The sequence below is a fragment of the Thermobia domestica genome, chromosome 1 (assembly GCF_964235325.1).
Source record: "Thermobia domestica chromosome 1, izTheDome1.hap1.1, whole genome shotgun sequence".
NCBI lineage: Eukaryota > Metazoa > Arthropoda > Insecta > Zygentoma > Lepismatidae > Thermobia > Thermobia domestica.
The window spans coordinates 393,303,985-393,437,240 of NC_137454.1; the positions used below are offsets into that span (position 1 = coordinate 393,303,985).

Genomic DNA, 133,256 nt, shown 5'->3' on the forward strand with positions numbered 1-133,256 from the left:
CAGATGTTGATTTTTTTTAATATATAGACCTCTAACAATATTCTCGCTTTGTGGGTTTGTTTATTTATCATAATTATCCAAGTTAATATGGGCTGTTTCAAGTATATTTATTTTAAAAAAACACCTCCATTATCGTTCTGAATTTTGGTGTTACTTACATTATGTTACATATTTTTTTGTCTGTTCTTACAACCACGCAAATTAAAACATTGCACTGTTAGTACGAAGTCCGTCCGTTACTTCACACGCAGAGGCAGATCTAGCCTGGGGCCAGGAATCTAAGTTCCCCAGTCTTTAAGTGACAAAAATAATTTAAGTTTATTCTGTATATATTTGAAAGTTTATAGTAAACTCATGATATGCCTATTATAATCTGAGCTCTGGCAGGCCCCCAGGTTTTAGTTTCTAGATCCGCCACTGTTGAACGAAAGTGAATCTCGGCCGAGTTCATTAATGGGATCAATCTATTAACATCTTTACTAATTTCGATTTGATTTTAGTGACCTGTTTAACAGCGAGGCTATATGAGATGCGGACTTACAGCTTAACGTGGACCAACAGCTTAATATGGGATCCGAACCACACGATTTCCCACCGGAGGAAGTACCTGGGTATCCCGCGCCAAACACGCGTATGATATCCACATAGCCACAAGGAAGCTCTTAACATCTTAGCAGATAACAGTGAGTTTAACGTGTTGTATTGAATACAATCCATGCTATTCCATAATTTCTATGCAACCTGTACAGTAGCAAAGCGTTGTTGGTTGCCTATGATGAACTGTAGAGAATTGGCTTACCATATTTAAAACAAAATCTATAATATGCCCTAGCTTATATGCAACCTGCACAGAAGCAAAGAAATGTAGGCTGCCTATACTAAAAGAATATGTAGAAAAACGGCTTTCCATATCACGTTTAAAATCTATAATACTCCCCAGTTTCTATGCAACCTGCAGTAGCAAAGAAATATTGGTTGCTTATGACAAAGGATATTTAGAAAAGTGGTTTCCCATCCATAATATCTACATTCCCTAGCTTCTATGCAGCCTGCGTAGCAGAAAAGCATTGTTGGCTGCCTATAGTACAAGAGTAAGTAGCTTTTACTGTAAAAAGTCATTTATAGTTTAGTTTCCTATGATTCTCTTTACTGTAAATATCAGTTTATTTATTCTTAATTTGAGTTGTCTCCCCGCAGGGTTAGTGCCTTTGGTGCATGAGGTTCTAGGTTCGATACCTTGTGGAGTAGCCTTGAAAAATTTGAACTCATTACAGTGGTTCTTATTCCACCTTAAACTGTAGTTCCACGTCTCGTCCAACCTAGGTGCTGAAAGGGACGCTAAACTTTAATCCAACCCATCTTAATCGGAGCTCTGAGACAACTTTATGCTGTCATTTTAAATTGAAGTCTTCCAACAGAAAAGTTCATTTCATTCTCTTTTCCTTCTATCAAAGCCACATTTGTAACTAGGTCAAAGCTTCGAGTAGCAAATCGTTCTTAATAAATATTCAATAAGAGCATGACGTTCGAAAATCTTATAAGAGAAGAGAGATTTTTAAGTAGTTTATTAGTATTTTCGGTGTTGCCCAAAGTTCATACAATCGGCGTGGTCTTAGCAATCTAAAGCATTGTTGATATTCGAAGGTAGGGCTGGCCTTAGGCAATATGCCCCCCTCCGCTCGTACAATGGCGTCATTTCCGCTCCCCTTTCTCCAGAAAGACCAAGCCACGACTTTAAGTATGCTACCCCATCATTAACAACGAAGAGGAGGGAAAGAACACTCGCACTCAGAAAGGCCTAAATACTACAAATACAATCTCGTCCTGTCTCTTTTCTTTAAATAATAATCTATTATGTTAGTGAAAGATAAAGCAAACATACCTGCAGAAGAAAGATGGTAATTCTTTTTATAGAATTCAATATCGAAATTCAATCTCAGTATATCAGTTGCATTTCTAGTGCAATTAGCTCTTTTATCTTTATTTCTTGATTTTCCTTTTGCATCTGTTAAATTAAAAAAAAAAACTTCTTTCCATCTTCAATGATAAGGAACTTGTTTGTGACAAAGATAAGACTATTTTTCATATCAAAACTGTGATAATGAACTAAATGAAACAGGTGTTAGCTACTGTTCGAGAATTGAATTCTTGTATTTGATAAGAATAAAGCAATTCATGTTGGGATTTATTTGACGATTTGCTTTAGCACTGTCCATATGACCTTACACTAGTGCGACCTAAACATGATTTATGAATGTAGTATTCAAATAGAAGGTCAGCTTAGTAAATTTAACTATCATAATCCCCATTGAGATTCAGGCATTGGTCTCATCGTTAAACGTATTTGTCCGAAGCCCTTGTAAAAAATCATAGCTCTGGCTATTTAGCATTATCTTTATTTTTTCTCTAAGAAATCTAGCAACCCTTATAGATTCTAATTCTAATTCTAAATAGCCTACCTCACAGTTACAGTATCTTCCCTACAGTTGCTTACAAGTATAAAGTCGACAGTGTGGATTTCATAGCGGACAAACAAACTACAACACAGACAGACATATATCATCTCACACACTGGTTTTGTGTCAAAAAGAAATAATTTGATTTTATTTATTTCTTGGGTATTATATTTTGTAAGGAAGGCAAGTAAGGGAGGAAAATTTTTAGTTGTGTTTATGCGATAATTCAAAACAAAAAGGACAATTTTAAAGAGCTATTGTGATCAATTGCATTTTTATATTTTAGAGAAGTAAACTTAGTTTGCATGTATTTTAATCACGCTCGACTTTAGCCATAGGAGCTAAATACACGCTTCTGATTGGTTCAAGTTATCCGTTTCTCGCCACGTAGTATCCATATAGCACAATCAAACGCCAACTGCTGTCGATCCTCGTAGCCGAGTACGGGCCAGTAATGAAAATCGTTTTTAGTGTGGGTTCAAACCCGGCCCAAGGATTATTTTTTTTTTTAATTTTCATAACACTCTCATCATTAAAATAAGATTAAAAAATAATATTATTTGCGCTTGTACGTAATATACAGTGTGTCCGTAAGGTTGCGCGACCCAAAGTTTGATTGCGTATATCTTTTGAATCAAGAACGATAAAGACATGAGACTTGAAATAAATGTAAGCGTGTACTATGTAGATATTTTTGAGATCATGACCAATGTTATTTGTAACGTTTTTGTGTATTGACGAAAGTGCAAAATAAAAAATGTACAAAATGAAGAAAATCAATACTTAGTTGCATAAAACTGATTTTCTGTGGGTGAATCCCTGTGTATATGTGCAGCATGCATCAACATTTATCCATTGGTGCAAAAATGTGACAAAGTTCATGCAGTGTTGCCATGTAAAAAGGTGATTTAATGCAAATCTCTAAAATGAGTGTTTTTTTTTTAATGAAATGAAATCTTTGAGTTTTACGTCCCACGTATATGCCGGTTAGGCTAAAGGAGACGGTGTGAATGAGTAATGATTGAAATGGTGGAATGAAGAAAGTGGGAGGAAACGGGAGAACCCCGAGGAAACCCACGTACATGTGCTTGTCCACCACAAAGTTCACTTGGCGCGGGCTGGGATCGAACCCGAGACCCCAAGCACCAGAAGTGAATGCTCTACCACTGAGCCACTGCGGCCCCAGTGTTTTTTTTTTTTTTTTTTTTTTTTACAGAAACGCGGCGCCTGTCAACACTGTTGTCGTAAAATTTACTGCAACAGATGTGTTTTAGGTTAATTAATGGTAAGCAATGAGAATTTGCACATAATAATCTGAGTTTTTATCGCAAAAGATACCCACCTGGCAGCTGGCATAAAAACTCAGGTTATTAATTATGTGTAAATTCTCATTACTTATCATTAATTAACCTAAGACACACCTGTTGCAGTAATTTTACGACAGTGTTGATAGGGGCCGCGTTTCTGTAAAAAAAAAAAAAAAAAAACTCATTTTACAGATTTGCATTAAATAGCCTTTTTACATGGCAACACTGCATGAACTTTTTCACATTTTTGCGCCAATGAATAAATGTTGATACATACTGCACATATACACAGGGATTCGCCCACAGGAAATCAGTTTTCTGCAGCTGAATATTGATTTTCTTTATTTTGTTCATTTTCTATTTTACAGTTTCGTCACTACACAAAAAACGTTACAAATTCTAACATTGGTCATGATCTCAAACATATCTACACAGAACACGCTTATATTTGTTTCAAGTCTCATATCTTTATCGTTCTTGATTCAAAAGATATACGCAATCAAACTTTGGGTTGCGCGACTTTACGGACACACTGTACATTGCATAAAAAAGGATTTACTTACGTTACAAAACATAGCTGAGCGAGCGTAGGCGAGTGAATGGGTTAGAAGCCCCGCAATCGTTTTGTTCCACACTAACCCCATAATAATACCAGGTGACATTACGTCACACTCGGGTGTTCAACTTCGATGTAAATCTAACCTCACCCGCTTCTTTGTGTCCAACTTAAACCAGTTGACTAGGGTAAAGCGTGAAAAATATGCAGTTAATTTCCATATTTTCTTGCAGGATTCAAAAATACGTACTTACCAAAAAATGTGGAGGTTTATGGAGAGTAAAAAGCCGTCAGTTTTTGTATCCACGTATGAAGAAGGTGTGAAGCGAGTGTTGGAGGGAGACTACGCTTTCTTAATGGAGTCCACCATGTTGGATTATGCAGTGCAACGAGACTGCAATCTCACGCAAGTAGGAGGACTCTTAGACTCCAAAGGCTACGGAATTGCCACACCAAAAGGTAATGCTAATGTTGGTTTTAAAAAGTAAATAAATAAAAATAGAATAACAGGAATATTACGAATGATACAAAAAAATCCATCAAAAGATTGTAATCTTGGCCAATAATTAGTTTTTGAATCCGATGCTGCAAAATTTTTGAACGGCCTCTAAATTAAGTTTTCGTATTTTCTACGGGATAAGCACATCATACTGAGTTAAGTGATAGTTTTGGTTTTGGCTACACTATGTGTAGTACTCTAGATATAAGGCCTACAAGCAGCGACGCAAATCTGTCTTCAACAATGGGGGGACAAGTAAGACTGTTCCTGTAATGCTTTTTAAGCGATGTTCAAAATATTTATGAAGTTGAAAAACAATGCTGTGGAGGATTAGGGGAGCAGAGTTGTCTTCAACATTGGAAGGCGGGCAGATTTGAGGCTTATTTTGGGGGGCATCAATTTCATCTCGCTTTCCTTTGTGGCAATCGGACATAAATCATCACATTTCTCTCAAAAAAAAAAAATTCAAAACGGATTATTGGGGGGACAGTCCTCTCCAGTTTCAAGATTGGACGGGACATGTCTCCCTCATCCCTCATGAGATTTGCGCTAGTGCCTACGAGAAAATTTTTGACTGAAATATATTGGATCTTTTGATCCAAAAAGAAAAATTTGTAACAATAAAAAGCACAATACATAGATCATTGCGCAAGTATAAAGTCGGACTCATTACACATCATTTCAATTCAATATGTTATTCAAAATATGCCATCATTATAATTTCGTATGATAGTGCATCTTCGGCGGTAACTACAATACGAATGTCAATGTTAACAGGTAGAATGTTACCATTAATATTCCCATAGGGATAAACATAGACTGTTCCCATTAAAATATGTTACTAAATCCAGAAATTTACTAACTTTAGTCATATGTTCGATTTAAATACATTCGTGAACTAAGAGCTTCAAACTAATATAAAGCATCCAATTAAACCACATTAAGAAGTCACACATGCGCCATTTTGTTCGATGTTCTTCTGCCATTTTGTTAGCAAAACCATAATCCCGTTGCTGTAGAAGTGACACTTGGTTTTCAGATGCCTCTTTTGAAACTAACTTTACACCAGTCAGGGAGTTCTACACAAACCAAAACTTCTCGAAATTACTTCTATCACAGTCCCGCAGAGCTATTCGTATTTGCCGTACCACGAATTTCGAAACTTATGAATGCACTTTACATCTTGCTGGCTCAAACCAAATATGGTATCTTTGTTTCGTTTTAAGTTCGATTTTTGCTCAAAGGACAGCGTTGAGAAATTATTATGCAGCAAATAAGCTGCGGAATTAAAATCGGGCTTATCAAATCCGATTCCATGAGCAGACGTGTAAACACCACCACCACATAACAAAATAATTTATAAACACACACAGAGACAGAAAGAAAGAAAAGCTAGCCGTTATAATCTCGCTTGAACTCTCTCTTGTCATTCTCGCGGAAAACATAGAAGGGATAGAATTGCCAATACATCACAACTTTTGGTTAGTGAGGTCTCCTTTCTTTATTCTGATGTTGGAGACACAATAGAGACAATATATATATATATATATATATATATATATATATATATATATATATATATATATATATATATATATATATATATATATAACAAGGGTACGTTATAATAATTTCACATTTTATAGAGCGAGCTTAAAAGATGGTTTAAAATAAAAATAAATAAGGAGAAATAGCTGTCTGTTTCTGTCAGTTACAAATCCAGTTTAAAATAAAAAAGATAGGCAGCCCTGTAAACATAGACAGAAAGTCAAATGCCTTTTCGCAGGTACTACTACACAGCGAGGGTTTGGACTAATTTCTCACGTGGCTGTTTCTCCTACGCTTCTATAGGTTGATACAAGTTAAATGGATGAAGCAGAGGGATGATGCTCAAGGTTTTGCGAAGACGCTTTGCTTTCTGTCTTTCATATGGAGGAAGCATGTTCTAGAAAAGGATGTAGTTTCATCGCAGTAAACAAAACAAAACAAAAAATTACAGGAAATTTTAAGTTCAGAATCTTTAAATTACAAAATTTTAAGTTAGTAATTTAGGCTTGAAACATACAAAATTCTAAAGGGTAGACGCTGTCTACCCTGTCTCCCCTAAGCCTCGCCACTGCTTAGAAATAAATAGCACAAATTTCTACACTAGCCTAAGTAGCATTTGCGCCTTTATAGAAATAAAATTGTCAAATGTAGCTCAGCTTTGCGGGAAGTTCATTCATGTTCATAGCGTAATACCTTAACACTTTGAATCTGCTTGTCAGCATATACATATATGAGCATTCTACGTCTTCCCGTCGTTTGTATGCATATGCATACATGAACCTCTATCCTCAGTGGTAATGCGTTTACCTCTGGTGCATGGAGTCCTTGGTTCGATCCCATTTCGCGCCAAGTGGACTTTGTGGTGGACGAACATTCTGCTCGTGAGTTTCTCGAGGTTCTCCCGTTTCCTCCCTCCTTCTTCATTTCACCATTGCATTTATTTCCCATCATTACCGTTTGTTTTAGCCTAACCGGCATAACCGTAGGAGGTAAAATTTAAATATTTCATTTCATGGACCTTTATCACGTGATAGATGACGTGTAGCCCTACACTATAAAAATGTAAACAGAAACAACTGACGCGGTGGTTCAGTGGTAGAGCGCTCACCTCTAGTGCGTGGGGTCCCGGTTTCGATCTCAGCTCCCGCCAAATGAACTTTGTGGTGGACAAACACCGCGTGCGTGGGTTTTCTCGGGGTTCTCCCTTTTCCTCCCACTGTCTTCATTCCACCATTTCATTCATTTCTCATAATCACCGTCTCCTTTAGCCTAACCGGCATAACCATGGGACGTAAAACTTAAAGATTTCATTTCGTTTCAAGAACTGCCTTTGCCATTACCCATTGGGTATGCATCACTAGTTAGCGTAATGATAATAAGAAAATAAACAAAATATATACAGAAATTAATCATGGGCGTCGACAGAAGATTTCCAGGGAAGGGGTCGAAATGAAGTTGCTGTATTTCTTCTTATTGTTCGGAAAAATCCTGTTTAGGAATCCTGTGAACTACTTTTTAAATAACATTATTATTTAGTTTTAATAACTGTATGTTAAAACTATTCTGTTTATTACAAACTAAATAGAACTAAAATTTAAAAAGTAGTTTACAGGAGTCTAAAACCACATGAAACGTAATCAAATGCAGTTGAGTTCGTTCCTCTAGTCGCTGCTTTAACTAAGATTTTGGGGGAAATGTTATCCTGGCAACACTGTAATTTCTATGGATGGCAACATTGGAAACTCTTCAGGTTCATATTTTCTGTTGTAGAATAACATTATCTATGATTGTGGTAAGTTGCATTTCATTATCTCCTTTCACTTATGAAAATCAAGAAAAAGTAAAATGGTAAATTTTGTATTATTTTTAGTATGTCAGACTCTTAAAGTAATGTTTGTTACCTTAAAGTAAAATGACATTGTTGCCTTAAAGTACTGTTACATATATTGTTAATTTACCATAAAGTACTACTTTCGGTAAATTAGTATTACTTAAGATAATTTAATATTTACCTTAAGGTATATTAATATTACTTATATATATATATATATATATATATATATATATATATATATATATATATATATATATATATATATATTTAGAGAGAGAGAGGGGGGGGGTTACATAAATGTGTTACAATATTTTGGGAACAGATTCAGTACATCAAAATAAGAAATAAAGTTTATAGGAACCTGTGCTCAAAAGTGGAGAGTTTCGAAGTTATAGGGTGCCGAAAACGTGAAAGTTCATAACTCCACTACTATGGGACCTATCGTAGTCGGGTCAAGACATCACGAAGGAAATGGTATTGTGAACTATCGAAACATCCCTGTTTAAGAATGCTCCAGTACTTGCACACCAATTTTTAGAGAGGTAGGCGGAGAGTGATCAAGTACTCCCAAACAGCCTTTGTAAATATGATTGTCCAAGTATCTGAAGTTCTGAAAGATGGATATTTGGATAGTTTACATACCAATTCCTCAGTGATGTCTTGACCCGACTACGATAGGTCCCAGAATAGTGGGGCTATAAACTTCTAAAGTTCACTAATTTCACGTTTTCGGCACCCTGTAACTCCGAAACTATCCACTTTTGAGCACAGGTTCATACTTTTTTTTTTCTTATTTTGATGTGAAGAAACTGTTCCCAAAATATTGACACATTTATGTAACACATATATATATATACAGGGTGGTAGGTAACTCCACCGACAAACTTTGGGAGGTGATTCCTTATATGAAATGAAAGAAAAAAGTTCTTATAAACATAGGTCGAAAAACTTCTCATTTCAGAGTTATGAACCGCCGAAAATTCGAAAAATCATGTTTCGAAACGCCCTGTCTTAGAAACTATAGGACCTATAACAAGCGGTTTAAGGAATTACATAAAAACTAGTATGCGAACTATCTAAATATCCATGTTTTACCATCCTCCGTTATCGGCGAAACGAACGCGTTATTAGTACTTAAAGGAGTATCCCTATACCTCAATTTTCTTTTTACAGTTCGTTTCGCCGATAACGGAGAATGGTGAAACATGGATATTTAGATAGTTCGCATACTACTTCCTTTCCTTAAACCGCTTGGGATCGGTCCCGTAGTTTCTAAGACAGAGCGTTTCGAAACGTGAATTTTCGAATTTTTGGCGGTACATAACTCTGAAAAGAGACGTTTTTCGTCCCATGTTTATTAGACCTTTTTTTTTTTATTTCATATAAGGAATCACCTCCCAAAGTTTGTCGGTGGAGTTACCTACCACCCTGTATATATCGCAAAAAAATCTTTGAATTCCAGTACATGACATGAATGTATAATAAAATATTTATCTTTGTATGTACACAGGCTCTCCTTGGAGAGATAAAATATCGTTAGCCATTTTAGAGCTACAAGAAAAGGGAGTGATCCAAATGTTGTATGATAAATGGTGGAAGAATACAGGAGATGTTTGCAATAGGGAGGACAAAAATAAAGAATCCAAAGCAAGTGCATTAGGCGTAGAAAATATTGGTAAGTGTTCATTTCTAGTAGATGTTTGAAAAAATACAAACTGAAATTTCTTCTAAGAAAAAAAAATTGAGGGAATATTACAGTTATATTTTCCTGTAATGTTCATACTCTATTCCTCTGAAATATTGAAGCATTCTTAGAGTAAACAGGTCATCTTGGATTAGCAGGTAGGTAAATACTGTTGTACCCTGCAACGTTTCGAGGGCTGACATTGTCCTCATCTTCAGACAAATATGATGGAGCAATAGAGTGCGTGGAATATATACTTCATGTGTGTGCGGTTGGAATCTTCTGATTCATGGTTGAAATGGCGGCTTATGATTGGTGCTTGAAATGGCGGCTTATGATTGGTGCTTGAAATAGCGGAATATGATCGGTGTCCATGTTTGACTCAATTGGAATCCTGTGTCTCTGTTAAGGTTCGTTTTTTCTTGCATTCAGCTTATTTTGTGCTTCTATCATTTCAACCACCCATCAGAAGAGTCCAATCACACAAATGTGAAGTATATATTCCACGCACTCTATTGCCCCATCATATTTGCCTGAAAATGAAGACAATGTCAGCCCTCGTAACGTTGCAAGAAACAACAGTATTTACCTGAATGCTAACCTGAGAAGACTTGTTTGCAATACGTTGCCAGGAAAGCTTCAATGGATAATCTTAGAGTATTTCAATAAATTCGTAACATATACATAACAAAAATACGTATTCATATTCAGTTCGTGACTATCTCACACTATCCGTAGAACGAAATAATGACTACGGAAGAAAGTGGATAGAATTTTCACAATTAAACGAAATTGAACTATAAAAAGATCTGATAAAATATTTAGCGAAAGCGCCTATGGAACTAAACACCAAGACATAATCTTCAATATATACAGGGTGTCCCAAAAGTAATGCTAAAAAATGAAACTACAGATTCCTGGTATTAAAACAAGAAAAAAATGTTTATATGACATATTAACCAAAAATGGACAGGGGCGGAGCTAGACAGCTTCGAATGTGGGGGAAAGGTACTTCACACCTGCCAGCCGAATAATGGTAGGAGCTAGGAAGGGGATTCAGAAAGACACAAATCATATCTGCTTGACATGTTAAACGCGTGTTACATAAATGCGCTAGAGATTCTCCATACGTCGTTTAGGAATTCGCCTAATGTCTCTATGGCAGGGATAATGAAACGATGCACTAAAGATGGAAATAATACAGAAAAAAGTTATCCATGGCTCGATTGCACGCACATCTACAATGGGAGTCAAAGCAAAGATCACTTAGCGTGTTTGCATAATCTCAGGGACAATTGTAAATGTATACCAGATAGAAACTTACAGAGAGAGAGGGTAGAAATAAGAACAAGTGAAATGAAATGAAATCTTCAAGTTTTACGTCCCGCGGTTATGCCGGTTAGGCTAAAGGAGACGGTGATAATGAGAGATGAGTGAAATGGTGGAATGAAGAAAGTGGGAGGAAACGGGAGAACCCCGAGAAAACCCACGAGCACGGTGTTTGTCCACCACAAAGTCCACACGGCGCGAGCTGGGATCGAACCAGGGACCCCAAGCACCGGAGGTGAACGCGCCCCCCATATAAGAACAAGTGCAACTAGTGGTCTCATGTAATGAAATAACAGGCAGAATACACTACGACGTACTGTCTTTGTAGCATCTTACACAGAATAACATTACATACTACTAGGTCATACGTGCTAACAATACACATACCTACAGAAGATATTCAAAATGCTGTCCTCCAACATCTATGCAGTGTGCTAATCGTGAGTTTCGAATGCATTCCATGACTCCCGGTGTGTTGCTTAACTATTCACATGCATCTTCAATGCAGTTTTGTAAATCGGCAAGTTCCATTCCCTAAGTGTGAAGTTCCTTTCCCCCTCCCCCCACATTCGAAGCTGTCTAGCTATGCCCGTGTCCACTTCCAGACTATATGTCATATAAACTTTTTTGTTGTTTTGAAGGCGGGAATCTGTGATTTCATTTTTCACAATTACTTTTGGGACACCCTGTATATATAAGTACATAGAAACAAATATTTTTCTCAGACGAGTCCGTAAATCTACATATGGAAACTGTTAAAAAAATCAGCATTAAAAAATAATAGCATAATTATTAAGGCAACTACTTAGAGACGTTAAACCAAAACCTAGCAATTCAACTAATATTTTCTAAGCATTTTACTGGACACAATAAAAATCATAAAATATGAAAAATCATCATTTAATAATGTATAATTATCCATTTCAACATATAACAACCAAAGGATTTTAGCTTAATAAGACTTCCCCATAGTAATAAATAAAAACCCATAGCAGGGTTCAAGATCAAGATCATCAAGATTATTACTCAAATTCTGAGATATTTGCTGCATATAAATACTGATACTATATACTGGCTAGAACAATGGAATTCAAATGGAGACTCAATTTAAAATATTGTAAATAGTTACAAAGCTACGTATAATATATACAGTGCTGAAAGGCAAGATAAATAGTAAGGTTTTCGATTGTGAATAGATCATCTTCAAGTCCCTGACAAGAAGATAAAAATTGAAAGCAATATAGACTATCACACTATTGAAAAAGTCAGGTAATCTGAGGTGGCAAATTAGCATACACAGCACAGCATTGTACGGAGTGTTTTTTTAGAAATCTCATAATTGCCCTGGAAATATCATATTACAATATTTGGGCGTGCAGAAGTCCCATATCTGTCTGGGACATTGAGACTCGCATTAGAAATCTTAAAGGTAATGGAAATATTCACGGGATTTCCTTTGGATTTCAATTAGGTCCTTATATCTCGATATCCGAATATTATGTCATAATTATTCCCCAAAGAGCCACAGAAATCCGATCGGAAGTTTTATTTCTGGGTCATAAGCGGGCATCTGCATTTTCACGAGAGGTCCACTGGCAAAAATGGATCATCCCGGGACTAATTTCCCTTAGACGTCCAAAAGACTAACTGCTCTGTGCTAAATGGAAGGTTATCAATTGCATATTTTCCGTCTTTCAATTGCCTGCTTTCTAAAGTTTTAATGTAATTCAAGAATGATATATTGATAGCCAGAATTCTCAATATGTATTTAGTATATTTTGTTACACATACGAAATGTGACAACTTAAATTTAATCAGCTGTAAAAAATAAATGTTTGACTACATACGCACTAATGACTGCATCACATTTAAAATAACTCCATTGTTTGGGTTAGGCTAGGTTCTAATATAAGCCTAATCTAATTTAAGCGATCATTTAGCAATAATCTAAATGATTGTGCTATTGCCGGAAACATTCCTGGAATACTTAGCAGTACGTGTATTACAGCGCAATGGGTGTCTGGAATATAGTCAAATCTGTATCATTTCAAGGTATTTTTTGTTTAGTTTTGAAAGCAGTCAAATGGCACATATTTTGAAAAGAGGACTAGGTGCTAAGTCAGCGGTATAAGATGATTGATCATATTTCGAATGGATTTCCGAGTCAGGAAGATGCTAACACTTGCCACTGTTGTAGAATCTTGTCAGTTATTTTTTTAACAACTACACAATGTATACGTGTCTGCTAATTCGTTAAAACCGAGACAATTGGTCTGTGACCCAATTGACTGCTTATTTGAACTTATTAAAAGCACATAAGATTATTTTGTTTTTATTTTTATTTATTGATCGCTTCACGGGTGTGTGGAACGCAAAAGAAGAACCTATAGATGGTAATAATTCAGGTGCTCTGTCGATGTGTTTCTAAAAGAAATTCGTTAAAAGATGGAGAAAACACTTATTGAAGCTATTGTCTTTCTTTGCAGGTGGTGTGTTTGTTGTATTGCTATGTGGCCTTGCATTGGCCATTGTTGTTGCTATTTTGGAGTTTTGTTGGAATTCTAAAAAGAATGCCCAGACTGACAGGGTAAGGAACTAACCCCAAGATAGTAGTTTTTATAGTAACAAATAATCCTCCTTGTTGTTATTTCTATTTATAAACTAATCGAATTTTGTTAAAGTATTTTAAGTGTAATATCTTTTATAAAGTGCCACTCAAGTATCACCAGTGGCGTTCGAAATAGTATTTTAAACCTGTCGCAAGCTTATGCCAAACTTGTCTGCAGCAAGTTTACCTGTATAATTCAGTTAGATTTCAGCAAATTATTAGTTACTAGATGAAATACCCGTTCTTTGCACGGGGAGGATAAGATTTGTGCAATATTGTTAGTAGCCTGCGGAGGAACTTCAAACAGAAATATAGACAAAAAAAAGTTAGTGAAACAAGAACTAAAAAGAGGCATACAAAATTAGCAAAAATAGATATAACACATATCAAAACTATTCAAAAAATACACGAGCATTTGCATGTAATTACTGAGAAATAAAGGAAGTTAATCATTGAAGAATCTAATCTTCACTATCTCATCTCAATACCTGTCTGATTCTAAGAATTCCGACATCTTTTGGACATCTGCTAGCCTCAACTATCAGCTGTGAAGTGAGTTAGACCAGGTCCTCTGCAATTGATATCCTTGCGATTTGGAACACTATCTCATGCACAAAAGGTTAATTACATATTAGAGTACGTGATATTTTGTTGTGGTTTTCACTAATGTAGTAAAATATTCTCAAGAAAGACTTTGCTTATAATAAAAAAAATCAATAATTAGATAATTAATTAATACGCATTTCTTCACGTAGGGAGTTTGTACGGAGTTTGTCCGTGCCTTTAGTTTTGGTATTTAATTAAGCTACTAAGTAATGGAAAAACTAAAAAAACTTAAAAGAAAAATAAGTGACTTGGAAAACGCACTAAACAGTAGAAAATAAAGACTTTTTATAAGGAAAACAACCGACCTTAAAAACGCACTAAAAAGTAGAAAATAAAGACTTTTCAATAAGAAAAACAACCGACTTTAAAACACACTAAAAGTAGAAAATTAAGCCTTTTTATAAGGAAAACAACATAATTCAAAAACGCATTAGATGTAGAAAATAAAGATTTTAATAAAGAACACAACCGACTTTAAAACACACTAAAAGTAGAAAATAAAGACTTTTTATAAGGAAAACAACGACTTCAAAAATGCACTAAACATTATAATATAAAGACTTTTATAAGGAAAACAACCGACTTCATAAACGCACTAAAAAGTAGAAAATAAAGACTTTTTAATAAGGAAAACAACCGACTTTAAAACGCACTAAAAAGTAGAAAATAAAGACTTTTTAATAAGGAAAATAACCGACTTCAAAAACGTTATAGAAAGTGGAAAATGAAGACTTTTTATAAGGAAAACAATATACTTCAAAAATGCCCTAGAAGTAGAAAATAAAGACTTTTTTTTTTTTACAAAGAAAACAACTGACTTCAAAAACGCACTAAAAATATAATATAAAGACTTTTTATAAGGAAAACAACCGACTTTAAAACGCACTAAAAAGTAGAAAATAAAGACTTTTTATAAGGAAAACAACATACTTCAAAAACGCACTAGATGTAGAAAATAAAGACTTTTTAATAAGGAAAACAACCGACTTCAAAAACGCACTAAAAAGTAAAAAATAAAGACATAAGGAAAACAACCGAACTTCAAAAACTCACTAAAAAGCAAACAATACAAACTCTTCTTTAAAAAATAGGGCACCAAAAGGCAAATAATAATAATAATAATAATAATAATAATAATAATAATAATAATAAGAAGAAGAAGAAGAAGAAGAAGAAGAAGAAGAAGAAGAAGAAGAAGAAAGCGCTTGAAAGCAGAAAGTAATTTATTATTATGTATAAACATTTTTTGAAGTCGCGACAAACCAAACATAACAATAACTCATAAAATGACCATCGCAATAATTTGTTCGGCTTGACATGACTTCAAATTTTTTTATAGATAATAGTAAATTATTCTCTGCTTTCACGCGCTTTATTATTATTATTATTATTATTATTATTATTATTATTATTATTATTATTATTATTATTATTATTATTATTATTATTATTAGTATTATTAGTATTATTATCGTGCTCTTTTCATAGCTTTTATTATTTTTTTAACAACTACTTCTTTGATGTAGTCAACAAAATTAACAATATTGCTACGAGAAAGCTACTACATTACACAAATTCCCAAATTACGTAATTATGAAACAACACTGTTTCTGAAACCCGTATCAGTTAGTGATACACACACAAAAATATAAATATATATATTGTTGAAAAATAAAAGGAGATTCCCACGACTAGATTAGGTTCCTCCAGCTATTGTGAAAATTAATTCTAAATTTATTACAGAACCACCATGCTTTCTGATAAAGCAAAAGTTATTCCAAGAGAAGATATAGGTAATTATAGGCCAGTTTCACAACTCTCAATTTTCTCCAAAAATCACAGAATCAGGAATGAATAATCAGCTTACATATTATTTTGGAAAGTATGACATTACATCTGATGCGCAAAATGGTTTTCGGTTATTTTTAGTTATAAATAATACATACACGAAGAAATTAAATGTCGACTAAAAGTAGGGAATTTGTGTTATTATTCGGTTCAAAATCTCTTGTCGCGAATTATGTCGAGGAATTTGAAGCTTAAAATATACAAAACAATAATCATGCCTGTTGTTCTGTATGGTTGCGAAACATGGTCGCTTACTCTGAAGGAAGAACTTAGACTGAAAATATTTGAGAACAAGATCCTGAGACAAATACTCAGACGCAAGAGGAACAGAAATGGGAAATGAAGGAAATTTCATAAAGAGAAACTACATAATTTATACGGTTTACCAAACATTGTTATGATCATCAAGTCTAGGAGGCTGAGGTGAGCAGATCATGTAGCCAGAATGGAAGAAAGTAGGAACGCTTTCAAAGTTTTAACTGGAAGTTCAATCGGAAAACGATCATTAGGAAGACCTAGGCGCAGATGGGAGGACAATGTTAAGGTGGATCTCGCAGAAATAGTAATACAAAGTAGAAATTGGATCCAATTGGCTAAGAATAGAAAAAATGAAATCTTTAAGTTTTACGTCCCACGATTATGCCGGTTAGGCTAAACGAAACGGTGATGATGAGTAATGAATGAAATGAAGGAATGAATAAAGTGGGAGGAAACGGGAGAACCCCGAGAAAACCCTTGTACACGGTGTTTGTCCACCACAAAGCTCACATGGCGCGAGCTGGCATCGAACCAAGGAGCCCATGCACCAGAGGTGAACGCTCTACCACTGAGCCACCGTGGCCCCCGGCTAAGAATAGAAGTCTGTGGAGAGCTTTTGTGAACACGGCATTGAATCTCCGGGTTCCATAGGCCATAGTTAGTTACACGAAGCGTTAGATGGAAAGACTGAAAGTACTGGGATATTCTTTGATCTAACAAGAGCTTTTGATTTAGTTCCACACGAAGGACTTCTAAGAAAATGGAAAATTGTAGTATTAGAGGGCATAAATAATTGATTTAAATCTTATTTTGAAAACCGATCACAATCAGTAGAGGTACGATTTACATGTTAAAATGGAATAGGAAGAACATATACAGTATATCAGAAGGTAATAGTATATCTTTTGGAGTATCACAAGGATCAATATTAGGACCAGTTCTTTTCATATTTGTTAATGATTACCTCAAGCGCTACCATCAATAAAAACAGCTCTTTTTGCTGACCATACGAACTTGGCTATTACAGCCAATAAGGGACGATCTTTAAAATTAAGGATATAACAAATAATTTAAGACAATGATTTCAACACAACACAAATTTAAAATAAATACAGAAGAAACGATAGCAATATACATTCATTATAAAAGAAGAAAACCAGAAAACAGAAAAAACCAGCAGGAAATTTTTAGGTTTGTCAATAAATGTAAATCTAAAATGGAACATTCATATTCAATTACTAGACAATAAGCTTAGAAGTATTTGCTTTTCTTTAAACATTTAAATTTGTAACAAATCAAAGTAACTGCACGAACAGTCTCTTCAAGTCTATTGGAGTCACACATTAGATGTAGAATAATACTTTGGGGAAACAATACAGCTAGTACACATATATTTTTGTTACAAAAAAGAGCAGTTAGATTTATTATAGGTGCAAAGCGAAGAAAATATTGTAAAGAAATATTTAAAAATTCAGTATTTTAACATCACCATACATATATATACACCAAGATTAAAATGTGATATATATCACATTTTAATCTTTGCTAAAGAAAACTTGAGCTGTCTTTCAGAAGTATATGAAAATAAATACTCATATGACACTATAAACAAAAAACTTCCATATGCTTCGTCATAATGCTTCATTATATGACGAAGGTCAGAAATATATGACAATTAGAATATATAATAAATTAAGAACCAAAATTAACCTAGCAGAAAGTACGGAAAAGTTTAGAAAACTGGTCAGAGAATTTTCTTGTTTTCCCATTTTTATTCGGTAGTGGGAATTGGGGATTTCAAGATTGGAGGGCATGATCATTAACAAGATCAGATATGCGGATGATACCGTTATTACAGCTAGAATCGAAAAAAGACTACAGGAGATGAAAGACAAAATAGTTGACACTGGAAAACTATATGGAATCGAAATCAACACCGAAAAATCGAAAATCATGAGAATTTTCCGTGGAAATGTTCCGTTACAGATCAGAGTAGAACAAAGAGTACTTGAAGAGGTTGACCATTTCAAATTTCTGTTAAGTATTTTGAGGAGAAACGCTTACTGTACCAAAGAGATCAGGTCAAGAATTGTCATAGCTAAAGAAGCATTCAACAAGAAAAGATCACTCTTAACTAGCATGCTCAATATTGGACTAAGGAAGAAGTAGGTGAAGTGCTATATATGAAATATTGGACTGTATGATTCAGAGACTCGGATATTACGGAAATTAGACAAGAAATATTTAGAGAGCTTCGAAATGTGGTGTTGCAGGAAAATGGAAACAATAAAAATAGACAGAGAGAGTAACAAATAAGGATGTTCTGAAACGGATAGGAGAGAAGAGGAAGCTTCTATCCTTCGTAAAAAGGCCAATTGAATTGGACATATCTTGCGAAGAAATTGTCTTCTTGATACCGCCATAGAAGAAAAGATGGAAGGAAAGCGAGGAATAGGAAGAAGAATACAAGTGATCGATGATTTGAAAAATAGAAGAAAATATTGGTAATATCGCTTGAGAAAAAGAAAGCTGAAGATCGAGAAACGTGGAAGAAACATTTCCAGGCTCAAACCTAAAAATTGACAAGAAAAAACTAATTAGTCCCAGGACCTACCAAAAGGCAGAATACTTAATAATAATAATAATAATAATAATAATAATAATAATAATCCAATATCTCAATTAGAAAATATATATAGTGTGAAGATTATTAAATTGTGCAGTATACGAAAATACTGTTAATCATTTGTACTTGTTTGTAGCAATGTTGTAATTGCATATTGTGTAGAAATTAAGATAGTTTTTAAATATATGACGTATCCGAACCATACATATAGTACATATGCTTGTACATAATGTATGAAAAAGATGAAAGTACAATACAATACAATATAATATAATTTTCTTCCTATATAATATAACGAGTTTTGAATTATTAACGGAAAATTTTGTAAAAGAATATGACTGATGGTTCTAATACTAACATATATGTGAAAAAATCTCATATATATTTTTATAGTTTAGTTTTATACATGGGCGCCCGCAGGGGAGGGCAAGGGAGGGCATTTGCTGCCCTCTGAGTTTTGGAACCTAAATGTGATTTTTGACATGTCTGACAATATCTGTCAATGAAGAACGGTATTAATATATAAGTCGAGTTAGCTTTCTTGGACACATTTAAGGACTTTTTAAATATACCAAAATTAGTTAATCGACTTCTTTGCGTTTCGTATATAAACTTGTACGCAGAGTGTGTCAATCGGCAGTAGCTAAGGTTATTTCCTTAAACTCTGTTTCATTTATTGTAATTGTACAAACAGATAAAAAGTCTGGATTTTAATGTTGAGTATGTCTAATTATGCTCTAAAACTATATGGAAGAACATGCACATAAAGATATTTGTAAGATGGAGATGTGAGAGGCATTCTCAAATGAATGTGTTTGCATTGTTATCTGATTATGTAAAATACATTTCCCTCCTGATTTCCTGACTTTACTATTCTTTGGAAGCCACACGTTCACCTAACAGGCACCGGTGAGATTACACTACTAACAGAGCTCAAACTAATATTATATAGACAAATACTATGTTTGTAGTAAAGATTACAGGAAAGTTGAGGGTTTAGTTCCGTACAAGGCATCAACTAACTATAGCCCTTGCAAATATGAGAGTACTATGATGACACAAATCTTTGCACTTCCCTGAGAAATTTTCTGCGGGCGCCCATTGTTTTATAGTTTATGCTTGAAATATTCCACATCTTGTAAAATACATTTGTAGAATTTTCATTTTTTTTGTGTACAACTTCATCTGAAGCATATTCTCCTATATTGGACCTAAAACATGTGCTAATTATGCATTTTTTTAATTTACTTACAGCAATCGTTATGCTCTGAAATGGCTGAGGAATTACGCTTCGCTGTAAAGTGTCATGGGTCAAGACAACGACCAGCGTTGAAACGAAATTGTTCCAGGTGTTCGCCTGGAACTACTTATGTGCCCGCGGCATTAGAAATGCCTCAAATTAATGGTGTAAGTATTATTGCAAACAGAGAAATACAAACATGTTTTACCCAACTACGGAAAGTATTCACGATTTTTTAGCCTCTTAAATTGAAGTTTCCTTTAGATCTGTTTTATAATTGTGAGCCCAAATTAAACAATGTATAAACTTAACAACAACAACAACAACAAAATTAATTGTTACTTACCAATAAATCCTCTAGTGCGGAAACTGAACACTCTCTACACGTATCGGAACAAGAAGTTAGATCAGTCTTCACTGGTAAGATAAAAGGATAAAAGCAAATGAAAGAAAAAAGGTTTGGGAAAAGGAATACATGCCACGAAATAAATATAACGTAAAGGATACTAAAATACCACGAGCAGAGCACCATGTGAAACAATGAGCTGAGTTAAAAAAAGCGCGATGTCTATGTTACGTCACTATTGCCAGATCTAAGATATACATCAAAGGTAGGTAAACCAGATTCTATCAATGTTGCGAAAATCCAAAAATCCCGACTTAAAACCGGTTTATATTTATGAATAAACAATGATTCTTTATTTTTTTTTATTTTTATTTATTTATTTATTTTATCTATCAGATTAACCTGCTTTATATTGTATGTATGTTGTTTTAAGTAAAGCGACAATCCCGACATATTCTCTTCTTGTGACTTTTTTGATTATCTAATGTGTTCTTTAATTCGGGTGTTAATATTGTGTTTCGTTTGACCTACTGTATATATGAAGTCACATTCGCATTGAGCACGATAAATATCTGACTTATTTAGTGGATCAACGAAGTCACTTTTAAAGCTGGTAAGATGTGTTCCTAAACTTTTTGCGGGTATACTGGAAGCAGGTATGTTATGCTTTGCAAGAATGCCTTCAATTTTTGTCGATAATTTTGGAAAGTAACGAATTTCTATCCACATTTTTCCTTCTTTGGGGATAACTGTTTTAGAAGCTTGCACCGATCTGCTTATTTGATTAAACCACTTTTGTAAGCCATTCAACATATTCCTGGTCTTTTTTTTTCTACTTCATATAAAAACTGTATTTCTTCATTGACATCATTTGGACTATAAAAAAATTAATAATGACTTACGAAAGAAATTCTTCCAAATATTGGCCATGTACAGTGGTGGATGGGTTGACTGTTGATGTATGAAAGTAGTGCCCGCAATAGGTTTTCGATATACTTTTGTTATAAGTTTATTATGTGATCGGGTAATCAGTAAATCTAAACATATGGAGACAGTTGTCGGATTCAAGTTCAAGTGTGAATTTCAGCCTAGGATGCTGATTACTGAACTGTTCAAATATTTGTAAAAGTGTATTTTTATCATGTATAAGTAGTAAAATGTCATCGGCATAACGGTAATATTTAATATACTTAACGTATGCTGCTGTGAAATGGAAGTTTAAATCTGATTTAAAATCTTTCATCCATTTTTATCCTTGTTATCTTACCACTTAAGACGGAATTAGCTTGTTGTTCCGATACGTTTGGAGAGTATTTAGTGCTCCTACAGGAGGATTTATTAGTAAGTAACCAATTTTATTGTTTATTTAAATCATCCTCTTGTGCGCCTACATAATTATAATGTATAAACTTCTTCCATCATAATTTCTTCACTTTCTCGCCTTCTTTTAATTAGTTTACTTTTCTAATTGTTAGAGTTAAACCTTAATCTTAGACTTAAATTTCACGCACTTCTACACTAATGGAAGCTCGGAAACTTGTAGAAATACATAAACCCAGGAGCGGCGATTCCCATTTTTTTAACTGACTCCTTAATGTATATAGTTTCATTTGGAAATGTAAAGTTTTTGTATGTATTACTAGTTCATAGAAAAAATAGTGCCATATAATATTTGTCGTTGCGTGAGTATTTATTGGTTATTTGTCTTCCCGTGCAATTAAGAAAGCTACAGGAATTGCGTTTTAATTTAAATTCAAAGCAATTAATATTGCGATTGCGTATTTCTTTAAATGTCATAGCATATGCTTGTAGTATTTACTGTCTTTCATTTCCTAAGGGTAATAACATACTGTATATTTAATGACCTGTGTGAAATTAAAAATATAAGTTGTTCATTAATCCCCACTTTCAACGTAACTTTTTCAAAACAAGCCTCATTATTCATCACTATGATTAATATTAGCCTTTCTATTTATATGTTTTGCAAATTTGTTATTAAATAATCTGACCTCACAATTTTCGAGACAGAATTTTAAGATGCTCATGAGCAAGGAATCAAATTTTTTCTTTCACTTTCGTTGTTTAAGAGTACAAAGGGCTATTTATGTTGCTCTTGCCAATTAACTTATTTTTATAAAAAGGCCTTGTGTCCATCTTAAACATAAATTAAACATAACTTTCTTACAAGACTGTCTATATTCTTTATTATAAATTAACGAGAATTGTTACAGTTTCGGAAGTATATCACTTCCTTCTTCAGACTACTATTCCAACTAAAATCATAGATCTATGATTTCAGTTGGAATAGTAGTTTGAAGAAGGAAGTGATATACTTCCGAAACTGTAACAATTCTCGTTAATTTATAATAAAGAATATAGACAGTCTTGTAAGAAAGTCATGTTTAATTTACAATTAACTTAATAAAATATGAAATAAGATATACGGTATTTTAACTGAAAAAGATAGTATCCTATTAGTTATACAAACGTTCGTCAAACAAAATGTTAGAAACAATCAGGAAAACTAACACTGATATACAAATATTCAGATTATGTCTTGCTCCCGCCCCCACTTTTAGCGTCCAATCGCCGCCACTGCGTAAACCCATACTAATTAAAGCTCGGAAACTTGTAGAATTACATAAATCTGGTGACAATACAATATTTTCATATAATTTTCGCTCTAGCTTATCATTTTGCTGTAAAATTAATTAAGTTATTACAAATATATTTAGATATAGGTAACCAATGTCAGTTAATTAAGTATTTATTACCTCAATAGATAGCAGACTGGTTTAATACTTCTTAGAGGCCATATACGTGGCCCTTTAAACGGAAAAGTTGTGGGACTATGCCTTGCAAAAGTCTTTCTTCACCCGTCCGAAGCTTATATATATTTTTATGGGTACTTAAATTGAAAGAAGAATTAAACTAAGTTGCGTCGTTGATTAGAACAATGGGATGTGACTCATTGGTAGATAAGGTACCAGAATTGATCGACATCCGTTTTAAAACAAAAGAAATAAAAATGAGCATTTTTAAGAAAATTGATGAGAGATTATTGGGAAAGGAAGTGGAAAGGAAAGAATTCTGAGATTACAGTGTCTATCGAGTCTCCATGATCTGCTTGGCTCCTCGTTGTCCTCTGAAGATCAGTGTACGATGTATTCTTGTTCCGCTTTAGGCGTACAGAAGTCCAAAAGGTCTGAACAGTTAGCCTGAAACTGGCAGTACTTCAGACAAACGATGACAGACTGTTAAAAAGACTGATTGTCTGTTCGACTGACTAGTTTTCGACCGTCTCGCTAACCACTGGGCTAATGTCAATCGATAGACTATTACAGCTAATCTAGTCTCCACCGACCGACTGTAACTGACGGCAATGATTCTCCCGGCCTCCTTTAACTTCAGCTATGCGACTAACTCCCTGCTTCCGGGCTTCCCTGGGTTTTTAAAAATCCAAAATTTCCTGCTGATGTTGCTGACTCGGGCCACGTGTTGACAGGTACTTGATATCAGAGATGGTTGGATAATCGGAAAAGGGACTCTCAGCTTTATTACATAAAAATATACACTGGCACAGATAAACAAACACTTCTTCCATTCTGCAAGAAAACCATAAAAGTCCGGAAGAAAACATAATCTAAATTCTCAGACGAGAATGAATCCGTTACTAAGAACTGTTCTTCCGTGTGTTTATTATTCTTAATGCAGACAAAACAGTTTTATGCAACTGAACAGGAAAAAGAGCAATCTCACAAAAATAATGTCGATTTCCTTCTGGTGGACAAAGTTGCTCGTTTTTCAATAAATTGATAGATCGATGGGTGGGAAATCAATACAATCAATAATCGATAAACACAGATCTCTTTACATTATTATTATCATAAATTTTGAATGAACTCTTGTAAGCCTTGTAAAATGTTAATCGAAAATCAAATAAGCTCACACATGGAAATCATGTAGTATTTTCAAGTTAAGCAATTTAGTAGCAAAAGAATTGATTGTAGGATGTTGAATAAGGACTAAAATGTTGAAAATAATAACCGTAAAAAAGAAACTGTTATGAATAGAGGTCTGCGCGGATGCGGATATCCACAGACATATTCGCGGGTGTCCGCACAATAAAGCTTTCTGCGCATATATTTTTACTTTATTTGGGGATAAAATTGTAGATTCTCGTAAAAGCACAAGACCTTTTATGATAATTTCTCGCAGTACTTTAATTACTGACTTCTTGTACTAAAGTGTGTTTAGTACAATTTCTAGTCAATAAAATTGTGTTTTATTCGATTTCCCTTTCTTTTTCTTTCTTGACTTTTCTATTTGCGTTTGTTAAGTTGGCTCATTCTTTTCTCTCAATGATATTCTATTGTCTATCACGCTTTGCTTACTGAATAAAGGCGATTATGTGTCGTAGGAGGTTCGAAAACGATTTATTAAGACTCTGGCATGAAGCGTGGCGCTTTACGGATCAGAGACGTGGACATTGAGAAAAGCTGAAATATCTAAGCTGGAAGCATTTGGAATGTGGTGTTGGTGCATATCATGGACCGAAAGAAAAAGGAATAAAGACGTACTAAAGGAAGCTAATGAAGGACGACAAATCATGAAGATAATAGAAAAAATAAACAGCATGTTTGACCATCTTATTCGGCACTCTGATTGGATCACCGTGCTGATAGAAAGGCAAAAGGAAGACCAAAGATAGAATATTTAGATGCAGTTACGAAGAAGATGCCTTATTTATAAAACAGCTCTCGCAAGGGAGAGAAAAGTTTTAAAATTTCCATGTTGCCCACCAACCTACATGGTTGAGGTGAACAATAAGAAGATGTGCTATAAGTAATGAGATGAATATAAATTAATGAGGTCTGAATTATATGAGTACACTACCAACTTAGTTTTCTTACTAGAAATATGGAGAGAATCTTAAGCAACTAAACATTTGTTTCGTTATTTTCGTGGTTTGTGTCTACATTTTAGCAAACGTATTAATTTACAATCCGAAAGGATTTTATTTAATGATGAATTTGATCGATATCCTATCGAAAGATTGAGCAAACTGTAAGGTAGGCATTTACAATTATTATCTTTAGAAATTATTTTTGAAATCACAATTGTTATAGAACAAACGGTCCTGCAAATGTTATTATCTGCAGATGCGGTTCCCGGTGAGGAATAAATTGTAGCCGATGAGGGTCCGAAAACAGATGCTATATTTTGTATCCACGCGGACCTATAGCTATGAACAATACTTTTATAAAATTTACTAAAAAGGAGAAACTATGTTTTGGTGGAATAAAATGAAAAATTGGTCTAAGACTTAAAACGAATCACTTCTCTACTTCTCAGTAAGAACAACTTAATCCCACTTCTCGATTTGACTCTGCCAAATATGTATTATTGTGACTTAAAACCAGAAGGAACGTGTCTTCCACAAATATCTTATGTAGGAGATGAAATAGGTTAACGTTGAAAATAAAGGGTGTTCCATAAAAAAACACATCTTTTGAAACGCCCGCCATTTCCGTTCTAGTATGTTGGCAACACTGAACATTACAAGATTTTAACCAGTTGTCTTTGTAGTTAGTAGGCACGGAGCGCGAAATAGCGAATGATAGTCATTTGCTATCTGCACGAGAATGGAACACTTAATAACGGATCAGCGTGTTGTCGTAGTGAAAACTTAGTATAAATGTTGTGAGCGCTGCATTCCTACCCGTACAAAAAACAGGTAAGGATCATGCGCCATTCAGCGTTCCGTGCAACGTTCAGTGCTGCCACCTTACTAAAACAGAAATGGCGGACATTTCAGAAGTTGAAAAGGAGACACCTTTTACTTATATAGAACAAGTAAAGAACAGGAAGAACGAATGTATGTTGCATCTGCTATTAAGTAGTATATAGCTGTATAAGTAAAACTACGAGACCACATCAGGGTGAGTACAGAAAGTAAATACACTCACAATTAAATAACAAATAACAGGAGTTACATGATATCCATACTTTGTTACGAAATAGTAATGATCAATTGCTTCCTGCATGCAGCAAGTTTCTTAACCGGTAACAAAGAGATTTCAAAATGCAATGTTCCATAAAATGAAGTGAACTTTGTGTGCTATAAATGTATATATAATATTTCAAGGACTCTCCCTGAAAGACGCTTGTGATATGCCTTTGGAGAGCAATTTGATTGGTCACCTACCTGTTCCTTGGACTTCAAATATTAATGATCAACTTGTCAGGTTGTAAGTTTTATTAAATATTCCTTTACGAATATCTGTTCTAAATTTCATTTTTCCTTGCCAGATCTCCAGGAGTAGAAGAACAATTCCTTTTTACTTTTAAGTATATCCTTTAATGCTCCTAGACGTTCTTATGTGAATGATTCATGTTTAGGTTTTTTTAATAACGTCCTAAGGAATAAATATGTCTAATGTAAGTTCCTAGGGAAGTTAGAAGTAACAGTATATTTTTCAAACACTTGCTTTCAACCTTGTGTGAATTAAGGTTTTTAAAATCCTTTCTTGGCAGTTAAAATAGCAATTATTAACATTTTTTTACTATTAAATTTCACTAAGCTCTATCATTGAGACACTATGCTCTCCGCCTTAAAATACAATTTGTTTCATGAAAATTCAATAATATTTACAAGAGTTGTAAAAGATTTTCAATAGGCAATTACTTTTCGCTGTTCTTGTAGATTTGTTAATTTGGAGTTTAGAGACCGTTCTCAGCAGCAAGATTATGCGAGGTATTGATCTATAACTTGGAATGGAATCCAAACTATATGAACTATCATCGATAATCAAACCCGAGAATACCACCCCTAAACCTCATCTGCTGTCAGTTTGTAGATTTAACATGATATCTATTTGTCTCAATTTGTAAACCAATAATTTCCAACTCAATGCACTGTTACGTCAAAATTTGCTACTCCTAATCACAGAAAGAACACGGATAGGGTAAAGGGAGATTGACAAACAAAAACATTGATAGCAAAGTCGATGATTTTGCGGGCACATACATACATACATACATACATAAAGTTAGCAGTGTACGATACCCACGAATTTACTACTTATGACATACGATTCATAATTCATGGACTCAGGGAACACTTGTTTATTCCATACCAGTGTACGAGTACTCAAGGATTCACGATTTCTGACTTACGATTCATAATTCATGGACTCAGGGAACACTTGCTTATTCCATACCAGTGTACGAGTACTCAAGGATTCACGATTTCTGACTTACAATTCATGATTCATGGACTCAAGGAACACTTGCTTAACCCATGCCAGTGTACGGATATTCATGGATTCACGACTTATGATTCATGATTCATGGAACACTTGTTTATTCCATGCCAGTGTGCGAGTACCCATGGATTCATGACTTATGATACATGATTCATGGACTCATGGAACACTTGCTTATTCCATGCCAGTGTACGGTTATTCATAGGTTCACAACTTATGATTCATGATTCATGGATTCTTGGAACACTTACTTATTCCATGCCAGTGTGTAAGTATTCATGGATTCATGACTTATGACACATGATTCATGGACTGATGGAACACTTGCTCATTCCATTCTCCTACCTCATCCTCCCTTTCTTCATTATGTTTCTCTCTGTTGTTTGTCTCATTGGAAAAGCATGCTCCTACGTCATAAGAATAATATTACAATAAGAATTATTTATTGTCGCTTAACAAGATGTTGTAATAGACAACGTCAACATTTAAGTTTGGACATATGTTAATATTTACAATTACATTATATGTAATGTTTCCTACTCTAAGTCAGAATGTTTTTTCTGTAATTCTAGGTCTATAATACTTGCCTACTAACTACTTCTTACCAAAAACATTCAAACATTTTTATACATAAAGTTTCCTACTGTAATTCACCGATTTCTTTCTGAAATTCTATAATATTTTATATACACGTGTCTATTAAGCACTTTTTACAAAAGCTCTCAAAGTTCTTAATCTCTATTTCTCTGATTGTAGATGGTAATAGATTATACAACTTCATTCTAGTATACTTACAGTACAGTATTTTGGGTTTCATTCAGTCTGACATAGGAAGATCGATTTCATTTTTGTACCTAGTATCGTGTGAGTGAACGGAACTTCGAGCAACATAACCTACACTCTTTTCTTTGATATACGTAGGGCAGTTTGGTATATACATGGAGAAATAGTAATTATTTCCAAATATTTGAGAAATTGTCTATAAGATTCTCTCTCTGGAATTCCTGTTATTGTTCTAATAGTTTTTTTGGCCATTCAATTACTGTTTGTGTCCCAGAAGAATTACCCCATAATAAAATGTCATATGTCAAATGAGAAAGGAAGTATGCATAATATGCAGTGATTATTAATAAATTTTTACTTACAGACATCTTTAATTTGCGTAATACATTCACTACTCTTGATATATATTTTTTCATAGTTGTATATTAAGCACATTTCAGTTTATTTTGCATATAAATGTTTCCCTAATAAATTAACTGAGGAACAGTCTGTGTTAATCATGAAACTACTGATATAAAAGTATAATATCTTTGTTTTATTATGGATCAATTTTAATTTATTGTGAAACAGCCAAGTGGCAAACTTATTTATTGCCTCATTACTCTTTGTTTGTATTGTGCTAATATTATTGCCTTTCGTCATAAATGTCGTCATCGGTACAGATAATAATGGTCCAATTACTCTTCTCTGCTGCACTCCTGTTAGTACATCAAGAATGCTTGACTGTTTATTTTGTATACCAGGGTGTTTATCGGTCACGAAAGTCACAAAAGCCACCCAAAAGTCACCAAATCAAAAAACGGTCATGAAAATCAAGAAAAAGTCACAAAATTTAGATTTTGAGTCACGATTTTTTTTTTATCTGTACAAATATAAGTAGAGATTCGAAAATTTTGTTCTATAAAACATCAAAATTAACCGTCAAAAATGTCTATGGTCGGCTTTAGACGTTACCAAATCGCAAGCAAAGCACGCTTCTATCGCATGCATGAAAATTTCAATGAGGAACACGAAAGACAAAACAAAATCAAAATAGAAGCAGAATAGCTTAAAGAGTTGAAGAAGAAAAGGAGAAGGAGCAGAGAGGAAGTTGAAGCACTTCAGAAGATCGAAAAAGCTTTAAAAAAAGTAAAAACAATATTAGCCAACTTAAAAGAGAGATAGAATCCATCAGTATAAGTGTTTACAATCAGTATGGCATTTTTAAAGGATTTGTCAATTTATGTATATTTAGATATATAATTTTAAGATTATTTGTGAGTATTTGCTGTTGGTTAGATACCGAACAAAACAGATTATATACAGTGAATATACTAAAAGTGATGTGAAAAGACACCTTTTTTTTTTTTTGTTTGTTTGTTTGTTTATCACTTCAGAGAACAGCCTTTGAAAGTAGAGATAATATAAATATAAGTGCTAAAGAATATAGGTATTGTTATTACTTTTTGAATGTTATGAAATTTTATAGTTTGGTAAAGAAAAGGTCACAAAAAGTCACGAAAATTAATTTTGGAATTTTAGTAGATACCCTGTATACACACTACCTGATTTCTACTGATCAATAGCAGTTCAATTTCTCATATCCCATAATATTGTAATTTATCTGTCAGTATATCATGTGAAACAGTATTAAATGACTTGCTTAAATCTAACAACTTTTTCAACAGCGTTGATTATGAACATATCTTTCCAAAACCCATATTACGCATAATTAATTAAATTATTATTTTCAAAGTTATTGGTGAGTTGATTTTTCATACAATTTACAATATATATAATTGGTACAAAGGATATTGGTCTATAATTGCCAGTAGGCCCGGAGACTGGCCCAGGTGGCTAGGCGGCAATCGCCGCCCAAACAGGGGCCAAATCAACAAGAAAGGCGAAATGTAAATTTGAAATAAGAGAGGAGGTCAGAAGGAAGAGAAAATATGTGGAGAATGTATGTGACCAATAATATTCTTTTGAACAGTTACGGCGGCAATCTGCATACATCAAGATCTGTGAGCGTTTCACTAAAATTTTGTTACGGATCACGTCCCCTATAGAGTAAGAATAGGCCATGCCACTTTCAGTGTCATGTCGGTGCAAGCAAAAATAATAGTAAAATGCAACACGCTTCCTATTGTGGAATATAAAAGGGAGACGAAAGTATAGTGACCTGAAATATAATCCTTGAGAGTTTAGTTTCTGTCCTGGCTAAGCGGTTAGCATATGCGCCTTTGGCATGAGAGGCCCGGGTGTGACTCCTGGCGGGAGCTCATATGGTGCGGATTCCACGTTAATCAGTAGGTCCACGTCTCATATAGCCTCGCTGCTGAAAGGAACGCTAAACTCAAAATCAACTCAACTCAGTTTAGTTTCTTGGCTCAGGAAAAATAACAAGTTCAAACCCAACAGAAACAGATCTGAGATCACGTAGTCGTAATTTTTGATATTACAGCGATTTAAGAGAATTTTATTTCGATTATGATAAGGCAATAGATGATATTGTAACAAGTTTCACCGAACTGTCTAGAATGCTGAAGTTATAATTCTGTCTGTGTTATTCTGATTATATGTGTTATGTAACATATATATTGTTACATAACATATACTCCGATCTTATATTATGATCTTATGGTATAGTGTACTGTGTGGCTACTAAAGAATAGTGTTCTTTATCTAAGATAATAAGGTGTTTTTATTGTGGAAAAACAATGAGCAGTAGAGATAATGGTCTTTGGGAGGATTGAGAACTTGGGGCCAACACAATATGTCATCCGCCGCGGCCAACTAGCAGCCAGTTCGACCCTGGTTGCTAGGACAGTTCTAACCTCCTTTTGTTTTATTATACAGGGTGTTTGAAAACAACACCAACAACGTTTGGGAGGTGATTCCTGGCACCAAGACAAGACAAAAAGTATAAACCAATCTAGGTGCACAAATGCTTCTTTCGGAGTTACAGGCTCCCGAAAACATGAAAAAATGAACTTTAAAGGTTCATAGCTCCAATACTATGGGACTTACCGTAGTCGGGTCAAGACTTCACTTAGGAACTAATATGTGCCCTATCCAAATAAACACGTTTCAGAATCCTACGATACTTCCGCAACAATTTTTATAAAGGGAGTCTGTGAGTAGTTCAAATTATATCCCTGTAGACAAACTCCCACTATAAAAATTGTCGCGTGAGTAACGCAGGATTCTGAAACATATATTTTTGGATAGCTCACATATTAAGCCTTAAATGAAGTCTTGACCCGACTACGATAAGGCCCATAGTTTTGGAGACATGGACCTTTAAAGTTCATTTTTTTCATGTTTTCGGCAGCCTATAATTCCGAAAGGAAGCATTTGTGCACCCAGGTTGGTCTATACTTTTTGTCTTGTCTTAGTGTCAAGAATCACCTCTCAAACGTTGTCGATGTTGTTTTGAAACACTCTGTATATTGGTATGGCAACAGCGATTTTAAGACAATCTCGAAACACTTCTGCTATTAATATATAATAAATTAGATGAGTGAGAAATTCTATACTTACGTCTATAATATTTTTAATGGTATTATTAGTAAAACCGTAAAATAATCTTCACTACCATAAATCGTCCGTTACAATTGATAACTGAAAACACCGTAAAATGTACTACCATGAGCAAAATAAATGACGCGTCTCTTTATTTTGAAGTTTTTTGAAAATATCTCCGTTTTCTTTATATGTTCGAAATTTCGGAAGGTTTCCCCAGCAGGACAGGTTAATAACAAACCCGTTTTTAATATTTGTGTTAGATATTAGCTTAAAATAAAGAAATTAGAAGCAAAAAACATTAAATCGACAGAAATCTCGAGAATTACCAACTCTGCTAAAGTGGGAAATTTTCAAGAACACGAGGGAATTCTGCATTTCAACACGAAGCAGCGACATCTATGTCATTGAGAGAAATGTGGATTAAATCTACAAACTAAACTTTTAACGAATATTTCTAGTATGTCTTATTATATGCATTATCTGCAAACTCCAAATATATGAATATATGCTAAGTATTAACATAAAGATAGAGCAAATAGTGGAAATTATCTATGGAAAAGGACGAATTGGTAGGACGATCGTAATGAAATATCGTCTTTACCGGAACAGGCTCAGTTCACGTAAAAAAACAAATAGCTCCGTTAGTTAAAGCAATGAGTCTGTATGCTGAAGGTAGCGGGTTCGATCCCATGGAAGTGCCGTTGTCATTTTTATCTCTACACTACGGTTATTTTATTTATTTTTTTATGTGGGAAAGAATTAAATTGTAACGTATGTGTAAAACTCATGACGATACCAAAAAAAGAAAAAATGCCGTTGTCGCACTTGCATTAGCGTCCCTAATTTTGTTTGCAAACAGTTTCGTAATTATTTCCCCTGTGCTCACTGTTCACCATATGCTCGCTGGCGCATAACGAATGTTTCACAGTAAATGTTAACTCTAATTTGGAGAATTTTATAAAGTTTTACAATATTTCTCACTAGATACTCTTCTATCTACGTGTTTGGATATTTTGATAACAGATGTCCCTATTAAATGTTTAATTTTCCCTAGATGTTTAATTACGGAAAAGTTTTACAATGTATTTGTATTGAATTGAAATTGTTTTGAATTTACTACATAAGGTAAGTATACCGAAGGAGGAGAACTCAAGTAATTGATATTCTACGTAAAAGCAACCTATTGTAGAATGATGATGCTTCTTACCTTCAGCACATAATCTTTACGTTAGAGAGTCAGACAGAGAAAAATCCTGGTTTTTCCTCCTCTATGACCACCCATCTTAAACCTCTACATATCATTGTTCGTCTCACAAAATTTCGGTGCTCCAAAAACATTCAAATAATAATAATAATAATAATAATAATAATAATAATAATAATAAATAATAATAATAATAATAATAATAATAATAATAATAATAATAATAATAATAATAATAATAATCCTGAATATGCCGTCCTTACATAATGTAAGGATATCTTAGTTTCCTAGTTTAAATCTTAAATATCTTAGTTTAAAATGCTTTCTTTAGTACTTATTTAAGCAACCATGTAGGAGGGGGTACGACTTTTTATTTTGCCCCTCTCATTTCAGTACCCTTCCAACAGAAAGTAATTTTTGATAAGCAGGACAGACAAAATGAATAAGAAATATATTTACAGCATCCTCTCCCCTTTCATGATTGGAATATCACGTAATATTTTTTATTCTACGAAAGATGGCCCTGTGCGGTTAGGGGTAGGTAACTAAAAAAATACCTAATATATAGCGCCCCTTGATTGTAATATTACCGCTTCTTTATTTGTACGAGGGAGCCCCTACACAATCAAGGGTGACAAAAAGAATAGGAAGAGTGTCTATTGATTCCAGTGGTGGATCCAGCACGAACTCCTGGGGGAGGGGAGTTGAAGTGAAACATTCTTTTGATGATGTGAAGCTGTCACAAATTACCACTTAACTAAACTAAACAATAGTGGGGGGAACCGGAACCCAGTCAGTTTAAATTGATGTAAAAGTTTAATTTTTGGCTTCATATTAAAAGTTGTGGTTTAAAATGAGAATTTCAGTCCAAGTGGTCAATCATCAAATCTCGTGGGGCTCTTCAGTGTAGGCTAATACGGCCCCCTTATGAGAAAAGGCAAAATTATTAACATGTTTATAACTTTCGAATTTTTCGTCTATTTTAAAGAAATATTTTGCTTCGTATTAAAGTGTTGGTTCCAAATGACAAATTCAGTCCGAGTGGACAATGATCAAATCTCCGGGGGGGGGCTCTTCAGTATAGGGGGCTACGGCTCCCTTATAAGAAAAGGCAAAAATATGAAAATGCTTATAACTTCCGAATTTTCCGTCTATTTTAAAGAAATTATTGGCTTCATATTAAAGCCTTGGCTTCAAATGACAATTTCAGTCCGTGTGGACAATGATCAAATCTCGGAGGGCTCTTCGGTGTAGGGGTTTCGGCTTCTTTATGAGACAAGATTCACGTAGTTGATATTGCAAAATTGTTTTGTATATATAAGTGGAAACTTGCACCATTTGGTTAATTTTACCTCTTATGTTTTGCAGATTCATATTCCAAGCAATAGTTACTTCGCAGAGCTAAAAGAAGGCACTTACTAGTTTCATTAAAATGAAATGTCTTTTATGAGAAGTTCTCATGGAGCCGACGAACGAATAGGCATCCAAACGTTGGTTAAGTCGAACGGTTGAAACCCGTTGAGCTCGCTACAATTATTATTATTATTATTATTATTAATAATAATAATAATAATAATAATAATAATAATAATAATAATAATAATAATAATAATAATAATAATAATAATAGAGCATTCACCTATGGTGCATGGGGTCCGTGGCTCGATTCCACTTCGCGCCAAGTGAAATTTGAGGTGGACAAATACCGTGTGCATGGGTATGTGTTTTCTTGAGATTTTCCATTTTCCTCCCACTTTCTTCATTTCACCATTTCATTCATCATCATTCTCCCTTAGCGTAGGTGCACAATCGACCAACGTTAAACTAGATATTGCAATTTCAATAATAATAATAATAAAAATTAATTCAACTGAAAGGACTGTAATTTATGTGGACAGCAATTATCATAAATATGCAACCATTATAAAAATAATGCTTTGAGTAGAAAGATAATCCTTTCCAAGTGTTAACGAATGCGCACAAGATAAGACATGTCTCGAGAAAGAGACAAGACGCGCTTTGTGACATCCAAGATAATACGAGGCAAATGTTTTGGACACGAGATAGCTTGTAAAATGTCTCGTCTTGTCTGGAATGTCTCGAAAACAAAAGTCTAAGTTTTAATATTATCTTTCAAGATCTATTCTCTCAGAAGTAGTTCTCTGCCTTAAAATTAATAACGACATTTGTGATTTAAAAAAAGATAAACAATGCCTAAAGTTAATAGTTAACTTTTCGAAAAGAAGCTTCATTAAGGGTGAACCTGAAAGATGTCCACAAACTTCGGGAGGTGATTCGTGACATCAAAAGGAGACAAATGGTCCTCTTGCAGTTTTCGAATTCAGCTTCGTTGTCGAGATACAGGGTTGCCAACTGGTCATGTTTGAGAAACTCACTGAGAATAAATTCAAGTCCAAGAATAAACTACTACTCATACATTTTTCAGGTCAATTGACTTATACCATGTTGTAAGGTCAAATATTTATTTATGAAGTGTGTACAAAATTCGCCAGGGTCTTTTCTGAGAAAATCGTCGAGAAAAAGTCACCTCCAAGAATAAACTACCCCTTGTAAATTTTTCTAAGAGAAATATCTGATACTGCAATATAGGGTTGTTAATTAAATATTGATTAATGAAAAATAAACAAAATTGTTAAAACCATTTTTGAGAAAATAGCGTTTTTCGATTTTCGGCTGTTTGTAAACCACACTTATTTTAGGTGGTAGGAAAAAATGGAAAAGCTCCTGTAAGAATACTAAGTAAACCCTAAGTTTAAAATTTGGTGTAGATAAGTTGAACGGTATGGCCTCTAGGCGAGTGCATATAAAAGTGTGCCGAACGGACGGACCGGAAGGACGGGTGTCGAAAAGTCACATTTTCGGTATGTAGACGCCATGAAACATGTAAATCCGTTGAAATCTGAATTTGATATTATTTTCACAATCACTATATTTTCTTCTCTCTTTTGTCGCTCGAAAAAGAAAAGCCTAAGTTTACCACAAAAAGCTAGGGAGTTTCTCAAAAAATATTCAATTACAGGGCCACCGCACTAAACTTTTTCAATTCAATTTCTTAACTGTGTTAGGCCACAGTTGTTACTGAAGTGTGTATTTGGATAATACGAATAAAGTTATCGTATTATTCAAATACATCGAATGTCAGATTATCGAATAAAAAACTTCGATTGAAGAAAATCCACACTACAAAACTAACTCACACTTTGAGCACATTTTCATTAGACATATAATAGACCAATTAATGCAATCATTGTTTATGAAATATGAAAAAAATCAAATGAGTCACTTTGGGAAAGTCGTTCAAAAAGAACACGTCAAGAGTAACCTACCTCTTGTGAATTGTTTCGAACAATGAGTTAAGATATACTTTTGGTTATTAATGAAATATTTATTTGCGAAATTTGAACAAACTCGCCTGTCGTTCGAGAAAATTGTCGGGGAAATAACCTTGACCCCAAAAATAAACTATCCGTTGTAATTGTTTTTCATAGAAATGACTTATACTAAAATATAGGGTTATTAATGAAATACTTATTTATGAATTATAAATAAAATTGTCCGAGTAATTTTTGAGAAAATCGTGAGGGAAAAATAACTCCCCGAATAAACTATCTCTTGAGGATTCTTTCAGGGTAAGCGAGTTATTCCATATTACTAGGTTTTTAATGAAATATTTATTTCTGAGTACGAACAAAATTGCTTGACTCATTTTTGAGAAAACCGTGGAGGAAAAACACCCTCAAGAGTAAACTACCCCTCGCATATTTTTTCAGGACAAATGAGTTTTGCCATATTGTTCGGTTATTAACGAAATATTTATTTTTGAAATATGAATAAACTCTTTTGAGTCGTTTTTGAGAAAATCGCCCAGACAACACTCCACCAAGAATAAACTACCCCTCGCATTTTTTTAGGACAAACGAGTTATGCCATATTGATAAGTTATTAATGAAATCTTTATTTATGAAATATGAACGAAAACATTTGAGTTCATTTTGAGAAAATCACTGAGAAAAAACTCACCCCCTTAGTATAAACTACCCCTTGTAGATTTTTCTCAGATAAATGCCTTATACCACAAAATAGGGTTGCTAATTAAATATTGATTTATAAAAAAAGAAAGAAAACAAGATCGTTAGAGCCAGTTATGAGAAAATATCTTTTTTCTATTTTCATCGTACAGGAAACTACCCTTGTTTTGGGAGTAGGAGGGAAATAAAAAAAACTATAGGAAATACTATGAAAATCTTAAACTAAAATTTGGTGCAGATAAATTGAACGGTATGGCCTCTAGGCGAGTGCACAGAAAAGTGTAGCGAACGGACGGACGAACAGATAGACATGTATCGAAAAATAACTTTTTCGGTGTTAGGGGCTATAATACGTGTAAATTCGTTGAAATCTCAAATTTGATTTTTTTTTTTCGAACACCATACTTTCTTCTCTCATTTGTCACTTCAAAGTAAAAGGAACTCAGAACTACAGATAAAAGACACCTACTTTTACACATAGACATTATTTATTGATTTAAAACTGTTTTAGTTTGTGTCATTTCACTTCCAATTGAAAGGTTTTACAATGATTAACGGCATACCAATGACGAGACTGAAGTTTTCAGGAAGTAAATGCATTCAGAAGTCTAGATTGCATTACAGCTATCAGTCTGTTTTTATTTCTGTAATTGTTAACAGCTGTAATTTCGTCCAAACGCTACATGAAATAATTTTTGGTTGACGTCATTGTGTTACTATTTTAGTATTGTTCTCTTCAGACTTGGTTGAAGTTTTGACTTAACGGTTATACATTTTTTCTTTCTTATTTCATCGTTACACATAAGAACAAAATGTTATGGTGAGTGGATAGATTCGAACCTACGAACATTGAGTTTATATTCTTCCAACACTTTACCAATGGACCAAGCTTTGTCTTCACGTTAACGCCCGGTTACAGGGTTTATTACGATTTAAATAAAATGGCTGGCTGTTAGAGTTTCCTGCCCAAATATTTCGATAAAAAATTTTCATTGCTTCGTACATTGTTTAGATACACATTTTAGGAGAGTGAATTTTGGTGTATATAATAATTTCATGCCAGATAAAAGCTGGATAAGTTTTAATAACATGTTTCATATGTAGTTCTTAATAATAGACTTGTTCGGGATGACGTTCCAAGGTTTAGCATTGACTAGCAGTTTTTGCTATTAATATCCCTTCTAGCAATATTGGCAGTAGACAAAAGTTAGCCCGTGTTAAAGCTTTTTGCTCCTAATTTAGTTATTTTACTTTATTATTTAACGAATATATTGAAAATTGTCAGAGACACGTATGCAGTAATTTATTTCGGGAGGGGTCCGACTTCAATATTAGGATAAATTATAATAAAATTTTAAAAGATAATCCCCAAAATTAGGCTAAATTTACAGAAAAGTTGGGGTTTCAGAGGGGGTCCGGACCCCCTAGACCCACCCCTAAATGCGTTCTTGTTTGTCAGTAACATTTCCTCATTTTGAAACCCTCAAAAACTTCGGATAGACTATATAAAGGAAAACGAGTTATTTTCGATGAAATATCACTTCAAGGAGACGCGTCAGTTTTATTGCACAGTGTGGTATCCCACGTTCACAATGGCAAGAGTTTCTTTCCTCTGATTCTCTGTCATTGTGCTCTATCGAAAGGTTAGGTTTGTAACATATTACTCCTACGAACAAGCATGACTGGCAGATAGGAATACTGAACACAACTCCAGAGAAATGCATGCTGGAACTTACGTTTATAGCTACACTTTGGTGATTTGCCCTCAAGGTCAATCGAGTGGTAATTCAGTTCCGTCTCTGTTCTTAAGCCATGTTCGTATTACTTCGAACAGTTTTGATAATGAAAAGCATGCCTCTTAATATAACAGACTTCTTTCGCGTAAGAAATCAAAACTCAGTTGGTCAGAGCAACTAGTCTGTAAGAATTAGGTTGTTAGTTAGTTAGGAGCCCAGTACGAGTAAGGGTTTTTATTACTATTGTTTTTATCTTTTTTATGTGAGGAAAAATCAAATTGTGACATCGCGATATCAAATGTATTTGATTAGGTAGCTTTGTCTTACCTAAACTTTAAACATCAGTAACGTCGAAATTATTTCACTAACCGATCACTTACTGAACATTTCAAACACGTCAAACCAGTGGCATAACATGAAGGTTAACCTCTCCTCCGCAGTCCTTAGTTATGCGTCCGTACTTTCAAGGGTGGACTAAGGGCCGGGCGACTGCCCGGGGTGCCAGAGAAAGAGGGGCACCAAAACGAGCCTCAAAAAGTAAATTTTACAATGTGCTTTCTACTGACGTTTTTGGTTTATATTCTTGTAAAGTAGTGGCAATTATATGATCTTTTTACATTTCACTATGGAAGAAGAGAGTTTCATAGTACTAAGGGGGCTGTATCGAAAAATTGAGAGATGGCATGTAGAATAAAGAGTGCCGGGAATTAAGTATTGTTTGTTTGTTTGCTTGAGTTTAGCGTTCCACGGTTATGCCTTAATGGGCAAGGGAGATGTGGATACTAATTATAGTGGAATCCGAACCACTTTTATCGTTCAACAGTAATCCACCGGGAATTGGACCCGGTACCACAGAGGGCAGGCGTGCTAGCCACTAGACCAGAGGGGGTGGAGTTGGTATTGTTTATAGCGGGCCATATTCTTTGTGAAGTTTTCCTAGGTAATGGATTTCTTTTTGAAAATGGGTTTAAAACAGGGGCGTCATTTAGGGAGGGCAGGGAGGGGCATTTGCCCCCCCTGAGTTTGAGATGTATATAGATTTTATCATTAGAATAGTAGTAAATCAGTGTAAAACGCGAAATTTTACTTATATCAAGAGGTCTTGCCCCCCCCCCAAAGCAAAATCTGAAATGACGCTCCTGGTTTAAACTATTAAAAACACTATGATAAAATGTAAAATATAGGCTACTACTAGGGGAAGGGCGCCAAAAAGTCACTTGGCCCGTGTGAAAATTTGGCCTGCTCCGCCCCGGCGTACTTTCTGTATATTTTTTGGCCTTGCAGCTTGTGCGGTCCCCACGCCACATTGTTGCGGGGGCGCTATTTACGCCTAGCTTTCGAACGTAATTCAATAACTGTTTAAGAAATTCTACCATCAGCGTGGAAACGGGAATATATTTTTCTAATAGTCCCATAGAACTTTCACTCAGAACGCCAGATGCAATTTTTCAGAGTGGGCTCTGGCTCATATTCAGGAATAATAATAATAATAATAATAATAATAATAATAATAATAATAATAATAATAATAAATATGAATGTCTTTGGAGAGCCGAAATTATGTGACACGAATCATTATAGATAGAGCTTTAAGATGAGTGGTCATAGGGGAGGAAAAACAGGATTTTTCTCTCTCTGACTCTCTAACGTTAAGATTATGTGCTGAAGGTAAGAAGCATCATCATTCTACAATAGGTTGCTTTTACGTAGAATATCTATTACTTGAGCTCTCCTCCTTCGGGCAACTTTGCTTATGTAGTAAATTCAAAACAATTTCAATTTAAGACAAATATTTATAGAGAAAATTAAACATTTAATAGGGAAATCTGTTATCAAAATATCCAAACTTTTTTTTTTTTTTTTTTGGTATCGTCATGAGTTTTACACATATGTTACATTTTGATTCTTTCCCAAATAAAAAATAAATAAAATAACCTTAGTGATAAAAATGACAACAGTACTTCCATGGGATCGAACCCGCTACCTTCAGCATACAGACTCATTGCTTTAACTAACTGAGCTATTTGTTTTTTTACGTGAACTGAGCCTGTTCCGGTAAAGACGATATTTCATTACGATCGTCCTACCAATTCGTCCTTTTCCATAGATAATTTCCACTATTTGCTCTATCTTTATGTTAATACTTAGCATATATTCATATATTTGGAGTTTGCAGATAATGCATATAATAAGACATACTAGAAATATTCGTTAAAAGTTTAGTTTGTAGATTTAATCCACATTTCTCTCAATGACATAGATGTCGCTGCTTCGTGTTGAAATGCAGAATTCCCTCGTGTTCTTGAAAATTTCCCACTTTAGCAGAGTTGGTAATTCTCGAGATTTCTGTCGATTTAATGTTTTTTGCTTCTAATTTCTTTATTTTAAGCTAATATCTAACACAAATATTAAAAACGGGTTTGTTATTAACCTGTCCTGCTGGGGAAACCTTCCGAAATTTCGAACATATAAAGAAAACGGAGATATTTTCAAAAAACTTCAAAATAAAGAGACGCGTCATTTATTTTGCTCATAGTAGTACCTCTAATGTTATGGTAAAGAACACTTGATTACAGCACTAATACTAACATTTTGCTTTGTTTGTTTGTTTCTCAGGAGAACGGGATAATGCCTATGGTGGAAATGAAGAAGACATCTCTCAGCTACGATCCTGATACGTAAAAGATTCTTCTGAAGTAGGAACTAGTAGTGTTTTTTAAGTAATAAGTGCAACATAATTCTGTGGTGCTAAAAATGGAACAATGTGTTAATAAGAAAATTTTTAAAAAACAGTGATACTTGTATAAAAGAAAAAGTGCATTAAAGTGTTACATAGGAACAAAAAAACTTTTTGACATAAAAAGACATTGAAGATTTTTTTACGTAGACAGATATAAAATCTAACGACTCCCTTCCCAGAACAATTACTGAATCAAAAGAAACAAAATGTGTTTCTTTAAACAAAACAAGAAATGAAAAGACAGTTGCGTCTAATTTGTTTCGAAAAAAAAAAGAGATTCTGTGATGGTGGAAAACCACCCAAGTGTATTTCTCCAGTTTATATACGGTACATATAAAAACAAAGAGACCAATGAATTTTTTTTCACTCATCAAACTTTCATGTTTTGAAAATGAAGCAAATTGTATTCATCAAGTTCATTCACTTGTTCATATACTCTTGCACACGTCTTCGATTTTTTTTTTTTTCATAAATTCATCAACATTGCAGTTTAATCATTTTGTAATTATAGATTTTTTGAGATAAACAATAGCACTGAATAACTATTTTGTTTTTGCTGTCAACATGTAAAATGTAATACTTGAAAAAAGAAAAGAACTTTTGTGATAAAAGCAATCTTGATCAACAATCTGTAATCCATTTATTTTCCTCTTTTTTTTTTTTTTTTTTTTTTTTTAGAAAAACAGTAATTTTTCCATGTAATACAGAATGTTCAGAAAGTCATGCAACCTAAGGGAATTTTCGTTTATCCTCATTTCAGGTGTTTAAGACTGTTAAGTGTTTATGCCATTTTGGTTCCACAACCAACTAAATTATACGGGCAAAGAGAATTTTAAAAATAATATTTAAAATATTAATCAAAACTTTGCGATCTTGGCCAAAAATTTTAGGAATTATCAAAAGATTGCGATCTTGGCCAATAATTAGTTTCTGGATATCAGGATTAGATTATCAGGAGATACAAAAGTTTTGAACGGCCCCTAAATCGAGTTTTCTACAAAATAAGCACATCATCCTGAGTTAAGTGATAGTTTGAGTTTGGTTACACTATGTGTAGTTCTCCAGATATAAGGCCTACAACAAAATTTTTGATTGAAATATATTGGATCTTTTGATCCAAAAAATAGTATTTTCTTTGGAGTGCAGGGAGATTTTTTGAACTGTTTGATTTTTACTAATTTTTCTTCCGAATCTATTTAATTATATATCTGTTACTTTGAATTTTTTTTTATTTTCAGTATTTTAAATGAAATTTGTTTCGAGTATCATATTTATAGATAATAATAATAATAATCCATTATCACAGATGAAAGGGTCATTTAATTAGTTTAACATAACGAAACAGTAAAATTTCGCTCATTTGGAAGGAAATGGAATATGCTTCTCCTTATAAATGAACAGGCTGAAAAAAAATGAAGGGGTGACTTTAAGAACACTTATTACCGGATCGGGGTACTTCCGGTATTTCGTTCACACTGAAACAGGACACATACATTCATTGCTACTCAGTACACCTATTCCAGCGGTTATACAGAGAGACTGACTTTTTTCTTGTGTGAGTACACCAGGTATGTCTACTATATTAAATCATTCACATAAAATTTCGGATTTTCAAAAGAATATGAGCTGAGTGGTTGAAAAAAATGCTAAAGAACATGATTAAACATGCTCACTTGTATAAAACACAGATCGGGGGTAGTTCAAACACTTAGAGTAAACTACAAAGTTTTTCCATAAGGTTACCTGACTTTCTGAATATCCTGTATACGGAAACAGCCTAATTATTCTCAATATGAGAACTTTATTAATCTTTTTAAATCTAGGTTTTTTTTTTTTTTTTTTTTCCTCTCCCATAAATACGAGGAATAGTCAGTTTTAACCATCTCGAAAAACTCAATCTACAGCCTTGGTGATGGCGTTAGTACTTCTCTACATATTCACTCTTCAATGCGACACATTTTTCCAACAATGGATGACTTTGTGGAAACCCTGGTTTAGAATTCTTTCTTTTGTGTTCAGGAAACATTCCACCTTGAAACTCACCTCGTCGACTTTCCGAATATGCTTGCCATGCATTTTTTTTTTTTTTTTTGATCTACGGAAAAAAGAAAAAGTAATTAAATGCAATGTCTGGAGAATAAGGAGGGTAAGGCAAAATTTTATAGCCCGAAGAAGCAACATGTGTGACTGTTCTGTGCAGAATGAGCTGGGGCGTTGTCGTGGAGCAAAAAGACTCGCTTGAACAGCTTCCCTCGACGCTTCGTCTTGATAGTCTCCCGCAACCTCTGTAAGCCACATTATGGTGGTCCCAGAAAACACTTTGCATCACCTTGCTCGATGATGGTTGGGTCTTCGCCTTTTTCGACGGTGGTGAATCCACATATTTCCATTGCTTGCTTTGCTCCCTTGTCTCATAGTGGTACACCTAACACTCGTCCATGGTGATTCGACGTCTTGAGTTTGTAACACTGCATGACAAGTGTAGTATTGTGTGTTTTCGTACATGTAGATTTGAAATATGAAACAACCTGATGTTGTGCGATTTAAAAAAAGAAATACAACTTTAGGTTATGTTGGCAATTACAATATGTAAATGTATGTCGTAATATCTTCAAACGTAACTTTGGGGCTCCTGAAGCAATTTCAACCAAAGTTGGTGCACCTATGACTTACAATCTGGAAAAAAAAAAAGAAAAAAAAAAGAAAAACACACTACGGAGTTAAGACACTGGTATTCTCAGGGTTAGGATGGAAATAGGTGTCATGTAAAATTAGTAGAAATCAACGGATTATTAATGTCAAATCCATAGTTCTTGAGATCTCTGAGATGAATAGGGACAGCCTCGATGCCACTTAAATGCAATTTCAGCTCTCAGTGGGACAAGGCTAAGGGTAGATGTGGGGGGAAAAGTTCCATGTAAAAATAAACAAAAGCGACGATATTAGTGTCGAACCCATAGTTTTCGTGATTGCTGTGATGAGTAGTGACTCATGATTCTGTTTAAGTTCACGTTCAGTCCCCATAGGAGAGAAAAGAGATGCCCAAAATGACAGAGATTACTGTCCAATACATAATTTTCAGGATCACTAAGCTGATTGATAACAGTCTCGATGACGTTTAGGTCCAGGCTTAGACAAGAACGGGCATGTGAACTGGCACGGAAATTCTATTTATTTATTTTTTTATGCCATATTGACAGACGCAACGCCGAAGAAGTTGCTCTCCGTTATTCGATCATTTCTTTAATTTCAAATATTTTGAATAAATTTTATTCTGCCCGTGCGAAAAACGGGTTTTTGAGCTTATTAATTTATATATTTTATCTTTCAATCTACCAGGCCTAATATTGGACTAAGAATGAACTTGGTCAAGTGCTGTATATGAAGCATTGGACTGTATGGTTCAGAACCTTGGACATTACGGAACCTAGAGAAGAAATATTTAGAGACCTTCGAAATGTGGTGTTGAAAAAAGATGGAGAAGATAAAATGGCCAAAGACAGTAAGAAACGAAGATGTTTTAAAGTGGATAGGAGAGAAGAGGATGCTTTTAGGAAGGTCAATTAGATGGGACACATCTTGCGATTGAAATTGTCTTCTTCATACCGCAATAGAAGGAAAGATGGAAGAAAGAAGAGGAATACGAAGAAGAACACAACTAGTCGATGATTTGATGAACAAAAGAAAATATTGGGAGTTAAAAGAGGGAAACGAAGATCGAGGAACATGGAAGTCACCCAAACCTAAATAAATAATTAAAAAAAGCCTCATTAATCCCAGGACTTGCCAACAGGCAGAATACTTAATATATATAATCAGGTGTTCTAAAAATGGCGCCCACAGGCCACAGAGCATTATTTTACAAGTTAAAATAAAGCAAAAAAATATGTATTTTTGTATACCTTCCGAGTCCTTGTCTGGAGACACAAATTGCACTATGCGGCAACGTCGCAAATAAAGAAGCATAGATTAGATCTACCAATCTATCGAATAGTTATATCGATTCTTACCAGATGGCAGCTAAAGTCGATATTGATTGAGACTAGCATCACTTATTAGTATAGCAATCGATTCAACTGCTTCTTGTATTCGTAATGTTAATGGCTCCAAGTTATTCTGCGACGTTGCCACATTGTGAAATTTTGATTTCCCATAGCGGCTGAATTAGGCCTTAGAGAGCATTCCATCATCTAACATTTTCGCTTTATTTTTGCCTGTAGAATAGTGCTCTGTGGTCCGTGGGAGTTTTATTTATATACAGGAGTATTATTTTATTTATATAGGAGTATAGGAGTATAGGAGTATTATTTTATTTATAATAATATATTTATTTATATGTTTATGTACATTATGTGATCAAAAGTATCCGGACATCTGGCTGAAAATGACTTACAAGTTCGTGGTGCCCTCCATTGGTACTGCTGGAATTCAATATGGTGTTGGCCCACTCTTAGCCTTGATGACAGCTTCCACTCTCGCAGGCATACTTTCAATCAAGTGCTGGAAGGTTTCTTGGGGAATGGCAGCCCATTCTTCACGGAGTGCTGAACTGAGGAGAGGCATCGATGTAGGTCGGTGAGGCCTGGCACGAAATCGGCGTTCCAAAATATCCCAAAGGTGTTCTATAGGATTCAAGTCATGACTCTGTGCAGGCCAGTCCATTACAGGGATGTTATGGTCGTGTAACCACTCCGCCACAGGCCGTGCAGTATGAACAGATGCTCGATCATGTTGAAAAATGCAATCGCCATCCCCGAATTGCCCTTCAACAGTGGGAAGCAAGATGCTTAAAACATCAATGTAGGCCTGCGCTGTGAGAATGCCACGCAAAACAACAAGGGGTGCAAGCGCCCTCCAAAAAAAAACACGACCACACCATAACACCACTACCTCCGAATTTTACTGTTGGCACTACACACGATGACAGATGACGTTCACCGGGCATTCGCCATACCCAAACCCTGCCATCGGATCGCCACATTGTGTACCATGATTCGTCACTCTACAGAATGTTTTTCCACTGTTCAATCGTCCAATGTTTACGCTCCTTACACCAAGCGAGACGTCGTTTGGCATTTAGTTGCGTGATGTGTGGCTTATGAGCAGCCGCTCGACCATGAAATCCAAGTTTTCTCACCTCACGCCTAACTGTCATAGTAGTTGAAGTGGATCCTGATGCAGTTTGGAATTCCTGTGTGATGGTCTGGATAGATGTCTGCCTATTACACTTTACGACCTTCTTCAACTGTCGGCGGTCTCTGTCAGTCAACAGACGAGGTCGGAGTGTACACTTTTGTGCTGTATGTGTCCCTTCACGTTTCCACTTCACTATCACATCAGACACAGTGGACCTAGGGATGTTTAGGAGTATGGAAAGCTCGCGTACAGACTTCTGACACAAGTGACACCCAATCTCCTGATCACGTTCGAAGTCCGTGCGTTCCACGGAGGGCCCCACTCTGCTTTCTCACGATGTCTAATAACTACTGAGGTCGCTGATAATGAGCACCTGGCAGGAGGTGGCAGCACAATGCACCTAATACGAAAAACGTATGTTTTGGGGGTGTCCGGATACTTTTGATCACATAGTGTATATATACCTTCATTTCCTTCATTTGTTATTAACCTCGCTGCTATTTCTATTAAATATCAAACAATTTGTTATTCCTTGCTATTCTTCACTTTTACCGACCAATTCTTCTCACTGATTTTAGATTCCATCGCTAAATTCTGTTTACTTTTGCCTAGTAAGATTACCACTTGAATGGATATATGGTGGTTCAGTAATAAAGCTCTTACCTATGGTGCTAGGGTTCCGTAGTTCGATCCCGTCAAACGAGCTTGTGATAAACAACATCGTGTCCGTCAATTTTCTCTGGTTCTCCCATTTCCTCCCACACTCTTATTCCACTAATTCTTTCAAAATCATTCACTTGTATTAATCACTATCTCCTTTAGCCTAAAAGACAACCGTGGATCGTTGAATTGTAGATTTCATTTAATTATCACTGGGTGTGATCCATTAATCCAGTTCTCTTGGATGCAAGATGGTGCGGTGAGGACCGCAGTTGAACCGGATTCAAGGTCCGGTCGTCAGGTGAGGAACGCAGTTGAACCGAATTCAAGATCCGGTCGTCAAGTGAGGAACGTAGTTGAAACGAATTGAAGATCCGGTCTTGGGGTGAAGAACGCAGTTGAATCGGATTCAAGGTCCGGTCGTGTGGTGGAGAACGTATTTGAACCGGATTCAAGGTCGGGTCGTATGGTAGGAAACGCAGTTGAACCGGATTCAAGGTCCGCTCTTGCTTTGGAGTCCACGTTTGAAGTAGGATCCTGTTCTTTGTGACCTTGGTGTTGCATAGAAACGCCAAATATAAATCTCAAGTTCAAATATCACGTGACCTTGCAGTTTGTCACGGACGATTTACAGCCTCTGTTCGGTTCTTTTTCTTTTCTTTTTCCTACGTATCCCTCCTATTTGATACAATATTTAGCGAAAGTACTTATAGAGGGTGTCCGGGAAATGGGGACGAATATTAAAGTGCTATAAAACTAATATAAAATATATTGAAAAAATGTTTTTTTATAAACACGTTAAGTAACTTCTCCCACTTATGTATACATACACATTAGGTCATTTTATCACATTTATGTATGAAAAATTGCATCCGGCATATGACCACTCAAGGCTGCACGGCAATGAGCAATGCGTTCATTGAAATTTGCGATGACGCGTTGACAAACATCTGGTGTGATGCCGTTAATAACCCTCTTAATTGTCTATTGTCTGTGGTTTGTTCACGTACACTTTAGATTTCACAAATCCCCACAAAAAAAAGTCACAAGGGGTAAGATTGCATGATCTGGCAGGCCATTCCTGATTTTCTCGCAAAGAGGTAATTTTTTGAGGAAACTTTTCATTCAGCAGACCAATTGTTTCACGGGATGTGTGACAGGTTGCACCATCTTGCTGAAACCAAAAATCGTCATTTTCAATTTCCATTCCATCCCATTTCAAAACTGGGGAAAACCAATCTGAAAGCATGTGTCTGTAACGATAGCCGTTCACAGTGACGCCAGGTCTTGGACGCTCCCTCATCGTCTTCAAAAAAGTACGGGCCAATCACTCCTTTGTTGTCAAACGCTCCATGCCGAAATAAACACCAACCAACAATGCTCACCACACAGGCTACTAATCGGAAGGATAGAGGATAACAAACATGGTAAAACCACGGCTGCCAACCGTCATATGACAAAATGGTGCGAAATTCAAATTCGTCCTTATTTCCCGGGTACCCTCTATGTACTTTGTAGGCATTATGGAGTCATGAAAACCAAATTAGCTACCAGAAAATAGTGTAAACGTAGTCACACACACTAAAAAGCTACACTATAAGCAATTTCGTCCAATAAGGACAGGTACCGGTAGAAGGAGGAAGAGGAGAAAAACTAAAGAACAGAGAAATAGCTGCAAAGCATTCAGATGGGAATGAAATGTAGTTACATGATAATACTGCCAGACAAAAAAGAGAGAGTTCAGTGGAGGTACATAAAACGAATATGGAGGATTGCTCGGTAAGTACACTGAAAAGAGGAAGGATAATAAATGAAGAAACAAATTTATATACTGTATCATTATGTAAACAAATTAAAAGGAAATTAAATATACAGGGTGCATCAAAAAGAACTTGACAACTTTGAAAGCTCATATTGGTTTATTCATTTATCTTACAAACATGGTTTTTGTGTCATTTTGTAGCAAAATACTCATGTAGCACACTAGTTCAGAAACAAGCCACTGCCTGAGCTAGTGGCAGTTGCAGCAAAGATGGCTGCCTTTATTGATCCCGAGCAACCTATCTGTGTGTTTTGGTTTGAAGAATCCAAGTGTGCAACAACTGTGCAACGTAATTTTCGTACAAAGTATGGTAAAGATCCTCCCAGTAGGCCTACTGTTTATCAGTGGCATGGATGTTCGGTAAGACAGAATAAATCTTCAGGTCGTCTCCGTATGTCTGAAGACGTTATAGAGCAAGTGAGACAAAGCTTTGTGAACAGTCCTACAAAATCAACCTGGCGTGCTTCTCGACAGCTGAGCGTCCAACACATGATAGTTTGGCGTGGGTTGAGAAAACGGTTTCATCTCAAATCATACAAGTTACAAATGGCAAAAGTGAACAAGTCACACCTGACATGTTGCAGTGGGTTTGGCAAGAAATCGACTTCAGATGGGATGTGTGCCACATCACCAATGGAAGCCACGTTGAACCTCTTTAGGTATAAAAACTTGATGTATTTTGCTACAAAATGACACCAAAACCATGTCTATACGCTAAATAAACAAATCAATAAGAGTTTCCAAAATTGTAAAGTCATTTTTGATACACCCTGTATTTCTGTTCTGTTCTTTTCTTTTTCTCAATCTTATTTCCCCTTATCTAATGAAATATTTAGCGAAAGTACTTAGAAGTTTTTTTTGCATGCATTATGGAGGCATGAAAAACAAATTAGCTATCAGAAAATAGTATAAACATAGCCATGCACACTACAAACCATTTCATCCGATAAGGACAGGTAGAAGGAGGAAGGGGAAAAAATTAAAGAACAGAGAAATAGCTGCAAAGCATTCAGATGGGAGTGAAATAGAAATAAAAATAAAATCTTGTTTTACATTCCACGCTTATGCCGGTTAGGCTAAAGGAGACGGTGATGATAAGAGATGAGTGAAATGGTGGAATGAAGAAAGTGGGAGAACCCCGAGAAAACCCACGAGCACGGTGTTTGTCCACCACAAAGTCCACACGGCGCGAGCTGAGATCGAACCAGGGACCCCAAGCACCGAAAGGGAATGAAACAGAGTCACATGATGACGTTACCACATAAAGTACAGAGAGTTTAATGGGAAAAGATAGAACGAATAGAATTGATTGGTTGGTGAGAACAGTGAACAGAGGATCGATAACAAACTAAGAGGCATATATATATGTGTGTATGTATGTGTGTGTGTGTAAACGAATTGAAAGGAAATGAAATATATAAAATTGATAAAGAAAATGGTTTACATTGTATGAAATTTATAAGGAATTTAATTTAGGGCCAGTTTATCAATCATTTGATAAACTTTCAGTTTAAATTTTTCAAGAATCTGTAATTGAAACATCAGATGTTGGTGAAGTACATATGAATGAATTACCCCTCTGCCGAAATTGTCACCACGAGGTTATAAAGGACCTATCCGATTTGCCATAAGGACGAGACTGTCAAGTAATCAGGTCAAAAGTCACATTGCGTACTAAATGGAGTCTGGAGATTCCAAATCCAGATGTAAGATATTTCTAGCACGCAATCTCCGCGTGGGACACCCTGGATAATTCGAAGAAAATGCATATGCTTTATCATTATTATTGATTTTTTGGCAATGTTCTATTCATATTTACTTTATTCGCAATACATCGTTTTTAAGCTCTTCATTATATCTTTACAATAAGCTTTCAATTAGCCATCTCTTTATAGTTTTTGAGATACATCAACGACTTCATTTTGTACATAGATTTTCTATTGACATTAATTTAATGTTTCGTACTTTTTGACTATGTTCCATCCATTATAGGACAATTTTCTTCTTCTACGTTTGAGCTGAATTTCTGTTATCTCCCTCTTTTGGTTTTTGAGATAAGTGAAGGAATTATTTGTTTCTCATTGATTTTTCCATTGACATTAATATCAATGTTATGTGCTTTCTTGACTATGTTCCATTCACTTTAGGACAATTTGCTTTTGGAATATAGAATCTACATAGTCTCTTCAACATTTGAACTGAATTTCAGCCATATTTTTCTTTTGGTTTTCGAGATAAGTGGAGGAATTGTTTTTCATACATTTTCCATTGATATTAATGTGAATGTTTCGTGCTTTTTTAAAACAATGTTCCATTCATTTTAGGACAATTTGCTTTTGAAATATGTAATGTACATAGTCTCTTCTACATTTGAACTGAATTTCAGCCATATTCCTCGTTTTGGTTTTCGAGATAAGTGGAGGAATTGTTTTCCATTCATTTTCCATTGACATTAATGTTAATGTATCGTGCTTTTTGACTATGTTCCATTCATTTTGCTTTTGGAATATAGAATCTACATAGTCTCTTCTACGTTTGAACTGAATTTCAGCCATCTCCTCTAAGTCTGTTGACATCATTGCCATCGGATAGGCCCTTTACTCTTAAACATACACTAAGAAGGGGGTGTAAGTTTAGGAACGATAAAGGCATTCTATGCCTGGCACAAAATTTGGTTTTTACGCCCTTTAGCAAAAACTCTTTTATTTGAGAATGACTTTAAGAAGTTACTATCTGTTTGAATTAATACGTCTTGATATTTACTTTATAAACAATGTCGGAGGTGAAGATTCAAATTATTTATTGACCTTCGTTAACATAGTGTCTTCGGAATAAATCGTGCCGGTAAACATACTAAACACAATGTGAATTCACAACAAAATTATTTATTTGTGTATAAAATGACATTTAAACTAAGGAATATTAAGACAATTTTTGTTGTCTCAACTGAACATTTCGTATCTATAAATGTTAAACAACTGCTGCTAGATCTGTCTCGTGAGATCGTAGCACATACAATATAATTCAAAACTAACTAACTTTGAAATTCAATAACTAACTGGTTCATACTGGCTTTGCTATCTTAAATATCTCACTCTAAAAATACAAACCGCTGAGCAAAGGAACGTTTATTTTTTTTAAAAAAAATAAAAAATATGTGACAGTTTCCCTAACTAACTGAACATATTGGGTCATCAGACACTGGACAAACAAGAGAGAGTTGCACCTACATATAACAGGGTCCCAGAAAATGGTTCTAAACGCTGATTGGCTGGTCAAAACAAATTCAGCCAATAATAATAAAAGTTTACAAAAATGAAACTAAACACCGCAAATCCATTTTTCTCTCCGGTCCAATGGCAAACTAAGCCACAAATGAAATCTTTCCAATAACTTGCTCCACTGTTCGTTCTGTATTCCGCGTGAGGTACACGGGACATAATATTAATTGGTACGAGATTGAAATGTTAACACGGGAACAAAGAACGTTAATAAGAAAGTGAAAGGAGGCCAGATTCATTCAGAAAGAGAAAAGCTGTGTTATGAATTGGAATGCGGGACTTAAAATTGACGAACAGTGGGGCAAGTTACTGGAAAGATTTAATTTGTAGCTTAGTTTCCCACTGAATCAGGGAGGAAAATGGATTTGCGGTATTTACTTTCATTTTTGTCAACTATTGTTATAATTGGCTGAATCTGTTTTGACCAGCCAATTAGCGTTTAGAACCATTTTCTGGGACCCTGTTATATCTAGGTGCAACTCTCTCTTGTTTGTCCAGTGTCTGATAAAGCCAATATGTTCAGTTAGTTGGCGAAACTGTCACACATTTATTATTTTTTTTTTAAATAAACGTTTCTTTGCTCAGCGATTTGTATTTTTAGTGTGAGTTTGAAATTCAGTATTGTTTTACATTATTTAAAAAATTTAACAATTAATGCAGAGATAAAAGAAATAAATAGATAATAATGTAAATAAATAAACGTTCTTGTCATTGTATAAACTGTTGGACAGACACACATACATGTATAGTAGGGAAGAGTCAAGTTGAAACATGAACAACTGCAGTGCATTATTCTGCCTTCATTAATTATTCATTAATATATATTTTTGATTGTAGTATCATAGGTCTTAGTCAAGATGAGAGTGCCTGTGTATGAAGAATATTAGCCTACGCTCTTTACTAATCTGGTTTGTATATTATAATGCGAAAAAGTACTTCATTATATCTTGTATTTTAAATACCTACACACAGTAAAATCGAAAGAATCCTGAAAAAGTTTGTTGTTTCATATGAAGGTTACCAAGAAAGAAGAAACGTTTTGCTTTGTGTGTACAAAAAAGTTATGTTACAGAAGCTTTACACCTTCTATTTTTCAATTGTTCATTCAAGCATTTATCGTAGAATGACATCAGGTTTCCTATATTGTCATTTACTCTATACAAGCCAATGTATTCAAGTATGTACGATCCTCTTTGGGCTCTCAGTAATGGGAAAGTGCCTTCCGGGAGTTTAGCCACGTAACGAGATAAAACATACGTAAACATGAATGCTATTGAGCTGTAAGCGGACAACTTGTGCAACAAAATACAAAATTCTGCTAACTGTGAAATAAGGAGTGTGTTCAGGAATTTTATTTCAGCTTGTTCCAAAAGTTGAAAGACTGTCTGGCAAACACTTCCCCCTCCTGATCAACTCGAAGACGTAGGTTGAATACACTGGTGGAAATAGCTTCGTTCCCACTGCTAATGAAATGGAAGATGCTTCATTATATGGTTGAATTCTTGGTGACAACAGAGACTTTCCCACTGCTGATCAACTCAAAGCTGCATCACTAGATGATTGAATACATTGGTGGCAACAGAATTTTTTTTCACTACTGATGAACTCAAAGACACTTCACTAGATGATTAAATGCATTGATGGCAATAGAACCTTTCTCACTACCGATGAACTCAAAGACACTTCACTAGATGATTGAATACATTGACGGCAACAGAATCTTTCTCACTACTGATGAACTCAAAGACACTTCACTAGATTATTAAAAACATTGACAGCAACAGAATCTTTCTCACGTTGAACTCAAGATGTTTCACTAGACGTTTAAATACATTGGCGGCAACAGAACCTTTCTCACTACTGATGAACTCGAACATGATTCACTTAGATGGTTGAATACATTGACAGCAACAGAGTCTTTCTTACTGCTGATGAACTCAAAGACGTTTCACTAGATGGCTGAATACATTAGCAACAGAACTTTTCTCACTACTGATGAACTCAAAGATGATTCACTAGATGGTTGAATACATTGGCGGCAACAATCTTTCCCACTGCTAATGAACTCAAAGATGATTCACTAGATTGTTGAATACATGGCGGCAACAGAATTTTCTCAGTGCTGATTAACTCAAAGGCATTTCAATAGATGGTATGATAGAAGCTTGAATGTATGTGGCAAATATATTGAAAAGGTAAAGTATGTTGTTCTATACTATAACTTTTTTTCTGCACACATAATTTGCGGTTTGTTTTTCACACAAAGCTTTAGTTTTTCCTTTTTTATAACCCTCATAATAAGAGATTGTTGACAGCATCTCGAAAGCACATGATTTACTCACTTATAAGGAAACTTCATTTAAGATCTTAACAAATTGGGAGATGGCACACATTAACAACACATATTGGCACTAGTAAAACGTGCTTTCTACAGCTCCTTGACTGCAAAGAATGTCAACACTTAACAATATTATTCTCACACACATGATTTTGACCCTCTCATAATTTTAAAATATATAAACCCTGGGAAATGGAACAATAAAATATAAATCATGATTACGTGATCATGTGATAAACTAACAAAGTATTTTTGATGAGACGTTATTACACATTTAAAGTAAATGTCAAAGAAACATTGACAAGTTTATCAAATAAATAACAAAGAGATTATTCATAATTGGAATGTATACCCAGGAAAACAAAGATTACCATTAAGCCTCGTTATTCTGATCCAACAATGATAACAAACTATCAATTTCCCAAAAATAGGAAGTAAACAAAGGGAAATCATTTGCCAATGAAGGTACAAACTCTTGTAGCATTTTCTTCCACTTGGAAACCCTGTCTACCATTGATATCTGTCTTTGTTCTTCTTCTAGTTCTTCTTCATCCGATTTCCAATGTTTCATCCACAAATCAGAAATGCAAGGGTTCTTCTCCTTTTCCTCATTCTTTCCCAGAGAAGAATTCTCAGTATAACTCCGCTGTATCTCTCTTTCTAACAGATTCTGAGCTAAGAAGAACAGATAATAGCTGTTATCTAAAGTCGGCACATCGTAATGACATAACACGTCATCTTCCTTTTTGTTTAAGCTTTCCTGTAGATGTTGTGCTACTTCGGCCAGCTTCTTCAGTAAAAAGTTAATAGTTTCAGTGGATATTTTAATGTTTTTACACATTTTCACAACGAAGCCATTCCATCTCTCCCATGCGCTATGCTGAAATCGAAAGTTACTCAAATTAATATTGGAATGAATCAGCGAATTTAATAATGATTACAAATTAGATCTGTGTCACTGTTAGGGGTATGAGTGCCAGTGTTAGGAATATGTGTGTCACTATTAGGGGTATGTCTCATTGTTAGGGTATGTGTGTCACTATTAGTTGTATGTATCACTGTTAGGGGTGTGTATGTCACTGCTAAAAGTATGTCTAACACTGTTATGGGTATATGTGTCACTGTTAGAGGTATATGACACTGTTAGGATCATATGCCATTATTAGGGGGTATGTGTGTCATTGTTAGGGCATGTGTCATTGTTAGGTGTGTGTGTGTGTGTGTTAATGTTAGGATTATGTGTGTCACTATTAGGGGTATGTGTCATTGTTAGGGTATGTGTGTCACTATTAGTTGTATGTATCACTGTTAGGGGTGTGTATGTCACTGCTGAAAGTATGTCTGACACCGTTAGGGGTATGTACGTCACTGTTAGAGGTATATGACACTGTTAGGATTATATTTCATTATTAGGGGGTATGTGTGTCACTGTTAGGGCATGTGTGTCATTGTTAAGTGTGTGTGTGTTACTGTTAGGATTATGCGTCATTATTAGGGGTATGCCACTGTTAGGGCATGTGTGTCATTGTTAGGTGTGTGTGTGTGTGTTACTGATAGGATAATGTGTGTCACTGTTAGAGTTATGTCTAACACTGTTGGGGTCATATGTCACTGTTAGGGATATGTGTGTCACTGTTTGGGATATGACTGACACTGTTAGGGATATGTATGTCACTGTTAGGGTATATGTGTCACTGTTAGAAATGTGTGTCAGTGTTAGAGGTATATGACAGTATTAGGAGTATGTATAACATTGTTAAGATTATGTGTGTCACTATTAGGGGTATGTGTGTCACTGTTAGGGATATGTATGTCACTATTAGGAGTATATGTGACAATGTTAGGAGTATCAGAGTCACTGTTGGGAATATGTGCGTCATGTTGAGAGAAACAATTGATGAATTGTGCTGTTTAACAATTTATATTTCCCGTACATAGCACATAAACAAAAGTATATTCCAGAAGAGTTAAACTATTAGTTGTGCAAAAAATTAGACTAGCGACAAACGACACACTTTTTAATTAGTTTTCTCGAATTATACGCATCATAATTTACTCTAAATAATGTCATTTTGTTCAGCTGTATGTCATCTATCAATTGATATCGTTCCATCTTTGAACAACGTTATAATTACGCAAAAAGTTCTCCTATATCTCATTTGTATATTGTCGCTTTTCAAACGTATGAGGATCTACTTCTATACCTCCGTATCCCAAATAGGTCGCGTGAAAGAATGAAGAAAGATTGTTATTATATTCTTTCTTTATTATCAGAATGTTTATTATTATTAGATTTGTTCTGTGATTGCTTTACATTTTCAAATATTTGCGTGTTTTGCCCATCAAAAACGCTAAAATTAAGTTTTAACTTAGAATTTGGACATCATTTCTCATTTTCACCATCTATTTGCGCAATGTTACACATAAAATATCACCATTACTCCGTTTGATTGTCGTGTTGAGCATTATATTTCAGTATTATGTAATGATTTTTTCCGCACGTATCGTCTATAGTATCGTTACCCTTGTATTCATTTTTTTATTTATTTATTTCATAAGAACAACACAACAGGCTTAATGCTCAGTTATAGTGTCGTGTACATAAGTATCTAACATACACTATTATAGATACATTATTATGCATACACAAATGTACGTCATTTAATTATGCAGCCTGACAATTGCTTTGAACTTGTTTTCGGGCATACTAAATACATCTACTACATGACATCTAATCATTTCATTCTATGAAACGCACATTCACCACAGAGAAGACTTATGTAATATGTTAGTTCTTGCTTTTCCACAATGGAATGTCCCAGTGTTAGTTGTTCTGGGGACACGTAATAACACTTCTGAAACTAATTCTGGATAATCAATTTTATCATTTAATAATTTATGTAAGAACGACAAATGAAAAATTCCTCTCCTTTTTTCCAATGTTTGACAACTAAAATTTGTTACTTAGTCTTCAAACGGGACATACTTTGTGTAGAAATTGGTTTTCTTGTATGCAAGCATTTTTAAGAATTTAAACTGTATATTTTCTATTGTATCAAAGTATTTAGTGGCATTTGGTGTCTAAACAGTACAACAATATTCTAATTTTGACCTCACATACGGAAAATATAACCTTATAAATATTGATTCTTTATAGAAATCTTGACATATCCTATAAATTAAACCTAGGTTTCTATATGCACTACTCGTTGTCGTGTCAATGTGTTGAGCAAAGATTAGTTCGGTATCGGATATCACTCCTAGATCTTTCATGGTATTTGAGGTATACTTATTGCATAGGTAAAGTTAATTTGATTTTCTTTCCTCGTGAAAGATAGAAATTTACATTTGAACAGATTCAGGATTAATTTATTCTTATCACACCATATTTGAAGTCTCTGCAAATTCTGTTGAAGTTTCACGCAGTCATCAATTGAATTACTTTGGAGTATAATTCGAGATTGTGGGCAAAAAGAAGAACTTCAGAAGTTTTAATACAAATAAGAATATCATTAATAACAAGAACAAACAACAAGAGAAGAAATTAATAATATAGAAAAGAAAGAAAAGAAAAATTAATTACCTGACAAATTTCGCTGCTATGAAGCATTTCCTCGGTGACTTCCATAATAAATTTTATGCACAAGGAAAGACACTCCGTTGTAGTTTCCTGACTTTCTGTGTCATTAAAAATTTTGCTTAAAATGTTAATGGCATCATCTACAATGGAGAACTCTGAATCAGAACTAATAGATTGATTTCCTTTTAAAATGTTCTTTAAATAATTAAGAATCAGGTTAATAGATTGCTTCATTAGGGTCCATGTTTCAGACGATCGCATGATATACCTCAGTGTATCACTTGGAATATATTCTTGACTAGAAATGTCTGATTGAATTTGAATTCCTGAATCAAAGTTCGTCTGGCTGTCAGTTTCCATTGGTTCTTGGCTCCTTTGTTGAGAGGACCCATCTGCCTCTCTCCACTCTTTATTCCGTCTAAGACATTCATATGGACTGAAAAAGCAGGACTGAAAGACATTTCTGAGATTCGAAGCTGAAACAGTACCGGTATGGTTTAAGTTAATTAATGACTTCAGGTTAATGACTGCATGAATAAATCTTAAAGTGTGTTCAACATTTCGGTCAGCTTCGCGCCGAGATACTTCTTCAGTTTCAAAATCATCATCATCACCATTATCGATGATTGACAAAATATCACTGGCACCTGCAAACTTATCCTCTGGTAATTCTGAAAAACAACAAAACTAGATTAATAACGAATTTATAATAGAAGCATATACTAAAATATTATACCTTAAAAACTTGCTACATAAACTTCCAAACATTAGTACATATAATAAAGTTCTCTTTAGCTTGCTAATTACATAAAAGTTAACATTTATACTTTCAAAATGTTCTATCAATATGTTTATTTTACCGTAAACTTTAAAGTGAAAAATGTTAAAGTCATTTTCATCTTAAAATAAGCCACTATTTGGTCATTTTTTGGCCCTCTAGATTTCTTGTAACTTTCTCCCTACCTGGTGTCAACCGTATGAGCAGCTAAGATTGATAAATACAGGTTTTGTTTAGCCAGACTTGAAACTATAGCATTCAAAGTACCCCACTAAATTCGAGCTTGGGATCACATGTTCCAAAGCAATAGGAAATCCGGGACTAATTCAACAGTGCATTTCCTCATATTGATTTAATTACGTTTACTAGTAATGATGAAATATGAAACAGAAAATCTGTATGTGATATAAATATATTTTCTCGTTGAATTAAATACGTTCTATTTGCATCATAAAATTACCCTCTCTTTAGTATGTGAGATACTGGAACATATAACTGCCATAAAAAGTATTTTTCGACAAAATAAAATTCGAACTTAACTTAAACAAAACTAGCAGCAGCTGAATATATACAATGTTAAAAATTTTTCAAGGGACGAAGGGCAAAGAAATAAAATACTTCTGTAAGCGTGATATATTTTCTTTTCTTACAGTAAAATCAGTAAAACACTGATCGTGGACGCAGTTCGAACACACCGGCCAACTTGAGCTTTCCTTAGTTTCATCAGAGAGATGCATGCTGCATGGTATTTCAATTATGGTTATGAGCAGGCACGCCCACAAGATTATATCTAAGGGCCGGAAGAGAGGGGAAGACCGATACACAAGCACAGTCGCCAATATACATACAGCTTGATATACGCGAGCACACAATGCCTCATGTAAAGCTAAAGTTAATTACCTGCATTGCGTAAATTTTTAACTGTAGTAAATATACTATAGTATGTAAGTAAGCAAATTAATATATTTTGACGCATTTGGAAGATCAAAAATCCAGGAAAGAGCAATTGCCTCTTGCTCCCACAGTTGCGGACGACCATTTTCCATTCTTGATCTTGGAAGTGCACATACCGAGGATCCTCAAAATATAGCATTTTCAAGATACTCGGTTACTGACAGAGATGAATAGTCAATGATACAGTGAGCGACAGATAGGAAGATAAAGCTTAGTTCTTTGTAACTCATCCTCTAACCTTCTTCTCTGTTTTCATGAATCCAACGCACGCAATTTTCGTCAAAACCCTGAAGACCTACCCATGTCTACATATCTACCTTGATATCTTTAGTCTTTGTGTTTTGGGTTTTATGTCTGTTCTTTTTCAAATAAGATTACTTTTGATGAAGTGTTTCAATAGTAAGTATTTGTATTTAAAGGATAATTTCATATAAATATATCATATCTACATTTCATCTTTCTAGAATTATAAAGTTGATGAATACTTCGTATAACTATTGTAATCATACAATGTATGAATATTGTCCAGAGAGATGAACACACACATATACATACGGACACCTGCACTGCTTCCACAACATGTTCCAGTCGCATAGTTATTAGATATCGGAATACCCCTTTCCGAAGATATTCGAAGGAATTTTTGCAGTTCGAAATATTTCGTATCCAATCAAATTTAATCTAGAGTCAATCATACCGTCTTCGATAGTCTCAAAGAAGTTCTGACTCAGTACGCATGCTCGACCTCTGAACTTTTCCACTCAGAATGTGTACAAGGACCGCATATTTGTGCCAGTACTCTTTTGCACTTGGTATATTTGGGCATTTTAAAATTCCTGTCTGAGTCAATTCTTCGGCAATCGCCCAGGGATTATTCACTGAACGCGTAACGAATGCTAGGAGTACGCAGTTGGCTAAAGTGACTTTAATTTCTGGTTCTTTTAGCCATCGTCTTTGCGAGGGTCATCCTCAGAATTGTGTCTTGCCAGGAGCTTGTGATTGGCTTTGTACAACGGACCCATCGAGAATCAGTCTAGGTATTCCTTACAAGATTCCTTAACTGAAAGCCCTGTTCTTTGAATAGACAGCTAAGATACTTCTCACCTTAAACCGTTTGTTTCACGGCCTGATATCTACATAACACTTAATACCTAGGGTAGTAGACTATCCTAGAAGTTTTGGACCTAGACATGGTTGGACATTCATCTTATAAACAGCCCATTGCCTATGGGACAGGTGATAAAGATATCATACCCCATCTTTTACTTCCTTTAGGTAACTGGACAACCCTACCCTACAGTTTGGGTCGTAACTGAACAACCCCTGAAATATCTTAGAAAATTTAATCAAGCATCTAGTTCTGATTCTCGCCCTCAAAGTCTCCCAGTTTTTAGAAACTAACTACTTTATTTGGAATTTGTAGAGCTTTTGACCTAATAAATACAGTCACTCTACAAGGAAATAAATTGTTTAATTTGCTCGCTGTGAAGTATGATCTAGGTTGATGACAATCAAGTCTGCTGGGAAACCATTACCAACTATTTGAAGTTTTGTCTGAGGCCAGCGCTACCCTGTAAAGCTAAAACTTCCCTAGCAATAGCGTAGATACTGTAACAATAGGGCTGGTAACATTGCCTGTCATAAGATGTAGAGTAGCCTGTGTGTGTAGTGAGCTGGTAGTCAGCCACTGGTAGTTAAGCTTTGTAATAAATATATTTTAACACAGTAAACGTGTTAATAATTATTCAGAGAGGCCTAAAGTATAACAAGAAAGACTAAAGACTACGACACATGGCGCAGTCGTGAAAATACGCCAGTATCCAGGTGGTCATTAAGTTTATATTAATAATAGAGCTGTTCTGTGGCGAGTAAGTGGTTTACAGAACATTGCGAAAATGGAATCTGCACGCATACCAGAAAAAATAAAATTGGAGGGAAATATCCAAGTTTCGTGGCGACGTTTTAAGCAAAGTTTCACTATATACATGAAGGCTGCAGGACGTAGTGCTAAGTCAGATGACGTAAAGGTCGCTGTATTACTCAATGTAATAGGTGAGGAAGCAGTTGAACTTTTTAATCTTTTAACTTGACTGATGAACAACGTAACAATTACGACCAAGTACTCAAAGCATTGGAGGAATGTTATTCCGCACAAAAATGTGGTGTTAAAACTTGTGTTTAATTCCCTCATACAAGAAGAGGGTGAAATGTTTGATTCCTTTGTGATTGACCTAGAGAAACTAGTGAAGACATGTGACTTTGGTGAGCAGACAAATAGTTTAATACGAGATCGTATTGTATTAGGTGTTCGAGAAAAAGAAGTACAAGGGCGCATGCTTCGGGCTGGAGAACTGACATTGGATAAAGCCATAGAAATAGGGAAAGCAGCGGAATTGTGTAAACAAGAAACTGAACTAATACATCATAAAAATGATGCCTCGATTTTAGCAGTAAAGAAAACTGCAGCGGCGACAAAAAGTGCAAGGAAAGTAGAAAAGCAAAAGCAGGTGGGTACAGAAAAATATAAAAATAAGGCACGTAGAAGTGACAGTACTTCACAGTTAGTGCATTTATGTAAAAAGTGTAATACGTCGCATAGTAAAGCAAATTGTATGACGTTTGGTAAGCAGTGTAGGAAGTACAAGGGCTACAACCATTTTGCAGTGAGGTGCAAAATTAAGGCGATAAAGCGAGTGCAACATAACCAAATTCAGTCGGAAGATGAAGACTGTGATTTGTTAGTGATATCGTCTGCCCAGGTTTGTTCAGTTACACAAGTGGGGGAAGAGCGTGAATGGACTGAAATGGTAAACATTCAAGATCAAAAGGTTAAGATCAAGCTTGATATGGGAGCGGAAGCTAGTATTCTTCCATTACAGCTTTACAAGCAAATTGACTCACAAGCACAATATAGGTCTACAAATGTGATGTTGGAAGTTTATGGTGGTACAAAAATAAAACCGTTGGGTATTGTAAATCTGTGTTGTACTCACAAAAATGTAAAAGCGAACATAGATTTTCTTTTAATTAAAGATAACAATAATGCATGCAAATCGTTATTAGGTCTGGATGGTTGTGTGAAATTAGGGTTAATAGAACGTGTGTCAATAAATCCCGTAAATGTTGTAAACAAAGATGAATTTTTAAGGCACAACAATGATGTATTTCAAGGTGTTGGTAAATATCCTAGTAAATTGCATATCACGGTTGACGAAAAGGTACAACCTATAACTATACCTCCCAGAAGGGTACCGTTGACAATCCAGCCAAAATTAAAGATGCGTTAAGTAAGTTGGAAAAAGAAAGGATCATTTGTAAATAGGAAAATCCTAGTGGCCTGGTTAGTAATTTAGTTATTGTAGAGAAACAAGATGGCTCACTAAGACTGCTTAGATCCGAAGGATCTAAATAAGGCATTGAAAAGAAATTATTCTTTGCTTCCAACAGTAGAGGAAGATAGTGCAAGGTTAAGTAATAAAAATGTATTTAGTGTTCTGGATTGGAAAAATGGGTTCTATCATGTAGAATTAGATGAGAGCTCAAGCAAATTATGTACGTTCAATACTCCTTTTGGATGCTGGAGATTTTTAAGATTACCATTTGGCTTATCAGTTGCCCCGGAAATATTTCAGAAGCTCAATATGAATTATTTTGGTGACATTCCAGGTGTTGTCATATATTTTGATGATTTGTTAATTGCAGCAAACTCAGAGGAGGAACATTATAAAATAATGAAGCAAGTTCTAGATAGAGCTAGGCAGCTTAATGTCAAATTTAATCCCAAAAAACCAGTATAAAGTCAGTGAGGTGAGATACTTAGGGTATATTTTTAATAAGCAAGGTATGACACTAACAACGATTTCGTTAAAGCTATTACAGAGTTGAGTATTCCATCCAATAAGAAAGAGCTGCAAAGGGTGTTAGCCATGATTACGTATTTAAGTAAGTTTATTCCTCAATATTCAACTATCACAGCTTCATTAAAGGAACTGTTAAAAAAGAATGTAGAGTGGCAGTGGTTATCTATTCACACCAAAGTATTTAATGAACTAAAAATGATTGTATCAACTGCTCCGGTTTTGCGTACCTTTGACCCAAAGAAAGAAATAGTGATACAATGTGATTCATCAAGCCAAGGGCTAGCCTGTTGTCTAATACAAGATGGCCACCCGATAGCGTTTAGTCCACGTAGCCTTACTCAAGTAGACAAATCATATGCTCAAATTGAAAAAGAACTGTTGAGTATAGTGCACGAACAGATCATAAAAATTATTGGCTATTGTAAAGAAAAATGTATCAGATATACCATCAAGTAGGTTACAAAGAATGTGTGAGATTCTTAAGGTATAATATTTCATTGAAATATGTACCGGGTAAACCAAAATACATTGCTGACTTGCTGTCTCGTGATTTTTTGCATGAAACGAATGAGTCAGATAATTTTATTACAGAGGTAATACACAGTTTAGCTGCTAATGTACAAGCTACTGAGTCAAAGAAAAAAGTAACAATTGAAGCAACAAAAAAGGACCCTGTTCTGTGTAAAATGATGAAAATGTATTATGAAGGTTGGCCTGAAGATAAAAAACAGCTCGATGAATCAGTCAGGTTTTACCACAAATTACGGTATGAAATTGTAGTAGAGGATGGTATTGTCTTCTTAAATCATAAGATAATTGTTCCTACAAAGTTGAGAAAAGATATTCTTAATCAGTTACATCAGGGACATTTTGATATACAAAAGACAAAAGCTAGGGCCAGACAAGTGCTATAATGGCCTGGATTATCAACTGATATTGAAACCATGGTTCTGAAATGCCGAATTTGTGAAAAATGCAGAGTATCAAATTGTAAAGAACCACTGAAATCGCATGAAATCCCAAGTTTACCTTTTGAGAAGGTAGGTCTAGATATTTTAGAAATGGTGGTAAATCATTTCTTGTGCTAATGGATTACTATTCTAAATGGTTGGAACTGTTACCGTTAAATTCTAAATCCTCAGGTGAAGTGATAGAAAAATTCAAAACAATTTTTATGATGCATTGAATTCCAGCTATTATTGTGTGTGATAATGTTCCTTTTGGGTCAAGAGAATGTAAACAATTTGCTAAAGAGTGGGATTTTCAGATTGTTAACAGTAGTCCTAGATATCCGAAATCAAATGGTCTTGCGGAAAAAGCGGTAGGCATAGCAAAAAGAATTCTTAAAAAGTGTAACGAGGAAGGAAAAGAGTATTATTTAGCTTTACTTGAGTATAGGAATTCTTCTATATTAGGCAGTGAGCTTTCACCGGCCCAAATTCTAATGAGCCGCACACTTAAAACAAGGTTGCCTATACACAAGGTATTATTAAAACCGAAAGTACAAGAGAATGTAGGTAAATTGTTAAGAGAAAAACAAAACAAAGACAAAAGGTATTATGATAGACAATCAAAACAATTGGTAGAATTAAAGCCCGGGGAAAATTGTCTGATACAAACAGGTCAAACTTGGACTCCAGGTCAAATCGTAAGCGTAGATGAAATCCCAGATCTTTTGTTGTTAAAGATATTAACAGAGTTCTCAGAAAAAAAATCATCTAAGAAAATCATACAATAAACCTGAATTTATAACGGTACAGGATGATAATTGTAAAACAGAAAATGTTACACACGATAATTCACGAAGTAATGTTAACAGTGAAGTAGTGACTGATAGGATTACAGGTAATAATGTTCCAGGTAGTGACACAGTAACAATGCAAGATAATGTGAATGAAACTGACACAGGAGTTCGTAGATCTAAAAGACTAACAAGAAAACCAGTTTGGTTGAATGATTTTGTTTAAGTTTCAAAAGGGGAAGATGTAACGGTAGGGCTGGCAACATTGCCTGTCATAAGATGTAGAGCAGCCTGTGTGTGTAGTAAGCTGGTAGTCAGCCATTGGTAGTTAAGCTTTGTAATAAATATATCTTAACACAGTTAACGTGTTAATAATTATTCAGAGAGGCCTAAAGTGTAATAAGAAAGACTAAAGGCTACGACACAGATACGCCTTACCGAAGTATAAGCGTATAACCAAAGTGGTCAAGGAAAATGGAAGATTCACCAAACTGCCATACCCATCCTTCAAAGCACAAAGCCCCGGAATAAAACTTAGCAACAGCAACGAAAAACGAGAAAATATCAGAATAAACAAAAACAATCCGCATCAATGGAAAACAGAAATAAAGGAAATTGAAAGATTTTTAACGTTTTTAAGTTTTTGTTTTATAACTTTCGTACAAAAAGTAAACAGAATATTGTACTTACTAACAAGTTAAGAGGGCATAGTGCACATCCAGCTTAAACAGATGTCCATAGATCATTCTCTTTCAAGACACCTACCTACTTCCCGCGAGCCCTGAAGCAGTATTTGTAACTGAGACAATAGGCAAAGAGCAAACAAATAAACGGGTGATAAATGAGTAGTAATCAAAATTGCCCTCTCGGCCCCACACCTTCCCTACAAAGAAGTCAGTTGAATGAAGAAAGACGTACGTCTCATGTTACTGCTTTCTAGAAATTTGAGTTTTAGAATCTCGAGCACCTTCGTACTAACACGTTCTTGTCCCTATAAAGAAATTCTTTGCCGTCCAACGTTTCAATTTGAATAAGTTTAATCAGTTGATCACAGATAGCTATACTTCCGAGAGACTGTCTTCAAACAAATAAGTAACAGCCTAAAGGACAGGAACAAGGTAAGCACGAGTAGTTAGGATAGCTAATTTCTAGGATATTTTTTGAAAAATGATGGCCTAATTACTTTATAGCACATTTTTATTAATATACTATAGCTAATATAACCACCTAATTATTTTATACCACAGTTTTTGATTGTGATTTAGCATGGCCTAACTGAGCGACCCTAATAAGCATTTTGCACATTGATTTGCGGATACTGCACATCGCTAATATTATTGCTCGACATCTCTTATTTAATACGCCACTGACATTCCCCATATAGATAAAAGAACCACTCTACCCAGTTTCGGCTACAAACAGAATTTACATACACAAGTCCTTTTATAAAAAATCTCTAAAAGCTAGAATTATTTCTAGAGTTCTCCTTTTTTAAAAAACAATTATTTGCTACAAATTTAAAACCCAATACAGTGTGAGCCTTATCTTTCGAAAATCTTCTATCGAGTTTACCAAGAAATTTCTCCAAAAGTAAGAAATTGTAAAATTCTTTTAAGTCAGGAACTAGTTTAAAACCACAACGCGTACGCAAAACATAATAAATATTTCCTGTCTTATCAAATGGTATTCCAACTAATTTATTAAAAGACAAACCAGCCAAAAAGTCGATCTCTATAGAATAAGTATACAGACCGACATTTATTTAATATAAAAATAAAATTTATTTGAAGACGCAATTTATATGCTGGTTGTTCAAGAAATTGATAACTTACATGCTTAAAAGTGGAAAACTACTTATCGAGGAGAGGTAGACCAAATAGCTTTTATGATTATATTAAACCATAAAAACTTACTTCCTAAGTTTTATATATTACATGATAAATATAAGTTTGGATACCGGTAATGGAATCTCCTGCTCACCTCATTTTCAATTCGAAGGAATGACTTCTTAAACTGTCCATTGATCATAGTTTAAGGAAAATTCACACCCGTATAAATTATAAACGACTTCAACTTTATCTTGCACGTTCTTTACAAATATTTTAAAATAGCTAGTAATAATGAATCTAGTTTGAGGTTCCATACTAACAACTCATTTTTCCTTTATAGATTTAAAGAAAATCATTTTTAATTGTTTATTTTTGAAAAATATTTGAGATAGAAGATCCATTATTTAACTGCTTCATACCATCATAACGCATAAATAATTTATATTTTCTTACTTCTTTTAACAATTGCTCTGTATTTTCATTATATTTTTTGACAATATGTTTTATATTTTCCATCTAAATGTATTAAAACTTTTTCGCCTGTATTTTGTGTTTGAATCAATTTGCATGTGATTTCGTAAGCTTTGCCTTTTTCTAAATTTTGTAATTTAACAGGTCTTAAAACAGCAATATCATTTTTCTTGTTTACATAGGAAGCCATTTCTTATTTATTATATAGAAAATCTTTGGCTCAAACACAGAACACAATAGCAGGGTAATTTCTTTTAGTCCAGTGTATTTAATCTTCAATCCATCTTTAACTATATCACTTATCATTTTATCAGTCAAGTGTTTCGTAAATCTACGTGGAAGAAATACCTTAAAGTTTTCACACTCAACTAAAATACTTCTACCGAATTTTGTCTTTATTTTGTCCATATTTAGAATCTGATGTTCTATATTTAACTCTAATTCTTGTAAACTTATAACTGGTTTCTGTTCTCAGTTTCCAAGTTTATTTAAAATTCAATATATTCTGACATATTTATTTAATAGAAAATCTACTGAAAGTTCATTTTTATCTACCTTCATGAGATATATCTCAACTTTTAAGAGAAATATACCTCATAAAAATTCAAAAAATTAAATTTAGAACTATCTTAACAATCTAAAACTTCTATTACTAGCTCGTTCTTAGGATCATAAGTAAAATTCTTTTCGCTAATTAAAATCACAACAGATTGTATTATTAGCTACAGCTTCTACAAAATTTACTACTTTTTTATATTAGTTCTCTCATTTATAGATATATTCTTTCTCTTACTACAATTAATCACATACATCGGTCCATTTTTAATGAACTCATCTGGATTGTAATGCACTTCCGTATTTCCATAAGCTATTCTCTTAAATGCAGTGTAATCTTCATACATCTTAAAATAATCATTATTAGCTATATCTAAATTTCTGTTTTCTTTTCGAAAGACCTCCTATCTATTATTTTTAAGATAAAGGTTCTTAACTTTACAATAATCAAATTTACTCGAATCTGCAGTTTGCCTATTGTTCTTATCAGTTTGAAAAGTTGCAATTACGAAATCAAACATATCAAATTATCTATAATTAAATTGAGTAGCTACATCAAATTCCAAGAAAGAATCTTCTACATTCTTTCGTACACATTGATAAGTGTGAAATAAAAACATAATTGTAGCTTCTATAAGAATATTTAACTTGCTTTCGTAATTTCGTTCATACTCTACAATGACATTCTTATCTCCATACTCTTTATTGTTATTTCACCGTCATGAGGCGCTGTTGCACCTGCCTCTGTTGATTTATATAAAATATAATTATTAGCAGCTTTTATAAATATTACCCTCAATCCGTCATTCAATATAACCTCTTCATAAACACTTAAAAAGCCTGGAAGCAATCTTAGCGGATATAAAACTGTAAACTCTTTTCTCAATACTACTTTATCATCTGTTTGCAAACCTGCTTGTTTTAAGTATTCAGCTTCTGGTTTAGAAATCTTTAAAGTTCCGATAGTTGCAGATGTTATTCCAGATAGATCAATCCTATCTATAAGTACTCCATGATTTCGAATATTTAGCTCCAAATGTTTCTCCACCTTGAGCACCTACAACTTCAAATTTCATCTAAAAGCCTGCTCTGTGAGGATGAATAAATCCATTTCCTACATCAAAGTCAAATTCAATATTTTTGATAGGTTCATTCAAGTTATTATATGTTCTTTTTGTTGTAAAACTTTGCAACTCATAACCCTCAATATTCTCCATATTATTTATTATAAAGAAAATGTTGAAGAGCTAACCTACTACAATCCTCATCCTAACTTAACTTTAGCATTCATAGTAGTACCAACTCCAAAAGCTGCGAATCTTTCACCAATTGATGTATCTTTAATAAATACTCTTTTCCAAGTTTGATTTTCAAATTCTTTAACTGCAATATGTCTTGAAGCTATAACTTTATTACCCCTGTAGTATATATCATGTTCTCTACATGCTTCATCTAATGGGTTAATACCTTTATCTTCTCTCTCTAATCTATCTTGTAACTTGTACCTGGATCGCAATAGTTAAATCCGGGAAATATAAATCAAATGGGAGTTTATTATTCAAATCATTTACTAACCTTTTACCAACGTTTTCATCATTCCGAAATCTTGGTGGCAAGGTGTTAAATATCTTTATTAAATAACCTATACCTTTTGGATCATTACGAGTAAATTGTGAAAGCTCGTTATTAATCATACTATACCCACCAACTTTCTCAATGTAAAAATTATTATTTTCAGCTTTTTCTTCTATAACAATTTATCTATCAACTTTTGAACATCATCCATCCAATATTCTTTAGGCAGTTCAGTATATTGTTTAATTCCTTCTCCAGATTTAGTTGACTTTTTAGATTTAGGAGCGAGAGGTAAGCTTGGTTTAATTTTTGTCTCCCAAACAGGTTTTATAATAATTTTTTATTTTGCACCTCTGTTAAACACAACTGTTTTACTATCTGCGTCGTAATTTTCAAACGCTGGCAAATCATCTTCCTCCACAAAACTGTCGTACACTGGAGGTGTTTCTAAATATTTTGAATCTACTCTCGCACTCTTATTTACAACTGGAACAGGTTCTGTTATTGGATTTTTATTTTGTTCTACTACTTTTTTAATCTCACTACCTAATTCTCATAACATCAATTACAGGTTGTCCTTGCTTTTTGTACTTGATATATATTTCTGCTCCTTCTTTTTCCAATTTTTAAAACCTTTAATAAGGAAATATTTTAACTTAAGGTTCCTTGCAATTTATCATCCATTTAATATAAAAAAAACGAACAAGTCAATAAACGTCTAGAAAACGCGAAGAAACGTCAATTAACGTGAAGAAAGCGTGAAAAACGTTAAAAACATGAAAAACGTCAACAAACGTTAATAAATATCTAGAAAACGTCTAGGAAACGTGAAAAACGCCAATAAGCGTGAAGAAACTTCTAGAAAACTTGAAGAAACGTACGTTAATGAAACGTTTATAAAATGATTTATTTTGTTTCTATACTTAACATTATTTACTTTCCTTGTCATACCGATAACTATAAAACCATAATAATCTTTCCAGCAAGTTGAACATATGTCTATATTCTCCTACGAACTCATTGTACACATGCTTTAAATTAATATCATCCTGACAAAATAAACATAAGAAGTACACACTATCTCTTACTAGCTGTTTATGTACTTTGGAACATGTTTGTGCAAGATAGAAACAATCTATGCTTATGCCTTCCTCTTGTAAAGTAATTTCTAACACTATCTTGATTATCTAAAGTACTATTATTAAATACAACAATAGAGTATTTTTTATATTCATTAATAGGTACAATCGAGTCATTACTACTTAAAAATGATCCTATTTGTTTCTTAAATTTTAATTCTGCTACTTCAAATCTTTCGTGTAGTTGCTGATAGTTTGGCTGATTCATGCTTTTAGAATAAATGTAGTAATAATTATTGTAAGTTAAGAGAAAGGTTTTTACCACAACCAGACAAACCCGCAATAAAACAACGTATATTATTCGCTATAAATTCTCCACTTCTCTTAGTTGTTTTTTCTTTAATCATCTCTTGAACATCCAATGAGCAGTTTTCTTGACCTTATTTATTAAATAACAAATTTAGATCACCCTTTAAATTGGGATAGACTTGTTAGTATTTTTTCTTTTATATGATCTCCCAGAAGTCGGGATTTCCAACTTCCTTATGTTTTTATATTTTTAAGTGTTTGTTTAATGTTATAAACAGTATCTTTAATATATTCTTCATCCATATCACCATTCAATGTTATTATCATCTCTAATTGTTCTTTAAAAAAGATAACAATTTACAATAGTCTTATATTCATCCTTCTTATTAATATTAAGTTTAGAGGACAATCCTTAACAAATGCACTACCAGTAGCTAAAGATGTTATAATTGAATAAACCGTCACAAAAATAAGTACATTAGTAAAACCACTTGTTGCAAATATGGATAAATTGATTAAGCTATATTATGCATATTTAGCATAACATAATCTCTTCCTTTTCTTCTTTAAGCTATATTTTAATTTTCAAATGATATCTTCTATTAATTTAATTACTTTTCTCTTGAAATATCTTTATTGAAATCAAATTCATTCATTTATTATATAATAAATGGCTAAGGTGTTCAAGTTAACTAGCGATACTTCTATTTTAAAAGGAAACTACATTACGATTAGATAATAGTAATAACGATTTAAGTATAGGACTAGTTGCATTTTATAGCACTTATTTAACTCCAAATGTTACAGATAATATATTGGTGACATATGGAGACAGATAATATATTGGTTATATAGAAACGGGTACTTATACCAGGCGGACAATACAGTTTAAAGAGTCTTCACGATTATTTAGTCTCAATCTATAGACATAGCATTAATAGAAGATCAGATAAGAAATAGAGTAAAAATAGAAACAGGTTATAGCGATTTTGTAATAGGAAATTTAAGTACTGTTCTTGGATTTGGGCATTTACCAGTATTAGCAAAAAACGAAACATATATTGGAAGTAAATTACCAGTTTCATCCTTTCGATACAATTAACGTTCAGTATAATGTAGCTGATGGTATGTTCCTTAAAGGCGGTTATTATACTCACAGAGAAACAAGAGTAATAGCAACATTTAAAACAAATGCCGAGTTTAAACAGTATTATATATGAAACTGCTTATCCTTTATTTTCCCTATAAAAAGAAATAACATCGATGAATTGAAATAAAAATAACACATGAGAATCATATTTTAATTGATTTTGGTGAAGCAACAATAACAATAGTTACAAAGATTTTCTTTTAAATAAATAGGAAGTATGCCTTCTATTAAAGGTTGTACGTCTAGTATTCCTTGGAATGAACTTCAGAATTTAAAGAGTGACCATATATTAACAAAGAAACAAATAATTGATAAAGCTAAGAAGGTGAAGGAAGGAAAAGGTATGAATTTAACTTTACCCACTGCGTAAACAAAAAGATTAAAAATTCTCCAAAAGAACATATTGGTGGATTTATTGTTACAATACCAGCTATTCTCGCAGCAGCTAGAGCTTTAGATTCTTTAGCATGAAGATCAGCAGCATAGCTAAAACTGTTATTTATGCAAAAAGAATAAGCAAGAATTAGAATAAAACGAAATAATGTAGCAATGGAAACAAAACAGGGTGGCGGTAGAAAGTCAAAAACTAAAACCATTAACCAACTTGACAGAGAAAGGTTGGTGAAGAAATTAAAGCACTTTCAAGAAGTGTTTATGAGTGATGGAATGCCTAGAAAATCTAACGAAAATGATTATGGTGTCGTTAATTTAGATAAATCGAAAAATATTGGTACACACTGGATATGTTATTGGAAAGATAAGGATGTTAAGCACGAGTTTGATTCTTACGAAGGAGTACAGCCTAAACCGTTAATACAATATATTGGAAATAAAAATCTATTTTATAATGACGACCGAAAACAAGATTTTAATTGTTATTTGTGGACACTTATGTGTTAAGATATTATCATTATTAAGTGATGGATATTCTTTTAGCGATGTAGTGTATATAATAAAAAGTGAATAGAAATATATGTTTAATGGCTTTTATGAGTAATCTTCATAAAAGTTTTGCTTAAAATAAATATGGAAGTTATACATAATAGAATTAAAGATGAGTTTGAGAAACATGAACATGGACTTAATTGGTAAGATTTTTATAAGTATTTTGATTATTGTATGTTAGTAAAATAGATTTAAATGATAAAAATAATGGATATCACGTTCATGATTTATGAAAAATGTTTATTACAAAGTTTTTGTATACAGACCAAAAGTTGAAGTTATATCCCATAATTACTTTACAAAATTTGAAAAGAAAATATTTGTTCATGATGTCTCAACTATATAGATGAAATAACAGAAGATTATTATAATACTGCTATAAGAAAACCATATTATAATATTATAAAAATATTTAAGTTACAATTATCTCATTTACAAACTTTACAAGATAGTTATACCAAAAGCAGTGTTTACGATGTTAGACGAAGAATTTAAAAATATACCGAAAGATCAAATATCAGTGCAAGATATATTAAAAATACTAAAGAAACATAAATACTGAAAATACTATGATGATGTTTTGTTTAATACATTTTACAGACCAAACACCAATACATTTACAACATGTAAGAGACTTGAATATGAATTTGAAGAATTATATGACACCTTTTGCGAACTTTATGTTGGTAAATAAAGCGCCTTATAAATGTAAAGCATGTTTTGTATTGGCTATAAAGGAAACATATAGATATTGATATTGAGTTTAAAACGTCGAAAAAGACTGGCATTGTATTGAAAACAAGTTTTAAGAAGTTATATTGGAAATTACCACTTTCTATATAATAAATAATCTTTGTTAATGCTATTAAATGGAAATTAATGAAGAGCTATTACAGACTAGATGAGGTTATTAAGAAGATTGTGATAAACCCATAACAAAACCCAGTCGCAAACAGTACTATGTAGGTCGCTAAGCTTTTAAAAATGAACTTAAAAACCTTTGAAACAAATAATGAATCATTGGTTGATTTCAAAAATAAGAGACTTGTTAATGTAGCTAATGCAATTGATCAACAAGATATAGTAACTTTTAGACAGCTCGAATCAATAAATGGTCAATTAGAAAGTAGTAGGCTCAAATTTGAAGATGTATTAAAAACATTACTAGACACCTACTTAAGGAAAGATAAATTAGATATAAGATCATAATTATCAAGTAAATTAAATTTTATAGGATATATATATAAAATATCGGAAATAGACGAATAAGTCTTACGTGATGCAATTACAGATGTTGATGCTTTAACATCAGGTCAGCTTAAGTCAGCGTTAGATAAATTTGTTACAAAAGATTTCCAAACATCAGAGAAGCAAATATGTTCATTATGAAGGAAGATACCATAAATTTATTATGTCGATTGAGAAGTAAAGGTGTTAAAGATGCAATTTTCAGAATATTCAATCTATCTAATAGTTACAAATTTATCAATAATGATTAAATAATGCATATAGAATCATATTCTGTTAAATTCCATCTAAATATAAATATATATTTAGATGATAATTTGAGTGCAAATTTTCCTTTCACCTTTCGCAAGGATAATTACGATTAAACGAAAAGAGAAAGCTGCTGTGGAAGTACAATTGTTATTTGTTATTATGTACATAGAAAGGGAACTTTAATAATTTTCTCTATAATAAATAGTAATAATGATGATGTATAGTGTGAAGTGTAAGAAATCAACAGATACAAAGAGAGATACTGTTAGAATAGAGCGAACAAAGAATGGATGATACATTAAATAGGAGATATGTAGTATAGGTGGTATTAATAAAACCCAAATCGTTAAAAAGAAAGATTGATAGAAGATAAAGGTGTTAGAGAAGACATTATAGAAGAAATTCACAACACCGCAAGAAAAAACTATCCTAAGCTGTGTTGTTATAAAAGGTATAGATGATCTTTGGCAAGCTGATCTTGTAGAAATGGATAGTGGAGTATTCAAAAGTATCTCCAAAGTAAACAAAGGCTATAAGTATTTACTAACGATTATTGATGTGTTCTCGAAATGTGTTTGCTCTCCCTGTTAAAGATAATAGGGAATAATGTTAAAGAAGGTTCTGAATCAGCATTAAAAATTAGAAATCCTAGTAATTTATAAACTGATCAGGGAAAAGAATTTTATAACAAAGATTTTAAAGAATTGATGAAAAATTACAATATCAATCATTATTCAACCTATAGTGGTAAAAAGATTCCATCGTAGAACGCTTCAACATAACTCTTAAGCAAAACATGAGGAAAACCTTTACTAATCAAGAAAATTATAAATGGACCGATATATTACAAGAATTGTTTAGCCAGTATAATAAAAACTACATAGAACAACTGATATAAAGACTATAGAAGTTAATAAAAATGAACAAATATTATTAGTGTATAAGAAAGAATATAGGTGTGTTAAACCTAAATATAAAATTGGCGATTATGTTCGTATAAGTAAATATAAATGTTTGTTTGATTAAGGATATACACCTAACTGGTCAACAGAAGTATTTGTTATTAAAGAGGTTATTCCATCTAATCCACCAATATACAGAATCAAAAATTTAAATAACGTGAATGTGGAAGGAAGGTCCTATGAGCAAGAATTATTGAAAACTCAATACAAAGATGAGTATCTTGTTAGTTTTTCGCAAGAGATGTAATAAAGTATCTGTTAAATGGTTAGGTTTTGATGATTCTCACAGTAGTTGAATAGATGTTATAGTGTAATTTTTGTCTTTTTATTGAGTTATACCCATGAAAGGAAATCAATAGAATACTATGATAAAAAAATTAGCTAACAATGAAAGTAGTCAGTTAAAATCAATTTAAATATTAAAGAATTTTTGTTTTGCCTTTTCATATTCTTAATAAAAATGAAAGCTTTTATTAATTATGTCATAAAATTTAATATCTTATTATGTCTCTCAAAGTTGTTTGTTTAAATAAATATAGTATTGTTGCTACAGTTATGATTAAATATTCTGCTGGTTATAATCTCTATTGTTCCGAAACTAAGAATAAAACCTGGGCACACTCATTTATTTAAAACTGGAATTAAAATAGACCTACAGAATTGATACTTTGGTAAAAACTTTTCTAGATAAAGTTTGAGTTTAAAAGAAGATATAGATATACGTGCAGGTGTTATAGATAGTGGATATCACGGAAAAGTTGTGGTAATTAAGCAAAGAACATCGATAATATTTGGAGTTAACGCAATGCTTAGATTTTAAAGCCTAGTAATTTATAAACTGATCAGGGAAAAGAATTTTATAACAAAGATTTTAAAGAATTGATGAAAAATTACAATATCAATCATTATTCAACCTATAGTGGTAAAAAGATTCCATCGTAGAACGCTTCAACATAACTCTTAAGCAAAACATGAGGAAAACCTTTACTAATCAAGGAAATTATAAATGGACCGATATATTACAAGAATAGTTTAGCCAGTATAATAAAAACTACATAGAACAATTGATATAAAGACTATAGAAGTTAATAAAAATGAACAAATATTATTAGTGTATAAGAAAGAATATGCCTTTTCATATTCTTAATAAAAATGAAAGCTTTTATTAATTATGTCATAAAAGTTAATATCTTATTATGTCTCTCAAAGTTGTTTGTTTAAATGAATATAGTATTGTTGCTACAAGTATGATTAAATATTCTGCTGATTGTAATCTCTATTGTTCCGAAACTAAGAATAAAACCTGGGCACACTCATTTATTTAAAACTGGAGTTAAAATAGACCTACAGAAATGATACTTTGGTAAAAACTTTTCTAGATAAAGTTTGAGTTTAAAAGAAGATATAGATATACGTGCAGGTGTTATAGATAGTGGATATCACGGAAAAGTTGTGGTAATTAAGCAAAGAACATCGATAATATTTGGAGTTAACGCAATGCTTAGATTTTAAAGCCTAGTAAAATTTTCTAGATAAAGTTTGAGTTTAAAAGAAGATATAGATATACGTGCAGGTGTTATAGATAGTGGATATCACGGAAAAGTTGTGGTAATTAAGCAAAGAACATCGATAATATTTGGAGTTAACGCAATGCTTAGATTTTAAACTTCCTTACTTATGGTGAAACTATTCTTAAAAGATTTCAGCGGATATTGTACAGTTTTAATAAAACGTGAATCATTACCAATTGAAGTAGTCACAAAATTTGATAAAGAAAGATATCTGTAAGTGTATTCAATATTTCATTCATCTGACAAGTTCATAATGTATTTTCCAATAATAATCGTATAAGACATTCGTTGTTTTCTTTAACAGCTTTTTAAAATGAATGTTCTAACTTAATAGAAATGCAGAAATTAATTAAATCAGGATTATCATAATAAAGTTATTATCATCAGTTATGCTATTTTAGTAATGATCATCATCTAAGTAACAAAACGCGAATAAATACATGTATAAGAGATATTACTTGTTTAGCAACTGACATGTTAGATTACGATTTTCTGCGTATATAGCTAATGTCATTTTTTAAAGTCTTTTTTATATAATACGGAGAAACATTGCGATTCAATACATGATAAATTTACCCTTATTTATTAAGATCTTAAATTTATAGGAGGACTAACAGAAAAACAAATGTTATTAAAAGAAAAGGAAATGTTAAAAGTAATAGAGTTAAAAGAAATAGAAAATGCCGTATTAGAAAGATATACATTAGATTCAAATTGGGATAGTGACTAAGAAAACGAATCTGTACATCATTGTGAGGTAGATTCTTAAGTAAATAGTTTAGGATGTAATTATTAATAGCTTTGATGGGATTTCCTTTTATGATAACCGATGAGTTTTATATTTATGAAATTTATTATATATATATATATATATATATTTCTATAATAAATTGAATAGATATACTATAGTAGAACTAGCAAACATATGTAAAGAAAACGGAATAAAAGGTTATTCTTATCTTAAAAATCTGATCTAAATAAATTATTAGAAGAGTATTATCAAAAAGAAACAGAATCTGTTAATGAATTACTTGAAAATATACCTTTATAACATCTTGTTCAGTGTTTTCCGAATGAGAAAGTAAAAGAATTCGCAATACCTCAAATAGTCAAGCTTAATAGTAATGAATTAGAGTGGATTAATATATTACCTGCACATAAAGTGCATAAATGTTTCGAAAATTTAAAATTAAGGGGGCGTTATTAAAATTTTTAACGCCAAGAATATAAACTGGCGAAAACTTTCAAATAATAAAAAATTATCTGAAGATTTTATTAGAATATGACGGGTAAGGGGAAAAACAAGTTATGTCCATGTGTGTGTTTATCGGGTGCTTTGTCCTAACTGTTGGTGACTCTTGGTACTATTTGACAGTATATGCCATGCATACGTAGATGTCGAAATGTCCATGTAAAAGGGGCAAAAGGTTTGACTACCCTATTCTATTTTACGCGGTTTAAAATATAAAAACGCCGTTTTCTCGAAAATGCAGTTTTGTGACATTTCTCCTTTTCCCCTTTCCCTTCATATTTCAAGATAAAGTTGATTGGAGAAATATATATTATCAAAAATTAAGTGAAGAATTTATTATTTTCAAAATAAGGTGGAATAGGATCATATTTCAATGAGAAAAAATATTTGAAAATTTTATTAGAGAATTTCAGGATAAAGTTAATTGGTACTTCATTATTCAAAATAAGATATTATCAGAAACATTTATTAGAGAATTTATGCATATATTTTCTAATATTTTGTATTTACAAGAACTATGTTTAAAACAAAAACAGAACAGTTTATTAGACTTACCTGATAAGTTTACAAACATATAGTTGGGGACTAATTTCAATGCATCCAATATTATCAGAGAATTTTATATTAGAATTTTACGATAAGGTAGATTGGGATATAATAATCAATTATCAAAATCTATCTCCAATGTTTTTATATAAATTTTGGCGGGGTTTTTACAATGAAATAGAACAAAATTATACTTAATGCTCTATTTGTTATTCCACAAAACCAAGTAAAGTTAAAACCGTTTGTAATCATATATTTTGTAAAAGATGTTTGCAAAGAGGCTATAAAATCAAGCTGTCCTATTTGTACAAGACGATTAATACTACATAGAAATTATGAGCAATCTCGAGTGTTCCTAGACACCGAAGACGAAAGTGAAAGTGAGATTGAAGACCATAATGAAGATGAAAGTAATACTATAACTTTAAATCAACATCAAAATCAAAATCAAAATAGAACACGGAGAAGGAGAAGAGCTAGAAGATAGACGCATATTGTTTAATTGAGAATTAATTAGCTTTATATTAAATAATTTATGACTTTGATGGGATAATCTCATAAAAGTTATATTTATTAATATACTCTATAATAAATAAAATGAGTTTAAGTATTAATAGTAGTGATAAGAAAGATATAGTAAAATGAAATAAGATCAAATTTTGCAAGGACAAAACAAGATGAAATCTTTAGTTAAGAAAGATATAATAAAAATGAAATCAGATCAAATTTTGCAAGGACAAGAGAACAAGATGATTTTTAATATGCTGCAGTAGCATCAAAAAATATACGAAAAGAGAAGAGGGTAAGAGGTTATTCCCGATTAAGAAAAGCATAAATTATTGATCATATTAAAAAGCATGAACATGTATAAAACAGATTAAAATGAACAAACACTCCCATTTACTCAAACTGTATTCTTCAGAAAATATCCACAATAAATACCAAAATTAAATCGTAAACATGTGAAAAAGTTTTTCCATTTGAAGAAGAGATATTTGAAAAACCAAAATCAGAAATACCTTAATCAAAACCAATTAATATAAAACGCAAAAATTCAGCATTTAAATCAAGATTAGAAACATGTAGATTTAAAACAGATTATAAAGAACCTGTTACTCTAGAACAATATATTACTTTAACATCAAAAGTTCTAATAAATAGACAGCTTAAAGGAAGATGACTCCCTAAACGTTAATATTTTAATAAACTGTCAATATAAGAAAGGCGAAGAAATTCAAGACTTATTTTAAAATAATAGAGGTATACCAATCAAGCAATCTAAAAGAATCCTTAACTAATGCTAAAGAAATATTAAGAACAAGAACGGATGAGTTTCAGGATAGAAGTTCTGGTTGGGGTCTTATCAATATTAACTATTTAGAGTTAACACTTAATAAATATACACCGTCTAGAGGATTATCATATATAGAACTACCAGGTAAAATTAAAAAGAACAAAGCTGTTATTTTTGGAAAGATGAGGAAAGATGAAAAATGCTTCTTACACTTAATATATAGAGCTTTATACCCTTCATAATATCATAATGAACGAGTACCAAAAAGAAATAAACTATTGATAAACTTAAGATATTGATTTCCCAGTAAAATTATGTGACTTTCAAAAATCGAAAGAAGATTAGATTTATCCATAAGCGTATACACATACAATGAACAATACATGATCTACATTTTATATCATACCCGAAACCAAAATAAACATATTAATTTATTATAAGTAAAAAAAACAAAACATATCATTGTTGAATAAGACTTAATAAAAGAATAAAAGATTAGTAAATAGCCAAATTACTAAATGGAGAGCACGAAACTATTTATGTGATAGATGTTTATACTTTTACTCAGAAGATGCGATAAATAAACATGAGAGATTTTTCCATTCACGAAGCTGTTAAAATTGAAATGCCAGCGGAAGATGCATATGTTGAATTTCAAAATTACCAATATACGATGAAAGTACCATTTGTGATTTATGCTGATTTTGAATGTTTACTGCATATTATGGGTTGTGAAGAATGTTATGCAGAAAACGAATATTATTCAAAAATATCAAGAGCATAAGCCATCCGGATTCTTTTATTATATTGTAAAATTTGATGGAACTAAAACAGATCCTGTTGTGTATAGAGGTAAAGATGCGGCTAAAAACTTCATAAGAATGTGAAAGAAGCCAAACAAATATATATATATATATATATATATATATATATATATATATATATATATATAAACAAAATAACGAATTACCGTTAACACGTAAAGAGAGAAAGGAATTCAATGAATTTGAACATTGCTCCTACTACAAAACAGAATGTTCTAAAGAAAATCATAGTTAAACATCATGATCACATAACGGGAAAATTTGTAGCTGCATTATATAATAATTGTAATTTAAAAGTTAGAGTACATAACTTTGTGCCAGTGGTTATACATAACTTGACAGGATATAATTCTCATTTATTTATTAAAGAGCTAGGATGTAATAAAGAACAAGTAGATTTAATACTTAATAACGAACAACGATACGCATCATTCAGTAAAAAGGTTGGAACTATCAAATTGAAATTCATTAATTCAGTTAGATATATGGCTTGCAGTTTAGATAAATTATTATCAAACCTAAAGAGAGAACAAGTGACTCATATACAACACTTCTACCCAGATGAAGAACAATTTAAACTTGTAATAAGAAAAGGCGTTTATCCATATGATTATGTTAATGACTGGAATAAGTTTAGATATAGAAAATTACTACCGAAGGAAGCATTCTTCAACAAGCTTACTAACACACACATTAGTGATGAAGACTATAAACACACAGAGTGTGGGAAACATTTAAAATTAATAATCTCGGACAATACCATGACCTATATCTAAAAACTGATGTCTTGTTATTAACATATGTATTCGAGAATTTTAGAGAAACATGTCTTAAGGCTTATGGTCTTGATCAACTTGGTATATGAAAGCGATAGGTTTAGACTGCGACGCAATGTTAAAGATGACATAAAATTAGAGTTATTAACAAATTATATGGTCTTGATGATAGAGAAAGGTATGAGTTGGAATTAGTCAATATTCCAAAAGATACCTAAAAGCAAAAAATAAATATATGGAAGATTGCGATGAGAATAAAAACTATTCTTAAGTTTTGTACTTAGACGCCAATAATCTTTATGGATGGGCTATGAATCAATATTTACAGTATAAGGAATTTAGATGATTAAGTGAGGAAGAAGTATAAGAAATAGATTTTACAAATATACTCGATAATTCCAATACTGGTTACATATTAGTAGATCTTGAGTATCCAAAAGAATTACCATGGTTATCACAAAGACCATCCATTAGCTCCTCAAAATTTGTCCTTCTGGTTCAAAACAATCAAAGCTATTAACCTTATATCACAGAAAAATGTGATTCACTATCGAAACCTAAAACGATGTTTGTCACTTGGATTAAAATTAAAGGAAATACATCGAGTAATAGAGTTTGAGCAATCAGATGGGTTAAAGAATTATATAGATTTAAATACACAGATGAGAACTAAAGCAACAAATGATTTTGAGAAAGAATGATATAAGCTCAAGAATGTTTTAGTCTTTGGGAAAACAATGGAAAATATTAGAAAAAGATGTAAGCCTATTAATATAGAATTGATGCAGCAAGTGTTGAAAAATTAGTCGCTTAACAAAATTTTAAAGGTAGAATTGTTTGCGCAGACAATCTATGTGCAATAATGAATAAAACCAAACTGACTTATAGTAAACCGATATGTTGGAATGAGTATCTTAGACCTATCAAAATATTTAATGTATGACTTTCATTATAATGTGATGAAATCGAAATGTTATACAGACACGGGTAGTTATATTTACTGTATTCAAACAAAAGATGTATACAAGGATATGAAAAAAACCTCAAATGGATCTAGCAGACAGACTTTATAGACAAGTTCGATAAGGAAAAATGTAAAAAGCAAAAGGCGTTAAGAAAAGTATTGTATATAAAGAACTTACATTTAACGCATATAAATACTTTATTCAGGGAGTATTATGAGATGAATTTAATTCGAAGTTATAAGCACGATATATATAGTAAAGAAGTAAATAAGTTAGCATTAAGTTGCACAGATGATAAACGATGTGTTTTTGGAGATGGGATACATACCCTACCATGGGGCCATTACAAGATAGAAGAGAAGTAGATGTAGTGTTAATATAGTTTAAGTTATAAGTTTTTATGATTATACATCATGAAAGCTATTTTATCTACCTCTCCTCAATAATTAGTTTTCCACTTCTAAGCATGTAAGTTAATATCTACTTCTTGAATAGCCTTTATATATACATGGCAGATATAACTCATTCTATGATGTTCCTGATAATAGTTTTCCAGATAGGAACATATATTAAATTACTTTTTGAATAGCTGTCGTATATAAAACTGGATCAAGCTTCTTGAATGCTGCATAAATATATATACCTTGTTATAATAATATTCAAAATAAAAGCGTGTTTTTAAAATTACCTTTGAATAGCTCTCGTATGCAGCAGCGAGAGAGAATGGGAAATACATCAAAGCTATAGGAAAATTTACATTTGTATTGACCGCCATACAAAATTTCGACGAACGAAGAACACATCACATATTACGTAATGTGAGTTTCTATATGTGTGTGTGAGCAAAGCTATGAGACAACGTATCTCAGTAGACTGAAGAGAATGCAGTGTGGATGAGGTATGATGAAAGCAAGTCACGTACTTTTCTTTTTACTGAACAAGTTGAGAAAGTGCTTGTGTATGTGTGTATGATGCCTCTAGCAAGTCACGTTCTGCAAACAAGTGTTTGAGAAAGAAAGAAAGAGCACCAAAGACCAGATTGCGAGGCTATAAATCTAAATATAAATTTATGCTCTCATCAAGGAAACTCAATTGTTTGTATCGGTTAGCGTTAGTATATGGGATTTTAATCCTTCCTTCATAACAGCAAATATTCAGAGATTTAGATGAAATAAAATCTATTTAAAAACGAACTTTTATGATCTTCATGATTTCAAATATTATGAAGTTCTAATTAGTTAATTTATCTCTATAAAGTAGTTTTAGTGGCGTATTTAATAAAAGATGTTGAGCAATTTATTATTTACATTGGTGATGTGCAAAAATGCTTATTAGGAGCGCTCAGTTAGGCCATGCTATATCATATTAATCAAAAACTATAGTATAAAATAATTAGGCGATTACGTTAATCAAAAACTATCCTATAAAATAATTGCATATTAATAATTGTATATTAATAATTATTTAAAGGTTGTGTTAGCTAAAGCATATTAATCAAAAAATTTTCTACAAAATAATTAGGCGATTATATTAATAAGAAATGTCCTAGAAGTTAGCTATGCTAACTTCTAGTACGATTTGAATTTATCTAAAAACAAACTAGTTTTTTATTTTCCTATAACTTTTTAGTAACATAAAATGTGTTGTAGGAGGCTTCATTAATTTTTCTCTTTAGTCTTGACCATTAAAATAAAGAAAACTTACGTGACTGCCTAAAGCTTGCTTCTGACTGATTAAGTATTGTCCGTGCCGAAGGAGGAATTGAAGCCCATAACCTGGTTATCAAAAGCTCTTGTTCCAAAGCAAGAATTCTAGCTTGGGAAGAAACTTCTGAGGTTTCTGTTGACTGCGCACATTTCTATATAAAATAAAACATTTCATATAAAATCATTTAAAATACTTACTAAACAAGGATGCGTCAGTGAATAAAGAGATTTCAAATGTACATTGTACAATAAATTATTGCATTTATTTGGTCATGAACACAATGTAAATATGCAAGCATTTGGTTATCTCAATTTAACTTACTGAAAACGTAAGTCTATGTCCGAGAAACAACTATCTGATAACCACCTTCTGCTGGGTGTACTCGGTAAATCTCTTGTTAACGATTTTCTTTACTCTTTGAGCGTCTTTTACGGGAATCCGTTCAATTTCTGCACAAATTGACTGTTTCAATTTCTGAACTAAATGCAATACTGCATCTTGGAAGACGAGAATTCAGGTTCCATCAGAGAAAGATATCGCATGCAGAGATCAGGTAAACTGATTGGCCATTCGATACTCCCATATCTTGAGATAACGTGGTTAGCATTACGTTACTTAAAACTGCCATTGCAGCTAGTGCAATATGACACGTAGTCTCTCATTTTGCTGTAAAAACGTTCTTCCTTAACTCAGTTTACATGGTGTTGCTCGTATAGCGCATGTGTAATTTGTTTTGTATGGGTGGAAACGGATATTTTTGTGGAAAACTCATCAAGTGTCAAATATTCGTATTCCAGTAAAAAACATCTGAGAAAATCAAATTAAATTGTCACAAAAGAGTATAATATTTAATAAATCGGGTTTAATAAATAGTAAAATCTATATTTGAAAATAAGATAATTTCGTAAGGCATTCACATTTGGCACTGGAGGATCATTCTAAATTGGTAGCGCGGCAACCTCAGCAGGGGTCTCTGGCTAAAGAGGGTGACTGAAAAAAAGGGGGAGGTCTTTCTTAAGAAACAGGAGAAAAACCAATGAAAAGAGAGGGTGGTCAAGAAAAAGGAGAGAAACCAATAAGACAGAAAATGAAACTTAATGAAACAAAATGAACAATTATTGGTTAGATTAGACAAGGGGTGTGTCAAAATGGCCAGTGTGTGTAAAGGACAAATAGGAAAGGAGAAAGAAAAATGAATAAGTAATTAGTGTGAAATGATAAAGGAAGAGGACAGAAAGAGGACAAAAAGTTTTTTTTAGTTAGGTTGAGAGAGTCAGGTTGTCGAGATCATCGAATCGCGAAGTCCAGACTGAATTCAGGGGTAACAACCCGTATAATAATACATCTTCGCGCCCTGAGCGGTGAAAGACAGTTTCAGTGGGCAACTAGTGGTAAAAATGCGAGAGGCCGCAAGAGTACGCTATTTTCGGGCGGTGACAAAAGGACAGTAGTTACAATTCCATCTTATAACGGAAAACAGATAATAAGTATAATAGTTTAGTCAACGTATTATACAAATGCAACATTGCCTGTAGTGAGAAAACTCCGTAAATGGAGTAAGCGTTCGGAACTTTGCGAACTTTCCAGGAGTGTGCACCGTCTGAAACTTTCTGGAGAGCAAGACAACCAAGCAACACGGATACCTTACAAGGAGAGTCAGCGGAGCTACCTTGCTAGAAGAAAAGGAAGATGTTCAACGAACAGTCATCAGAAAGGAGGTAAAGTGGCAAACATTTCATTAACTGAATTTGAGTGCAGTGCGCGATAAAGCTAAAATTCCAAATGACACACCCTCGAATTAAGGTTTTATAATTTGAGTAAAATTAAATTTCCTCCCTCTTGTTTTACAAAATAAATGTAACTATTGGTGTTAAAGAAAAGGCCAACTTATATTTTGTGTTAGGTGAAATATAAAATAATTTCAACCTACCTGTAAAGATAAAAAGACTTAGACACAATTCTGCAATTAATATAAAGTTGATATTCTACAAGTAACATTTATCATTCAACAACGTGATAACTGTATTTATATTTGTAACTTTTATTTTATCTTTCATTTCAATTATTAAAGTAACTAAATGAACAATGGAGTTTTCATTAACCAAAATTTATTGTCGAGCAAATAAAGAGTTAAAAGAGTTATGGTACAGGTAACTTTAGATGGAAAGCTAGCAGCAAACAGAGGCTCGACAGAAGCCCGAGACCACGAAACCCTGAGATAAGAGTAAGTAATACTTTGACTTTAAGTTTCAGCGATATTTCCACTTTCATTACACAGTATGCTTCCAGCCGGTGCGGCCCATTTCTTTTACGCATGGCGCTTCCATCTTTGGGGCCAATGAGCTTCTGTGCAGAGTGTTTGCTATTAGTTTTCCCTCTTAATCATGTTGGCCTAAGTTGTTGAAAAAAAAAAGTTGGTCCTTTTCTTTAGCAAAAGTCACTTCTCAACGTCCAGTACCCCGTGTGTAGGATTTTGCTCGTAATTTATTAAATAAGTAGCATGATTTCTGATAACTTTGGTATTGATGCAAAGTTGATTTTCTCAGATGTACTTACTATTTAAGTGCTATTTAAGTTTTATGAGCGATTTACGAATTTGAATTTTGTCATTTTTTCTCATTTTTCTCTGCTCTTTTAAAGAGATAGTGCTTTATTTGGTTATTTTGTTGAACTTGATTAGAACGAAATGTTGCGTAAGCCTAGAAAAGTACGCGAACAGCGAACTCAAAAACGGTCACCTAAGAAAACTAGTAATTTAGTTAGTGAAGGAAGGAATGAACTACACAACATGGATCAGGCAAATAGTAGTCAGGGAAGTAGTTGTCTCAGGTTCGAAGCTAGTGGTAGTGTGGAGTATAGTAACCTTACGTTAGATAATTCGATTGGCCAGGGATTAACTTTACTTGATTTAGCGAATATTTTTCGACAAGGTATTGATAGATTGGAGAAAAAGTTGGATGACGCAGTACAAAACCTAGATTGTAAAATAAATAGTGTGCAGATAGAATCGAGGGAATTAGTAGAGACTCAAGGGGTCGAGTTACGGGAGTTTTGTTGTATGCAAACAGAAGGGTTACGAGAAGAGATAATTGAACGTTTTGACACCATAGTTCGCGAAAACACAAGTGCTATGAGCAGGGCCGGCGAGAGCGGTCGCGGGCCCCGGGGCTGAACAATCCCGGGCCCCTTACATGTTCCCTTATGACTTTTTACGTACTTACCACTTTGGACGAAGGTAAACAAAAATGAACATTAAGGCTTATTTTGAACTATTTATTAGACCATTATTGCATTTAATTTACATGTTAAACAGTATTGCTATATCTCCAAATAAGAACTCTGAACCTAGCCTATGTTCACTGTTCGCTGAAAAAAAAGCCCTCATTAATTCTCTATTTATGATTTTATTTAGACCCTATACTTGTTGGTTCTAAGATTTTTGAAGGCTTCAAAACTAAAATAATAATAATAATAATAATAATAATAATAATAATAATAATAATAATAATAATAATAATAATAATAATAATATAGGCCTTTTTAATACAATGGTATCAAAATACAGAAAAAAGTAACTTATCTATTTGTAATAGCAAAAGTTCTCTCCCAATGCTCAATCAAATCCTCAAAACAAACTAATTTGTGAAGGAAATACAAAAAGAACGTATTAAATAGTTAATAAAAGTTGAGAAAGTAAATGTTCTCAATCATCCAACCTACCCTGTACTATGAATATCTTTGCACAAATTGTTGATATAAATAATTATATAGAAGTAAGCTATGCAGTTAGTCTTCCTTAACTAGAGACATGAGACATTAGGCCTAATTTAGTTATTTCAATGAAATATTGCTCAAATTAACTATAGTGTGATTAATAATGTGATATTAATAGTAATTGTCTGTAGGAGAAATTTATTTTATGTATTACTACCAGACAACTGTTACAGTTACAATGTATCCTTTTCTACGTATAGTTACAACAAAATTCCCTTTCTGGCCCTTTCAGGGCGAATTCATCAATGATAGCATCCAGGTTGGTACACTTGACAAGTTCTGTCTCCACTGCCAACAAGCCTAAGCTTGATAATCTGTTTTGATACATTGTAGAGTGTAAAACTTTTTTACTCGATTTAACAGAGAGAAAGAGCGCTCTGTACTAGCAACGGTAGCAGGGATTGTGGCGAATATACGAAGGGCCACTGTCAGATTTAGAAATAAAGTTTCTAGATTCAAAAGTTTTGATGTTATGTAGGAGATCCCATGGTGAAAGCGTTTTCTAACCAAAATTGGCCGAATATATCAATTTCAGGCTATGTAGTTCATCAGAAAGATCATCTCCTAAATCTTTTAGATATCGCTGGACTAGTGCAGCTGCTTGTTCTTGGATCTGGTCACCTGTCATTTCTTTGCAAGACCACAATACACAAAAATTGTTACCCAAAGAGCGCAATGATTGGAAGCGAACTGAGTAAGAATATACAACATTTAGTAATTGTTTATCCTCGGCCGCCGGGCCCCCTTTGGGGCCCCGGGCCCCAGGGCTCTGGCCCCTCCTGCCCTCCCCTCTCGCCGGCCCTGGCTATGAGGGAAGAGCAAAATTCGTTAAACACGCAAATTAGTTCCGTAAGAGAGCAAGTAGAAACTTTGCAAAGAGATTGTTCTTCTGTACGATCTGAAATCAGGAGTTTGAACGTGTTGCCAGTCATACGCGCGGACGATTCAAATCTTGGTAACCATAGTAATAACATAACACAAACAGTTGGTAATCCGCCTTCATTATGTCAAGATAGCAGCGCGAGTATTTTCTTACATAGATACTTCAATCTCCCTATATTTTATGGTTGCGAACACGAAGTACAGGCCTTTAGCTTCATTCACGAATTAGAAACATACCTGCATTTAACGCAGACACCGCCTGAACAAATGGTCAGTGTCAGTGCACACTCATTACGTAATGACGCATCTTCTTGGTACAGAATAGTGAAACAAAATATTTCGTCTTTTGAGGAATTCAAGGCAGCATTTATTTCGGAATATTTGGGGGAGGACAAAATGATCGATTTACGAGCGGAAATATTAACATCTCGGTACCAACCTAACTCCGGAAAGAAATTAGCCGAGTATTTTACAGAGATCTTACAAAAGAATAGTGTTTTAGAAACACCGCTGGATGACAGGACACTTATAAAAGTGGTCAGTAGGCAAATGCCGTATAATGTAAGGCGGGTATTGATAAGTGCTCAACCACAAACCAAAAGTGAATTACTACGACTACTACGTGAGTTGCAAGAAATTCCCACCCATGGGGGAGGGGGGAGTAATCAAAACAATGCGCCTCGACAAAGAGGACATATAAATCACGTACAATATCAGAGAACTAACAGAGATAATGGGATGAACTCAAATAATTCTCGTGATTTTCCGCGTTCCGCTAATGCGAACAACAATTATAGAAGGCAACCGCGTAGGGAGGACGATTATCAGACAGGGCATAGCAGGAATGAGCGAAGAAATGTCAGGAATGGGGGGAGAGAAAACCAGTCGCAGCATAATAATCAAAATCGGTTTTCAAATAATGGTCGAGGCCCTGAGGTCAATCATGTACAATATGGAAGACAAGAAAACAGGGACTATGATCGCGATCCAAATAGTAGAGAGAACGTATCACGCGAAGAAAATGCCCAGGAAAGATTTGCGGGAATCGATCCGGGACCACCGCAAAACACAAACAGAGCGTGACTAACGGGATCACACCAGCAAAATACACCGGGGGGAGAAATTAATCAAACCGTGATAATAGAAAGGAATCGAACCAAGAAAACAAGATAGATACCGAAGAAGATAAACTTGTTTGAAAACGAGAGAGCAAATAACTTCAATTTTTGATGAACTCATTACCGAGAATGCGAAAATTCCCAGGCAACAAAATGTCTCAGTGTTGCCAGAAATAAAAGGGGAAATTGGAGAAATAGCTGTAAAAATTCTCTGTGACTCGGGCGCCAGCATTTCTTGTTTGAGTGAGACCCTATGGTCACAAATATTAGAGAAGGATCCTAATGTACCACATTTAAAACCCGGTGCCTTAAAGATTCTTTCTGCTTTTGGTACGAGAGCTGCGAAAGTTATAGCACAGACGTTTTTGTCAGTTAAGATAGGAGGAGAATATTTTGATGTTGTAGCGCTTGTAGTGCGTTCTTTAGTTAGACCATTCATTCTAGGGGGGACTTTCTTTGAAGAATATAAGGCTGTAATGGATTATCAGCATGGTCTGTTAAAATTAGAGAATGGGAAAAAGGTAGTTAGTGTCCCTTTCGTTCAGGAGGATACGTCTGAAGTGGTAAATATTTTAAATGAACTTACCCTTGTGTTCGAAGAAATACAAGAAGAAGCGAGATTATTGCCCCTTAGAAATATAGAGGGACTCGATCCCCGGACCTCAAAGGAAATGGAACCCATAACATTAATGACAAACATAAGCGAAATGGGAAGTTATTATACTAACATGGACCAAAATAACGGTAGAGAAATTAAATGTAGTATGAGTGAAAATGTAAAGGCGGGAGGAAAGAACAATGTTGCCAACCCCTATTTACAGTTGGAATGCGCGCAAAATATGGGAAAAGAAAGGGAAATTAATGTAGTAATGGACTCCGTCTCTCCACATGAGTATAAAGAGCATAATAAGTTGTGTTTACATAACACGTCTTTACCCAGCCAAGGGGCGGGAGCAGTTAGTAGTAGAATGTTGCGTTTCAACGAGTTAGAAAGTGATGTTTGTCCCACCGGATCGTGTATTCCTGTCTTGGCGACTTCTGTTACTAGTAATATCAATTGGTCCAAAGTTCCCACAAGGGCTACCCCTGAACAAATTCGCGAACACGTTATGCAGGCGGAAAATTTAACTGCGGAACAAAGGCAGCAGTTGGAAACACTGCTGTTGTCACACCAGAAAGTTTTCGTCAATAAACCGGGATTATTAAAGGGATATGAACACCAAATAGAGCTCACAGACCACAAGCCATTTCAAGCAAAATTCTACCCATACCCTTTTAAATATAGGAAGCAAGTGAATGTGGAAGTGGAAAAATTATTAGCTTGGGATATAATAGAAAAACAAAGTACTGAATATACGTCACCTCTTGTGATTGTCCCAAAGAAAAACTCTGAAGATATAAGAATTTGTTTGGATATGCGTAATGTAAATGGGCGAATACGCGGTATGAGCGATATTCCTCCTCAGCCTTTTGAAGTACTACAAAAGTTTGAAGGATAGAAGATTATTAGTACATTTGATCTTTCGTGTTTTTTCAATCAAATTTCAGTGCTAAAAGAAGATAGAAAATTCTTAGGTTTTGTGCATGGTGGTCAATCGTACGTATATAAAAGATTGTGTTTCGGATTAAAGACAGCAGTATCCTCGAGTATTAGAGCGCTAAAGACAGTATTAACAAATGAAATTGATGAGTTTTGCGAGGCGCACATAGATGATGTCATATGTGGCTCGGATTCGCTTGAAAACCATTTAAAACCCTTAGACATTGTGTTGGGAAAATTAGAAAAGGCAGGCCTAACAATAAAGCTATCAAAATGCAAATATGTAATACGCATAATTATACATATATTAACTACATTCTTTGCTTAATTATACGCACATATATATATATATATATATATATATATATATATATATATATATATATATATATATATATATATATATTAATTAACTACATTCATTGCTTAATTATATATATTATTTAACTATATTCATTAAGGTTAACAAAGTATAAAGAAACAAGACGGCTGCAGACATCCAATTCTTTTCTCTTTAAAAAATAAAAAAAGAAACAAGACAGAAGGTAGTCCTCATTATTTTACGGCCACACACGAGAAAAAAATAGGGAACAAGCTTGTAAGTTTCGTGGTTTCTTTCATGAAATTTTAGACTGTAGCGTCTTTACCACCCTGGAGAGGAATTTTAACATAGACAATTCATTGACTGATACGAAACAGACCATTTATTTATTTTAAGATTGTTACTTGTAGCTTGTCACCAAGGCACTTTCAGGAAAATGACCATAGATATAACAGACGAACTGCGGTTTTAAACCATGGGTGAACCATTTCCCAAAACTAGCTAACATGCACACAGTTCAGACTAACTGGAGACAATACTAACAGAAACAGAATGTTCAATATGTTGTCACATTTATAAGAGCAATAAGCACGCAAAATTTTAAAGTATAAATAAAGCTTCGCTACTAAGAGCGTATAATAAAATAGGTAACATTGCCGCGAGAGGGATAATACTATTTAGTAATGAGACGAGCGAGAATAACGAGCTATATAATGAATTATTAGAAGTAGACGCGTACAGATGTGGCAACAGTTAAACACATGTTTGAAAGAAATTACCCCAACGCTGTGAATCTGACACTTCGCTTCGGAAAAGAAGAGAAAACCATCCAAAATCGGCTACGTAAGGGGTCCAGAATGGCTGGCCATTACGCTAGAAAAATATTTTAATTATTCTACACATAAGCGAAAACACAAAACGCATAGTGACAGAAAAGTAACACGGCTAAGTTTTGTGGTCATTTTAAGAAATTTTCTCAAGACTCTCCGGCGTCTCTCGAATATTTATTGAGACACGTAACATGTACCACAAGAAGATTTTGTCCCTAAGCGGTCAGTTTTGCAGCCGCAAGAGAGAGAGAAAAAAAGAAAAGGTCTTTGGAAAGCAACCCTAAGAAAGAAACATCACAGAACAAGGAACGTAGAAAGATGAGGGGTAAAAATACACAGGAAGAAAAAAGTGGGGGAATTTTATTAACTAAAATTACTATAATACGTAACAATGATCAAAATTGAGTATATTTTATACGCAAATCTAAACAAATAAATGGAGCACTATTTCTTTGAAAGGATTTCCCTATGTCTGTCTGTATGTCTCTCTCCATCTCTATGTATATGAAATCTATATATTACATATAATCATATAAGTATTAACAGCATCAATTAAGTGCTAGGCAAAAGATCATTCCTAAACTAGTTAAAAGCTGTACATAATCTGTGAAAATATTTAGAATAAAATAACAGTATTATTATTATTATTATTATTATTATTATTATTATTATTATTATTATTATTATTATTATTATTATTACTGGTAACTAGTATTTTGCATAAAGAATTATTAAAAAGGAGGATCATTTTAGTTGTGTATAACATATTCAAGTAGATATAGAGATTTTATAGGGATACCATAATTATCATTAGTCTTATTTAACCAACAAATATTATAATTATTAACACTATCAGTGATAGAAATATTGTTTTATTCAACATTATTAATACCACCACTATTATAGCAAGATAAGATTGTCATAGAAATATAAATATTCGTATTCCAGTAAGAAACATCTGAGAAAATCAAATTAAATTGTCACAAAAGAGTATAATATTTAATAAATCGGGTTTAATAAATAGTAAAATCTATATTTGAAAATAAGATAATTTCGTAAGGCATTCACATTTGGCACTGGAGGATCATTCTAAATTGGTAGCGCGGCAACCTCAGCAGGGGTCTCTGGCTAAAGAGGGTGACTGAAAAAAAGGGGGAGGTCTTTCTTAAGAAACAGGAGAAAAACCAATGAAAAGAGAGGGTGGTCAAGAAAAAGGAGAGAAACCAATAAGACAGAAAATGAAACTTAATGAAACAAAATGAACAATTATTGGTTAGATTAGACAAGGGGTGTGTCAAAATGGCCAGTGTGTGTAAAGGACAAATAGGAAAGGAGAAAGAAAAATGAATAAGTAATTAGTGTGAAATGATAAAGGAAGAGGACAGAAAGAGGACAAAAAGTTTTTTTAGTTAGGTTGAGAGAGTCAGGTTGTCGAGATCATCGAATCGCGAAGTCCAGACTGAATTCAGGGGTAACAACCCGTATAATAATACATCTTCGCGCCCTGAGCGGTGAAAGACAGTTTCAGTGGGCAACTAGTGGTAAAAATGCGAGAGGCCGCAAGAGTACGCTATTTTCGGGCGGTGACAAAAGGACAGTAGTTACAATTCCATCTTATAACGGAAAACAGATAATAAGTATAATAGTTTAGTCAACGTATTATACAAATGCAACATTGCCTGTAGTGAGAAAACTCCGTAAATGGAGTAAGCGTTCGGAACTTTGCGAACTTTCCAGGAGTGTGCACCGTCTGAAACTTTCTGGAGAGCAAGACAACCAAGCAACACGGATACCTTACACGGAGAGTCAGCGGAGCTACCTTGCTAGAAGAAAAGGAAGATGTTCAACGGACAGTCATCAGAAAGGAGGTAAAGTGGCAAACATTTCATTAACTGAATTTGAGTGCAGTGCGCGATAAAGCTAAAATTCCAAATGACACACCCTCGAATTAAGGTTTTATAATTTGAGTAAAATTAAATTTCCTCCCTCTTGTTTTACAAAATAAATGTAACTATTGGTGTTAAAGAAAAGGCCAACTTATATTTTGTGTTAGGTGAAATATAAAATAATTTCAACCTACCTGTAAAGATAAAAAGACTTAGACACAATTCTGCAATTAATATAAAGTTGATATTCTACAAGTAACATTTATCATTCAACAACGTGATAACTGTATTTATATTTGTAACTTTTATTTTATCTTTCATTTCAATTATTAAAGTAACTAAATGAACAATGGAGTTTTCATTAACCAAAATTTATTGTCGAGCAAATAAAGAGTTAAAAGAGTTATGGTACAGGTAACTTTAGATGGAAAGCTAGCAGCAAACAGAGGCTCGACAGAAGCCCGAGGCCACGAAACCCTGAGATAAGAGTAAGTAATACTTTGACTTTAAGTTTCAGCGATATTTCCACTTTCATTACACAGTATGCTTCCAGCCGGTGCGGCCCATTTCTTTTACAAACTTTTTCATGCCTTTGTTGATTAATAACTTGACTATTTGCCATACTCTATCCTACTTTTAGCTCTACATTATTATTATTATTATTATTATTATTATTATTATTATTATTATTATTATTATTATTATTATTATTATTATTATTATTATACAACCTATAATAATATAAAGACAAAATACTATCTTGGTTGAAGAAGACTTCAGTGTCTTATTAGTGCAAACTTACCATTAATTCAAAACCATTATTTATTTTGCACCCAAGGAATTGTACAATCACCCACAGACGTATATTCCATTTTGACAGCTATAACTCCATCAGGTCATATTAAGAACATTTGGTGGTGTCATAAATGCCTGAACACATGCAACCTAACTTACACTTAACGTTTCCCGCCAACGAAAGGGTTAGTAGGTCTGCCAGTACCAGGACTTCATGCTGTACTGCTTATGATACACAAACTATTTTTCCATTTTAAGATGAGTCTGTATTGTTTGGAATCTACTGTCTAATGATCATTATAAATCAGTGACATATCTTTTGTGTGTAATGTGTTATTGCAGTACATACTGCATTGAGAAGACAGAAAAACACTGATGATACAAGAGCTAACAATTGTTGAAATAAACTGAAAATGTCAAACCTGAAATAACTGAAGGTAATAGTTTGTAAAACTAGGTCTCCATTTATTGATCTATTCTAATTCCTTGTCATTCAAATATATATTTCCTTCTCCATAGATCTTGCCTATCACATTGATTATTCGTTAAAATTGAGTTTAAATAATGTTAAAAAGTTTATTGGTCTATCGATCTTCATAATTGCCTTAATAAACAATTCCGATTATTCTTCCTATTTTTTTTGGATTATCGTGAGCAGCAAAGCGTTAAAGCTCTGTTTTGGTTACAATATTTAGAACGTGTTACAGGAAAAATAATTGAATATTCCGAGAATGGATCAGGATGGCGTTCGATAACAATAGGGTCGAAGGATTTGACAGCGAAACGAATACAGTGTAGAATGTCATGGATGTTATTATCACGGCTGTTAGAAATGTTTTGTCAATCTTCGAGGTCAAAATTAATTCTTTCTCAAAGTGTATTACATCTATGCAAGATAGTTATGATTTGGCATTCGCAAAAACTGCAATCCTTAAAAAATAAATTTTAATGTAACTGAAATGTGGCAATGTGAATGAAATAATCAGGTGAAGTCCAACAGGCAATAACAATTAATTAAATCCTAATATTATAATTATGGCCCGGATTTTTATGTGCTAAAACAGGAAAATATTTATTTTTGTGCTAAAATGATAAAAATATTTGCTAAAATTAAAAATTTTTAACAAAAATAACAAGGAAAATTATGGGAAAATGCCCAACTTAAGAAAAATAAATACTGGTATTCATGAATAGCTCCTATCCATCATATGTCGAAATTCCATGTGCATTGCAGTAAATAACTAACGTCTTTTTCAAATTACTTATCGTAAAGCCATGCCTATTGTCACAGAATAATATTGAGAAAAGGAATGTTCTGCATCATACGATATTAACCTCACGTATCTGAAAAGGGGAAAATCACGAATATTCACACAATGAAGTTCACTTCTGTTTTGACCTTCCAATACTTCAGGTATTTTACATAGGATTTTATAGCCAATGTTTTTCTCAAACAAATCCTTATTTTTTTCTTCCGACTTTAGCTTTCGAAACAGAAAGAACATTCAGCTTCCTTGCAATGTACTCGTACTTCCTGCTGTTCTTTAACCGAAGTACTTAATAAATTTGCTGTAGTTTCTCATTTCTTTATAGAGTGAGTCAAGAAACCGAAATTGGAAGATATGAAAGCCAAGTCACATTTCTAGTCAGTCACTATGTCACTTAGTAAATTTTGAACAATTTCAACGGATGAAGCGTCATCTGGTTTTAGTTTAGTTACTACAGATACAAACACTTCAAATTTCTCCAAATAACACAATACTACATTAAGCCAGGTACCCCACCTCGTGATTACGAATGTTGGAGAAAGTGAAAGATCGGGATTTATTTCTTTGAAAAGTTGAATTCTACTTGGCGATATTACGAAACAAAATTTTCCCATTTGACAGTAACTTTTCACTTTACTAAAAGCGCTCCGTTACAAGCTCTTTATTTGGCACAAGTTATATCAGCGTTGATAAGCAAAATTTATGACGACGCTGTTCTCTGCAGGTAGGAAATTGTTTATAAATACGATGTATAGATTTATGTCGCCTATTCTCTTCCCCATGTAAATTTGTTTCGAGAGTAATTTAAACAATAGTTGTGAAATTTAGAATAAAATTATGGAAAATTATTTAAAATATGTATTTATTACCAAAATGTACAAAATATTCAGTTTTTCGGAAAATATATATTTTTTATGTGAAATAAAATTTGTAATTTACACTCGCAAACTCTTAATTGGGATAAAATTTGTTTTGGGCTTATATGTGTTTGAAAAAATGTTTTTACATAAAAATCGAGGCCTTAGTTATAATATTTTTGATAACTAGATTCCCAGAGAGTTTTCATGGTGGGTATACGTAACTTTTTAGCAAATTGTATAAACGTATTGATGTTGAGATCTTTTTATGATGTAACTAGTCTTTACCCACTCGTGATGACTCATAATCCGATGATTATAGGTAAGCAAAAATACATAGATGCCGCATTCTATAGTTTAACTTCTGAAAGGGACGCTAAACTCCTATCAAACCACCGAGAATACACTGTTCTACTTTTTTATATTGTTCGAATGACATGGACTTAAAAATGCTTAAAAATGCACGTGCTTTCCAGCGGAACTAGAAAATAGGATATACTCGGAGTCATAATCTGTAACCGAACTCCACAGATGACTCATTTATAGATATCAGCGATTAGATCCGAGGAGGATTTTTCCAAACTTGTAGTATTCGTTGCTATTAAAAGTTGAATAATATCGTTGTATTTTGAACTTTCTTGAAAAATTTAAGAGGCCTAATCACTGCGAAATTAAAATACTGCTAATTTTACAGTAATTATGTGATATCTTGAAATAGATAAAACAATCGGAATGTGGAACAAGAGCGCGCTAGACAATATTATTTTCCATGAGATACCGTTGTAACGAGTTACCTACTAGCTTTTGCAGTCATTTAGAAAAGCAAAAATAAATGTCGATTTTCTAAATGGCTGGAAATCGAAATCAGATAAGTGAGTCGTGATAACGGTATCTCCCCAGACAGCATAATGCACGTATAGTACCCGTATAGTACATGTACAATTGCACGATGCAACATGTGCATCATCTGTATAAATGCACGCCTGTACATGTGATGCAAATATACGTCGCAGGTCCTATTCAACATCTTCACCTGCACCGGACATGTGCAATGCACACGTACACGTCCTGCACAAGTGATTTACACCTACCGCGCAGGTGATTTACAAGTAGCACGTATTCGATTTACATGTAGTTCACAGGTAATTTACATGTAGGACAGCGTTGATTTACACGTAGCACACAGGTGATTTACATATAGGGCAGGTAATTTACATGTAGCACACAGGTGATTTACACGCAGTAACCAGGTGATTTACACACAGTACCCAGATGATTTACATGTACGACAGGTGATTTACACGTAGCACACAGGTGATTTACACGCAGTACCCAGATGATTTACATGTACGACAGAGGAGATTTACACGTAGCACACAGGTGACTTGCACGTAGTACCCATGCGATTTACATGTAGGACAGAAAAGATTTACACGCAGTACCCAGGTGACTTACATGTAGGACACAGGTGATTTCCTTGTAGTGCAGGTGATGTAAAAGCATATTCGAGATGCAACGAAAAAAAAGAGTTTACATATTTGGTGCCTTACGCAGTAACACCATCTATAACACCAGACATCACCTACAAAGTATATCACAAGTAACTAATAATTGTCAGTAAGAGTTTTACTTTTGGAGTTTATTATTTGCAACGAGCAAAGCTTTAGGTAGTATCTTTGACATGTTTGCCAAGTAACAAATAACGCAATATATTCTGCTGTAATCGGTCACGAAAATAATTTTGTAAACCGATGAACTGTGTGACAGTATTCACATCAGTACAGTGCTGCCCATGTTGATCTTCTATCCTAGCTCAGCAGACGTTATGGAGTTTTTACAATCACTCAGATGTTATTCGTCGAAAAGTCTCTATAACACCGCCTGGAGGAAAAACGACATCTACCAAAAATGGAGGTTACTTTATATTGTTGAGAATGAGAGTAAAAGAATGAAAGTAAAAGTATACACTTGCACGGTATTATTTATGTCTCATACACACGTGCAGTAGCCGTGCAAATGACCATGTGCACACAACGGCTTAAGCACCGTAATTTAAATGTGCTTCATCCACGCAAATGCGCATGTGGACATAACGGCTACAGCACGGGCTATATAAATGTGTGCTTCATCCATGCAAATGCACATGTGCACATAACGGCTTAAGCACGGGTTACGTACGTGCTCTGCATCCATGCAAATGCACATGTGTACATAACGGCTTAAGCACGGGTTATATAAAACTGTGCTTCATCCATGCAAATGCACATGTGCACATAACGGCTTAAGCACGGGTTACGTACGTGCTCTGCATCCATGCAAATGCACATGTGTACATAACGGCTTAAGCACGGGTTATATAAAAGTGTGCTTTATCCATGCAAATGCACATGTGCACATAACGGCTTAAGTAGGGTTCTGTACGTGCGCTGCATCCACGCAAATGCACATGTGTACATAACGGTTTAAGCACGGGTTACGTACGTGCGCTGCATCTACGCAAATGCACATGTGTATATAACGGCTACAGCACAGGTTATATGAATGTGTGCTTCATCCATGCAAATGCACATGTGCACAAAACGGCTTAAGCACGGGTTCTGTACGTGTGCTTTCATCCACGCAAATGCACATGTGTACATAACGGCTTAGGCACGGGTTATATAAAAGTGTGCTTTATCCATGCAAATACACATGTGCACATAACGGCTTAAGCACGGGTTCATAACGTGTGCTTCATCCACGCAAATGCACATGTGTACTTAACGGCTTAGGCACGGGTTATATAAGTGTTTTGTCCATGCAAATGCACATGTATACATAACGGCTTATGCGCGGGTTGCGTACGTGCGCTGCATCTACACAAATGCACATGTGTATATAACGGCTACTGCACGGGTTATATAAATGTATGCTTCATCTATGCAAATGCACATGTGCACAAAACGGCTTAAACACGCGTTCTGTACGTGTGCTTCATCCACGCAAATGCACATGTGTACATAACGGCTTAAGCACGGGTTATATAAAAGTGTGCTTTATCCATGCAAATGCACATGTGCACATGCATGACTTAGAAATGGTTATGTCCGTGTCATAACCCACGTAAATGCACACGTGCACATACACGGGTTATGTATGTGTGCTTCATCCACGCAAATTCACGTGTACGGCTTATGTATGTCTTCATCATGTGCACATGTACGGCTTATGCATGGATAGTGCACATGTGTCGTACACGTACGTGTTGTCTAGGTCATGTAAAATAATATTATCTAGAGAGCTCTTGTTCCACTTTTCGATTATCTTTTATCTATTTGAAAATATCACATAATTACTGTAAAATTAGCAGTATTTTAATTTCGCCGTGATAGAGCCTCTTAAAGTTTTCTGGCGAATTAAATATCCGATAAAATTGGTTTCGTCTGCAAATAATACTAATAGTAAAATAAATAGAGATAATCATTTATAAATCTAATAGTGGTTACTGAATTTTCTTCCCCGTTATCAATAAATGAACATTAAAAACAACTACTCCATTTCGAATTTTTGGGCAGTTTATTTTTCCTTCACAAGTATTTAATAAATTGCAAGTAACGCCGATATTATATTAGCAAAAGTAACTGACAATATAACATAGTGATCATTTGTTATTTTACATAATGAAATACCGAGCAACCGTTTGTAATACTGGAAAAGTGAGTTTCGTTTCACGTGTAAAAGTACAGTAGATTTTAAAACTGTATGAATGCAACACTCAAACTTCAAGTAATACATCTATAACTACTGGTTGCAATAGAGTAGTTAGATCAAAGATACAACTTGTTAATCGGAAGCTAAATCCATATCAAGAATCCATTACGCGCTATCCCTTACTGTTTTTATTCTATGACGATAAAGGTTGAAATAAAAAATCGTTAGTTTGAAATTATTCTGATTTGAAGACAAGGTTAAAGGAGTTGATAGAATTTATTCATAGGACGCTTGCGAAAATCCGCTTCTCGACATCTCTTAGTTTTTGCTCTATGAAAATTAGTAATTGAAACCAGAAGAACTAGTAAATTCAATAACTTCCGGTTTCGATACAGTCTTGCGGGTTTTGATGAAATATATACTCTTAAAACTGTACCGATTGCAAAAAAATAGTTTGTCACTACCTATTACCGTTTCTGTTCTATGGCGATAAATATTGAAACCGCAATGATTTAATTTGGACCACTTCTGGGTTGATGAACAGGTTAACGAAAAGGATGGAATCTATTGTCGGTAAGTTGACTCAATTGCGAAAAACCGCATCTAGATATCTTGTATTGTTGGTTTAAGGAAATCAACATTGAAACCGAAGGTTGTTATAAATTTCAACCAATGTTGGCTTTGCTAGTGTTGTAGGTTGTGATTATATATTCCCTTGAGACCCTGAAACGATTGCAGAAGACCATTTGTCGTCATCTATTACCATTTTTGTTCTATGGCGATAAATGTTGAAACCGGAAATGGTCAATTTTAACCATTTTCAGTTTGAATAAAGGGTTAATGGAGAAGATGGAACCTATTTTTAGGACACTCAATTGCAGAAAATACATCTCAATATCTATAACTGTCTTTGCTCTGATACCTGTCAACAGAGGGATGGACCATGGGGCAAAGACGTTCTATAAGACTTCCAATAATTATGTATAGCATAGTTCGGAGGTCTAATAAGTAGTATGTTTCATTAACATCTTTCCATATTGTTTTCTGTTCAGGAATAACTTTCATATACCCTATATTAGAGATAAAAAAGAAAAAGAAAGTCATCTTTTTAATTGATCGCCACACAGTTATGCTCTTTAGACTAAAGGAGACGCATATATTTTAATCACGTTCGACCCTAGCCATAGGAGCTATATACATGGTTCTGATTGGTTTAAGTTATTCATTTCTCGCCACGTAGCATATATATATATATATATATATATATATATATATATGGTCTAGGAATTAATTCGTGCGGTTGGTACGCACACATTGAAGCTGTAGTACAAACACAAAATACATAAATACCTTAAGAAAAATATTGTCCATCGCTAGCCACCACTTTCGCCCATCTGTCAGGCAATGTACGGATTCCGTGGCGAAAGAAGTCCTCATCCTTGGAAGCGATCCAGTCAGAGACCCATGTTTCGATATCTTCTGAAGAAGTAAACCTCTGTCCAATCAAATCGTTGTTCATGCAATCGAACAAGTACTAGTCCGAAGGAGCAACGTCTGGTGAATACGGCGGGTGGGGTAAAACTTCCCATCCGACATTTTCTAAATAGATTTTGACCGGTTTTGCGACATGTGGGCGAGCGTTATCATGTTGAACAATAAGTTTATCATGTCTGTTCTCCCATTCTGGTCGTGTTCTGGCCAGAGCTTGCTTCAAACGCATTAATTGTCGTCGATAACGTTCTCCATTCATAGTTTCACCCGGTTGCAGCAGCTCATAGTACACCACACCTTTCATATCCCACCATATGCACAGCATAACCTTTGCACAGTGAATATCTCGTTTTGGTTGTGATGGACCTGGTTCACCTGGTTTCACCCAGGCCTTTTTTCGTTTAGAGTTCTCGTAATGGATCCACTTCTCATTACCCGTAATAATTCGATGCAGAAACCCCTTTCTGCTCTGTCGTTGAAGCAGCAATTCGCAAATGGTTTTTCGTCTTTCAACGTCTCTGTCTTTCAATTCATGTGGAACCCAATGTGACATCTTTTGAATCATTCCCATGGCTTTCAAGCGTTTGGAGACTGTTGTTTGATCAACGCCTAATGCTGCTGCAAGTTGTTCCTGCGTTTGACACGAATCCTGCTCGAGCAATGCTGTCAATTCTTCGTCTTGAAATTTTTTTGGCTGTCCAGCTCGCTCTTGGTCTGCCAAGCCGAAATCACCACTTCTAAACCGTGCAAACCACTTCTGACACGTTCGCTCAGCTAGAGCATGGTCACCATACACTTGCACCAAAATACGATGACTTTCAGTCGCACTTTTCTGCATGTTAAAGTAATGCAGCAGGACACCCCGCAAAAACACTTTATCAGGCACAAATTGCGCCATGTTCACTTAACTACAAACTGGTGTTGTTGACGCTTTAATCCACTGCCCTATACTACGAACGATACGCGATGACAGGGGTTTGCAACACATGTGTGGATACACGGAACTGTGGGACGCTCCGTTCGTTGCGCCATCTCTTGTCCACCCGCACGAATTAATTCCTAGACCAAATATATATATGGTATATATATCAAACGCTAGCTGCTGTCGGTCTTTGTTGCTGAGCATGTTAGCGCACGGGCTAGTAATGATGAACGCTTTTTGCGTTGGTTCAAACCCGATCCAAGGAAGTCTTTATATATTTTTTTAAAAATTTTAATGACACTTCTATGCATAAAAAGTGATTTACTTACGTTAGTATTGGTTCGATCCCAGATCACCTCAATTTGTAGGAAAACATTGTGACAAAAATCTTTACCACTTCTTCCTCCCATTTTCATTCTACTAATTATTTCGCTCATCATTACTACCACTTATTTCCAGAGAAATAAGGGAAGACACGAAGGGGTGGTTTCCCCTTAGTAAAAGTTCAAGAAAGAAAGAAAAAAATTATTAGAATCACGCCGAGACGTGGACACAGGGGCCACATTATTAGTATTGTAATTCGCACAGGTAAGTGCTACTAAACCCATAAACGAATCTCAGGTGTCACAGTAAAAAAAAAGGCAGAGGGACATTTGGCCCTGGGTATGTGGTTTCCCTAACTTTTTCCTAAATCTTAGTATTGGGATTTCATGAATAGAACTTATCTTTTTTAACGTACTTACCAGCATACACCGTGTTTCAAAAAGAATGACCTGATATTGTACAGTAACAATTACGGAACATAGGACCTCCCGGAAAGAAAGTAAGAGTTGTTTGAAGGTCGTGGCCTAAGATTCAGAAAATCGCCGTTAGATGTCAGTTAATGCGTCTTCTCAGTTTGCAGTCAATCAGAAGCAAGTTGGCGTCCGCTCAACAGAAGGAGTTTTGTGTGCTGCAGTTTGTAAAGACCGAGACAGTGATTTCGGTCCAACGTGCTTTTCGTCGGCGTTTTGGCATTGATCCACTTGGACCCAAAAACATTCGTCGTTGGTATCGCCAATTTGAAGACACAGGATGCTTGTGTATAGGTAAAAGTCCAGGTAGGCCTCTTTGTGCAAAGTTTATGACGAATGTAGCTATCGTCTAGATGTTATTCGTGCTGCTGGTGATGAACACTTAGACTATTTGTAATAGCAGCTAAAACTTGGAGATTTTGTGAGTATTTTGCAATTTATTCCATTTTTGTAGTGTTTTTATCAATACCTATGGACTTTTAAAAATCAGGTCATTCTTTTTAGAACACCCTGTATTTGTGATCTTGATTTTGTTCTTTATTGTATTGTTTGTTATGTATTGTATCAAACACTGTTGTTTTAGTCGGTCGCCCATAAAATTTGGCCTGCGCCCTCGCCCACCTTGAGCTTATGTTCTGGGTGTAGGCTGGGAGAGCACAAAATCCATTTCGATGACACCACATTGTGTCAAGCAGTTTTCGGCATTAATTGAATGATTCTTTTAATGGAGATTAAAACAAAATTTTGCTTTATTCTTTATGCTTAGTGCCGTTATATACAACAAATAGAATAAATATGGTACATCACAGATAAAGTTCATTTTACGTAAGAGAAAAGAACGTTATCAAACCAAGACTGACTTATTTAGTGAGGGATGTCCTGTGTACTGTGCTCGCTTTTCACAAGTACTGTTAATTTCGCACTGGGAAACAAAACGTATCTTGGAGGCAAGTTAACATATTATGTTTTATGTCTTTGCTTTCATATTATTAACGGATACTTATAAAACAAAAAAGAACTGTATACCATTGGCGTACACAGAATTCTATCAAGGGCTTATTCTGACATCCAAGTTGAAAACATGTTAAAGCACTTAAACGTGTATTATTATGCGTACATCTTACATAATATACCGGCATGTGGCTGTTTTTAAATATAATTAATAAAAGTTCATTTCGACACGTTAATTAATAAGTTTAGGCATTCTGTTCGCTTTTAAAAGAAATGCTGGTAGCCGATTGGTTCCAAGACAGATAAATCTTTTTGACTGAATACTTCTTTCGAAATAATTTTGAAAATTATACCATGTTTTCTTGTGACGAGAAAGTTAAGTTTCAAACCAAGGGAAAGTAGGCCATAGTAAATAATAATAATAATAATAATAATAATAATAATAATAATAATAATAATAATAATAATAATAATAATAATAATAATAAAAACATTGTAAAATTCGACTGTCTCGAAGGATAAGTAGTAAGTCCTGTTGCTATTATTACAATTATTGTCCGTTTACTATAGCTTGGCGTTGTGTTTTGACACAAAACCTGGCTAGCGAATCTTAGCAGTCCTTCCCCTTCTTTCCCCTTATCGCAATGATAACAGTGGCACTAACTCATCAACTTTAGCACTAGTAGGATTTGATATTTGCAAGTTGCGTAAATTTCGAAACACTACTTCTTCTCTAATCAGGGCAGGAAAGAAACTGCGAGGCTTCCCGTCGTTCAGAGGAGGCCCATTTTGAGACAAAATTTTCTTCATCAATATACGATACGAACATGAAATTATAAATGAAGCATTAATCAGGTTCACTACATTACATAACAAAGCAGCACACAAAAGATAAATAAAACAAAAATGAGTCGTGGGCCCATTTCAGTAAAAAAAAAAATGTCTACTATTAGGGGCCTTAGAAATAACATTTATTCGTATGCTTTTGAGATTTGTCAATATTGTCCCCTTAATTAATTTGTCATGAATGGAACGGGTCCAGGGGCATAAGTAACGGCCCTACAGACCTTGCCGTGCGGGAGGGCCCACAGGCTCCGGGCCCACAAAAAATAAGAGAAAGATAGAAAAAGGGAGCCTAAAAATTAGAAAAACAACTTTTCTATGGGGCCCAAATACACGTATTAATGCTTGCTCCCCAGAAAAAAATCTAAGTTACGAGCTGTCTCTAATGTGACTTTATTGGTACAGTTCTGCTGATAGTTTACTATATCAGGTTGGTTTCTTTAAACTTTGTGCCGTGGGGATAAAACAGTCTTACAGGAGGATAGTATTCAGATTTTAAGAAGTTGGGGAAAAGAGAGCGAGGATGACCAAGATGAGAAAAAAGAAAGAAAGAGAATGAAAGAAGCACTTCTACATTTACTTCATAACGAATTTAAGAAGCCATAAAACGAAAAAAGGATATCGGAACCCTCCATGACAATATTTGCGAAACTGTTGGCAACATAATTTTCTGGAGGAATATATCTCCCGCCAATTCTGGAGCCTCAGTGTTTGGCCCACTTCTGGCCTTACAGAAGTTACCATCTAGATATTCTGCCCGTGGGACTGAGGGAAACCTTAATCGGGATGACCGTCCGGAGCCGGGTTCATGCCCACGCTCGATCTATCTATTTTAATGCCTTTTTGTGTGTTGGACAGTGTCTTGTAACGGCACCCAGACAGGGCAAATGTGTACTGCTTTAAAATGTTTACATGTTAAAATTCGCTTTATACTGTACTTTGAACACGTAATTCAATGTGTATTATATTCTTCTTATAGCAGCATACTTTATTTCCTAGTACTTTAAGTCTATGGTTGTTAGTAATTATAGGTATGCATCATACAAATCCTTCTCAAAGCTCATTCAATTAATATGAAATTCTAGACTTGGCAGTTTGCAACATTGCAAACCTTCATCAACAGGCAATATGTGGCGAGAATATTTCCACCTATACTCGCATCGAAATTTCCAGCCCCTGTTTACAATCAGTACAATACGTTTCTGTTGCCTTATCATGAAAACAACGCTGTCCAGCGAACCTAACGGTCTTCGCTCTCTCTGTTTATTTTTTTACAACACAAACTGAAACTTCCCAATATTGCCAGGCGTATAAGGCTTTCGCACACTTTCGAACAAGAACACTTGTATAAAATTTAGTGGGCATTATATGTATCGATTTCTCATAACGTTAATATCTCAGTCATCTGAAAAGGCAGTTATGTGCCTCAAATGTAGTAATAATAATTGGTCCATGACGGTGCAGAAGTAGGTACATTCAGTTTGACGATTCAGGTGCCTGGCAACCATGAATTAACCATGTAGGGTTTGAGAAGCAAGGTTTTGATGCTCGCACTACAATTGTTGTTTGTAAACAATTTTCCATCCTAGAGTGAACGGACAATATAAATATCAATATCTAAAAGTACTTGAAGTTATTTTTTTATTTAGATATACTCAGTTCAGGTAAGTAAATAGGAACAAATAAAAAAAGGAAGAAAAATGGAGGCCTTGAAAGTAAAACATAAACAAATTCATCAGTGTTCAAAAGATGCTGTCTATAACGCACTGGGCAGAATAGGTCATGATGGGTCAGAGTGGCTCATGGCGGGTGGTCAGTTGCAGTGCGTCACGTCCTGTTAACCCACTGACCCGGTCCATTTCTGATAGAAACTTAATTTCAAACAAATGCATTAGTTGTATAATAATACCCGTCCTTTATACTTCTTGGTATTTGCTTCTTAAGCAACAAAACGAATCTAAACGCTTATCTACGTAGGCTGTGTCTAAATAAAGACTGATCATCAGTGTTTGTGAAGTGAATACAACAGGAAGGCACAGAAAACGAATCATGTCTGTGAAGTGGGAGAAGTGACAAACAGATCGAACAAGTTTGAAGGCCATGACGTCAGAAATATGACCTTGGCAGGTGTTCAAGCACACGTAGTTTCAGTTTCGCATAAAGCAACATGGAAGTGACACGCGAAGAACAGTACAGAAATTCTCTTGACTATCTTGCAAAGATCAACGTTCCGTGTGTACCCCATCCTCCATATGACCCTGATATAGCCCCTTGTGATTTCTTTTTTTTCTAACTTTGAAGAAACCCGTGGCGTTTTTAGCAGGCAGGACGGTTAGGCCCGGGCCTACCCAAAAATTTTTACACATATAAAAACGCTAAACGATACAATAAAGAGTAAATATATTTTTCACTATTTATATTAATGGTAGATAATTATTTAACAACTAGCATCAACCACTACTGCAAAAGTAATTTCCCACTGTCATTAATCAATCAAATGTGTATATATATCCACAGGCGAGGGAGCAGCCCTACCCAAAATTAAAATCCTAAAGCCGCCCCTGGAAGAAACACCTCCGGGAACGGCGTTTCACATCTTCAGGGGCAGTGGTAAAAGCTGCAGTGGCAGTTTTGAAGGATCTGTTTAGAAATGGCTTCCAGCATGTCTGATGACTGGCAGAAACGTTGGGACAAGTGCATTGTATGTAATGGGGACTATTTTGAAAAAAAAAAAAAAACATGAACATTTGGAGGATTAGTACAGGTAATTATGTTTTATTCATTTATGATTATTATTTATTGTTCAATCCTCGTATATGTGTTAACATTAAAGTGTGACACCACAGTTCGGATGTATATCGTGAGCGCACACCTTGACTTCTTTAGGGATTACACTCTTGTCTTCTTGTGACGTCGAATGTTTAGATTGTATCTATTAATTACCGTCCAATTAGTTTTGGAATTCAAGTTCCATCCCTGCTTATTACCAACCTCTTTTGCATAAGCGGTACAGTCTGCCAATGGTGGAATTACATAATTATTGTGTCTAAATAGTTTCAAAATGATAAATACAGTAAATCATGCTCACCTGAGTCTGTTTTCTGTTGTAACTGGCTCGAAGATCTTCCACATATTGTTTCAACGAAACATTCTCAGGTTTTGATCGAATAACAGCAATGGCCACTGCTATCTGTATCTTCTGCAACAGACTCTTCACTGAAATTAAAGAAAACAATCAGAAAGAACACTGTATTAGTCGCTTAAGAAGAAACGACCGTTCCTTTGATTTTCAAAGTGAATGTAAACTTTGCCGTATGAAACCATTATTTACTCATCAGTTAGGCAAGACTAATTAATACACAGGGGTTAGATTTCACAAATTTAAGCTAAAGAGCATCTCCACCCAATGAAATGTTGACTCCCTACTTTCTTGACCGGTGAGTATCAGGCTCAATGTAGGTATGTAGAGAACCAGTAGGTTCCGTAGGTCTCGAAGTCGCAAAGTGAGGTGTGTTCGAATAGGAGTCGAAAAATCGATCGATGTTCTGGACAGTGTGGTCACTTCTCGGGTCATCGTGCGCAACTGGAGAGGCTTCCGGTGGAGATCTTTGGGTCTCTCCTCATCCCCTGACTCTGCTGCGTAATTCTATGGTAGTGTGGAACCCACAGATCCAGCAGGATAATCACAAGAAGTGAAGAGAATCGGCCCAGAAGCTCGGATTGATTACTTATGGGGGCGCGCATCTCGGGTGACTGACGGGCTCCTAGGCTAATGTTGGCATGGGGAGAACGAACAAACAAGCTAGTTTCCGAACATGCAAACCCCGATTGCGCATTTGAAATTGTTCCTGTGTCAGAGCTCAAAACGGTCGAACACTGGTGATCGCTCTAGGCCATTTCGACCCATACTCAACTGAGCTTTTTTTTTTTTAGTTGGAACCCTTTCTTGGGATTGGCTGTGATATCCAACAGGCCCGTAGCTAAGTGTGTGTTATGGGGGAGGTACAGTTCAATTTGTTTCCTGACACACACACACACACTCACACACAAACAAACTCATCTGATACATGGGTCGAAATAGCCGAGATCGAACTGCAATGTCCGGCTGTTTTGGGTCCTGGCACCGGAACAACTTTAAATGCCACATCGAGGTTTGCATATTCGGAAACTATCATGTCTGCACGTTCTTCCCATGTTCACATTGCCCGAGGAGCCTGTTACTCTTCGGACATACGCGCCCCTACAATGAACAATCCGTGATTCTGAGATGGTTCTCGTTACTTCTTGTCAGGGTTCTGCTGGATATCTGCGGTTTTAGGGGTACTGTGCAACATAGAATTACGCAGCAGTCATGAGATGAGGGTAGATCCAAAGGTCTCCACCAGGAGCCTCTCTAGTGGCGCAAAGTGACCCGAGAAATAACCACAACACTGTCGGAACCGTCGATCGGTTTTTCGATTCCTGTTCGAAGACGCCAAGACATCAAGACCAACATATTTGTGATCTACAAAGCCTACTGGTTCTCTATATCCGACCCTGGTACTCAACGATCAAGAAAGTAGGGAGTAAATGGAGATGCCCTTTCACTGGGGAAAGAAACATCAGCGACATTTATCATATACTTTTTTAAATTACTGACAACGGAAGTGAGAGAAGTCTACAGTCCAAAGTTAACTAAATTCTTGAAATTTTATTTTTTTTTGCGATGCTTTAAAAAAATAAGTTCTCTTAATTTCAGGGAACTTCACCAATATTAAAAGATTTGAAGCGTTGGAGGATAAAGGTGTTATGTTACATTTTTCGAAATGTAACATTCTGGCCGTTCATGCACGTGTTATATGCTACTCATGCTACCTAACATTATTTGGTGAGTCCTCGTCCAAATGCAGATATTTAGAAACGATGAAGGTGGTATGTTAAAGGACAAAGTTGTGAAAGTCAATTTTCCCATCATATTCAATTTGTTACATACCACCTTTATCCTCCAAGCGCTTCATTTATTAAATTCTTTTTATAACACGACATAGTACTATAGTGTTTCAATTTTTTAAAGAAATTGTTTGCGTATGAACTACAGGTTCCTGATTCGATCCCAGACCTGAATAAGCTTATGGCGAAGAACATCGTATCCATGGGTTTTCTCGCCTTTCTCCTTTTTTCTCCCACATTCTGATTTCACCAATCATTTCATAATTATTCAGTTTCAGCAATCATCCAACTCCTTTAGGCAGACGCGTACGTAGGAATTTATTTCGAGAAAAGTCCGATTTCAAAAATAAGAAATTTTGGCATTAATAGATTTTCCTTTATGTAAATTTCAACAAATTAGGAACTACATTTGTATAATAATAATAATAATAATAATAATAATAATAATAATAATAATAATAATAATAATAATAATAATAATAATAATAATAATAATATTGTTTGAAGAAATTGTTTGCCTGAAAAATTAAATAAAACTGCATATTTGAAGGAAATTTGGGTAATCGTACATTTGTATTAATATATTGCGGTTAAATAAGATCTAAAAGCACTAATGATTGAGAGGGTGTTAAAAGTTCCTTCCACACCCATATTTCAGATCATACTCAATGGGGTTGCAATAATAAAGGGTGTTTCAAAACAACACCGACAACGATTGGGAGGTGATTCCTGTCACCAAGATAAAACAAAATGTATAGATCAATCTGAGTGCACAAATGCTTCCTTTTGCAGTTATAGGCTGCTGAAAAACATTAAAAAATGAAGTTTAAAGATCCATAGTTCCAAACCTATGGGGCCTACCGTAGTCGGGTCAAGACTTCACTTAGGAACTAATATGTACTCTATCCAAAAATACGTTTCAGAATCCTGCGTTACTCACGCATCAATTTTTATAGAGAGAGTTTGGCTACGGCAGTTTCAGACTGGCCAAATTGACGGCTCTTGGCGCGGGTCCTTAAAGTCCCTCATATATATATATATATATATATATATATATATATATGATGTAGATAGATAAATATAGACATAGATAAACTTTAACACGCAGTTGCAAACCATGATAAGTGACAAGATCATTTTTTCTGTATTGAATAAATAAGCAAAAAAGCGCAATGGGCCGTTACGGACTAGAGGAGGCCTTTGCTAACTACGAAATTTTACTGGCTCATGGGGTCGTACTGATATGATCAACGGGAGCTCGAGGAGACATTTTTCGCAAAGACGAACTTAAGCTTCCGCAACCTATTTTGGTAGGAAGACTCAAGAAAGTATTTGCGATCGCGAAAATTCGACTAAGACCTACAGATCCTGACCCTCATGATCCCTGCGGGGCCTCGGGCCCTTGACAATCGCCAAGTAGCCAACGTGGCCAGTCCGGCACTGGGCTACGGGCATATAATTTGAAGTAATCACTAACTATCTCTATAAAAATTGTTACAGAAGTATCGAAGGATTCTGAGACATGGATATTTGGATAGGGTATTTACTAGTTCCTAAGTGAAGTGTTGACCCGACTACGGTAGATCCCATAGTATTGGAGCTACGGACCCTTAAAGTTCCTCTTTTCATGTTTTCGGCAGCGTATAATTCCCAAGTGATGGATTTGTGCACCCAGGTTGGTCTATATTTCTGCCTTATCTTGGTGTCAGGAATCACCTTCCAAATGTTGTCGGTGATGTTTTGAAACACTCTGTATAGTATTTGCATTACTCTTTTTTCATCCTCAATCCCGTCTCATATAGCCTCGCTGCTGAAAGGGATGTTAAACTTAAAATCATATCAATTTTTTTTCACCTTCGATTTATAGAAGTTCTCCCTTCCCCAGAAGGCACTCTTCTGAAATCAGTACTGTCTCAAAGTATCAAATTACAAGAAAAAGGAAAACATAAATTGTATTCAAATTAAAAACAATATTTTGATCTAGTGACTTAATCGATAAATGGAATATTGCTTATACTAACCAGTGTAAACCGCTTATGATGATAATGCTTTTGATTTGTTAAATGATTTCAATCATTCCAGATGGAAAGAATATTTCTTTGGTTTGTTAACTATAAAAACCATCCCTACCACTAAAACTTATCTTCGAGATTTCTTCAAGCTAAGGTTAGCGTACTCGCCTTTCGCGTGGGACACCTGGGTTCAAGTTCCGGCGGGAGCTCACGTGCTTCAGATCCCACGTTAGGCTGTAGAACCATGTTTCATATAGCCTCGCTGCTGAAACGGACTATAAACTGAAATCAAATCAAAAGTCATTTCCAAAGCAACACTCAGTCACGTCACTTTTTTTTTTTATTCCCAGTAAAGCAGACAAACTGCCATAAGAAGGAAACGAGAGATCTGTCAGAGAAAGAGAGTGTTGACAGAGAAGCAACATCGATACCATAATTGACGTTTTATCATTTACATCATTTTGTAACCATTAACACTCGTACATTTCCAACACTTCTTCCCCCTCCCTTCCTTGGCTCTTCCTGTTTCTCCGTGTCGTTGCTCCGAGTCAGAGATGACAAATCACCATGATCTGAAACGCTATCCTCCCAAATTCACAACAGATGCAAGACTTTAAAAGAAATACATGATTTTAGGTCTACTCAATCTTTCTGACTTTCAATTAACTAATTATTATTTGAAATTTAACGTGGTCGAAAAAGTGTAGAAGTTTCCCAGGGGAGCCAGTCTGAGTAAGGTTTTTGTTCATTCACACCAGAGAAATGCTGGGATGGTACATAACATATGGGTCCTAGGCCGCTTCCTTCTTTCTCCACGCCTTCGGTGCGAGCGGTCCCGGGTTCGATTTCCGGTGGGGCACTTGTTCAGTACAGCCATCCTGAATGAGATTTCCCTCACTCACACCAGGACACATGTGAGTCGAACGTGTGAGACTACTTAGCTGCTGGCACTGGCTGCCATTGAGCCACCTAGTGGTAGCATATTGACCTCCAATAGTCCCTTCAACACTATGTACGGTCTTGAAAAAAAAAAAGGTTTGTTGTTATGTAAATTTTATGTATCCTTTTTAGTTTCAACTAATTCCCTCTCTATCTCCCCTGAAGGCGCACATTAGTCATCATGATATGCCTTTCTGGCAGGGCTGGAAAACCCATCTAGAGACCTAGGGCTAGCAAAAATATGTGGTCCCTGCCGACTTCACTTAACGCATTTCTGTGAAGTACAGTAGGAAAGTTTAGGGAATATGTTTCATATTTTTTTATATTTTATTTTACGATGATAACTGTACGTTCATGATTCGTTCTAGATAGCCAGTTCAGATTTTGATCAGAGTGGAGGCCCGGGGCTATAGCTCCCCTAAGCCTCCACTTAATCCGGCCCTGCCTTCTAGTCGCTTCTGGTGAAGGTAAACGCTGATGTCATACTGCCGCTTGGAAATAAAACATTAATTTGTGACACAGTAAATAAAATAATTCGTATCTCTTCTTGTAGAGGAGTGAGGAAACCAACCACTGAACAAACAAACAAACAAACAAACAAACAAAAAGTAAACATATCCTGAGATATTGCTTAGCTTCAATCTGGCACGCACCAGAAATTTTTCTTGGGAGAGGTTTGAGCTTGGGGAGATATAATACTACAAATCACTACATCTATATGTAGTATTGAACAGGTATTATTTTGCACCCGAAAAGACGATAAAAAATTGAGAAACACTTCCACCTATTTTTTCAGGAAAAAAATTGATAGAACTAGATTGTTTTTATAAGAGAAAGAGTACACATGAAGTGTAAAATCAAATTCTCATGCTACATTAATCATTTTCCTGTTAAAAAAGTAGAGTTTTACTTAGAAAGTGTACAAATTTATGTTGAATTAGGAAGTTTTGGAGGAGTCCGGACCCGATGGGCCTCCTCTGTGAATGCGCTCCTGGCTTCAAGTCGTTTATGCCGATTTAAACCCATCATACGTAAATCTCATTGGAGATCAATACAAATAGCTATGCTTTTAAAGATTTATGTTTATTCTATTCCACATTTTTTTTTTTTAAAAAATTTTTCGTCATAATTCAATGTTATTATTTTACAACCTCGACCTAGGGCCTCATTCCGTGTTGGTTTACGTTAACGCAATTCAAAATTTGCGTTTGGAAATGATCTAAGCTTTTCTTGTTTTTTACTCGCCACTAGAATTTCTTAATGTATATTTTGAGTTAGTTATAGATCACAAACTTTGAAAAACACATACTGAATGAAGCTCCTAATCAACGTTAAAGTAAGTGACTGACAACCACAGGATATAACCAAAGATCTTATTTATCAGTGCCTCGATGGAGAAGGAAATCATGTGGATTGGAACAGCAAGGAAAAATGTAGAATACATTACATACTGTTCTGATTACTCTTATTTTCCAAGCAATTTGCATTTAGCAATGATCATAGATGTCCATATTGGGTTAATTGCTGTATTGCCAGATCATTTTTAGGAAATTTACCAGGTCATTTGGAGAATTTATTTAAGTTTGTGAGGAAGAATGAGTGAAAGTCAGGTAAGAGGAATAGTAAAAGTTAAGAAAATGGTTGTATTTTTTGGTTGTTTTTGATGTTATAAGCAGCACTGTATGTGGAGGCAGATGGACTATTTCGCGGAGAGATACACTTGTTTTATTATACGGATCCATAGATAGTAAAAGGGGCAAGAAAAATTTGAGCAAGTCTTTAATTTGCCCATTTCATGTCGAGAACAGAACCCAACTAATTCCTGCGGGGCTTCTAACCCATTCCTACCACTACAACTACTTATATTATGGATCCGTATAATAAAACTACTTGCCTAATAACGTAATCTAACGTAACGTAATGTAATCCAACCAAATATAGCCGAATGCAGTACATTTTGGTACTTTTTTCGATTTTCAAATTGGTCCGGCGATACAGCAGTAATGCCTCCATATTTCAGTCTATAAGGACCTCATGAAACTGTTTGTATAACGACCTGCAATCAAGGACAAATTTGAATAAAAAGAGAAATTGTAAACCTTATGAAAACAGATAACAATTTTAGATATTGGCAACATTGAATTCGCGCTATACGCAAACATCTTGAACTATCAAGATATTCTTGATTACCTTTAAGAAAGAATATTTTTCTTTTTAATTATACTCTACATAGGTATAGTGTACAGAAGTAGCATCGGGAAAAGAACAGAAACTGGAACAATGATTTGTCTATAATATTAATATATCTGAAGTAGCCTTCCAGTTAGATATTGGAAACAAACTCATATTAGGATAATTATTTTTACATTCTCCCAACTAGAAAATCTTGAATAAACTACTGGTCAGAGATAGCTACAGAGCCGTATGGAAATAAAAACAATATGTACCAGTCTTATAATTATATATCGTTGACAAAATTGATTTTATGAAATTTAATAAAATGTCACATTTCTTTAATATGAAAAGTGAAATTTAGAATTTGAAACAGTTTTAGATAATAAGCTTAATAATATTTAAGTTCAAAATGCACATTATTATTATTATTTTAATGGTGCTTCTTAAGATATGACCTATTAATAATACTAACCAAAATCCTTCACAATTAATTCTTCCATTATATAACTTCAGGTTTTGGGCCCATTTACTCTTCACATCAAGGAATATTGGTCATAAACATGTATATCAATCAAAACAGTAGCATCAACTACATTTTGATTTCCACTTGATTAAAAATTAAGTAAATTATTGTAAATACTTGTTTTATACATGATTCTATCACTCATTCATTCCATAGCTGTATGTAAATCGTTACGAAACTCCAACGAATCCTTCCTCAAATGTCCTGTTATCCACCAATGAAATCACAGAATGTAAACCAAAGACTTCATATAAGAAAAGAGTGTAATTCAGTAGATGAACTCAGATGACAACTGAAAAACAAACAGAATCCTTCCTAAATTAAGGAAAAGATTTTTGATTTGGTTTGATTTATTGTGATTTAATGGGGACGTCAGCAACAAGACTATTTGTTTCCGTCACGATAAATGGGAAAAGAAAAATTTCACAAGTCAAAATCTTATAAATTCGATCATTATCACATATTTAACTTTGAAAAAAAAAAAACAAAGTAATGCTAAATAACACATGCGCTTAGATAATATTCGATTAATACTTACTCTAAAAACATCTGTATGGTAATAAAGAAGTTAATATGTGCATTTTTTGTATCTACAGACATAACGTGTTATCCCATTTTATGGGGCATACTTATATTCATTAAAAAATATTTTTTATCACGAATTCACACTTAATGTTATAAGAAGTGATTTTTAAGGGGGGCGTTGCATTGATGGGTGCAGGTTGACGTCATGAGGGCTGAATATAAGCAGCGTGAAGATATGACAAAAAAAAAAAACTACAATGTATAAAATAGGAACCAACTTAAAACCACAAACCAACTTGTGCTAGGTGGCTATTAAAAAGCACAATTACTATATAAGGCAGATTACATGTAATTGGTGTTTTTAATGGCAGCCGAGCGCAAATTGATTGGTGTTTCTTACACTATCGTTTTCATGGTATATACCTAGACGCCGTATTTATACACGTAACAGTTAAGCACCCCTAAAGTAAATCTGCAACTCCACTCACAAGAAATGATTGATAAGGTACCAGAAGTGCATTTTCTCATGAAAGAATTACATATAACATCCACGTGCCGTAAGCGTCCGTGGGCCACCGATGAGCAACTAGCGACATCTTGCCAAAAAAATGGCGGCCCCGCAGTTACGATCCGCGGTGGACCCACTTCCGTTTTGCAAATTATACCACCAGCGACCCTCCAGCGGCAGAGACACGACGAAACGCCAATGGACTACAAAATTACTCCCCCCAAAAATGTTAAATTGCCTATATGCGTAATTTGGTTACATTACGGCGAGTCTAAAACAACGCTAGAAAAAGTTTTTTTTTTAAAGTACCCTCGGGTGAGCGCGAACCACTAACCTTTTGTTTACTATGCGCGCTCTTCCGATTTGGCTACAGAGGCGATGAAGAAAACGTCGCTTGCAGAGGGATAATAAGTTAAGGTCTTATTAATTTGGCTAATGGGGGTCGCGGTGGCTCAGTGGTAGAGCGTTCACCTCTGGTGCTTGGGGTCCCGGGTTTGATCCCAGCCCCCGCCAAGTGAACTTTGTGGTGGACAAACACCGTGCTCGTGGGTTTTCTCGGGGTTCTCCCGTTTCCTCCCACTTTCTTCATTCCACCATTTCACTCATCTCTCATCATCACTGTCTCCTTTGGCCTAACCGGCATAATCGCGGGACGTAAAACTCAAAGATTTCATTTCATTTCATAATTTGGCTAATGTGAGTGCTCCGGTAACCGTGTATATTCGACGATAATCGTTTGGGATCAAATAAAATCAGCTCGCCATGTAATTTTATAACAAAATGACGCGTGTCTATTTATTTATTTAATGATTCTCCCATATTCACTTTCAAATGATTGGTAACAGTTGCCATTTAAATTCAAACAATTATACGCACTCATCTCAATATTTTTCACTTTATGATGTAGAGGCAGGGTTTACTCTTGACCCCTGGAGCTCACTTTAGGAACAATTCGTCAGGAAAAAAAAAAAAAAATATATATATATATATATATATATATATATATATATATATATATATATATATATATACAGTATAACCTCGTTAACACGAACTCGCTTAAGCCGAACACTCGGTTAGGACGAACAAAATTTCGGTCCCGGCATCGCTGTACGTTATATTATAGGAATTTTTATCGGTTAACACGAATTTCGGTTAGCACGAATTACGAACTAATTTTTAGTCCCTTGAGTCAGTAAAGGTTTTCATTTAACACGAACTTTCAATCCTTTTTTCTTTTCTTTCTTTTTTCTTTTTTTTTTTTTTTTTTTTTTTTGTTTGTTTTTGGATTATTTTTCTTATTTCAGATTTCATTCCAGATCGGTTTTTGTCATACAGTATTTATACAGAGGAAAATTGCCTTGTAAATAAGAGGAAAACCAGAAACAGGTATCTTTCCTCTCTTATGAGGTGTTGATTCTGTCCTCCGTCAAGCGCTAAACATGCAGGTGCTTGGCAGATGAGCTGGTGACAGCTCGAGACAAAACATCTTCTCTCCCCTGTAACTCCAAACCGGTGACAGCAGTCATAATACCCATAATACCTTTCCGTTACTAGCGGTACCCAACCTGCTAGCGGAGTTATCAATTTTATAACTTGACCTGGATTTTCTGCGTGGAAACTTTTTTTTTTTAATCTTCGAAAATTTAATAATAAACTTACTGTACTGTTTTCACTTTTCAGAGGATAATACCGAGACCGAAACTAGTCTCGATCTCGATCTTAACTCGAATTTGAAACCGAGTCGTGCTTTTCGAAATCGAGACAAGACCGAAACTCTCAGTCTCGTCTCGATACAATTCTGTGGATGGTATCAAGACGGAGAATAGTCTTGGTCTTGTCTCGAATTTGGAACCGAGAGGAGACCAAGATTACTCAGTCTCGTTTCGATACCATCTCTAGTGTTTTCTATGATATACATAATAAACTGTAGTGTTATGTATAGTCTGTATACTGTAGTGCGTATGTATCGAGAAAATGTATTCGAATAATAAAATTTGGGTCTCCGGTTAACACGAATTTTTTTAACACGAACTCCTGATTTTTCAGTCCCTTGGAATTCGTGTTAACGAGGGTTTACTGTATATATATATATATATTAGGGATGGCCAAAATTTTCCGGAATCCGGATTCCGGAAATTTTGTTTTCCGGAATCGGAAAATTTACTTTCCGGAATTCTGAAAAATTCCGGAATTCAGAAAAATTCCGGATTTCGGAAAAATTCCGGAATTCAGAAAAATTCCGGATTTCGGAAAAATTCCGGAATTCAGAAAAATTCCGGAATTCGGAAAAATTCCGGAATTCGGAAAAATTCCGGAATTCAGAAAAATTCCGGAATTCAGAAAAATTCCGGATTTCGGAAAAATTCCGGATTTCGGAAAAATTCCGGAATTCAGAAAAATTCCGGTATTCGGAAAAAATCCGGAATTCAGAAAAATTCCGGATTTCGGAAAAATTCCGGATTTCGGAAAAATTCCGGAATTCGGAAAAATTCCGACATTCGGAAAAAATCCGGAATTTAGAAAAAATCGGAATTTTTCCGAGAACCGGAATTTTTCCGATTTTACTTTCCGGATTCCGGAAAGTAAAAATTCTGGAATTGGCCATCCTTAGCTAGTAGCTGTTAAAAGAGAAACACAATAATGAATAGGCTATATATACTGTATTAATTTCTTGTAGTTGGATATGTCTTTATCATTTACGTAGACAATTGCTACTGCAGTTATTTACTACTTTATGAGAAAGGTCTTATTTTCACACACAAAAAAGTCGCCGGTATGTCTCAAACATTATCGCGTTCCCACCTGCAGCTGCTCCAAAGCACTGCAAACTACTTTTTAACCAGGCGAAAGGGAGCGAAGGTAAAGAAATCTCAACAAATATTCTAGTAATAACATTCGCTTATTGTCAACATACCTACAGTGAGCGCAGAAAGTGTTCGTACACCGTGCATACTTTATATTGAAAACAGCTAGCATGAGAACGGGAGGTGGAAAATATATACGGTATATAACCATAATTAAGACTACACATCCATACATTTTATTTCTATATACAAGAGAAAGGCCAAACAAACACAATCACTGTTTTGTTCAGAAGAAAAGAGAGAATTCCTTTTTTTGTAAACGCAAAAAGTCACCGTACACTTATGCTTGAATTAATGCTTATAAAGTATATTACGTTATTTAATATTTTGTGGGATTACCCTGTGCGTTAATGATTGTCTGTAGTCTTCGTGGCATTGATTTCACCTGTAGTAGTTCGTAGTTCTGTAGCTTCGGCAGAGATGTGCGTCTACGCGTAAAAAACGATAGTTTACGTTTACGTGTCAACTATGCGTAGACAATGTAAACAACGTAGACTATGTAGAATATGTCAACAACACGTAATTTAATATGGCTTCGTGGACAATAAAGGAGCTTTATTTTGTCGTTACCTTGCGAAATTGCGTACAAAATAAAATGCCTAGACCAGCGAATAGTAACTTTCGAATACTTAGTTTCGTCTTGATGAAGGAAAATGACAAATATTATGCATTTTGTAAAATATGCAAGAAAAAATTGGCAAATACAGCCAGATTCGACTGAAAGCCGACAGGTGAGAATTAGTTTTGTAAATTTCATTATAAAAGCAGTGCTCGAAGTGGAAAATCTAAGGAAGTGGTATGTGCAGAGCAGAGTAAACATACGGATTAGATAATTCCCTCTACTTTTTATATGTTAGTCGTTTCCCTAATCTTTCGCTGCACCGAAGCAAAACAACTGAATGAGGAAATATGAACAAACGAGCAACGAAATTGTTCCTTACATTTGATAGTGGTTGTCTACATAGTCTACACGGGAAAAGGTGTAATGTAGATTACGTATAGATTACAGTAGACAATCGCGTAGACGTAAAATAATAGTTTACGGCACATCACTGAGCTTCGGGACTGATTATGTCCCATCCTTCTTGAATAGCTTTTCTTAGGCCTTCTTTAGTAGACAAGCTGTGCCTTCTGATTCTTGTCTCCAGAACAGATCATAGATGTTCTATGGGGTTCATGTCTGGGGATTGGGGAGGTGTGCGAAGCTGTTTCAAGCTATTATAGAGTCAGGGGCGGATCCAGAGGGGGGCGATCGGGGCGATCGCCCCCCCACAACAGGAAACTCTTATTTTATATATAAATAAACCCATCCATAACAAGTTTGGAGCTCTTAAAAGTAGCAGTATTACCGCCGACCGCCCCTCCCCCAGAAGTCCGTCCTGGATCCGCCCCTGGCAAACCTTGCAGACAGGCCTCGTTCAACAGTACAAACAATAATTGCGATGTATAATGTTTCTATCACTGTGCGAAACTATAAAAAAATAATAAAAAAATAATAATAATAAAAAGAACTGGAAGACCAAGAGTGTTGGGTGAACAAGTTAAACGTTACATTATTAGGGAAAGAAAAAAGGTTCCAAAAAGTAGTGCTGTGCAATTGGCGACGGATCTGGAAACACGCGGTGTTAAAGTATTAGCCAGTACAGTGCGGAATATTTGCAGGGTATCATGGTCGGATAGCCAGGAAAATGTTCTGGGTGAACAAGACAAATCGTATAAAGAGACTAAAGTTTGAAAAAGAGTATAAAGATAAGGGATCAGGCTTCTTTCTGGAATAGGGTCATATTTTCGGACGAAAGTAAATTTAATTTTATCGAGTCCAATGGGAGGCGTATGGTATGGCGCAAGGTGAATACAGAGATGAATCCTCAAAATCTCGTCCCTAAAGTAAGACACGGAGGAGGGTCCGTGCTCGTCTGGGGTTGTATGAGTGCCTCAGGAGTGGGTCGTCTCCACCTTATCGATGGAGTGATGATCCACAAAGTGTATATTAACATATTAAAGGAATATCTCCATACTAGTGCGCAGAAGATGGTTCTTGAAAACAATTTATTGTTCAGCAAGACAACGACTCCAAACATACAGCGGAAAATACTCGATTGTGGCTACTCTATACAGGGGCGGATCCAGGACGGACTTCTGGGGAAGGGGCGGTCGGCAGTAATACTGCTACTTTTAAGAGCTCCAAACTTGTTATGGAGTGGTTTATTTATATATAAAATAAGAAAGTTTCCTCTTGTGTGGGGGGGCGATGGCCCCGATCGCCCCCCTCTGGATCTGCCCCTGGGGTTTGCTATCTTTCTCAAAGACTTGCCCTTCTTATGCACTTTAATAATTACTTTTCTTGTCTCCTCATTTGTTTCTGTTCGGTTGCTTCCCATTTCGACAGCCCACCGTGCAGTTTTTTCACTCCTATTCACAACTAAACTCATTCTGTTACTCGTCATGCTATACAGAGGTGTATACTCAGGTGAATACTAGTGAACCCCAGTTGTGGTATCTTTGTTTCGTATTCGTACGTCAGGTGTACGATCACTTTTTGCGTCTACTCTATACATTTTCTACGAAATTTATTTACTTTCTGACCATTAAACTTGTCTTTGTGGTTCTTTATTGATATATTCATAAAGCTTAGTTTTCATTATTCATATTGTGTGTGTTATTACACTTCTTAAATTTTCTGTTTCTTTTTCGCAGGCATTCTCGTTTCAATAGCATAGGTGTACGAACACTTTCTGCGCTCACTGTATGTACAGTAAATACAAATTTATAATTTTTGACTTTACGAAGTATACAATGTAATTGTTCAATAATTAACATAAGCAGGCATTCATTAATTTATATTAATATAATAATTAACAAAACTAATAAGCGGGTGATTGATGACTCAGTGGTAGAGTTTTCATCTATGGTATTCTAACCCAGGACATGTGGGTTTTCGATGGCTAATTTTGTGTTCGAAAATTTTCCCAGTGGTACTCTTGGTTCCCTTTCTTATATTTGTTCCATCATCACTCATTAACGAATTTAGTTTATCAAAACTCTATAGCCATATATTCATTCTGTCCGTCAGTGAAACAAACAGTCTCAAGAACTATCTGATGGATTACCAATCAATTTTGGCCATGATGTACAGAGTCAATAGTTAAGAATCGAGTTCCCTGATGAATGTAATATTCAAACCGGAAGCGGTACAAATCAACCATTTCCGGTTTTAACGTTAATCATTATATAGTAAATATGGTAATAGATAGCGAGAAGCGGTTTCCAGTAATCGACATATATAACATTCATGTAGATAGAATGTTACCCAGTTTGTGCATCTGCTGAAAATAATGAGCTTAGGTATTTAGAGAGCATTTTCCGCTTTAGAAAATGTGTGCTTGGTAAAGAATGTAGAGAATTAACTGAGTCAGGCACGTAGCTAGAATATGGTAATAGGAAGGGGGGGGGGCTCTGTCACGAAATACTGTGGTTATTTACCAGGGGCTCAATCATTCTAAACTATTTTATTGGCAACATATATTGGTTCGTTTAGCCAAGATTTCTAATGGGGGCATGATATGAAATACTGTGGTTACACACCAGAGGCTCGATCAATCTAAATATTTTACTGACAACATACCCATATTGATTGGTTAGGACAATCAAATGAGGATATATTAGTAAGTATTTTAATAAGAAGCTATGAAGAAATCTCGAGTAAAAGAATATAAAAAAAGTATTGAAAAAGATATCGTCTTCCGAGGTCATTCGAACGGTGTCGAGAATTTTGCGTCTGGGAAATTTGCGCCCTACCTCAAGAACAGGGAAAATTGCGCCTGCGATGTACCTCCACCGGGAAGTTTGAGCCCTGCGAAATAAAAGAACCTATTGGAGCTTACGCATTTCCTCGGAGGGGCTGACATTACAACATAAACAATCCTCCCCCCACAACCATGCCATTTGTGATTTATTTTCATTGTGGCTATATAAGGGGAGAATAAACTTCAATATAAGCCAAAAGAACACAACGGATCAACGCAATCACTGCTTCTTCCAGAGATGATTTTGGGGGAACACTGGCCTCCCCAGAGCTCTCAGAGTGCCCCCTCGGAGGAGACCAAAATAATACGTCTATAATATAATAATAAATAGAATAGTACCAGCAGTGACCCCCTTCCAGAATACTAAATGTGCTTCCCGGAACATTTTTCCTGAAAGAACGACTGAACGCAATTGTGTGTTTGAAGTGTAATTCCAGCAAGTAAACACATTGTACATAGTTTTCTTGATAATATTACTGAACTGATTTTACATTCACTTTACATTTTCTTTTCTATATTTTGTGTCCTGAAAAACCAAACAACTCGCAAGGATTGTGAACAGAGATATCTGGGTAGAGCCAAACAGCCTTTTGTAGATTAAATTATACCCTTTGATTATATTAATAAATAATTATATATCAGTCATTTATACGTTTATTGTAAATTTTGTAGTATAATGAAAAATTGTATTTGTATGGATTGCCCTTTAGTGAACTAAAATTGTATTTTTTTCATTTGTTCGGAATATTATAACGGATGGAGTAACTCACTGAGACGATGAGAGGCAAGCCTAGTTCAAGTGCGAGTGGAAGTTACTTTACACAATACAATAATAAGTTGAATTGTTGGGCGCTAACATCCCAGTGCAAATATATAGCCGGCGCATTTTCCCCTCTTTTTGGGGTAGGGCGCAAACATCCCAGTGCAAATATATTGCGAGCGCATTTTTTCCTATTTTTGTGGTAGGGCGCAAATTTCCCGGGCGCAAAATTCTCGCATTCAAGGAAAATATAATGTCCGTGAAGTTGACAAGCCACTTATGTCAGAATCCAATTTCGACTTTAAACGTCGCTAGTGCTACGTTAGTGTTCGATAGTGACGCAAATCGTTAGTACTCCAACTGCATGCCAACACGCCCACTTCTAAGAATCATCTCAAAAATGAGGTTAGCCGTTAGAGTAAGTAAGTGCTCATTGGTGCCATTAACATTAACGTTAATGCCTCCATCGTACGGCCCTTTGAGTAATAATAACACCACGTTTTTTGCTAGTCTCAATGCGTCCCTATATTCTCGCGAACATTCTGACGTGCCCAAGTTAGTTACTTTTTTTTTGGGGGGGGGACTATTGTTTATCTGGTATTGTTTATTGTTTATTGCTAATCTGCAGAGTAGCAATTACATTAATATGCCATTGTCCTTGATAATCATTGCGTATTTACAAGCAATTTGTTATTACTGTTAGAAGGTATCAAAAAACAACAGATAAAATCTACTACTTAACGGTTCATATTTTACTTTTACAGTACATAAACGATTAATAATAATAATAATAATAATAATAATAATAATAATAATAATAATAATAATAATAATAATAATAATAATAATAATAATAATAATAATAATAATAATAATAATAAGACTATTCCAGCATAAAAGTTATCAATTGCATCACACTGGCAACAAGCGACGCATATTTTAACTTCATAAAAAATCGTTTCTCACGATTTTCTGGAAAACTTAGTATGATAAAATCTTCATTATGTCAAGTTGTTTATCTCAGTGTGATATATGTCTTACCTCTGGACAATATCACAGTAAAACAAAAATTAAATATTAGGAGTACATCGTACTTTTGGACTACATCTCATTAACCATGGGAAGATTGAGTAGTGTATACTTTAGGATGTAAGTTTCAGCTTAACTTGCATCATACATTCTTAGGATTACAAAAAGGAAATTTGTTCGTTTGCATTTGAACAAAATTCTTAGGATTACAAAAAGAAAAAATAATTTTTCCGAATTCCGGAATTTTTCCGAAATCCGGATTTTTTCCGAATTCCGGATTTTTTCGAAATCCGGAATTTTCCCGAATTCCGGAATTTTTCCGAATTCCGGATTTTTTCTGAATTCCGGATTTTTTCCGAAATCCGGAATTTTTCCGAATTCCGGAATTTTTCTGAATTCCGGATTTTTTTCGAATTCCGGAATTTTTCCGATTTTACTTTCCGGATTCCGGAAAGTAAAAATTCCGGAATTGGCCATCCCTAATATATATATATATATAATGATAACCTCATGCATATGAATGGTGATAGCTCGTGTTGGTCCCTTCTCGATTCTCGGCGACGAATCGAAGGAGCGCGGACTAAAATGAAATCCTCCCTGCTACGTGGTGGTAACTTCAACACCCCGAATCTAGATATCTGCTTCGACTAGACGAAACCCTCCCGCCAGTGGGACACTAGCGGTAATCCTTCGACGCATCGCTATAACGACGATCGACATTTGCCGACAAGTGGGCCACTAGATGTTGGCGACATTTACGGCATGGGGATGAATTCGAGTTTGTTTCTATAAACGGGAGTATCAAGCTTTTATATTGGGGAAACTCTAAATTGTTGCAAAAAGGCTTAGTTACTTCTGTAATGATTGATCAGTATAAGATCTCTTTGAGTGTGATTCTGTCATCAGTACGCCATTTGAAGAATCAGATTTTTAAAAAGCTTACTACAGAGATTTTATATCTTAGCAGCACTTTACTCTTTTAACTTAAGCTAACCTAATCCACATTTAATGTAAAAGAGGCAAAATACTTAATGAAAATTCGAAGGGGGTGGCTTCAAAATCTTTTGACCTGTTTTCTAAATGATTTAATATACCGGCAATCTATTAAATTCCAAATGCCTGCAGAAAGTTAGGAAATATATGCTAATATTATAGCTATTCATGCTCAGATCTGAACTAAATCCAAGGATGTTATAAAATAGAGGATCTGCCAATATGTATCTTAATCTTATTAAATTAATGAAGCCAAAAAACAACGGAGTATCGGCAGGTCTGATTAGCTACTCTCGTTTTCGCCGCAATCTGATTGGCTACTTTCGTTTCCGCCATGATTGTTGGCTCAAAATATTGCGATCTCATTGGACGGAGTGGGCAGAGTATGGGTGGCAAAACTATGACGTATTGCTTTCAAGATTTTCTTGTAAGGGCAGATCCTCTATTTTATAACATTCTTGACTAAATCAGTATGCAGTTTTGCTTTCATTTGTTTTCATAGTTTCAGTCACTTGTTTTGGATTGCCACCTATCAACAAGTATATAAAATATGATGTAGTTTCAAGACCATTCGAGACTCTTGTTCAAGTGTCTTGAACAATACTCCTTTGAACGTTTAAATTTGAGGTAGAGAATAGTTTTGTTCAAAATTTCTTTGATCGTCTACAAGTAGCATTAAACGCATTACGCTAAGGAATGAGGCTCATTGATTCTTCATTTGTATGGAAATCAGCTTTCTGTTGCTAACTTCCCATTTTAAGATATTTGGATGAAAGAATGTTACTTACTGAAGGCAGTAGGATTAATATAATTTCGTTAGTTTCTTCTAAAATTTATACACTACAAACATTCAAGAATGTTAAAAGAATAAGAAAATAGATTAGACTAGAAGATCGGGGCTCATTTAGTGACGGTTTGCGTCAACGCAATTCAAATCTGTCTTTTTTTTTTTTTTTTTGCGTTAATACATATTTCAATTTTAGTAACTTTGGGAACTTCCACGTTCCGTTAGGCGGGCTATACACTATAGGATAGATCCTAGGAAATCTCTTACGATTTGTCCTAGAGTCAAAATCTCAACGTGTATGGCATCAGATCGCATGTCATTTCCTGTGTTCTGAACGATCCTATGATATTTCTCTTGTTTAGAGCACGCTCTATTTCGGAAAGAAAATTCGTAAGATTTCGATTTAAGCGACATCAGGTGAGAGAAAGTGAAAACAAAACAAGTGGAAACACAACTGAGGAGGTATCGTCTGATCGTACAGGTTAACTTTAGGTGTACCACTCGAAATAATTGTTGAAAAATTATAATTTATCACTGTTCCCTAAATTATTTACGTTGACGTAAATGAAAATTATTCACATAGCATAAATAAAATCCCTCAAGAGATGCAATTCATTTACGATTTGCGTACAAATACGGGGTCCGGATATATAGCATAAAAACTATAATGCAAAAAACGCAAACCGAGTTGTGCTAGGTGGCCTCTGGAAAGTACGAATGCTATCTAACAGTCAGAGCAGGGCGAAGCCGGGGCCGAGCGTCAGTCAGGGGGTGCGAGCGAAGGAAGCAGGCGCGTCAGTTAAGGGCCATTCCATCGTCACGGGCAGGACATTTACACTACATTTTTGTGTTTTAGAGTAGTATATTTCTTAAAGTACAACATAAATTCTGCTAATTGTATGATATATGAGCAGTACAGACTTAGGAGTATATGTAGCTGATGTTTTCAGTTTATAGTAGAAAATATTAATTCCTAAACGTCTGTCACGGGCGGGAACAAAAAAGAGAAGTGACTTTCGACACACCAAGTGAATGTTACAAAACTCTGTGAATTCTTAGCTCAAAATGTGTTTATTTAAACGGAAATGTATAAACGATGAAAATTTTTAACAAACTTCACATAAGAGAAATTTGGCAAATATTTATATTAATAAATAAACTAAACTTTACTGTGTCACGGGCAGGACAACGTGTGAATCGACACACAAAATCTCAATAAGAATGATTTCAAAAATGAAATAAAATCGAAAATAAGCCAATTTCTGCTGTTCTGTTATAACATTGTACACAAACAATTCTATTTACTTTACTTGAGGCTCGCTTTTATCATATAAAAATAATAATATGTCGTACACTTATTTCTGACCACCTACACTTTAGGAAATGGTTTTATTTGCCCATTTACATCCACCTTCTAGGGAAATTCCTATAAAACACTGTCTAACAGTATATAAAATAGGTGCTGGTATCCAGTGCCAGTGCCGTGGAAATTCAGCGCCCGGGGCGAGAGTATACGACGCGTTGCGACGGCGCCTCCGTAAATATGAGTGAGGTCGACAGACTAGCTGCAAAGCGTCACCATGGTTGGCGCTACGCGTAAGAAAATTTTCAAAAATAAACCCTGCTTTTCCTTCATTTTGAGCACCTTTTAATATTTTTTTCCTTCCATTCTATATATATCTTTTATTTTTTCCTTCTGAATTTTGCGCCCCCTAACTTTGACGTCCGGGGCCGTCACTCCGCTCGCCCCTTCCCCCCGAGCACGGTACTGCTGGTATCACAGGTATTATTTGATCGAAATGCATGTAAGACACATCTTCAACAGTCTTGAAAATTTTCCCGCAATCGCTTACGGTCTTCATACGAATTTCCTTGATTTCTTCGTCCTCTTCCACTGGGCTTTGTGCTATAGTTGCATGTGCTTTCTTGCTGGCTTTGTGCTTTCTTTTTCTGTTCACGAGAGAAAAATTCCATCAACAAAAATGTTTCTTGTGTTATATCTTCAACAGCTGGCCTAACACAAGCCTTGTTAACATGCAAACCTAAGTTGTCGCTCAGGATAGCTTCATGGCTTTCGGAATCATCATTTTAAGAATCAGAATAAAAGTCTGTTAGAAATTTAAAGATTTTACACTCATGAAGCTCTGATTTAAAAGTTCGACGAACTACCAAATTTTCGCTGTCAAATTGCATGAAAAAAAACTATTTTGATTGGAGACAGTCAATTGACAAGAGCATTTTCCCGTGTTATTCAAAGCGTCTTTTTTTCTTTTCAATTTTTGCTGCTGATAATAGTTAAACAGATATATTTTTAAACGAAAAGCTTACAGCTGCTACGAAATCAGCAGCACATTCGTACTCCAATCCCATCCACATCTCCCTTGAAACGAACAAAAAGGTGGCGCTAATGATAATATTTATATGATACTTATTTTAAGTTAAAACATCATACTGACAGTAATAGACAATCCTCTATTTAAGTAAATAATGTTCATGCTTAGAAAACTTTATTTTAGTACACATGGAATCAGGCATGTCCATTGTCACGGGCAGGACAAGTTTTCAAATTGAAATAAATCGAAATATATTGTTAGCATTAGTCCAAAATTTGGTAAATGTGAAGTACACATGAAAATTGTTACTTCTACTAAGTACGAACCACATTCTCAAATTTAGTAATTCAGTACAATAACTTTTGGTAGTTTTCTGTCACGGGCAGGACACTCAAGTTGACGTTTATATCTTTAATGATAGTATAAACAATTTTTATCCTGTAAACACTTTTTCAACTGCAGCTTGTAGCAAAAAGAAGCATCTTGAATAGCTCGAAGTTACTTCAGCCAAACATGCACAATATACCGTAAAATGTTGCCGATAACAAGAATAAAAAATTTCCTCGCAGCCGACCTGTTACAAATTCACAATTTACACTTAAAATTTTACGTGAATTCTAAGTATAAATAAGTTTTTCTTTGTGAAAAGGTAAATTTCGTTCTATTTACTTCATATATACGTAAAAATGCATTGGTTTTGACAGTTTTCGAAAATTTGGGTTCAGGCTCACTTTCGCGTGGAATGGCCCTTAATGTAGTGAAAACGAGTAGGTTTCGGCAATGATACGAGTTTGAATAGTAATTGTCATGGTATCGTGGTGGTAGCGCTCCACTTGTAAACATAAACTATAGCTTCTGTAAACTATACAGAAATAAACCGGCGGTGGAAAATAGTATCACCGCTCATCTTTCATATGCATTCACTTAGGTAAATGTTTCGCAGAAGGGGTTCAAAAGTAGGCAAAACATACAAAATTTACAGGAGAAATGGAAGATGCAAGTACTTAGATCTAACCAAATCTAACCTAATGAAATTAACTAACTTAAACTAACTTAATATTAATAGGAGTAAGCGAAATTCTATCTAACTAACTAACTCTATGGCCTATGAAACCGCGTTCACAAAAGCTCTCCACTGACTTCTATCCTTAGCTAACTGCATCCAGTTTCTACTTGGTATTCCAATCTCTGCGAGATTCATCTTAATATTGTCCTCCCATCTGCGCCTAGGTCTTCCTAATGGTCGTTTTCCGATTGGTCTTCCAGTCAAGACTTTGAAAGCCTTTCTACTTTCTTCCATGCTAGCTACATGACCCGCCCACCTAAGCCTCCTAGACTTAACGACCCTAACAATGTTGGGTAGACCATATAAATTATGTAGTTCCTCGTTATGAAGTTTCCGCCATTCCCCATTCCCGTTCCTCTTGGGTCCGAATATTCGTCTCAGGATCTTGTTCTCAAATACTTTCAGTCTATGTTCTTCCCTCAGAGTAAGTGACCATGTTTCGCAGCCATACAGAACAACAGGCATAATTATCGTTTTGTATATTTTAAGCTTCAAATTCCTCGATAGAACTCGCGACGACAAGAGATTTTGAACCGAATAGTAACACGA

At 34.6% G+C, this 133,256-nt stretch overlaps 2 protein-coding genes across 6 annotated transcripts in view; one reads left to right on the forward strand and one right to left on the reverse strand.

Moving 5' to 3' along the window:
* LOC145665261 (glutamate receptor ionotropic, kainate 2) overlaps positions 1-42,384 on the forward strand; it is a 1,060,711-nt gene extending 1,018,327 nt beyond the window's left edge. For all 5 annotated transcript variants that reach the window (XM_081732555.1, XM_081732559.1, XM_081732565.1 and 2 more), the window contains 5 exons: positions 4,553-4,778; positions 9,711-9,875; positions 13,700-13,800; positions 20,414-20,566; positions 41,909-42,384. In XM_081732555.1, coding sequence (XP_081588681.1) covers positions 4,553-4,778; positions 9,711-9,875; positions 13,700-13,800; positions 20,414-20,566; positions 41,909-41,974 — 711 coding nt within the window. In that variant the 3' untranslated portion in view covers positions 41,975-42,384. The remainder of the gene's footprint in view (positions 1-4,552; positions 4,779-9,710; positions 9,876-13,699; positions 13,801-20,413; positions 20,567-41,908) is intronic.
* Positions 42,385-52,515: 10,131 nt separating this feature from the next.
* Positions 52,516-118,237, reverse strand: LOC145665282 (uncharacterized). Its single transcript, XM_081732576.1, has 5 exons — positions 117,983-118,237; positions 110,544-110,671; positions 85,490-85,643; positions 58,853-59,520; positions 52,516-56,149 (listed from the first exon to the last, which is right to left on the reverse strand). Exons 1-5 carry the CDS (start codon positions 118,008-118,010, stop codon positions 55,643-55,645), a joined length of 1,485 nt encoding a protein of 494 aa, XP_081588702.1. The 5' UTR covers positions 118,011-118,237; the 3' UTR covers positions 52,516-55,642.
* Positions 118,238-133,256: the final 15,019 nt, after the last annotated feature.

Coding starts and splice junctions, on each gene's coding strand:
- LOC145665282 (XM_081732576.1), bottom strand. CDS start 118,010: ATGGAAGAATTAATTGTGAAGGATTTTG. Junction 59,521..85,489: donor AGCAAGCTTTAGGCAGTCAC/GTAAGTTTTCTT, acceptor GTTGTTTTTCAG/AATTACCAGAGGATAAGTTT. Junction 56,150..58,852: donor ATAGCAGCGAAATTTGTCAG/GTAATTAATTTT, acceptor TTTCGATTTCAG/CATAGCGCATGGGAGAGATG.